Source organism: Centroberyx gerrardi, chromosome 6 (genome assembly GCF_048128805.1).
Source record: "Centroberyx gerrardi isolate f3 chromosome 6, fCenGer3.hap1.cur.20231027, whole genome shotgun sequence".
NCBI classification, from domain to species: Eukaryota; Metazoa; Chordata; class Actinopteri; order Beryciformes; family Berycidae; genus Centroberyx; species Centroberyx gerrardi.
In genome coordinates, this window is record NC_136002.1 from 12061159 (window position 1) to 12205337 (window position 144179).

General features: G+C 42.5%; 3 protein-coding genes across 4 annotated transcripts in view; 2 read left to right on the forward strand and 1 right to left on the reverse strand.

Annotated features, from left to right (window-relative positions):
• The first annotated feature begins 386 nt into the window (after positions 1-386).
• On the forward strand, positions 387-13439 carry igsf5b (immunoglobulin superfamily, member 5b). Its single transcript, XM_071917878.2, has 9 exons — positions 387-435; positions 2667-2984; positions 6521-6648; positions 7039-7204; positions 8238-8366; positions 10356-10380; positions 11112-11200; positions 11802-11866; positions 13090-13439. The coding sequence occupies exons 1-9, from the start codon at positions 387-389 to the stop codon at positions 13198-13200; spliced, it is 1080 nt and encodes a 359-aa protein (XP_071773979.1). The 3' UTR covers positions 13201-13439.
• A 21465-nt stretch (positions 13440-34904) lies between these two features.
• Positions 34905-71996, forward strand: pcp4b (Purkinje cell protein 4b). Its single transcript, XM_071917869.2, has 3 exons — positions 34905-35006; positions 60335-60386; positions 71793-71996. Exons 1-3 carry the CDS (start codon positions 34998-35000, stop codon positions 71921-71923), a joined length of 192 nt encoding a protein of 63 aa, XP_071773970.1. The 5' UTR covers positions 34905-34997; the 3' UTR covers positions 71924-71996.
• Positions 71997-89768: 17772 nt separating this feature from the next.
• Positions 89769-144179, reverse strand: part of dscamb (Down syndrome cell adhesion molecule b) — a 122989-nt gene continuing 68578 nt past the window's right edge. The window contains exons 2-33 of one of the 2 annotated variants that reach the window (XM_078284040.1): positions 139075-139221; positions 138378-138656; positions 137191-137466; positions 135153-135449; positions 133655-133927; positions 131297-131575; positions 130166-130285; positions 126173-126352; positions 116435-116631; positions 115815-115911; positions 115317-115445; positions 114993-115160; positions 114187-114257; positions 113189-113432; positions 111466-111612; positions 109577-109732; positions 108730-108863; positions 108468-108621; positions 107840-107957; positions 107442-107608; positions 106109-106207; positions 104983-105171; positions 104169-104459; positions 100449-100625; positions 99855-99885; positions 99520-99635; positions 99154-99303; positions 96906-97106; positions 96052-96354; positions 91068-91145; positions 90774-90935; positions 89769-90716 (exon numbers count right to left, since the gene is read on the reverse strand). In XM_078284040.1, the coding sequence (XP_078140166.1) occupies positions 90613-90716; positions 90774-90935; positions 91068-91145; positions 96052-96354; positions 96906-97106; positions 99154-99303; positions 99520-99635; positions 99855-99885; positions 100449-100625; positions 104169-104459; positions 104983-105171; positions 106109-106207; positions 107442-107608; positions 107840-107957; positions 108468-108621; positions 108730-108863; positions 109577-109732; positions 111466-111612; positions 113189-113432; positions 114187-114257; positions 114993-115160; positions 115317-115445; positions 115815-115911; positions 116435-116631; positions 126173-126352; positions 130166-130285; positions 131297-131575; positions 133655-133927; positions 135153-135449; positions 137191-137466; positions 138378-138656; positions 139075-139221 (5534 nt within the window). In that variant the 3' untranslated portion in view covers positions 89769-90612. Of the gene's footprint in view, positions 91146-96051; positions 96355-96905; positions 97107-99138; positions 99304-99519; positions 99636-99854; positions 99886-100448; positions 100626-104168; positions 104460-104982; positions 105172-106108; positions 106208-107441; positions 107609-107839; positions 107958-108467; positions 108622-108729; positions 108864-109576; positions 109733-111465; positions 111613-113188; positions 113433-114186; positions 114258-114992; positions 115161-115316; positions 115446-115814; positions 115912-116434; positions 116632-126172; positions 126353-130165; positions 130286-131296; positions 131576-133654; positions 133928-135152; positions 135450-137190; positions 137467-138377; positions 138657-139074; positions 139222-144179 lie in introns of both variants that reach the window. The other variant, XM_078284039.1, reaches the window with a different exon arrangement.

The window sequence follows — 144179 nt, forward strand, 5'->3', positions numbered from 1 at the left end:
GTTCATGTTATATCAAGTTATCCAAGTGCCTAACTTCAATACATTGCAAGGGGATGAATTAAGTACAGAATTTAGAAAATGAGAATTATTTAAATCTAATGAAATAAGCTTTAGTAATGTTTACGACTGTTGTGAATGTTTCTTTTTGAGGGTCTTTGCCCACAGGAAATTCCATTACCAGGCATACTTACAAGATTAGATTAGAAAGGAAAGGACTTAAATACCTTTTAACAGAATAACAGCAGGTATATGCATGATGTTCTACAGTGCAAACCAACACACAATTTTGTGATTAATGAGTTTCTCATCAACCATGCTGGTACTTCTTTTCCCTTGATTTCAGGTCCATTCAGCTTTGAACAATGGATTAACTGTTGCCTGAAACCATGGACAGCTCTGTCCTCTTGGTGCTACTACTTTCCTGCATGACTCAAGGTGAGATTTCAGTTCAACACAAACAGATGAGATGTTTCAGAGAGGCCAGTAATGTGCTTGTATTAGCTGGCGTATCCAGTGCCACAGTGTGCTTAATAGCAGCACCCTTGATATTAAACTCATAGCCAGTCTAATTAGAGGGCCTAATGATCTATCTGCACTGTATAATTAATTTCCTTCAAAATGGCTGCCTTTCTAGTTAGCAGTAAGATGTAGCCAGTGGTCAGGGGACTTCAGAGTCACTGGTTCACGTTCCCAATAGGAGCGCACACAAATTATGTTCATTAGTCTGCCATTCTTTGATTGCAATGAAAAGAAAGAGCTGTATAGGCTGGCCTAGATATTTCTCAGACCTAATTTCCTAAACGGATGCATAATTTATGAGTCCTCACACTGGCTGTAGAAACTAATGCTGTTAGCTCACCACAAACAAGTTATACATCACCCAGAGTACCGTGGCGTAAACCTGTTATTTCATATTTCAACGTTTCCACCCTTGCCATTAATATTCGCCCCTTTTCTCCTCCATTTGTCAGGCATAGGAAGCCACAAAGCCGCACTGGAATTCAATCGAGGAAGTGTGGATATGTGTTTTGTGCATGCATCTTCGTAATCTTTAGGTGAAGAGTAATAGTTAGCACACAGCGGGTTATGGATGTCTCTTCACTGAGTCGCTCCATCTCTTTTTGTCTTGATCAGGCACACAGCCTTGTGGGTTTATCAGATTTTACAGGCCACTTTAGCTGTTAAAATGTTTACCCTGGCAGAGTGATGCTGTGGCCTGCTGCTGGCAGCTACAGACCAATTCACACTCTCCTTTTTGTCAGTATTTTCTCCCTAAATCCTATGTGCCCTCATTCCTGCTACCCGGCCAAATCGCCAATCTCCATCTGGACGGCTCGGAAACAAATTTATGGAGTCTCTCTCTCATTCTCCTTCTCCCAAACTGGTCTTTCTCTGCGACCCTTTACTTCCTTTCCCTCTCTCTCTCAGCCATTACTCTTCCTTTCTCCCTGTCTTTCACTCTCACTTTCCTTTCATCACTTGGTCTCACTCTCTCGCATGTTCTAGCGGTCATGTATTTGTCTGGAAGTGACAGACTTGGGGCCACATTCTTACCTCTGTCATCGCAGAATATAGATTTGAACACCGATTGATGACAAGGAAGCGATAACCCCAATTCGGTGATGTGAGTGTCTCTTCTGAAACGTTGACTCAGTTTGGTCGTTGCTTTGAGGAGGTGAGGCCAACCTTGCCAACATTTTGCCTGCTTGTCACAATCTCTTACTATACATACTGAGGCAAACCGCTGACTCATAGACATGCAGATAAAGTAACACTGTCAAATTCAAAAGCTTGCTCATTCTTTGGGCAAATTGAATTAATGCATCTACTTGGTCACTGTCCACTCGTTCACCGATGCGACTGATATTTACAGTTTCCCCTATATGCTAATTGTATATAGGCTATGCCAAGTCTTTTCTCATACTGAATGTGCACACTGCAAAAATGCCCATTTTAGCAATTCAAATAATCTAGTATTGAGTGTTAACATCTAATATTTGTTAAAACAGGTGAAGAAATCTTCCAGTGGTGTGGCATTATTTCACTTGTTTCAAATGCAGTTTCACTTGTTTCAATACCCTGAAACAAGGCAGAATAAGGCAGATTACTCCACTCAGATTGGCAGTTTTTTCTGCTTGCCAGAGGGGAAACTGCCTACATGGGCTGTTGTTGCTAAGAAACTGTTGTATTTTCATTAGGTCCTTGTTGAACTGAGCATGTCTGAAATGCCTGTGATATTAAGTAGGTAGAAAATTGCTTTTCTATTTTACATTTCTCTACAATTCAAATTTTACTAAAATATTCATTTCAAATATTCATTTCAAATTAACTGGTTTCCTGATAAGGTAAGGTGTCATTTTACAACATTAGATTGATTGATTTAGGTTTTGCATATTGTATATTGGACTTCTTTATTCTAAGTGGGCTTGATCATTGTAGTAGTGTATATTAGCACCAACATTAGTAAGTTGTAGTCGTGAGCTGAATTATTTTATTTTTCATTGTTATATTTTCATTTGCCGAGACGCTCAGAGTAACTAGTGCCAAGCTGGTTTTTCCTTATTTTAAGAAGAATAAGAGTTGTAGCCTCAACACTAGATTAAATGGCTTGTTTAGATGGGCTCTTTTGCAGTGAATTATGTCTGTCCCTCTCTTTGGACCTTTAGCAGTTGGGGCCCGGATGGAGCTGCTGCCTGAAACCCTGACTGTGCTGCGGGGGGAGGAGGCCCGGTGGACCTGCAGTACCTCTAACCTCCAGTGGACAGTGATGGTGTGGCTGCTGAACGGGGCCTCGGTGCTGACCATCTCCAAGGAGCACGGCATCCTGCCCTCCAACAACCCCAACGTGACGGCGGAGGATGGCTCCAGCCCGCAGAGAGCCAGCTGGGTGTTCGTCCTTAGGAGGACAGAGAGGCGCCAGCAGGGACAAGTGACCTGTGACCTCCAGAACATCCAGAGGAAAACAGCAAGCCTGTTTGTACAAGGTCTATATGTTTGTGTGTGTGTGTGTGTGTGTGTGTGTGTGAGAGAGAGAGAGAGAGAGAGAGAGGTGGGGGTGGAGTATGTATGTGCATGTGTCTGTGTGCATATTAAGCTGTGTGTTCATGTTTGTGTGTGTTTCTCTGATTCAGTGTGGCAGGAAAACAACGAGATACTGTATATTTCTACTGTAGAGGATTTCAAAGGCTTTTTGTGAAGCCAGCTTCTCTCAAGGATGCTCGCTTTCTTGCAAACAAGAGTATGCACACACACACACACACACACACACACACACACACACACACGCACACATGCACATTCACAAGCACAAGCACAAGCACACTGCAAAGGAAACAAAGCAGATGGCAAGTCTCTTGAAAACAATTGCAGCGTGAAAGTGCAGAAACACATTGAATTTAACCTTGACTAGGCAAACAGCGGCAGGTAAAACGAGAGGTAAATGAAGGGAATAAACAAAAGTTGTGTAGCAGCCTTGATTCTGCCCACCCACACGCCGACGTCTCCATTCACGCCAACTAAGGAGCACAGAGACAAAAACCTTAATATTTTGCCTCAGTGTTGAAGTTGCACAGTCTTAATTAACTGCCTTTGTTTTAATTTGTTTGGAGTGGGGTTCCTGAATGCTGCACAAGTTTCCAGTTTTCTGTTAAAGCAGCTGAACTAGTGCATGGAGGATCGATCAGGGTGTATATCAAAGGTGGGAATTCATTTGGGCCTGTCTGGTCGGAGTACTGTTGCCCAGGCGTGTTTGATGGTCCCGGTGACATTGTTAATGGCAGTGTGGGAGGTGTGGGGGGATGGGAATTGATTGGCTCCCAGATATAAATACCAGGTGGAAGGTGCTGGACGTAATGCCAGTCAGGACAGGCGGCAGGGCGAGATTTACAGGCTGCAGCCATACTCCACCCTCTCCTCTTCTCTCCTCTCCTCTCCTCTCCTCTCCTCTCCTCTCCTCTCCTCTCCTCTCCTCTCCCTCTCCCTCTCCTCTCCTCTCCTCTCCCTCTCCCTCTCCTCTCCTGTCCTCCTAATGGTTATAATGCGTGTTTCCTCTTTTTTGGTGGATATCTCTCATTTATTGTACATTATGCAGATGCTGTGCCAAAGGGGAGATTCTGTGTGGAGATTGGATGCCGCATTTGCTGGAGAGTTAAGAGTCGGGGCACGATAAGAATCTGCAGTTCTCCGTGGTTTTGATGGAGTTCTTATCTCAAGCCTGAAAGCAAACCTAAACCTGCATTTCACACCGCATGACTGGGAATTCCCTGATAGTAATTACCGCAGGGAAAAACACTCAAAGTCTAAAGAAAGATGCCAAGACTTCAGTAAATCAGAAGAATAAGTGTACAATGGCCAAGACATTAGGTGTCATTTACCCATATATTCATTTCCATTCCAATGTGTTTGTAAATTGCTTTATAAATAAGGCATATTTGAGTCCAAAGCTAATAAGAAATAAATGACACATGTATCAATTGGGGGGACAACCATGAAAATATTGACCATTACTGCTACTGACACAGCACAGTTCAAGCTCACATGGGAATGACACGCCTCAAACTGGATGACATCTCATTAAATGCTTAAAGATTTCTACTCAAACACAAGATGCCTGGATCTGTGCTCCACTTGACCTTATTGTTCAGCTAATTTTGCCTCTATGTGCCCCTCCCCCCCCCAAACTGAGAGCTCAGCTAAAAAAATCTGCGTGGAAAAAGTCTTCTCTGCAAAAAAACGAGAGGAAACAAAAGCAATGACCCATTGCCTCCAATATATTACAGAAAGGGCTTCCATTGCTGCCAGAGCCACAAATCCCCATTGACATATGCACCCATTAACAGCAGTGTATGGTGGATCAGGCCCTCCAGTCTGGATGCAGAGGATCACTATGGCCTGACACAGCCTTTGAATTAATTGTGCGTCTTGGCATGGCCAGTTAACAGTCAGCAACTCTGCCTGTGATTTGTGTACTGCAGCCCTAAATATACTGTTGGAGGAGAGTCGCAAATCTAGACTGGGGTGGTTGACTCTATACGCTGTCATCCTCACTCCGTCACGCTTTAATTGTCCAATATGAATATGATGTAAATATGACCACAGACTCCCATTTGCTCTCACTGCTTGCTCTCTCTCTCGCTCTCTCTCTCTCTCTCTCTCTCTCTCATTCACACACACACACACACACACACACACACACACACACACACACATACAGTGCGTACACACAAACTTTTCACTTGAACAAATCAATATGGTTGCATGGGCTATTGAGTATGAGCAGGATCTGCAGTGAGGGCTAGAGCTGCAGAGAAGGAGGCCACTTTGATATAAATCAGAGAAGAGTGAACATGCCTTTGGTGATTGGGCTGTAGAGGCACACTGCACTGCTTATTGGAATAAATTCACACCCACACGCACACACACACACACACACACCCACATATATAACACCCGCACACACATGCCACCAATGCTGCAGACAGACGCGTACAATGCTGCTCATCGGAGCAGAAGGTAGGCCATACTTCTTCCAGATTAAACGCTGCCCTCAAAGCGGCAATTTCCCCTCCGAGGACCCCTGTTGAAAAATCACTGGAATTAGAGGGGGGCTCTGTGCTCCCCAGCACACACAGCCTGCCACAGCAGTCCAAAGACATCTGAGTTTCCCTGCAGTGATTAACGAACCTTAAGAAACCTTATTTCAGGGATCACTTAGACCGGAGCTTTGGGAAGGAGTGCTGATGTTGTTCCTATCTCTATTCAGATGTATCAATCAGCCATGAGCCCTTCATCAGTCAGTGGAAATGAGGCTGCTGGTTCCTCTCCAAGCTTTGTTCGCTGGCACTGAGATTCTCTTTGAGCGGCCGGAGCCCTCTCTCAGAGCCAGGGCTTTTGGAATAGGACGATAGGTTAATCAAAGCCTTACCAATGTATATGACGCCAAATCAGGCATCAAATAAAAGCCTCCTGGGGAACAGGGACAGCCAATAATGGGTACAAAACATCTGAGGCTTTGAACCTAAATCAACACAGACATGTCATTCGCTTAGACAAAGCGCCAAAGCTTCTGTAATTATCTCTCTGTCTATAGCAATTGTCTGTTGCATCCACTGCCTTTCATTCTGCCAGACAATAGACTTCACATATGAGATATCGCCCAGGGCCCTAAGTGGCTTATTTGGCTGGCAGGAAAGGAGATGGAGGGGAAAAGAGAGAGGCATTCGCCAGCCAATTGAGACTTTGAGACACACGATCAATCACTCGGGAAGAATGAAATCCGTCTTTTGTAAGTGAACAGGCCAACTGGAGAGGTGATGTTCATTTTTGGGTGCAGATATACATGCGCGCGAGTGCATGAATTTCAAAGCAGGCTAACACTCTTGATGAAATTCATAGATTCCTACCCAATCTTGTCTGCTTTCATAAACTCACTCATGCATGAGCAGGGGCAGACATACAGACGTACACACATGCAGACACACAAATAAGAAAAAGTAGTGAATGTACTTTCTTCTGATTGCAGAAAAGGGCAGCGTGAGACTCTTTGGAGGCAACAGGACAGCTTTGAGGGGGCAGTGGGTCCTGTTTGAATGTCAAGCAGCAGGATGGTACCCACAGCCCAGTTTGGAATGGCTGGTGAATGGTAAAGAGGTAAATCAACAGATACACTCGTGCATCGCCGTTGTCGCGTGAAAATGTTGTATCTTCAAAATGTCAACTTTTCAGGAACGAAGAGAAACAGCCTTGTTTTTAGCTTGACAACCATTCATTTTTCAGTTTATCCAGTGACAATTGCCAAATTTCAGAACGTTTTACAATAGAAAACAGTGTAATCAAATCATTGTGACAAATTAAGCATTGCTGCTTTTTTCTTTGACATGCAATTTTCACCAGTCCTTGATCTTTTCGCTTCACATACAAAGCACATAGATGCCCCTAGAAAATTGTGTTTGCAGTATTAACAACAAAATCGTGGCAGGACTGATTATATTCATCACCATTTTTAAGCATAATGCTCTCTAACTGGTGAATGCCATGCAGGTGGGCCAGGGCGAACACAACATCAGCAGTGAAGTGTCTGCAGAGGGCCTCTTCACTGTGGCCAGTAACCTCAGCATACAGGCAGCGGAGAGCGCTCATGTGGATTGCCTGGCCTCTGTGTCTGCCCTCCCCAGACCGCTGATCAGCGGCATCCAACTGACCGTGGGTGAGAATACACATTGTGAAGCAGCCATTGTGTTATACATACACTACCAGTCAAAAGTTTGGACACACCACATTTTTCTTTATTTTTACTATTTTCCACATTTTAGAATAATAGTAAAGACATCAAAACTATGAAATAACACAAATGGAATTGTGCAGTGACCAAAAAAGTGTTAAACAAATCAAAACTATTTTAGATTTTAGATTTTTTAAAGTAGCCACCCTTTGCCTTGATGGAAAGGCAAAGGCTTTGGAAAGAAATTCATACATAGGCATCAACTTCACTATTTATATTTGTCTAAAAAAAAATACAAATTTTAAGCATTTAAGCGTAAGCCTTTAGATCAAAATGGCTTTAAGATAATGAAAAACATAGTACATTCAATCAGATGTGTCCAAACTTTTGACTGGTAGTGTACATGCACATAGGCATAGCACATGTATCACACATACTGTATGTATACATGCACACAAATGTACAAGGGGTGTTGTCCATCAACTGTGTACACAGATTCAAACCTCTCACTGTCCTTGTTTGTCTCTGAGTTTCTACATTTATGTGTTTCTCCCTCTTTTTCTCTCTTTTTCTCTTTGTTTGTTTCTCTCTTTTGCTCTCCCTTTCCATTTTGGGAAGCCTGTGAATCACCAATGAGCATTATTGTTGCAGAGCAGAGTGTTATAGAAAGGCAGTGCAGGATCAACACTGAGTTGGCATCACAACCACGAAAGTAGAGCTGAGGTTGCAAACCTCTCTGAGGCCCGCTGCTTTGAAATAAAGACACTGTGTCAGTATCCTCGGGCACTATAGGAATGTTCCATTTGTAGTTTAACATAATCTTGAAATCCATTCAAAACAACCACCCACAGCAAATACCCTTTCTCCATTTGGTTTCCATGCCTCCTGCTGCACATTCAAACAGAAAAGTAATAATAGCTTTCTGTACACTAAGTCTGCAAATCTGTGATTGAATTGCAAAATAACAACACTGCTTCAGCATTTCTTGACTAAACATCGTGTGACCTTTTCTCTTCAGTTGCAGAGGTGGTGCAGGAGGGAGATGACTGCTCCATCCTGGTGGCGGTAACGGCCACGCTTTCTGCTCTCCTGCTCCTTCTGCTTTGCATCTGCATTGCCCTCTGCTACAGATGGAGGAGACAAGCAAGTAGGCACCTTACCTTTCTTTTTCTACCACTAAGTGAATAACACTGCCTCTCCCCACCCCATGCCTGTACAGGAACAGTGATTAAAGTATAATGAAGAAGATAGGCAGTTGCATGCAGTGACAAGGCACTGCCTCATGCTGGCCTTCACCAAGGGCACGCAAGATTTTTTTTCTGACAAAGGCAGAACATTGGTTGTCAGCAGAAAGGCTTCACTTCGCAGAGTATACAGCAGTAGCATAAAGGTTGGAGAAGCGGATCTGTGACTGCAAGGTTGGCAGTTCGCATTCGCATTGGACCTATTGGGAAAATCTACGCAGGGGGGTGAAGGAGTAATGCTCTCCTGTCCAACGACAATTACTGTTGAAGTGCCCTTGAGCAAGGCACTTAACCAGCGGCAAACCGTTGAAGACTATGCTTGTACTGGGAATGTGTATAACTGAATGAATGCGATGCAGGAAAAATAGGACGCACGCTCAGAAAATCTTCCCTGGATAAATAAAGGTTGAGGTTGGGCTTGGGCTGAAGGATGCCATAGTTAAAAGTGGGACACGCTCTGCTGTTTGGTGGGGATGTAGCGACCCTGGAACGGCCCTCTACCTAGTCACCAAAAGGGATACAGTATGCCTGTTGGTGCAGTGGTAGCGTCATTGCTTGGGGAGCAAGTAGTCCTGGGTTCACACCTGGTTCCTGCCGGATGCTACGATATGTCTGAATAGATCTACCTGCACTGAAAGACAGTGGTCACAGAGGGAGCTATCAGGTACAGCTTGTCCTGCTGGACCTACAGAATCTTTGTCTCTAAAGTGTGAAGGTGACTAAGGCAGTGCCATCAGGCAACACCGACTCTCGTTACCTGCCCTCCAGGTCTTGCGTGGCTCAAGAAATGCTGCAAACCCATTAATAAGAGGTTAGTATAGCTGCACAGTGAGACAGTTTTACTGCAGTTCTATTGGAGCTCATAGCCCAACCCATTACCAGAGTATTTGTGAGGCGGTCTGACTACTTGTCACCTCTCCAGGCCATGGGATTGATACCTTGGTGTGTTAGCAGCGGCCGGTGAAAGGAATGCGGCTTGGTGTCGTAAAGATTGTGGCCAGTTAGGAGGGAATCGAGGGATGCTGCAGAGAAGTTTCTGGAGTGCCATCTCTGAGGGGATCGTTGTTCTAGCGCAAGGAGGCGGAGGATGCCTGTTTGTGTGCGATAACAAAAAGTGGCCCAGAGTCACACATTGAGAACTCACTGTAATCCCCGTGACTGATTCTGGACCATTGCAAATCATGCCCATGGTTTGGAGCTGAGGGATTATCATAAAGCAGGTGTGACCTCTCTCCTCCTGCGGCTGATTCTCTACCTATAACGTCTGATACCTCCCTCACCATCGTCCTTGATGCAGTCTGGCCCTTTCACAGCTTTACTGTAACATCCCTGAGGAAGTCAAATCAACATCATAAGGATGTTTCACATTTTAGAGAATATGGCATGCCTCCAAGTCACTAAGCTCTTCTTTGGGTAATCCACCTCTGTGGGGAGTAATGTATGCTCTGCAATTATTGGGAAAATAGTAGGGATCAAATATAGTCACCCTGAAAGACTTTGGCCAGCGTGCCAGTGGGGTATTAAAATATAAAGACAGAGGCAATTTCTTTCCCTGTAAAAGAAGCAGTTTATATCTCTCCTGGGGCAAGCGCCATCTGCACCATTGTTACTGTTGTGTTTTCACTGTGGCCAGGAGGGCAAAGACAGCCATGATGCTGTGTTACAAAACTCATTAGCAATCAGCTCCAGCTTTCACTGTAAAATTCAAAACTGACTTGAGGCTATGGTATTAGTGCAGGACCCAAAACTAATAAACGCTGGGACATTTACAGCTTTCATATTGCTGCAGATGCAGCGAGCAAGCACAATGATATTGTGGTCAATGCAGAGAGGATATTAAAACTAGCAAGTGATAGCTCTGTAAAGTTTACGTCTCCATTTTTGCCTTTCAGAATCAAGCCAGCATGAGGCAATAAGGTAAGATTTGAAAGATCCTGTTCTATCTCTTGCTTTATAAGACCATTTTTTAAATTTTGGATGAATTTTCTTAATTATTTAAACTAATAAAAGAACTTTCAAGATCGGCTCTCACTTCTTAGGAAGATGTAACTTAGCGGCTAAGAAAGGATCTGGCAAATCATGTGTGAAAGCAGCAGAAACATACAGTTCATTCTATTGGCTTAAACTCACATTTGCACTTAACACAAGCTAATATGAAGACTCAGCATGAATCTCAGTTAATACGTACAACTTATTCCTGAGAATGACTGGGCTTTTATTGTTCCTCATTATAAAAGAAAATTGAAGACATGAATTTGAAACAACATGCATTAAATAGTCATTACATTTTGTAACAGCTTAATTAAGATTTGAATTGTTGTTAGCTCATTTAAGAAGTAGATATATTATGCATTATTTTGAATGCAGTTGAAATACATTTTATAGCTTTTTCATTGAGCACAGGGAAGTGAAAGCTGAGTAGCTTAGTTGGGCCTAATAAAATGCTGTGAAAAATGATGATGATCATTTTTCACCAAGTGGCGAGGCACTTTATGATGAAAACAATGCAGAAGCTCCTGATATACTGCAGCTTTTGTGAGAAAAGAAAATTGTCTGCTCACAACAGCATTGCCTCTGACAAGGTGGCTGTGCAGTGTCTCAGGTAAAGGTTATCTTTCCCATTGGACTGTTCCTTTCGGCTTTTGCAGGTTCGACCAATCAGTGAGTGGGCGAAGCTCGGTTGCTGAGGCGACGGGGGGGAAGGTCAACCTGGGATACTCTGTTGAGGGCCTCACAGGTGAGAGAGTGATATATAGTTCACCATGAAAACTGTGAACCTCAACTAAAACATGTAACTAAAAAATACATTTTAATGTCATAGTTGATAGTTGAGTAAAATGTTAGGGTACAAATATATATTTCTGAAATTTTCAAAAACTCTTAAAAATGGATCTGTGGATAAAAACCATAGATTACTTAATGCCCCTTTAAGTATGCACTCTACTCACTACTACCTCTAGTTCTTAAAACCTATTTATTACAAAGATGTAGTTTGTAGATATTTAGAAACATTCTGTGCCGAACAGAGAGAGGCTTCTATACCAATTCTGGTAAATTCTTTGAGTCAGATTTGGGCGACATAATTGCAAATGACTGTAAGTGCTTAATCAAATAGTTAATCATGTTTTTACTCACCGGGCGCTTGAGCAGCCTCCAAAAAACACACAACACACAGCTTGCGAGATAAATCAAATGCTCCTCATATTTCTTTCCCAACAAATTTATCTTTGAAAAACCTACTGTTTTGTTGAGCTCTACTTTAAGCACAAACCGGGCATTAGCTGGTCAGAGGGGACGTGAGGTCGGGTCAGGCTAAATTGCTGCTTCTCACTCTGCAGATGCTGGTCACAGTGACCTCATCAAGGAAACCCACAGCCAGATGGACTCTGTCAGCGTCCACAAGGTAAGAGAGAAAGAGAAGGTGGGAGGGGTGGGAGACAGACACAGAGAGAGGGAGAGAGAGAGAGAGGGAGAGAGAGAGAGAGAGAGAGAGATCAACTGGAGCTGAATAATGCAGTCCGTCAGTCATGCTGTTCCTCATTCTGCGGCTGGAGCTCCTGTCACCTCCTCCCATGTTGATGAGAACAGGTGGGAGCTGTGCTGCTATCCTGTCCCACCTCTGCTGGCCTTCCATTAGACCGCTCGATGTCAGACAGTTCAACATGTCCATTACGGCATAAAGCACAGACAAAATGGAGATTAACATGTTTTTTAGTCACATTGGATAAATCCAAAGTTAAATCCAAAGTTATTGAGCGCACAATGGGTCCACAAAATGCTGTTACTAGTTATTTTTAGCAGTAGGGACTGTTCCAAGTAGTTCCAACAGATGTACTGATATATTATATAATCTAAACAAAGGGGTTTAGTACATGTATTGTACTGAGACACAAGTTATTTGGCATCTGATGCACCACACTATATGTTTGCTGTGTTTATAACATCAGGGCCCCAACAGGATCCAGATTCCTGCCAGGAATCCCTTTGAAGTATGTTAGCCTGTCAATGTTGATGAGGTAATTGTGCCTCAGAGGGTCTGCTAAGTCTGACCCGTAATTGACTAATTGATTGCTATATTGATTCCGGCGCACATATCGATATCTAGTGCTGTGTCCCGGGGTCTAATAATGAATGGGGGAAGAATATGACAACTGCAATCTCCTGGACTGGTTTATGTGTCCTCTCTTCCCAATTACCTCTTATGTGGAGTGGCTTGGTGTTGGGGTCACAAGTTCAGCTCTGCCTCAGAGTCTTTGAAATAATGGGCCCATGTTTTAGGCTTGGTTTATAAGATGTCCGATGACAGTTCTAGAGGGAATTGGAAGACAACGACTTTTGAGGCCTCTAAGGCAGTTGTCGTGTTCCGGTTCTCCACAGATATGTCTTAAGGCAGTCGTATATGTGATAACTTTACGGGCAACTATGATGGGCAACAGCATCCAAGGAGCTGCCACAGAATTATTGCCTTTAGCTATATTGTCCACTTACTTACAGAAGGAACACCTTGTTGCCAGGAACGTTGCCAGGAGTCTCAATTTGTTGCCTATGGGTGTTGTCCATCCATGCTGACACAAAAAATCGCCTCGTGTAACACCGCTATAAACCAAATTTGCTCATGTGCCCCAGGTCCCTGATGTGGTGTCCTCCAGTAACCTGTCTCTACACAGTCAGAGCCAAGCCCAGGTCGACCTAGCAGAGGAACACTCCAAGAGCGTCAGGAGAATTACTACAGTTTGACAGGCAGAATATGTTTATTATCATGCTATCTGATGTAAGAGAAGTGTTTACTGAATGCTGTTGTGATGTAGCCTACAGTATGTACTGGTGGACTTCCACTCACTGATGCTTAATCTGTTTGAAGGGTATGATGTTTCACATTTTTGTTATTTGTAAAGCTAGAAATGTATGTTATGTGAGCTAAGTGAATACAGCACATTTATTTTGCCAAAAATGTTCATGTGAATATCAACTGGATAACACTTTTTAATTAATTCTCAAAAAAATGTCAATTGCTTTTAGAATATATTACAGAAAACACATTTTTATTTTCAATAAATGCTATTTTTGTGCTCCTTTATACTCACACCTTGTTCCATTTATATAATTTGTCCAAGCCATTGCAATTTGGACCAAGAGAGCTATGGCCTTTATACTAAGTATGTAGACTTGACTGCTTAGCTCATCATTTAGACAGTAGTGCAAACCGCTATCCGCTCTCATCCTCCTGTTACCTCCTATACTCTTAGGTCATCCTCTCAACAACAGCCTGGTGATGTTATGCTCTGTAATCTGACAGATAAATATGGGGAATTATAGTTGAATCTTACTGAACTGTTGTGTGTTGCTTGATATTTAGACCTTTATTGGCATTCCCCCTGCCACTGCAACTCCCCATCCTCTCTCGCTCTCAATGTTGGAGTGAATCTTGTGTTTTTGAATGAGATATGACCTGACACCCACAGAAACAAAATAGAATGTAATAGAAATCAAATCATTTTATTCATATTTGCTATATTTTTGTTGTTTTGAAACAGGTGAAGCTTATTGACTATATGGGTGGATTTTTGCTCTTACCTAATAGCTGCACAGTTTTCCCACAGTCCCTCCCTGATTGAATGAGGAGGACTCAGGGTGGTCATCACTTAATCCAAAAGAGACACTTTCTCCTCCAACAATACCTCATCATATATCACTGTTCCCTTGCCAACCCAGAGTAGCCTATTCCGTCATTTAGGCCTAATCCTTTTTGCAGGTAAACCATAATCCAATATGTGCCAGTGGTGCGTCTCCCCCTCTTTCATGTGCAGTAGCATCTCAAACTCAATTAATTTTCCAATCATGGAAAGGAAATGGTTATAAATGGTGAAGGCTGGAGTGTAAATTAACACTGCGTGATTGCTGCTGCAGTGAGAACGAGGCGGTAGTGAGGCTTACTGTAGTAATGCAGGGCATAACAGATTCATCTCTGTGTGAAGTGGGTGACATAACATTTGCATTTTATAATAGTAAAGGACTGGGGGGGGAGCGGAGTGGTGGAGAGTGAGGTATATGAACCTGTCAGTGCTTCTCTATAGTTTCACCAGCACTGCTGTCATTCACAGAGTTGGCACACATAAAAAAGATGACATCCTTATTGCTGGAAAAACCTTGCATGTCCAAAAACTTCTCAGAAATGTAAAATACCGCTGCAGTTTTATTTCCCTATTAATGCTCATGCATTTTCTCCCATTCATGGAGGCATTTTGACAGGGATTAAGCTGGTCCTAGGGTGATGTGACTTATTCACCACATGGGGTCATTGCCATTGCTTGATATTGTCACAATACCAAACCAAAAATCAGTAAAAATGGAAATACAGTCCAAGCCTTTTCTGGATTCCTGATGCCACGACTCTTTGAGGGGCAGAAACAGTGGTGCATGATTTGTCACCTCCTACATCAGCATAGGCCTGGACAGAAATGGCGAAGCATGCAATCAGCAACTTATGCTTTGTTGATTGGAAAATACACTTTCATTTAATTGAAGGCCCATGCGGATTCCGATTGGACCTTTTTAACGTCAGTTTGATTTATCTCTGCTGGTTGCCTTGATTGGGCAAATATGACCACAAACCCACCAAGAGAATGGCTTACTGACTAAATCTATCACTCTCTAAATGCTACTGAAACCAAATACAAAGCCATTTGCAGTGGGCTGGACTGTATGTTGTCTTATATAATAATGAATAGTATTTTCTTAGCCCCCAAAGGAGAAGTTTTACTGCTCTCCCCCTCCACAGGGAAGTCAGAGTGCTACAACACTGTAGCTGGTAGGGATTCAGTGTCTTGCTCAAGGACACTTCAGCAGGGTGGATGGTTGCTGCGATGGGGGCTTCCGTCCATACTTACAACACCACCCTACCACCATTAAAATGTACAGTTATTTTTTGGTCCATTGTTGAGTAAATGGCAATTCTATCCCAGCATCTTTCAGAGAAACCAAGTGAAAAAGAAAGGAGAGAGAGGGAGGAGGTAAACAAATGCGTATAGAATGTACACACATCAGCTGACATTTCAGGGAAAACTCTCCTTGAATTGTCAATTATGTAGTGACAGCATGCATGCTTGCATTATTGAAAATAGCATTCTGACATAGTTCCGTGCGATTCTCTGTCACCAGATGGCTGACACAGATCTTCACTTTGGAAATCACATCTCGCCAGTGAATGCGAGGAAAGTGTTTGTCCTCTCTCTCTCCCGCTACGCTTTCATCGTCGCTGCCTTCTGTTTTCTCGCACCAAACGTCTGGCATTGAAGCGGCAGGCTATTAAATAAATTAAGCGTCCTCCAGTGGGCCTGACAAAGACGGGCGCAATGCGAGAGGCCTATTACATGACCCGCTTCAGTGTTTTGTTTTCCAGCCTAACCTTACCCCTCCCTGGGGCTTACTTAGGGCGCTCCGTGGGTTTCAGTTACGCTCCACGAATGGTGTGTTCATATCGTTTGGAGCCATCTAAAACCCAGGGCGCCAGCCAGGGCCGGTGTGTGCCTTTCCGACAGCGAGGCTTTAACAAGCTCCCTTACTTCCACCCCTCACACCCTTCGCCATCTCTCGGAGTCCCTGTCAGTCATTCTCCTTCTTCCTTATCGTCGCTCTCCTCCTCCTGTCTGTCAGGAGCTCCCCTCCAGCTTGGGGTCATGTGTGACGCTACGGTGACGCTGCACATGCTCACTCTCCAGTGCCACTTGGTCCTTTAGGACCGGACTGTTACGTAAACGTACATCTTCAAGGGACCTCCTGTCACTACAGCAGGTATCTCCCTCCTTCCTGTGTGAAACACTGAAAGTTACTGAATGGAACACTGGTGATGTTCCAGAATCAACAGGGACCAAGATGGAGGATTCTGCTGCGAAGGTGCGGCTCCCCAGCTATGTACCGCAACAGCTTTCTGCTGACAATTAACAAGAAGTCACTGGACTCTTTTGTTAATGTATGAAAAAATAAATGGAAACTTTTGCTAATGGCTCTCTGGAGCTTGGCATGCTGTCTCCAGTGGCTTGTTATATGCTGCTGCCACTTCCTGTTCGTCTGGGTCCATTAGCAGTTCAGTCATGTTGCAAGAGAAGAAGCTGAGCAGAGCAGTGACATTGAAACAACAGAGACACAACTACTAATCTCATAGTACCAGAGTAGCAACTCAAGATTTGTGTTGAAATCGCAGTCAGGTATTTTAAAACGTGTGCTTAACAAGAATCGGCTCAGTTTTGTGTTAGGTGAGGGGAGATGAGGTTTGCTAGCTAGCTTAGACACACATAGCTGTAGACTGACACAAGGCTCCTCGCCTCAAGTGTGCAAACACAAAGGTGGCAACACAGTCATCTCTTATCATTGACCTAAGAATATGGGGCCAGGAGTGCTCCGCTGTTACTCCTCCAACATGAATATGATAATGGAACATAAACCCTGAGAGCACTTCATCATCATCTTTATAAATATTTATTCATGCACAACAGACCCCAGTGACATGTAAAAGCTTCGCCTCTTCAGAATGCCACTGCGTTGATGTAATTGACTTGAATTAAATGGGCCCTCTTGGCACCGGTCAGGGCAAATGAAGCAGTTCATGCTTTGTTTGGGCTCTCAAGGGCCGACGCTGGTATAGCACCACTGATGAATAACTTAGCACGTCCTCTCATTATTGAAAGCCAATGCTTTCAAGAGCATCGTGGCACAGGGCAACATACCAAATTAAAGGCCTCCTTCAAAAGTAACTCTCTGCCACTGTATTATGTGTCTAGGACCATTATCGGCAATTGAGGCTAAAATCCTTGACACAACCTTGTTAGCATAATTAAGGCGCTCTTAATTAGCTGATTAATGCAATTCAGAAAGAGATAGGCCCATCACTAGAGTGAAAGGCTGAGAGCTGTTCAATGGTCAATTAAAAAAAAAAAACACAGCAAGAGACAGACAGACAGATAGACAGACAGACAAACAGACAGACAGACAAATAGACAGATAGATAGATAGATAGATAGATAGATAGATAGACAGATAGATAATGAGAGTTGGATACTGAGTGAGTGAGCAGTACATGTCGTTTTGCTCGGGGCCCACTGACTGATTAACTGGCTTTGGCTGGCAGTGCAGCGGGTGTCAAAGATGGCCGCTGTCTGAAGCCTGGCTAAGCAGACCACTTCCTCTGCCTCAGAGGTGTTTCCAGTCCCAGCTGGCCCTTTTCCCTCCACTATGTGTGTGTGACTCACTGCACTATGTCAGATCCCATTTCATCCTTCATATTTGCCACAGAAAAGCTTGTGGTTTAGTTTACTGTGGTATGGCTGACCAGCAACAACAGTGGAACGTTATATCTTGAAAGAGTATGATATGCAGCAAACAAGCTCACTTCCAGGAAAACAAACAGTCTTCTTCTTTGTAGGATCAAATGACAGCAGGGAGTCATAACTTTGCATCTTATTTTAGATTCTTTTCCACTTTCTTCCACAATTAGTAATCATATTAACAACAACTTAATACCGGATGGTAAGACCGCGATATTGGAGTGACACTTACATGGCACAAGCAAAGTCTTAGGGACATTTCCTAAACAGTGAAATAAGTCTTTGTAGTAAAATGTTGCCTGGTTCAATTCTTCAAGGATTTTCTTTCAGCAGCATTTACCCGAGGCTGTTTTCTGAGAAGCATGAATAAACTGAAATGAAAGACTTTTGTCTCTGCAGACAAAAATAGATAAAGAGACAGAAGCCTTAATATCTTGATGTGGGGTTTAGTGTTGATACTAGGTGCTTCTCCATTATCAAAAGAAAGGCTTCAGAATGTTTCACCTCGTTCAACAAAGGCTAAATATTCCAATATGAATTAAAAGACAGTGTAGGTTTGCAAAGCAATGAAAAATCTCTCTGTAAATATTTTGGTCTCTAATGGGTTTGTGGCAGAGACATTCAGCTATCATCAATGTGAAAGATCAGTATCACCATTTAAATCACTCCAGGCTTTTGTGTGATGTCCTGTTTTATTCCTCTTGTTATGTTTTGTTATTTTACAAGCTATGTATCCTATCTTTTATTTTTGATCCTACACACCCCCTCCCTCTCCTATCCCTATCTTATGTTTTGTTTTGTTTTGTTTTTGGGGTCTGTAATTACTTTTTGTGTGTTCAATTTATGCTATTTCTGCTTTCCTCTGTCCTCTCTTTTAATGACTCTGTAAAGCACTTTAGTATTGTTATTGTGTGATAGATTTCCCTATTTAGCTGGTGGTTGTTAATAATGATAACTACAATTGCCTTTAGTGTACTGCGACCTATTTATCTTCATATTATTGATACAGTTGACTGCAGTGGTCATGTCTTTTACTCTCTCAGCCTAGGGTTGAGGTAAAACAGAGTGAACATTTCCGCTGAAACCATAAGTCATGTCAGTGATAGAAAAATCCTGATCAATTATCAGATGTTGGATCACGAAAGAATCTCTTTAATGCAAAACGTTTATATTTCACCTCTTACAGAAAATCTGATTCTGTTTGCACTGACTCTATTGAAACCAACCCAGATCAAGGCCTCTCTCCTCATGGATGCTGAGTCCTGGCTCCTCCCCCAGAGATCCTGGGACTGCTGAACCTCTGGGCCTGTTTTTTCATGTGTCCCAACCTGCCCATCTGTCATGGCCGGGCTCAGATGGCAGCAACTTTGGCAGTGAGGGGGCAGCAGTTCAGCACGTCAGCGCTTCTGCAGACCACGTCCCCAGATAGTGCTTGTCCTGATAAATGATATCCAGCTGTCATTGCACGGGCAGCCGAAGAGACTTACGCACCAACTCCCTTGTAATAGAAAGCACTCCTCGTAAAATCCGGCATTGACTCGTTGCTCAATCTGACAAGCCGTACAGTAGCCTGGTAAAACAATTCCCAGAAAGACAGAGGGGCTTCTTCTCTGCCATGAGCTTGGTATTATTGGTGTGCAATATGGCATACTCAGCTGACATATTCAGACTACTGTAATGCCAGGCACAGGCTTGTGGGCACAAGAAGGAATGCTCATTCTAAAAGCGACTTTGTGTGTATGGATCAGGGACGATATATCGAAATGCCATTGCTAGAAAGATTTGTGGCTCAGAAAAAAACATTATTCTGCACAGTCATACTTTGTTGTCACTGAACTTTTATTTATTTCATCGTATTGAATCATGAACCCCATATTGCATATCGTATCATATCATGAGATAAGTAGATCGTCCCATCCCTATTAAAAAGTCTTAAGTTTTTTTTTTTACCCTTACCAGCAACACACCTAGCAGCACACATCTTAACTTTCAGTATAGTTGAATAGCTTTTTACATATTCACAGAATTTAAAACCAGAATGTTCAAAGCACCATTAGATTCAGCTTCTTTGTTGTATCCAGGCATCCAACCCCTGCCCTCCCCCATCTCTCTCTCCTTTCTCTTCATCTTTATTTTAGAAGTGCTTTCAATCATTTGGCGGGATCTTGGGGAAGATGGGGAGAAGATGAAGGGTATTTTACAGAGGTCTAGACCGTATGAGAGAATTCACCTCTGGCTCAGAGAGGAAAGCCGCCCACTCACCATCTGCCCGGTGCCTCAGAGCCAACCTCTGTTCTTCAAGATAGGTGAAAGTAAAAAAAAAAAAAAAAAAAAAATCAATGGTGTGTTTTATGCACACGCAGGAAGTAGAGACTGATTTTTTTTGTCTTTCTGTGGTACCATGATGTCCTGGTTGTCAGCGGTCAGCGGCCATCAGATGTTTTATTCCCTGGACTTGGAGTGGTTGACACAGATGCACAGTCAGTAAGATGAAGGCTGAAGCCCACTGGACAGACTTCACTAATGACATGACATCCCATCATAAGAACATGGCACCCTGTGGGGAGGGTGTATGTGTATGTGCTGGGATGGGGCATTGCACATTGTCAATTTGTGTTTCTATGTCACAATTTGCATAATAAATGAACAAATATATTTAAAAAGGGTTAGCTGGACGGGGAGTGTGTCCAATCTGTCTGTGTGAAGCTCCCTTTAGATGCTTTCCCCGTAGAGTTGGCAAATCATGCAATTAGCCTCCATGCTTTGAAGGACAGAGATTAGCGACCGAGTTTTTGAGTGTGGGGCTGAAGTTTGTTGGACAAATCTGTTGCATGTTTGGCTCCTGAACTGCTGCGTCAAGTGTTTGAAAAAGTGCAAGTAGAGAATGTAGTTGGTCCTGTAAGAGGCTTTCCAGTTCATCACAACATACTAGTGCAGCTTAGTCCACTGCAGCATTTTATCGAATGACACAGCTGTCATTTTTGGATGATCCCCTTATTGCCCTCTGCTTGGACACTACATGTGAAAAATTCAATGTTTCCACAAACTAGAGATAAGGTTAAACCATTTCACATGCCAAAGGACTTATAGTGGCTGTAGTGCTTTGCATAAAGGCTTGTTTTTTCTCCCGTTTAAGGATTGGAACATGGCTATAAAAGTGAATGGATTTTGATGTTCAAGATATGTTGGACATAATGTAATTTGAAAAGCAATATCATTCCTTTACATCTATTAACACTTACATTCGTTTCATTCTCACCTCTGGCATACTCATTTTCCTCTTGCAGACAAATCTCATTTTTATACCAAGGACAAGTGAACGATCACCTTTGGGTCCTCCAAATGCTTGGAGATATCCACATGAGTTTAATAACAGATAGCAGCACAATGCACGGACAAACTCACAGAGCTTCTTTCTATGGAAATTCAGGAACTAATGTATGTTTTTTTCCTTCACAGTGCTCTTTCCATTAATGTGCTGTTGTTGCTTTCGGAAAAATTTCCTGAAATGACCAAATCACAGGGTGCATCGACTAGCTTGTCCTCCGGGCTATCAGAGAGCAATTGAGCAGTTCCCTCTATTTAACGGAAACACACCAATCAATGACAGCAACATGACAAATGTATTCACTGCATGACTGATGGCAGTTGAGGAAATTGCAATGGCAGCCTTATTTGTTTTTAGTCAGCTAATTTTTCATTTTAACAACTTTTGACACACGTCTTGCACTTGTTTGACAAACATGCTGAAACCACCCTATGAAGACCAAATGCTTCAGGGCAAACTGTGATCTTTCATTAATAAACTGTTCTCATTGAATAAATATTGTATTTTAGGTTTATGCACTCAATCAGTTATGGCAAATCCAATTTCACATATACAGCACCCATTCTCTTCATTATCTTATTTTCATGCTGACATACCCATGTTTTCCCTATTTATTAAACCATGAGGCTCAGTGAATGTTACTGTAGCTCTTTACTCCAAACATTAATGGTTCTTTAAAAGGCTGTGTGGTTCCATGAAGAACCATCGCCTACTAAAGAACCAGTTCTTCATGTTCTTCATATTGTTCTTTGGGATATTAAAAGGTTCTTAATTCTTAGTTATTGGATGGTGAGTGATGGCATACATTTGGAAAATAACCAAACCCCTCCATGGTCCGGGGTTGGGTGGTTGACTGCCAACTAGCCTATATACAATATATTATGCAATTGCAAATGAGCCTATTCAAGGGCAATTAAACAAAAACACAATGCAGGCGTCTAAGCAAATAAGTGCAGAAATGTTTCTTTAAAGAACCTTGGTCTGAAAAGTTCTTTGTGGATCCAGGAATGGTTCTTTTATGGCATCAGTCCGCAGTGCCATTTTCAGTTCCAGCTGGCACCTTTATTTCTCTGTGTGCATATGCTTAAACACTATCCTGTTTTAGCTTCTGCCAAGTGAGCGGCCTCGCTCACTAAAAGACTGAATCATCACCATTGCATCATCAGCACATCCTCAGCCATTAGCAGAGAGAGAGAGAGACAGTAAAATGAGTCTATGAAGAAGTTAAGACAGCGGAGGAGAGCAATACAGGGTGCAGCTCCTCCAGGCCATGGCTACTCCACACGTTATGACTGACCTCAATTATTAACACATGCCCAATTTGCATGCATTAGCCAAGAGTAGGATTGTAGGGATGAGGTTCCCTTTTAGTCTCACCACAGGTCCTAATCCAGTGCCCCACCCCAGGCTCTGATGATACTGAATGCTGGAATGTGCAGCAGAAAACGCAAACCTAGCCAAATATTTAAAAAAAAATAAAAATTGGACCGCTTGAAGCTCCTGATTTATCTTGCCAGACCATTTGGCAGCCTCAAAGGTGATAAGATCAGTTGTAAATTATGGGGAATTATACACTCTTCATGCGTTTGTTCAAATATCTAAAACAAATCAAGCTAGTCTTTTGTCCTGTTCTGGAAAATGGGACATCTATTCTGATGAATGTCCTCTTCACTTTACACTTTTAGAGCACGTTGGTGTGCAGACTATTTTCTGAAACTTTCTGAATGGTTGGGATTTGTGTGTTTCCCTTCTATTCTATTGAAGCCTCTATAGACAGAGGACCATGGTGGCAATATCCTTTCAGGCCACTTTGCACCTTTTGCACTAAATTGGATCTCTATCCTGCATAAGAAACCTATAATCCAAATTTTTTGTGTATTGGTTTCCTACCACTTACTATTCCTTTAACAGAACCATCTGCTGCCATCGATTACTTTTAGCTGCTGCTGTCCCATTTTGGCTAAAGAGACTATGCTTGTTGAGAGGGGAATAATTGTTTCCACAAATCCTTGCACCCCAAATCTTTGGCTCTCTCTCCCTTGTTCTCTCTATCTTTCTCTTTTTCTCCCCCTCCAGGCAAAGACAAGGGCGGTTGGGTGAATGAGAAATAATTAATAGGTTTCCCAGCTAATGGGTATTGATAGGCCATCAGTAATGTACCCTCCTCCTCTGCCAGGGCCGTTTCTGCTCCCGTTCAGAAGGCCTTTTGCTTCGTTCAGCAATTTCATGTCCCATAAAATACAGCTTGAAGTAATCTTCAGAACCAGTTTTCAATAATGTCATTGGGAACTTGGACCCAAGGTCTTCTGGCTGTGTAGTAATTAAGCATCGACTCATCTTCGCTGGTCTCTCTCTCGCTGCTGAGTTAGTTCTCTCTTTCAGGACTGGGCTTTGTTCTTTGGTTGGAGTACATTATTGTAGTTAATGGGAGAATCTATGGCCTCGCTCTTTCCCAGCTGAACCAAGGTGACACAATGTAATTGCACACCTCCAGCGTGGATTTTTTTTTGAACGCGCTCTACACTTGAACATCTCAATTTTACACCCCTTCTGCTGAAGAAATTAAAGTAAACACAGATGCACCGTTTCCCTGGGAAACAGTGAATTAGCAGACTTCCTCCGCTCTGTTTTTCTCTCTGTCCTCTCAAGCAGCATAAAAGCTGCACTAAACCAAACAGAGTGGAGTGTTTGTTTACTTCCAAATGAAACTCTCTGTTTACTGTTGTACACAATAATGTCAGGGTACTTTCTGATTGCACCTGACATTTTCAGAGCTATGTGTTTTTATTATGCAGCTCGTTTAGTGGGAAAATTCTGTCTGTAACTCACTGTTATATGTGTTAGACCAGAGTTTTGCCCAAAATGCAACATAAGGCAATACAAATTCTAACACAGCTTAATGATACAGCTGCTTTGTACAGCTCTATTAAATGTGGCCATGCTCTTGTGAAAGACATGTAAACGTCCCTGGTCTGAATGTGCACACGTGACTAATTTTGTATTATGTAGAGATCGATGCATTGTTGCTCCCTCTAGTGGTTCAAATCTCCATTTGGCGTTTTGAGGTAATTGCATACTTTGCACATTTTGCACAACATTCTGCACAACCTTCCATCTCGTTTTGAGCCAACTGCCAAACTGCACTGCTGGAATTTTTAAAATGGCATAGAGGCCAAAACAGCTGATCTCCATTTCTGGCCTCATTTCCTTATTTCTGGCACATTTAATTATATAGATACTTATCCAGTTAGCAGCAGATACAGCGGCATTTGAGCCAAGAGATTTATATGTAGCTTGAAGGTATTTCAAGGGGCTGAATTGTTGCACTAGTGCATTGTTTCATTTATTCATATGCATTCGCTAATTTCAATTCTTTTTCCTTTGAGACTGCTCTGGACTCTTCATTCATTGTAATATTGTCATGATGCAATACAAAACACCCTGTGAACCTCAAACTGACTTTGCGATCAATTGACAATACAGTTATCCTTGATTTGGTATTGATACACACGATGAGAAGGATCAGTTTAAGATGGATTCAATTACCATCAGTGTGTTCCTACCTGATATGAATAAACAGTGCTATTGCCAATATTCCCAGACCAATCCATCTATGTACAAGTGCTGACAGTGCGCATTGGCTCGGCCCGGCTCCACTTGTAATACAATTGGTATTGATCATGAGCGCAGACAAGGCAAGACAAATTGAATCCAGACCTCACCAGTCGGCAGTGAGTGCTAGATTCACTCTCAGGACAGCAGGTTGGTGGGTTCAGTTCATTCACTGCTGTCTGTCTCTGTCAGGCAGGCGTCCTGCTGGAGCCTGACGTGTAGACAGGCTCTTATCACGTCCCATTGATTGGCAAAATTCCTAATAATTAGGCAACAATAAGTGCAGTGTGCAGAGCTGAAAGATGAAATGAACTGTCTGTGCTGTGCTGGAGATGCCCACCGGGCATGGCAGCTGGAGATCCACACAGTGGGGAAAATACATCTTTAGAGGGTGAAGAAGGTGTGTGTGTGTGTGTGTGTGTGTGTGTGAAAGGAAGCGAGACAGAGAGGAGGAGCGCGAGTGTATGCACATATGTGTGTGCATTTGTGTGTGCATATTCATTTGCCTCCTGCTGAGATCTACACCACATTACAGAGTCAGATAACAAAGGTATTTCTTGCAGCAAGGATTTTTGTATAATTGGATAGTGCTTTGTTCTGTTTTAATTTAGCTTATTGGACAACTTTTAAAATACATGTTAAGGCATTTCATGATCAAGGATAACACAAAAAGTCTGACTTATTTCTATTCAAATAAGGTTTTCCTGTATATGAGGACACACTTTGATTCCAAACCTTTTTCTAGCAGTAAGCTAATGCTGCCTTCCCCTCATACAAACACATAGAATGCATCTCATTAGATGCACCCTACTTTCTCTTCAACGAGCTGTGAGCTAATGGAAGCCGATTGGCTCCGCGACTCCGAGTGCCCAGCAGCTACAGTAGCACTTATTATAACAATGGCTCTGCACATTCTGATGAGAGGGAGCATTTTACCAGGCAGGAACCCCGACCAAAACAGACGACGCCTCACCAAGCCGGGGAACATCACAGGAGGGGACTGTGATGAGACATGTGACAGCAGTTGGGGGACGCAACAGAGGAGGGGATTGAGGAAAAGACATAAGAGGAAGACAAAGGGAGAGTGGGGAACAGAGAGAGAGAGAGAGAGAGAGAGAGAGAGAGACTGAAAATAGCTGTAGATCCGGGAGAAGTGGATCCCAGGCTGGCAGGGCTGTCGGGCTTTCCCTGTGTGAGATTTCATTATGCAGCTGTCTCTGCCTCTCCAGTGGTGGCCGTGCTCGCAGGATTAGATTAAGTTGCCAACCATAGTCATAAAAACATGGAGAATGTCCCCGGGCTCTTTTGACACAATGTTTGTTTAGAGAGTGCGAGGAGATGCACGCACACACACACACACATACACACGCATACAGGAATCTGTGATAGTTGGCTACATCCAGGAGCTCTGTTGTCAGGGCTGTACACAAAGAAGGGTAATGGCAAAAGGGCAAAATGTTAAAGCTGCACTAGGAAAGATTTTATATAAATATACACCCATTTTATCAGCCTGATCAGAAAGTGAGGCTGCAACAGAGAAGAGCGTCCCATCCCCCCCTGATTGAGAAACTGTAGATTCACCCTATTTGCTCAACTTAAATTCTGGTGTCGGGTATTGGACACTGGTGGGAAATTTTCTCGGCACACAAGAAGTGACAAAATCGCAAATACAAAACATGCCCCTAAACAGCAGCGAGCGAGCGTTCTGTCCAGTGTGCCCACCAGCCACGAAGAAGAAGAAGAGATTTAGTTCACTAACATCACGTTACATCATCTCTGGGTTTTGAAGTCCATGCAAGTTGCCTAGGGCAGCTTTAAGGGATCTCACTCTCTCTCTCTGTGGAATCACACACACTCTTACCTGTGCATGTGTGTATGTGTGTACGTATATACAGTATGTTTGTGTGTGTGTATGTATGTGTTTGTGTGTGTGTATACATGCATGGGAAAGAGGGAAATTAGCTAGAACACACACACACACACACATAGATTTAAAGGAGAGACAGAAGGAATGTACAGACACTGACAGCGCTGTAGCTCTCTCACTGTTCCTTATTGATAGAGAAGACATAGTGAGCCATTCTGAGTGCTCTGTACGTAAATTGTGGGAGACATGCATGTTAGTTATAAGCCATATGAATTGATTATATGAGCCTGTCACAAATCTCTCTGTGCCATTCATGCAGCAGCAGCAGCACACATTTAACATTACACCGCACTCACACATCCCAGCATGCCTGACCAGAATTGTAAAAACTGCAGTAGGAAAGGGTGAGGGTGAGTGGTGCGAGCAGTGTGGTTCTACTATAATCAAACAAGAGATGACAAGAGATGTAGTACCATGCTGTACAATGGCCAGAGGCTTAAAAACATAACAGAAGCTTGATAAAAAATGAATAGAATAGGTCTGGCTCTCTTTTGTAGCTTCAACTTTTGTACTGGGCTGGGCCACTATCTGGCTCACAGGTAAGCAAGCACAGAGAGTTAGGGGGTCAAGTGTCAGTCCAGTCCAAAACCCAGCAATTTTGATGTCCTATATTGATGAGGTATTTGTCCTGTGTCACACATTAGAATAGCGGCCCTTTGTCTTTGGCGCACTCCAGCTACTGTCACCCAAGTTGAGTTAAGTTCTTTTTATTGCCACACAGCCAGCCAGGGTAATTCATTTCAGTAAAGGTGAAAAATTGACAGTTTACAGCACATAACAAACTTCAGTGCAACAGTAAAAAATAAATGCAACTAGGTCCAGGTGTGTGTGGCGTCAGGTTTGAGGCATCTGTAGTGCTACCAGGAGGCGGGAACATAGCAGTCCTCCACCACAATGCCCCTCGGCCCTGTGAGATGCTATTAGAGTTGGAGCTATCACCGGCATCAGATATACGTCAAACCAAGGCAATTTAAGCACAGAATCAAACCCTGTTACACCAGGCTGAGGAAAACAAACTATCAGACACATTCTCTCCATCCGATGTGATCATATCTGGCTAATTCCATCCCCAATGGCCACATTTAAACGACAATATTGGAAAGGGAGATGTGTTGGCAAGAGCAGCCAGCCTAAATGAATTGATTGAGAAAAGACAGAGTTAATGGAAGATGATAATTGTTGCCAGTCAAAGCAAGCAGTATGTTATCTATCCATATGAGCATTTTCTTCATAATGGTAGCGATACATATCGGAGGTTAGGTTAACTGCATTTGCAATTCTTTCTAAAATAACATAATAATAGATATCTGACATATCACTTCCCTCAGCAAATGCGATTATATTGTATGGTGAGAGCACATCTAGCTATAGAATACTGCAAGATGCATGTGTAGAGTGATATGTACTGTATAGTCTACTGTCCAGAGTATATCTGGTTCTGTTCCTTGCAGTGTACATTGAATGTGAACAATAAAGTACACTGTGAGGTCCTGTTGTCCAAACTATGTCCTGAATGTACAGTGAAACTCTATCACCAATTCCTGCGCATGCATTGTACTTGGTAATTAAAAGGATTGTGTTTCTGATAAAAATCTGAGAAAATTCTGAAACCTTGTCAGCTCCAGGACACAATTTTCAGAAATTTAGATTCATGCTAGGATCCAGTCTCATGAAAACACATTCTTAAATGAAGACTCAACAGAAATAGGGCTGCAATCCATTTTTGATCTCTACCCAGGATTTAGAAACTGGAATGTGGAGGAAGAAATTCACATGTGCCCTTTTTTAAACACAGTACAGTCACATGGCTTTCTAGACATTCAGGGTGTATGTGTAAATCTGTTGACATAAGTTGCAATGCACCTTCCTCTCTCAGTATTCTATGTGTAGTTTACCTTGTTTGTCTGCCTATAGAAAATGCATATGACTTGAAGGGATTAAATCCCATAGGGGCTGGACAAGGCTCACCACATTCCATATTGATGGTGCACATAAAAGAGACGGCTAGCGCCAAAGCAAAGCTCGGCAGCTGTCAGCACGCATAGCTATGGTCACTACATCATATCACACAGTCAGTATAGACCTCCCGTACTTTACGCTGTGCATAACTGTAGCCAAGTGTAGCTTCCCAGTTGCTTGGGCACTAATCCTTTTATACTGTTCTGTTGTGTCTATGTGAGCGGTGCCGCGATTGTGCTTTAAAGCGGCTGTTGTATAACTTATGCTGTTTTGGTAAGAAAGTAATCTTAGTGGGATCAATACTGCTTCTGCTACTACTACTTCCAGACGTGGGCGGGAATATATTTGAGATCATTGAATTAGATGTACTTGTGTTTGATTTAATTTACCAGCCAGACACTTCAACACTCTTGAAAGGGGAAACATCTATAGCGAGTAGACCCAGGCCAAAAAGTAATCACAAATAATTCTTGGCAGATGTTTTAACCTGCATGGAACACCAGATGGGTGGCTTTACCACATCAGGATCAATAAGATAGTGTCAGTTATGTTGTAAATCAAATAAAAAGATACTAAATTGACTTTCAAAAACCCCTGTAATTATCTGAAATTTCTGGCACTCATTGTACTGTCCTATGTGACAAACTGCACCCATTTGGTACCTACTGTAACAAATCAAGCTCTCTTTATGTTTTTGCTTTTTAAAATGCTCAGCTACAGTTTACCCAGACCTGACTGGCTTTGTGAGTTCTACTTTCTCAAACCATATCTTGCAAATTTACGTGCATTTTTAACTCAATATGATATGGTGATATCAATAGTTTTATATTATTTAGGCCACAGTGAAGTATGATTTCAAATCGGTTCATGAAAGCATTCGTATTTCTCCACATCACCCTGCAGTAAGGAGGGCACTGTCAGAGTTCGGTCCGTTCTCTTTCTTCTTTGGTACCTACTCACTTCTGCAGGGTTGAGGAATGCTCGCTCAGAGAGAGAGATTAAAGGAAAAGCTGTCTATTTATGGTTGAACAACTCCCCGTGGCTCCTGTATTAAAGATGAGATTGATTCTGACCAGTCTGCATGTGCGATTGTGCGCACGTTTGGCAAAGAGGGAATTGTGGAAGAACACCCCCCCCCCCACACACACACACACACACAAGCAAAGATATGCACACCCATACATACACAAATGTGTGCACACATACACATTCAAGCACAGACAGTCGCAAACATTCACACACGCATATACACCAATATACATGCGTGCAAAAACACACACACACACACACACACACACACATAACACATACAGTATGAAAATAGATTCTATGTAATTCACTGAGGGAGGAGTAACTTCAGAACAACAAAGCAGCATAAAGGTATTTCCTGAGAATAATTCATGAACAAAACTCTGGGGAAAGCATGACTGACAAGTTCCAACAACATACACAGTACAAAGTGACACAAGGTGCAGGGACAAAAAGACCTCATGCATTTTAAAGGAACAGTGAAAGACATATGACAGATGGCAAACAATACGTAACACTACAAATATACATTCAGCATTCAGACACTATGTACATTTAGGCAGCATGGCATGCAGTATGGTTGCAGCTTTAGAGGTGGTACGGTGACAAGTACAGTGTGTACATGTACTGTATGTTGGCTGATACATAAAATATTGATATACCTGCTAAAGGTCAAGTGTATCAGCATGAACAGTAGAAGAGCGATGAAGAGAGCTCTACTTTGTCTTTATTTTCATGTAGCAGCTGGAGTAGTGAGTCGGGAGACCAGCCTTCAACAGGAGGACCCAGTTTCCACCCCCCCTGTCCGCAAGCATCCGCCCTGCTGAAGTGTCTTTGAGCCAAACATTGAATCCCTACCAGCTGCAGGGTTCCTGTTCTGTAGATGAACCTCCACTCTGACCTCCTTGAGAAGGCACTCAAGCAAAAACAGAATGTCCCTTTGGGGATCAATGTAATATCACAGTATTATCATTGTTCAGTCTATTATTTTTATGTTCTATGTTCAGTATTATCTTGTTCACTGAAATTGAGTTTAAGGTTCATGTTCAGCAAAAGGTTTCCTAAAACTTCAGATTTCTTGAGTCTTGAGTAATGAACTCTCAAGATCAAGAACAGTCTGTACTTATAGAGACAATCTACAACTGTTTGATGTGGGTTCAACATTTACCAACATGCAGGCTGTGATGTAACAATGCCTTGTTCCATAATCCAGGGCAAGCATTCATACAAAGACCCAGTTCAGAAATCAAAAGAATGATATATACTAACCCACAAATGGTGACTATAGAGATGTGGTTTTCAATCCTGGACCCAGAGCCCTGCTGGTGTCATCAGGGACTGTTTTACACCTGGGATACAAGGTGAATGCAATTAACTGCAATTAGCTACCTGGTAGGATAGAAAACATCAGTATTCTGGGTCCTGAGGACCAGGATTGAAAACCACTGGGCTATACTACACCTCCCTTAACAGATGTTTCGTTGACACCTCTAGACGGCTCAACAGTGATTTCTGGAGTCCCACAACCACCCTCCTCGACACCTGCTCTCAACACCAAACACAACTAGTCACCTACACTACCCTGTACCTACGCTATGGCCTATCCCAAGTTTCCAACATTGACCTGATAATTAATAAACTAGATATTGGTCTGAACAATAGGCTAAAGGGATGGCTGACCATGCTGGCTTGAAACAGCCTGCTCAGTTGTTCAGACACCAAAACTGTATCAGCAAGCAATTATACCAAATGCTGAGAACATTGTATGACTGCTCACTCCGACTACTATAGCTGTACTATCATATGATATATAATTCCTGTCTTATTCATATTAATAAAATAGATTTTCATAGTTTGGACACCAGCTGATATCCGTTCTTCTCAGCCAGAGCAACCATACTTCAAACATACAGTATCAGTTAGCACACTATACATAAACAAATGCTAATAATCCAAACTATTAACATGCAAACAAATCATTATACCAACAAACATAGGCTACAAGTAACAAACTGTGCACCAGTAAACATGCTACAGTCGAACAAACAGTTCCCACCCTATAACGCTCAATCGTACTTTAGTGACTTTGTGCCTAAGTCAGAATTCTTTCTCCTTAGCCACAGCTGAGGAGAAACCAGTCACTGGTTGTGTCGGACTTCATAGTACGGTTTATGTACGTAAGAGTGTACAACATACTACATACTGCTGGAGCATACTGTTCAGAACATGGAATACAGTATGGTGGTGTACAACGTACAACATACTTTGCAGACATTTGCATCATAGTGGAAATGACCGTTACGAAGCAGAAAATAGTTTGCTGCTGGGAGTCTGTCAAGTCGAGTCCGTCCTCTGGCTCTGTCTGTGTTTTGCTGTTCGGCTTTTGCTTCGCTGCCCACCATCTTTGTTTGCAAAATTTGACCAAGTTGTTTCCATGGGAATGACTTGGCGCAAAGAACTGTAGGGCAGAAGCGATCGTGTAGCAACCATGGGATCTGTACTTCACATTTCAGTCCATGTAGTATTCACACAGATATATTTCACATGCTGCATTTGCACACTGACATCTCACATACAAAAATTGCACACAATTTGTAGTATGAAGAGTTCAGACACAACCACTGGCTCCCACTGCTACATCAGACATAACCATAACTGCCTGCTTCAAACTCCGCCCACGCATGCCTAATTCACTTAGTAGTGTTAAGGTGGACTTTGCTACAAACTCTTGAAGGCAACCCTCCATGGGGGGCACCTTAGTTTTCCAACCGCGCTGCTCCATGTCCGCTGCCAGTATACCTAAGCATTTCCTTTATATGCCTCTTCTACTGCATCGTCCCATGGCACCGTGAACTCCACAAAACATACAATCCGTTGTGCCTCTGACAACATCACCAAGCCTGGCCTCAAGGTAGTGCTCACTATTTCCTGTGGGATTACCAGCTGTTTCCCCAAATGTACTGCCAATCTCTGTCCGCCCTTAGCTGTCCTACAATATGCCTGCCCATAAATGTCTCATTGCTAGTCTTTTCTCCCCCATGGACAAATCCATTTGTAATCTCTTTCTTCCTATCAGCTGACAAATTAATTTCTAATTGTTTGCGATCAATTGCTGCTGCTAGACACTTTAGCATTTTGTTATGTCGCCAGGTGTATCGTGCTTGGGACAGACTCCATTTACATCCTGACAAAATATGTCTAAGGGAAGCTATACCTGAACATGAGGGGAAGGGTCCTCCTGACTGAGATTTTGGGGAGATGGTAGCACATCATAGTTTGCGCCTACACTTAATCTCATTCGGCTTGCCTCCGTACCCCACAACTCCCTCCAGCCAAGTTTCTTACTCTACACTTTCCCTAATTCATCCACTGATCCTGCTTTACCTGAGGGGCAGCCTTGGCACACCTTGCTGCTTCTTCCTGCCAGTGCATTTGCTACACGACCGTATTTTTTCCCCTAAAGGAGTTGCTCTAGTTCATAAAGGTTGCCCTATGCCCAGCCTTAAGCCTCCGCTAATGTGCCTTACAATATCCATAATGTCTGAGCGCTGACTGTACCTGCTCAACTGCTTCTCTTGGGTTCCATTTTTGCCCCGCTGATGCATTAGAATCTGTTAGGTCTTTAGAATCTGTCAGCATCACCTCCAGTCTTACCTTAATGCATTTGAACTCCTCTGTTCGGCTAGTTCCACAATCCCTTTCCCGTACAAAGCCACACTGCTAAGACACTGTAGGACTCCAAGCCATTTCTTAAAATATGAGCTAACCTCTCTAGCTTCTCTACCAGGTATTTTGTATGCTGTCAAACGTCACATTAGTTAATCCAAAAGACCAAATTGCAGGCACCACAGATTGTGCTGTGCCATGCTTACTTCATAAGCTTCCACAAAAATCTCAATACCATCTGGTGCACTTGGCAAAGTAAATTATATTTTTTCAGTTATCTCAGTCAGTGGAAATTGCACTGTTTTTGGAGAACAAAGACCCCAAACTCATTTTCGGTGGAATTCCCCTTCAACTTGTCAGGGGCACTGACAGTTACCCTGAAGACATACAGGTCGTGTCAGCACTGACGTTATAGGCCTGTATTTGTAATCTTTTTCCTCTTCTCCCATCCATCAGGACTCCATATGGACTTCACTGGCACTCTGGTGACAGTCCCTAATGACGCTGAACAGCCCTCCAGTTGCATCCACATCAGTGCATTGTGAATACTAGTCCTGCTGCTCCTTTTTGTCCAAAGCTATTTCCATTTAGATGTGCAGAAACCTGAGAATGGTTGCACTCTGGATTTTGGATAGAAGTTGCTGCTTGCTTTTTAAGTGAATGGAAACATGGTAATTTTTTACAAATGAATGTATGGATTTAGGACAAATGATAATGAGCTACCCCAGTCTGCATAATGAAGGGAATACAAAGGAATGGTAAAAGGGAATGGATAGATGGTGCGTTACACTGGGTGGATATGTATCTGCACCATGCAGTGGGACTGGTTATACAAAACCACTACAAATTGCCAATGTTCTTTCCATAAAACCACCAGTTTCAACTAAGAAATTTAATAAACTTGAAACGCATCAAGCTCAGGCTCTCTGATGCAATAAATTTAAAACACTGTTGTCTGGAAATGCAGCAGAGAAATTCAAATTATAGTAGAAACCCTTACTAAGAATGATTAACCCTATAATACATTTTACACGGATACTCGGCAAAAATCACAGGAAAGTATATAAAATAAAAAATAGATATGTATCCTGTAGGATTATTATAAAATAGTAGCCTATAGGGATGAAATGTAAAAAATAGCATAAGGTACATTGAGGTCACACTAAACTGCAGTACCATGGACACAATCCCTGCTGGAATTGATTTCGCAAGGGAAAATACAAAGGGAGAACATAATTTCACTAAAGAGCTTTTGCAATGAAACTCGGAACACCCACGCAATAGAGTACACGTTTAGGATGGGAGTACTAATAGTACGCAGCCTATTTTAAAAAAGCAATTTCTATTGATGACCGATGACTGATGTCTTAAATGTGTCCCACCCTACTCTAATTCATGACCGGGTGTTCATCAAACGGAGAGAGAAGCATCGTCTGGCTGATTATGATGAAAAAGGCTTACACAGCGTATGAATGTTTTAAGGAGTTGGGTGGTGACTTCGGAGACAAATTTGCCCACGGCATTCCTATTGGTTTAGTGGGGACGTGATGACACGGAGGAGTTGGGCTTAACACTTTATAAAGCTTCTCTGTCCGCGGCGAGCCACTGTTAAAAACCCCGCTGCTGCTGAAACTTCACATTCTGCCATTCACGCACTGGAAACAGGCGAGCAACCCCGAGATTACTGTCCATCATGAGCGAGGTAGGACAATCTTTATGTTTTACAACAAAGAGAGCACTGGAATTAACCCAGTTACGCACGATCCATGTGCGCGCGCCTTTGCGCTAAGCGAAGTAGAATGAATTACTGATTTAATACCATTGTACAGTTGTTAACGGATTTCTTTTAACTAATGTGATTTATCATCCTGTATTTACTGTTGCTAAAAACAGGCAGCAGCGTTGCGCACATGATTCACGATAGTGTGTGTAGATGCTGCACAGCTGCACTGCCAAAGTGTGCCGACCAGCATCAACGTAGGGAACTCCGCGGCGCATCTCTTTACTCTGGGCAACACCTTTCACCAACTCCCTCCAAAGTGACAATATAGAGGTTTTACGAGATATAACAGATTGGTCCCATTAGAATAGACTCACTAGACCTAACTATAACCGAATCACTGCGTGGTTCGCCAACAACTATTAGGGACACCATGTAGCGTAAATGTGGAGCTCAATGTTAACAGGTTAGGGAGCGTAATTTTAGAATGGGTAAACAGTTAAATGGGTGCCTTGGAGCACGTAATGGTAAGAACAGAATAATCACTTAGTCCAGTATACTTTTTAAGAGTGAGCCCCTAGAAATCTATTGCAGGTGATTATACAGTATAGTAGTGCAGCTGATTATACAGTATTTTAGTGTAGGTGATTATTCGGTATGTTAGTGTAGATTATTATACAGTATAATATGTAGGTTATTATACAGTATAGTAGTGTAGGTTATTATATAGGCTAGTGTGTTAGTGTAGGTGATTCTTAAGTATGTTGGTGTAGATTCTTCAGTATGTTAGTGTATGTTATTATACAGCATAGTAGTGTAGGTTATTATATAGTGTGTTAGTGTTGGTGATTCTTCAGTATGTTAGTGTAGATTATTATACAGTATAATATGTAGGTTATTATACAGTATAGTAGTGTAGGTTATTATATAGGCTAGTGTGTTAGTGTAGGTGATTCTTAAGTATGTTGGTGTAGATTCTTCAGTATGTTAGTGTATGTTATTATACAGCATAGTAGTGTAGGTTATTATATAGTGTGTTAGTGTTGGTGATTCTTCAGTATGTTAGTGTAGGTTATTATACAGAGTGTTAGTGTAGGTTATTCTTCAGTATACAGGTGATTCTTCAGTATGTTGGTGCAGGTGATTCTATAGTGTAAGTTACTGTAGGCTTATCTCTCAGCATAACTAAGCAAGCAGTCCTAGGCAACAGAGAACTGACACCACAGGGGGTTACAGCTAGGAATGGAAAACTGCTATTAGGTTTTCCCACAGCTCGCTGCCCCCTGATCCCTCAGTCACAGATGTTCCAGCTCCATTCATTTTAAAGTGGTGGGAGGGGGATATTAATAGCCCTTTTTTAGTCGAGAGTTAAGAACATTTTATCCCGCACAGACTCTAAAGTTCATTACTTAATGTCTGGATTACTCCACTAAGGTCACCACCAGCATTTTCAGTCCGCCTTAATGGTCATAGTCTGAGTGCTAATTTGCTCCAAGTGCAGCAGTGTCATGCACATGTATACTAAAATGTCAGTAGTTGTGATATTGTAAAACATATTATTAAACATAATGGTAATGCATTGTTAATGATGGCAATGACTGATCATGACTTTCAGAGTCCTTTGCTTCAACACTATCATTAGAGATTGGCAAATGTGTTTTGCTGTTTGGTTGAGTGACACTGTCATAAGACTTATCTGCATCCCTTTGTTCCATAGGTTAGTTGTTAATTTGTTGAAGTATTCTGACCTGTCAGCAGATTGTGGGACATCAAAGATGTCCAGCTAGCAGCTGTCAGTACTGCAAGCACAACTCACTTTCAGTTCAATCAATTCAAAATGTAAACTGAAACTTTACTAATGAGAAAGCATCCATTCTCAGTAATTCTTTTAGAGACTGAATATCATTACCTCCTTTCAATTTCCATATTTTTTCAGCAAATCCATTGCTTAATTGATTGGATTGAAAGTGAATTGCAGCCCTCACTGCTGCAGAGGTCTGTCATTCTTGTGATGAATAAAGAGAGGAGAGATTACAGTGGGATTTTCTAGTACCCGATGAACAAGGATGGCTTTGTGCTTTTGCCGTGACATTCTGTCTTCAGAACAAGTGACAATTTACAGTGACAAACCACTTGCAGTGTATTTTACTGCACATTTATAATGTAGGGCCAGAGGAAGTAGCAGCAGGTCATACTTGCTTGTAAGGGCATTTTACTGCAGAAAAATACTTTTGGAGTTGTGGGAGTAGCCTTGTGCGTGTGTTTGTGAGTGTGCGTGCATTTATTTGCATTCGCAATTATGTGTCTATATGCATACTTATCTATGCCTGCCTATGTGTCCAAGGTGAGAAAACATAGGTATGCCTGTATGTGCATAGGTTGCCAGTGTGAGACATTAGAGGCGTTTGGCTCCACAGAGCGCGTATCAACAATACGCTGTTCACCTCATCGGACACTGCAGTTCTCCGCTCGACACCCGAGCCTTCAGAGGTTCCCAGTCACACCGGGTCCCAGAGCATCCAGCAGCAGCCTGCAGGGTTAAGAAGAAGGCGATGTTATCCGAGTGCAATCTTGCAGTCTGCTGGCGGTGGTGGTTCTGCCATCTGTCGTTACCTCAAATGGATAGGTGGCAGACATCGCTGCAACTTGTTCATAATGAATCAGTCATTGGCCGCCTCAACAAAAGTTGGATTCCCGCGTGCACACGCAGCAGAAGCTATAACAGCTTTTGAATAATTGAAAACCTGTCCCCGGCTGGCAGGAAAATCACCTTTGCTTTCTTTTCTTTTTTTGGGGGGGAATAATGTGCAAAGTAAAGAGAAGCTGCATCCTCCCGCTGATTAAGAGAGGTGTAATCTTGGGGAGAACATGGCCCTGATATGGTGGAGGGAACCTGAAATTATTTTTCTGCTTAGTTGATATGTTTTGTCAAACGGCGTGCAGAGCGGAGTTGTTCTCAATCAACGTCATGCACGTATCCCACCTCCAAACTTGACATGAAGCCAGTAATTGAGGCAGAGCAGCCTAGGTGTGTTCTGGATGGATGAGTCTCGCAGTGGTCAGCAATACAGACCCCCCCCCCCCCCCCCACCCCACCCCCACCCGTCTCTCTCCCCATACTCTCTCCACCTCTTTCTTCCACTCTTATCGTTTACACATACTGCTCAGCACAAGTGCATCACTCCAATCTTGAATTTTTGCCTTGTCCCCCCCCCCCCCCTCTCTCTCTCTCTCTCCCTCCCTCCCTCTCTCTCTCTCCCTCCTTCCCTCTCTCTCCCTCCCTCTCTCTCTCCCTCGGCAAATGAACCAAGTCAAGTACTTAAAAAATAAAAGGCTTTAGACATTCAACTGAACAACCTGAGCCCCTGAAGCTTTTGACTTCTGTCAATGTGCTTGTCAGGAGGAATGAACGGGTTGACAAGAGAGACTGAGAAATTCTCTGGGGCTCAAGATGATGGAAAATGGCTGATTCAGACACTTTCATAGTTCATCTACAGTAACTTTTCCATTACACACAGAGGAGAGTTTGAGCTACTGACACCATAACTCATCACCATAACACTGTCCCAGTGTTCAAGTCAGTTAGTGTTCAAGTTTCTTAGGTCTCAAACTTGGCTTGGTGTTTACTGGATATCTTCCAGTGGCAGTCCTGCCCCACCCATAGGCCTTTTCGGGCCATAAAACAAATTTCTGTCATTTGTTCAAAACACACAAACAGAATTAATGCAGAGATTGCAGGTTTAGCATTTCCCGCTAAGTATGTAATTAACATGGAGACATCCGCAGTTCAGTGGATGTTTTCACAAATGTAGGCCTAGGCCTTCTTATCTGTCCATTTTTACCCATTTAAAAATGTTAGCGGCTTCACAAAACTTCACAAAAAAATGTTTATTCAGTCCATTGATATTTGCCAGCTGCTGACACAACATTAGAGAAAGTGCCAAGCTTTTACAGGATATAACTGTCAGTATTTGTTACAACAGGCAGAGTGGTAGCACTTTAAATGATCTTATTCTGCCGTATTTACTTGTGAATTTATTTATGGAAATTGGAATAAAAACATGTTTTAAGCACACAATAATACATTTGTTAGTGCTTACTGATACATAATGTACTTACAAAGGTATCACAACAATTTGCAAAATAGTGTACAAACCTACTGCACTAAAATAAGTACTTACACAAAAAGCCTGATGGAAGTGCAGACAGGTGTACCAATGTTCCCCACTGTCCTCTTTGCTGAAATTATATCATGTTTTGTCTCATTGAGTGCTTTGGTGACAGGTGATACATTACATTATTTTCCAGCAGAAGAGAAATTGGGCTACATCTTGCACATTGTTTTATTTCCCGAGTTATTCTAGTATTTTCCAGATGTGACAGTTTTGGACAGTATCCAACTAGCCAACATGATTGCCTAAAATTGTTCATTCCTGCATGATCAGACCTCTGTCTTTGAAACCACAGAGTGCTTATTGTGTTGCCACACCCTTGTAAGTGCAATTATGTATTAGGTAGATTTTCAATAAGTACTTACACACTATTATTATGTGCTCACAATACATTTCCATAGGCTAATACACTGGTTACAGTACACTGAAAGCCATTGTAAAGAGTTACTGCAGAATTCATGAAACATTTTCTATGGATGCTTGAACTTATGTTGACTCACAAGTATTTTTGGACTTAAAAATTGTATACTGTTGTATTCTTACAGTCACTGACTCGTAACTAAGCCATGTTCCAGCCAGAACCGCCTATAGGGCAGCAGGCGGTCCGCCTTAGCTTTTCTGTAACTGTCATGTCAGTGGTGGCGTCTGCAGGAGGAGGAGTGCTCATTTCAGATTCTGAAGACAGCGTCTAAATTAAGTCAAAGATATTCTTAGATCTTATTGATCTTACCTCGGCACCTCCCATCAACATCCTGCTCTGTACTAATTAACATCAAAGAAGTGTTGTTACTGACTGCTGTAACTTAATGTACCAACACAGACATGGTGGGTGTGTTTGTGAGTGTGCGGGTGTGTGTGTGTGTGTGTGTGTGTGTGTGTGTGTGTTCACACGCATTTACATTTTCACTTGTGTATGTGCATCAGTGTGTGTGTGTATGTGCATTTACCATTAATTTTGGCCCAGCTGTGAATTGAATAGAAACGCCAATTACCGTGACTGTAAATTAGCATAAACCCAGCCCAGATTGGCTGCCAGATCATTACTACAAGTACCAGCTTTTTTGGAGCATTAGAGTTTCTAATGGTAAAAAGCCTTCAGTTATTTGGATGACTGCAGTGAGACATCATATGCTGTATTCAGACCATTTTGAATTTGCCTTTCCTCACTTTGAACTTAAGGCTAAACCCAAAAGCCCATGGACAGGAAACATCAATTTGACAAAAAAGCTGTTTAATCCACTTTAAGCAGCTATTGGAATTTTTGTAAGTACTTTGACTGGAATAGCCCCAATAAGGGATATAAGGATGGTGTCATCACATTAATATTGAGCTCCAGTCAGGCAACTCTGAATAGCTTCAGAGGGTATTTAGGAGACTTTGAAGATCTTTGCATACTTTTACGTTTGACAAAGCAAGCTTACTGTACATGGTTCCAAATGCAGCCTCCTTTCTCACCAGCAGACAATGCTCTGTTGTTTTTACCAGATGTTTTTTTTACTCACATATGTACACCCACAGACTCTCTGTGACCAAATGCCATTACACTAAGCTGTTAGTATGGGTCATATTGTGGATGGATGTTGGAATCACGCAGGGAGCAACCGAGCACATTTAATCGTATTTTGACAACTGGCCAATAACTGCCATCCTGATTTGAGGCAGCGACTCTCTGTCCTCCTATTCTCTCATCTAATGCCGGACTGACATCTTCACACATCATCGCACTCCCATTCCCCAGATTGGATTGCTTTATGCTACTCAAGAGGCCTTGGCCCAACACTGAGCTTTTGGGAGGGGGGGAGGAGGTGGGGGGGGACCGGAATAGACACATCTTGCCATGAGCTATTGTAGATCCACTGTCTTAATGTCCCCAGACTTTTAAATTGGACGCATTTTCTGCTGCGGTTTGATGTATCATTTTTAATAAAAGCGGCGGGAGTAATGGCATTTCTGCAGAGAGGCGGTCCTAGCTTCTTATCTCCGTTGGGGGTGAGGAGCAGATATTCAGTTTCGATCAGGAAGTCTATTCTTTTTGCGTGCCCCCAGAAAATAGAATGTCATCCATTTTCATTTGCAATCATTACCACGATATCTGGGGTAGACGTGAAAAATCAGCTCAGAGAACGCTGTTTTTTCTCTTTTCTCAACACTTCTCATCCCGGAGTTCAAGGGGTTGCGCTCTAATCGATTCCAGTTCAGGACCAGCAGCGGCAGGCTTCACCATGGGTTCAAAAGGCAGTTCTTTAATCTTCAAAGTGCAAGCTGTATCTGAGGGTACAAATCTGCATTTGCGCTCAGCAGAAGAAAAGATAAACCCGTCCTAGTCTCTCCAGATTGGTAAGCCTACAACAGGAGCTCGTGGTCTGTCCCTACATTCGAATATTAAGCAGCTTTAGGGCATACTCTTGTTGCACCGCTGGATTAGGGGACTTTTGTGGATTGTGTGGATCTGCTGTGTTGTGGCCTCCAGCGTTGTCAGCCGGATACTCGTACACTGTGTTCAACAGCCAAACGGGCCACACCAGGGGAGATCTTTCCTCCCTAATGGCACACAGGGGTTAAATAGGCTTAACCTTTCCAAATGTAAACCCACTATTGGGATGAAATGCAAACTTGCAGAAATAAATAATCGGCCAGCTGTGATTATATGTCAAAGCTAAGCAGAAAATCTCTTGTTGCTGTTGCTTTGGAGCGTCTACAGTGGCAAGAGAGGTATGATGGCATTTTGTCTTTGACAGATGTTTGTCCTACTGAACATTAGTTTATGATATTTTTATGTGACGGGCTGTTACATCTGTTTGGAGATGATGTAACAGACAGGAACTTATGAAATGTGACTGTAATGTCACATTTTGAAGAGTTTCATTTCAAAATGCTTTAAAGTTTTTAGTAGAAAATCAAGTTAAAACCCATCACTCAAAGGATAGAAAAGACACAAAAAGGACTCAAAACTTTAATGTTTTTTTTTAAAATTTCATTTAATGCCTTCCCCTTTTTCTTATATTTCCTTACCTGCTGACACACATACTCTAATGATAGCATACAGTATGTAAAATGTAAAAACCTTACAGTGTCAAACGTGAGACATTACGTCAACTTGTAACTTACTTTTTTTTTTCTTTTTTTTCTTTTTTTCCAAATGGTGAATCGTTATAGAATGAAATGCTTTAAAAGCCATCAGATTGTTTTCCACACGTTAAAAAAATTAAGATATACACATCAACAATCTGGTACTATCAGCTTACTTTCTCTTCGTGTTGATTCATATCAGGTTTACCTTCCCTTGTGAGTCTAGTAAACAAACACTCTATCAGCCACCATGATCTTTATCAACAGGCAACGAAGATATGAATGCCAATTTATTCTATCGCAGGATCGTAAATCACTTGAGTTGGTGCAAAGCGCATGCTGAACCTATTGCGCACTGTGTGGTTAAGTGCCTGGTTTGAAAACAAATAGTCGTAGTAATGCATGTGTGGTTTTTGTTTGATTGCTATCATGCAGCCATAAATTCACCAGCGCTGATAGGCCTCTGTTGTTCGGCTGCGTGGACTGCATCTGGCAGAGGCAATACACATCGCTAAAATGAATCAATAAAATAAATTGACATCTTCATTAAGCCTGTTGCTTGAGAGAAGTGCACTGGAAAGGCAGTCACAGCGCTCTTTTCATCCAGCGGCTGATGGATGAGCCTCTGTCAGAAGAAACTACACTCATGCAAAATAATTCCTTTTTAAGTCTCTTCCTTTGTCAGGGCCAAAAAATGATGTTATGGCATTGAAAAACAAAGGTTAACTGAAAGATTAATCAGAATGAAGCATTCAACATTCATATTGTGAGTCTAACTATAATATTTAAATCCATGACACAAAAAAGGATTAGAATTTGAAAGGACACAGCTTGACAACCCTGAAGTGTGTTAATGTATGATAATAGGGATCATCTCTGTGTAAAAAGCCACAGTCATCTTTCCTCTCTGCGTTCACTACAGTCATGTAAATCATACACATTTCACCCGCGTCAGCAATACTGCACGATGTGTACGTGCTTGTGTGTGTGTGTGTGTGTACATTTGTATGTGTTTCAGTCTTTCACCTTACGAGTTGTGTGGGTGGGGAAAGGCTGAATTAGCAGAGCGACATTCTTGCTATACACTGCAAATTTACCTCCCACAAAATCATTACAGCAATACACTCCACAGATTTCAGGCTGGAAATAACACTTTGGGGACTGCAGGGGTCTCCAGGCCAATCTAATAAGTAAGGGAGACAAATATCATCAGGGTCCACTGAGGCGGCTGCGGTGGTAGCCTGAAGGTTAGAGGAACGGGTCGGTGACCGGAGGGTCGCTGGTTTGAACAAACGGAACGAATGGAAAAATCTGGGTAGGGGAAATGAATACGTAACCCTTTCCCTTCCCTCAGCCATTTCCATCTATGTGTTCATGAGCAAGGCACCGAGCCTCCAGCTGCTACAATGTAGCTGCATACTGCCGAAATGTACAAAACCAAGGCACGAGTGTGTGGATGTGTGTGTAACCCTCCCTCTCCCAACTTCTCCCTCAGGCTGTGAATACAAATGTGTTCTCAGTCAAATAGGATTTAAAAAATTCTACAGTAATGTCCAGTTGTATTAGATGCTGCCACCTTAGTGGTTAAAATCTCACGATGTGTGTTGGCAGAGTAATTGTGATGCATTTTTCATTTTTATATCTAAATATTACGTACATACAAGGCAGCATTATGGCAGTATTTTTCCATTGCTTCCCTTTCTTCTTGGCTCGTAAAATATCACACTCACGAGACTCGTCTGGCTTGTGAGGTTAATACCTAGATTTGTGGCTTAAAGATCCTATACAAAGTGGATCTGATGTACCGCAAAGTTGTCAATTTTTGCTTTCCTAAAGGGATTGGCCAGCATCCAGACTGCAACCTCAGGTATTATCGGTTGAAATGAGGAAAGGGAATAGGAAGCAAGAACAGGACCTTTTAAATGAGGGTGAAACCAGTTATTTTAAGTTTGGTTGAATCTCTTGTGGACATTATCCATAGTGGAATCACAAAGTTTGATGATGTTCATAACTAGATTTGTGTGTGTTTAAGAAGGAGTGGGATATTGGAGAGTTTAAACGGTTTCTCTTTTCTCTACGGAGACGAATCTCCAATCAAAGTCTAACTAAATACGACAGCAGAGAGGTAGGGCTTATTTGTGAGTTTTGTGGTAATTTTAGAGCTGAAGTATGAAGTGAGAAAGGGAATTTTCTGCTCTATTTTAGGAAGAGCTGACAACCACAGCCTTATTTTTAATACACTGGTGGTGTTAAAAGACTGGCGTTAAAAGGCTGGTGTGAAAAAATATCTGAGGCAGGCTGATAATGACTCTGATGAGCAAAAGACCATTTTGAGCTCAAATCAACCTTCCATTCAGGAGATTTAGTAGATGCACTAAATTCCTTTCCAATTTATTGCTTTTCTGGCGGTAAATGGCGGTAAAGTTAGACAATGTATTTAAAGCTTGGTTTTCACTACAAGGCTTCAACCTGCAATAAGCGATAGCAGACCTTATAACCAATCCTGAAACTAATGTGTGCTATGTGGAGATTTCATTGAGACATAATGATATAAACCTATATCCACACAGCAGCAGCTGTGTTGCTGTTTTCACCTCTTTTCTAAAGCTTGTTGTCAAATTCGGCTCCAGAACGAAGCTCCTCCCACTCCATTCAGTAGCTTTTTATTTTTTAAAAACTAGCTTGTCTCCTCCCTCGCTCTTTAAAAGCGGCCCTCTCCTCCTCCCATTCCTGAAAAAAAGTTATCAGAATGGCGGAATCGATGAAGCAAGCGAGTAAACTTGTTCAACTAGTAAACTTGCTACCTACCTCTTCACTTGTCATTGTGGGACATGCAACCTTCAGCAGGACAAAGATCTGTCAGAGTGAGACTGGTAACCGGTGACATTTCTCCGTAGGCACAGTTAGCTTAACTATTAGCATTTATGCACAGTGCTTTGCAATGTTTTTCCTTCGCTGGCCTCTGAGTGCAGTGGCTTTGCTGTGTGTTATTTACAAACGTTTTGTGGTTTCTGTCGCCCTCTAGTGGTCAGAAAAATTCACTTATTGCAGCTTTAAACAGGAAGTGCCAGCCAGAAGTGCGTCACTTCACTCTATACCTGGCCACTATGAAACTTCCTTATCTTTACTTGCTGAGCAGTAAAAGCAAGTGAAAGTTGTATTATTGTGAAAATGTAACTATAAATCTTAACATCTTAGCTGTTGTTCTTCACACAACCCACTTACATGATGGGTATCTTTTGATCAACATAAAACAACACATACTCTGGCATTTTATAATGAATCACAGTAAACAGTACTTCTATATATGTATGTAATATGCTATAAGCTATGTTCAGCTAACGGTTCAGTTGCTAATGTTAAGGTTAATGTTAAGGTTAGCAAGTCAAGTAGCCTAATGTTTCTGTATTCTCCACAGAAAAGGTTAAGGCAGCTGAACAACTAGGGAGCGAGAGAGCGGCACTGATGCACCATGGGACGGTACAGAATCTGTACTTGTCTTTTTGCATCCAGTTGCCAGGTCACATTGTACTTCAGCAGGGCCGTAGTGTCAAATCAGCAACTTGCATTTTATGCCATGGAACATTTTGAGCTGCATTGGCAAGTCCCACCTAGGTTAGCTCTGCTGTGGAAAAATGATTTGTAATCTGTCTACAGCCGTTGAGTTTGTTATTTAATACACTGTTTTTTTATTCTCAAAGATTATTATGGGCTACGGAGCACGGGAGTGGCTGCAGGAGAAAGAAAATGTATTTTGAGGCCACGATTTGCTATATGGAGGACACGACATGGACCTCGTTCACTTTCATTCCTTCATTTTCTTTACCCACTTGTTGGGGCTGGAGCCTATCCCAGCATGCACTGAGCGGAAGACAGGGAAACCAGTCCATCACAGGGCGAACACAGATAGACAGACAATCACATTACCATTCACACCTATGGGCAATTTAGAGTCTCCAAAAACCGGAAACCGGAAACCGGAGCACCCAGAGGAAACCCACATGGACCCATGTAGGGAGAACATGCAAACTCCACAAAGAAAGGGTCTGGAGATCGAACCTGGGTCTTCTTACTGTGAGGTGACAGTACTGAGCCACTTTGATGCCCGCCTCGTTCCCTTGTGTTGGTTAATTTATGGCACTTTAATTATTTTGTGTGTACAATTTGATAATTTGTGCAAACAAATGAATTAACAAATACAATTTATATAATATCCATAAAAAAGTCTCATTTATCAGCTCATCTCCACGATTACTTGAAATTAATTAATTACTGAATTGAATTTTGATTGGACTAATATACTGACTGATATTTTTGAATAATGATTTATTTAGTTGCTTCAGGCTTTTGATACATTAAAATAGATAGGGATTTGTTAATCAAGTTTTACCAGGGCGCTGCCTGCTGACAATGCATTATTGTTAGTAAGAAACAACTGCCAAGAATAATCAGAGCTAATGGGCTACAACGTCATCACTATGGAGACATGAGAGACGTTATCGACTCTTTACACTTGAAGCAATAAACTTTATAATACTTTGAGCTCTCTAACACCACGTCTCAGAGAAAGGGTCGGCTGCACTGGCTGTTTAAATTAACTTCTAAAATATATTTGCATGCTTTTTATTACACATTTATATATCATGCACACACATAGTATGCCGCGCACACAAAATACATGTTTTTCCCATCAGGATGGCCCCTCCTGGGTCAGTAATGGGCTGTCCAGCTTGGTGGTGACTACCTATAGACAAGGTCGCCAAGATGCGGCAGCTTGCGGCAGCTGTCTCCAACACGCCGCGCTGGCCGGCTTAGGGTGACAAAGCTGCTGTTTTATTGATGGTATTCTCTGCTCTTCCCATTATGGACTAAATGGAGCCTAACTTGTGTGCTCATTTCTGAACTAGCTCAAGTGGAAAAGAAAACCTGCTGCTCAAAGTAAAATTGTGCCTCTGCGGATGTAACAGTAACAGACGAAGATCAAGCAAAGACAACTGGCAGTGCAGCGGGAGATTTGAGGCGGGTGCCGCTGGGCTGGACCAGGGGAGCACCTGACAAGCAGACATAAATCATCAGCTGACAGTTAACGTCTGTCATCCAACATCTCAACCCTTAATTAATGTGGGACTCACCTGCCTCCTGAATGCCCAATAGATCCCTATACTCCTATACTACTATTTATTGCATTGAGTGCATTATGTTCATGGACATTGATGAAATATGAAAACTGTGTTCTGGGACCAATCCTAATACACATAAGCAAAAACAAACTAAATAAAAACAAGAAAATTCTCATCTTATTATAAGAGTTTCATGGGAGAACTCTCCAAAATAATGCTTTCAGCCTCCATCCCACTCAAGGAAGGTATCTCATGGGCCAATTTTAAACACGCCATAACTCCCAACAAAGTATTGAATGGATCTGAGGTAATCGGTGCGACGCTGTTTCTGTATAAATTCGGCAAGACCCTTGTGTCTGACCCCAGGAGCTCTCTAACCTTTCCCGCAGGTCCTTTCTATCACGGGCAATTCTCAAAGCGACTCTGTCAGAGTCCCCTCTTGGATGAACAGACTGTCAGAGGCAGGAGCTGGAAGCCAAGACATGCCCTCTGCAGATGTCACTAGAAATACACTACAGCTTTTGAGGAATTATTTTGCAAGACAGGGCCACACAACCATGTGAGACCATGTGACAGCGCGAGAGCACGGTGAATACTTTTACCAGCAAAATCGCATCGGATTGATTCATTAGTCCGAAGAGGCAAGAGGTGGAGGGGATTTGGAGCACGGCCTCTCACAGTCGGCCTGACGGCTTCCAACAGGACGTTTTATTTGCTCCAGTTGCTTCTCCAGTTTGCGCTAACCGGAGACTTTGATTGGAGCGAGGCCTTTGCACGCTGCTCAGCATCCTGAGGTGGCTGTCGCTGCAATTCCTCTTCTCACTGGGAGACCGACGACTAATTTGTCACTTCTCTCATTCATGAACAACGGAGAGAAGAAGCGATTTAGCCTTATGTTCTTTCTGCTTGAATTGTCGGTGGCCTACTTCTGCTTTTCTAAATTCTTAATGGCCATTGAGTGTGGCATGGAACTCTTGGACTGTGCAAGCTGCCAAAAGTCTTAAAATAACCCCACAAATGGCTGTGTGGTATTATTAATTTATTTGTGCAATTCCTCCTCCCTTGTGTTTCCATTAGATTTTCACTCACCATTTCACCACCCAACATTATACATTACTAACCCTGTGGTGCTGAGGAAGCCACAGAGCCTGGGGAGATTCTAATGTAAAACTTGGAACTAATGGAGTAAGAAAATGAACTTTCAACAGACATGGGAGATGTAGAAGCGTGCTATCACTAATAGATAATAATCTGTCTATCAGTGGTGTGGGTCTGTTGGTTAATCAGCATCTAAGCTATGAGATGATCTTATTTCTTCACCTTATTATTACATCAAATCGCTGGCTATCTCTTCCCTAGCGAGTTGCTATGTGGGATGCTTCCATCCCGCAGTCTCTGGTGGGGCAGCATGGGCAGAGGACGGATTCATCATTTCTCATAATTAGGCGCTTAATTTGAACACCTTGCTCTTTTCAGTTCATTTGCACAGCTACTCTCTTGCCGCTTGGCCCACAAAAGCAGGCTGGAGCATTATCTGGGTCGCCTGGTTACGTAGCGAGTGCTGAGTCACGTGGACCCCCACATCGCTGATGGGCGCTTGGCACTGGAGCGGGGCAACAGACCGGCCCGCCGACAGACCGGCCCGCCGACAGACGAGCCGGTCTCTGGGCCTCAGCTCTCACCCCGAAATGGTCAGTGTTGCTGAGCCAGATGAAGTAGCTGGAGCCAAAACATCAATCATCGCATTATGCCAGACACGCTTATGAATCAGCTATTACAGATTAACATACTAAGAAGCTTTCGGGAGCCACCATGATGTTGATTTTCTCATTCTCACATGCCACGCACTGTAGAGGTGAGCTTGGGAAGTTGCAGGACTGTCTTCACTGCCTTCAGGTTTTTCTGCAGTGGTCCAGATTAAAAAAAACAAAAAACTGTTTCACATGAGGAAGGAGAGCCAAGAGTTTGAATCTTTTCACAGTGGAGAGGCAGGAAAGATTGGAAGTGGATTGAAACCCAGAATGTCATGATTACATGTTATGCGCCTTAGCTAGCAGGACCCCTCTGAGTCTTATTCTATACAGTCATGGCACAATTAGGTTAGTCAATGCCAATTTACATCAAACAGTGTGACAAGCAAAGCTGCAGTTCTGCATAAAGGAAAAAAAGTAATTCTCTTTCATAGGTGATGATGGTCCACCGATACACATCCAGGTACTTAGGTTAAACAGCTAGCTAGCCAATGTTCTTGTCTAGAAGCATGACAAGTAACTTTTACCATTTTATAGACAGCCAAATATATCAACTTGGTCAACATGGTTAACATCATGGCATACTGACAAAAATACAAAATAGATGTTTAGATCTGGTTCATCAGAAATCTAAATATGTGTGTTTTGTATGAGAATCTATGAGTGGGGGAGGGGTGTGGACGATGCTAGCATGTTTGATGTCTCTCCATGTATATCTGTTGCAGCAGGAGCCAAGAAGGAGCACACAGCACTTCAAAAAGTGTTCATCTCAACAATTAATTTAGTCTCTTATTGAATCTTAAAATGTTATTTTTCTTAAAACAATCTAAAGGATGAGATAATTTCACTTGTTTCCAATGCAGTCCAATGCATTCAAAATCATCTTGAAACAATTGAAATCATCTTGGTCCCAGTGGAGTCTGCCTCATTTCCAGATATTCTTCAAACAAGTGAAACTGCAATGAAAACAACTGGAATTACCTCTCCCCACTGGAAAATTGTTTTCACTGTGACTTCGGTAAAAAATGGGATTTTCAAACTCGCCACAAGATTAAATCTCTTGCAGTGGGAAGTGCTTTAACCAACTGTACAGCTCCTGTAAATCAGATGGCTGATTGAACCAAAAACCACCCTGATCACGGGGAACTCCCTGATCTATTTACCGGCCTGCTGGTTAGTTTGCTGGTCCTCGCAGCAGCGTGACGCGCTCTGCGGCAGCACGCTGCACAGTCCCCATCCCAGGAAAGAGATCCCAAGAGATTGGCGACACCCACACTAATGAAAGAAACGCAGAAAAATGTAATCTCACCAATTTCAAGGCTCATTAAGTTGTGTAACAGACGGGAGTTTGAAAAAATAATTTGGAGCTATAATGTGTTTTTTCTTTCCCTCCCCTCTCCTCCACTTCTACTCTCTGCACGCAGTAATTGCTGTGAATAAAAGTATTTTTTTTCACCAGAGCACCAGTTGTATTAAGATGAAAACAAATTATTGTTTTTTTTACTGGGGGTCCTTTGTAGTTTTATGATTTCTTGTATTTTGTTCAGTCCCATGAAGGGGTGAGTAGTAGCTGTTTGTGTATGAGCTGAGGGGGTCGTTACTGCTGCAGTGCAAAAATACAAAAATATAAAGTTATATTGGAAAAAAGAAAAAAAAGTGTGTGTGAGTGTGTGTGTGTGCGTGTGTGCATGTGTGTGTGCGGGTGCGTGTGCGTGTGCGGTTTGATCAGGACGGCTCTGGGGGTGTGTGACAGCTGGCCCGTCTGCTTTTTTTTGCTTAGACACATAATTTCACCAAAAGCACTCCTCAAACAGAGCTCTAGTGGAATAAAGGGGGGAAAAAACAATTGAATGCATGTCTCACACATTGACAGTTGTGTGCGTCGTGTGGAGGTGGCTTCCCATGCCGCTTGCAAGGGCTGTGTTTCATCTTTCAATCTTTGTGTGCGCGCACGTGTGTGTGTGTGAGAGAGAGAGAGAGAGAGAGAGAGAGAGAGAGAGAGAGAGTTGTAGGGTAGTTACAACTGTTTTGCAAATATACAGTTGGGGAAAAAAGAAGTGTGTGTGTGTGAGAGAAAGAGAGAGAGAGAGAGAGAGAGAGAGAGAGAGATCATCTTCAACGGCTGACAACTGTTCACTTCAGGAGAGTGTCACCTCAGGAATCTTGACTGCCGCCAAGAAAATGGGAGCGCGCTGCTGAGTTTCCGTACCGTCTGGATCGCCAGGCAGACTGTGCCCAGGTCTCAGCCTCGCCAGTCCCCATCAAACAGCTGATGTTTATGACAAGTAAATCAAGCACTCTTCTCAGCCCCTCTTAGGAGAAAAGCCATCTCCACACTTGACTTGTGGATAATAAAAGATACCATACTGCCTTCAGTGTCGTTCTCACACCTGCGCAGGTTCGCTCGGCGCAGGGATTAACAGGAGCCCATGCGTCGGAAGCCAGCATTATTTCCTTAAAGCCCACAGGAGGTATATTCCTTGATCAGGCTGTGGAAAGGCATAATAGCACATTAGTGTGGGGAATATTATCAAAAAGAGCTTAATGAGAAATATCAAACCAAAGGATGTGCTGTGGTAATGGTGTCGCAATGTGCTGTCATTCTCTCCCCAGTATTTAGATCTGCAGAGGTGGATTTTAGTGCCGCTTATACCTGGTGCATATCTGGATTGGCTGGGCCAACACGTTTGATACGTTTAAATAGCAATATTCCACTTAGTTTTAACATGGGGGTTATTTGGCACTTGACTGCCATGAAAACCAGAATATAAACTAATCACCAAGACTGGATGCAGCTGGGACGAGTTTGTAGTGGATTTTGACTTGCCATACATTTGAATGAGGCCAAGAAAATAGACTGAAAACTGACATTTAACACGTTTGTGAACAGATTCAACAACAGATCCTGCTTTTAAGACAGTAAAGCAGTCATTGGTCTGTCATCATTTTGCATTTCTATTCTTAGTTTACACTAAAATTAGTATTTACTGTAAAAATAAAAGTAGATCCGGTCTCCCAAACAGGAACTATCTCTCCTAAATCGTATCTCTCCACTATGTTCTCTTCTATTAATAAAAATGCTATTCGGCGAAATCATGTACTAAAACGTTGGACCCACATTCCATTGAAAATCACAATAGCGGGATCTGTTGTTGAATCTGTTCACAAACATGTCATATATAAGTTTTCAGGCTATTTTCATGGCCTCATTCAAATGAATGGGAAGTAAAAATCCGAAGTGGAATATTGCTTTAAGCCTATTTCTTACCTCTCCAGGGCTTGCAAATGGCTTTCTTCATGTTCTAATAATTGTGGTCAACCTACTGTCTATCTTTTCAAAGAAAAAGGTCTCAGGGAGATTCACTGATTACGTTACATGGTAATTATGGGCCTCTGTACCGCACTGCACCAATACGAACCCACCCACTCCCTCCTCAGATTCAACCAGAAGTGTCCTGGCTGCCCACCAAGAGAAGGAAAACCCAAAAAAACCTGCAGTGAGGAGTTATTGACCCAGCGCTCATATGGCAGCGTTTCAGCGTGCCCTGTAGCCATTATGACAGCACGGTTTATGTAACTGGCGATGGAACACATAGTGAAGAGTAGTCCGTAACACACAACCCGGCGCACACACACACACTCACTCCCACTGCCTGCACATTGAGGATGAGCAGGCTGATTTCTGAAGTAGCTAGGGAGGAGGAGAGTGAGGTGAGAGGATCAAAGGGGATAGACTATTTTACTAGGCTCTCAGCAGAGCAATATCCAGCGCGCTTTGAACGTCCCCTTAGAGGCGGCAGCAGAAGACTTGCATAGCATCTTGAATGGTGTGAACATGCTACTGCCATGGAAACACCACATCTTCACTCCCACAGGTGTATCTCCAAATCAATGAGTAAAATCTGTTTATAGGCACCAGTGCAGCTGAAATAAATTCCTGTACATTTACTTAACTTGGAGATAAACTGAATCATGATATTGATTGTCAGTTACAGGATTACATTAAGAATAATGTCTCATGTTATGTAAAGATGATACATGGGTACAAGCCGCCATGTCCATCTGCATCTGCTTTATTAATATGGCGTAACCGGATCAAGATTGAAATAGGAAGTGAACGCATGATTTTTGGCCATGAACGCACATCAGCAGTAATGAGACTTTATTCTACAGTCATTGAAAAGAACACGGTCAGAACCATTCAATTTTCAATTAGAAACAGGATTATCTAGGAGAACCCAGAACATAATGGATTTTTTTTTTTCACTTTATGCGTGCCATACATTAAATAGAGCTTTTTCTCTGATGGAAAATTCCACAAACCTTGGGTCCAAGATATTTGAGAAACAAGTGGAGGTTTGTTACCGGCATATTATTCTGCAGAAATGGCTTGGAGTGAGAAAAGAAGGCATGCTCTCAGCAGAATGAAAGGAGGTGGAATCATCTAAAAGATTCTCTGTGAATCCATCTCTCTCTCTCTCTCTCTCTCTCTCTCTCTCTCCCTCTCCCTCCCCTCTCCTTCCCTCTCCGTCCCCCCGTGAACGCTGGAGCCCAATCAGAAATAAAACATATTTACATTTCTCTGATGTGCAATGTGCTTATACGCACACTAGATCTTCTAGTTATTCTGCTTGACTTGCTCTCTTTGTTTGTGAGGGTATGTGTACATCAGTGTGTGCACGCCTGGATTCACATCTGTATGTGTGACTAAGAGTGTGTGTGTGTGTGTGTGTGTGTGTGTGTATGTGTTTTCCCCTTGAAGTATCCTAATTGAAAGCCTGGAGGCACAAATTCTGCTGCAGCCACTGTGGGATTTCCAACCAGTGTGCTACAGTAGCTGTGTTGTGCTGTGTTCTGTGTGTGTGTGTTTATTCCACACACACACACACACATACACACACATACACACACACACTCACGTCGACCCTGTGTCTCTCTGAGTGTGTTAGTCCAATGCTTAATGAGAGGCACAATATGTATCCCTCTCCTCTCCATCTCCCCTGTCAACGTCATGTAATTATCGTCTTTTTGCGCTTGATGGGTTTCTCTTCATCTTGCTCTATCTCATATCTCACAGTGTGTGCAACTGTGTGTGTGTGAGTGTGTCCTTGCGTATGTATGTGTGTGTGCTTGTGCGTGCATGTGTGCTGATGAGTCCATAAGCGTGCTGATGTGTGCACTGATGTTGTATGTGTGTGTGTGTGTGTGTGTGTGAGTGTGTGTGTGTGTGTGTGCGCGTGCGTGTCCACATATCTGCAGAGTGAGGATAGCCCCTTTCCCCTTCAGTAATCTCACTCACCGATGCTGCTGTTATTGCAATTTACACTTGGCTCAGCCCCAGAGCTGCTCAGCCTTAATGGTAGCTCCTCTCCTCTGTCCTCGGGAGCGTTATAGTTTCTCATCACCTCTGCAGTGATCTGAGCACCCTCCCCACAAACAGAATGACTCCCAGTCACATCTAATGTTTAAGCCCACGTTCTAATAACCTGTTAAACCCCCTGCAGACCCTGTTCTGGGTCCAGTGTTTACTGCATGATTATCATGGCCAGGCTATGCTCACATCTATAGGAATGGTATATCTCTGAATTTCCCCAAGGGGATCAATAAAGTGCTATCTTATCTTCCAAGGTTGAGAGGTTTCTAATGGTATCACATATTGACGCTGTCAGGAGAAAACCCTGTAACTCCAATTCTGGTGATTTTCAAAACTTTAATTGAAGGATTACACACTCTTCTATGGGTTGAGAAATCTCCACAAAGCTTGGGTGTATGAAGACTTTTCAAAATGCAGTAGATAAACTCATCAATGCATGGTCGTCAAAGTAAAATCAAGGAAGCATTTCTTAGTCTCTGAAAAGTTGACATTTTGGAGACACAAGGTTTTCACCTTACAGCAGTGATATGCTAGTTAACAGGACACTAACATGACAGGATAGTGTCTCAGGTATGAATATAACTCTCATTATAGGCATGTGATAGCTCAAATGGTGTGTAAGAATCAGCAAATGAAGAACATCTGCTTTGCATTGACCTAGGATATGGATAAAGTTGTTTTCACCTACCTTTGAATCTGTGTATGTGGACATTTATAGGAAAGTTAAGAGAAAAGCCAGGGTTGAATTAATTAAAAAGTGCTGTTCCCTCGTCAAGAAATCAACTTTACTATGTTTATGCTGCTGCTGAAACATTGTAGAAGCCAAAACATGAAGCCCTGGCAGATGGCTACATGCTGTCCGTGCTCCTCTGTAAACAGGCCTGCATATCATCTTAATGTTGTTGCAATAACGCTGAAATGTTACATCAACATCACATCTCCAAAAACAAACATGAAAAACCCAACCAGACACACGCTTCCTGTTGAGTGAGCTTGGGGGCAGTTCTGTTATGTTTGCAATGGGTGTCGATGCGGTGCAGTGCGCAGCAGCGTGAGTGTTCCCCTCTGCCTTCATCAGAGCCGGTGCTGCTGATGGGACCCACGGCAGCGTATCGGCAGTGAAGAAGAAGCTAGCTCCAGTTCATTTCATGGCCATTACAAGAGCCTGATGTGGAGACGTGGCCCTTCTCTTTGAACTGGGATTAGTAATAGGCAAGAACAAAACAGTTCCCTTATCTGGCGCTGATATTGTTTTGAGCTGCAGGGAGGCCGGAAGACGGCTCGGCAGCGTGACTGCACTGTGAAACATCACAAAGCTGCTCGCGTGCTCTGATAAGTCTTTGAGGCGGAGGAGGAGTTTCACGCGGGGTTTTTCCTGACAGGCTATTGAAGAGTAGCATCCAGGGAGAGAACAGATATCATTCTTGATATACTGACAGGTAAACAAACGCAGCAGTGTCGTAAACCTCAGACACATCAAATAAGAAGTTTTTTTTTTTTTAATGAAATTCAAAATTACGTAAGAGACCAGTCTCAAATTAGATGGCTCTTCCCAAAAGGCGCGGGTGTGTTGTGCTGTGGGCTTGTGAGGAGCGTTTCAAGCGCCCTCGCCGCCCGTCCCGCTCCCCAGCATCAAAGCGTTGCACGCGCTGTTTGAAATTCATTGAAAGCATTGGATTAATAATGCAGAGAGAGGAGCTCAGAAAAGAGGACACATAGCGCGACGCCTTCTCGCCTCCTCAGCTATTAAAGCATGGAAACCTTTCTGACATGACCAAATGGGAAACCTTTGAACAAGAAGGGGATGGCTGTGGAGAGGTTGCGGTGAGAGCGAAGGTAAGAATAGCTGAAGCTAAATCCCCCAGGAGGCAGCCAGATACAAGGTGCCTAAATGAAACCATTTCCTTTCTCCTTTTTGTTACCTTGTAAACTCCCCAGTGCTTTCCCTCTGAATCCATTCGTGGTGGGATTAAAAAAAAAAAAAAAAAATCCATATGAAATGTTTCTTTGAAACACAATATGAGATACAGAATGACTCATGAGATACAAAATAACACATCCAGGTTCAAAGCCTCAAATGATGGGTGTAACCCGTTTTATCTTCCTTACTTTTCTGTCTATTTTTATATATTCATACTGTTGTGTGGCCAACATTTCAAGGCCCGGGCTGCTAGTTACTGGTCAGTAGCATCAGGCTGTTGAAACTCGAAAAGGCTGCAGGGAGGGGAAGCCTGGATGCTGCAGTCCTACATCTCCCTCTCTCCCTCTCTATCTTTTTTCTCCAGACAAGAGTAGGCAGTCGGAGAGTTGATTCAGGTCATCTATCTTCCCTATGCCAATGTCTGTATAAGTATGTCTTAACTGCACTGGGATGTATTGATCCTGCTCTCTTCCCCTCTCTTCTCTCCTTCTATCCTTCTTTCCTCTCCTCCTCCAATGTTCATAAGGGAAACATTTCATCACCCCTCCCCCCCCTCCCCCAAGCTGATCATTAGGCGTATGGAAACAGGAGTTGACAACCTGTCTTCACTGTATCCAGCTGGCAATAAGCTGTGCAAGTTGATGATAAGGAGGAGGGTGACACCGTAATTCCAGAAATAATTTCATATGAGAAAATAGTGCTTTTTTCCAGCATGATGACACAAACGCTCACCTCCAGCTGCAGATTGCCAAACAGGATGATTGTGCGGGGAAACCTCCAGCCTCCAGTCTCCTAGTGCTGCATGTGGGTTGAGACACCGAGAGCGCGACACACTGCGTTATTAATGACATCAATTTTAACTCGCTAACTTGTTTGGACAATTTTTGGAAAGTTACATAGTGGAGCCTTTTCTCCAGGGCGGCTACTTTTAAATTTATGTACATACCGAATTAATGTTTTTGTAAGGTTTGTGGCAGTGACAGAGTGTCGGGGTGCGGTGCTTTTGCGCTGCCTCTCCATCGAATCCCACACCAGCTCTCCGGTTGTGACTGTGAAGATGAATGGGCCACCAAGGCAGTCCCAAACACAGGCCTTGGGACATCAATTATAAGTGGGATAGCTAATGCTGAATTAGCATGGGAAGATATGGAGGAACAGGAGACAAGAGGATCATTTGATGCTATCGTGTTTATAGCTGTATTAGCGCTGAACACTGTGGCGAGCGGCCCTTGTAATCTGCCAATTATTTTTCTGAGCACAGCAACCATGTGCGGAATTATAACTGATTGCTAATGTCATCGTCAGTAAGCATTTTATAGTCGTGCATTTTGGGTTGGAAAGTTCACATCCATATAATTCACCATAAGTCACGTAGTAAATCGTTCTGCTGGGTATGTTACTGAGCCCATCATGCGCACTTTGTCATCTGGAAACCAATAATACACAGCTTAAGAAAAAACGCATCTTCTTTTTTTCACTTACTTTTTCGCTTTCTGCGGTAATCTCAGCAGAACATGTCTCCCCTGTGCCACCTAAATTCCGTATGATTAATAAGAGGCTTATGATCTAACTTCTCACCATAGCCGTTCCTCCTTCCTTCCTTTCCTCAATCCATCCTTCCTTCCTCCCTTCCTTCTCTTCTTCTGCACGCTTTATGTGGCTCCTTTATCATTCCCTGTGATATCCCCTCTCTCCCTCGCTCCGCTGCCTGCTGCATATTAAAAGGATGAGTATAATATGATTCTAAGAATAGCCTTGCCTAATCTGCTCATTGTGATAGAGTGTCACTTCTATACTCCTCTCTAACGCAATATCTCCTTTACTGCGCTGCCTCTTTTCACACCTCTAATGCTGTCGGCACCTGCGCTCTGAAGCACGCGGCACACTAAGCCTGAACTCCGCAGACCTCGGGTGCAGTCGGAGGGGTTTCATTCCAAAATACTATATCTCCATTTTTCTCCATTATCATTGAAATTCACCAGTCAACAGTTAAAAAAATATAAATGACCAAAAATGATACTTTTTGTTAGGCAAAGGTCTTAAAATAGGTTACACAGTAAATGTTTTTTCTAAAACATTCATGTCTGCAGTGATCTGATAAATTGTTCAAAAGGTGGATATCTCATTTTGAAATGAATCTCTTCAATCTCCCTCGCTCTGACTCTACTCTTAAATGTACATTGACAAACTTACACTCATGTGGCAAATCAGAGGAAATGGGGAATGTACATTAACACATCCATTCTGGTAATATTTCTCTAGAGATCAGCGCCTACTTACAATTTAATAAAAGGGGAGGGAGCGTGTTTGGAATACAGAGAGGTAATACGGCATGGCAAATAAATGGCTGCAGGATAATGAAAGTTGAATGTTAGGATGAATGTTGTTGCATTGGTATGTTGGGATAATGACTGTGCGGCTGTGTGCCGTTACGCAACATCAGATATGAAAAGTCATTTGTTGAGTTCAGAGCAACACGGTAAACCTGGTGAGACCTTGTAAGCCCTTATTTTCCTTTGGTTGGAGAAAAAGGCCCCCAGGCTGCGTGGAATAGATGTTTTGTTCTCTTGTGGGTTGTTTTTCTTTTAGATCTGCAAGTCTGTGCGTCCATTTCTCAAACACACCACTGTATCCCCTGATGTAGTGGGAAATATACATTTGGGTAAAGTAGCAACTAGACAGCCAAGAACAACTAATATAATAAGTGTATATGTATATGTATAGGTATGTAATTCTCACAGTTTAAAAGTTTTGAATGGTCACACCACATTTTCTTTTCTCTTCACAATGGTTATATGTCATTTTGGAATGAAGCCCTTCATTATTCAGAATGTACTATGTGTACTGTGAATTTTTGATAATAAAGATTGACAACAGTGTAAAAGATGAGTGAACTATTTCACAAAGAAAAGGTTTTGAACTGAGCTTAGGTGGTTTTACCCTCCACTAAAATACATCCCTGACTGTATCGCCTCCTTAGGAACTCTTCTATGAACAAAACACCACAATGTGGCAAAGGCAAGGAGCGATAAACGGCGGTACCTCAGGTAGCATGTCAGTGAAAACAAAAGTCCTCCCATGGCCATTTCTAGCCCTTATTTCAAGGTGAAGCTATGTACCAGTCAGACTCAGTGGGAAGATGGTGCAGGATGTCCTGTTTAAGGGGTATCAACTCCTACCTACAGTACATCCAATCCCAGGAGCCGCATGCTCTCGTATCACAGGGTGGTTAGGTCTGCAACAAATAAAAACCTGGAATCAAAACCAGAAAAATGAGGTCATATCCTGTAGCTGGGCCATGGCCCCAGCTGGGCCATGATACACATGACAGTTTACCTCCTGGTCTTGGCCCTTTCCTCTTTGCCAAGCACTTTGTTCAGGACTTTGTTGAAAATTTTGAAAATACAACCTACATGTATCTATACATCTATTTGTCCCATTACTGACCTCTGCAATGTTGCAATGCCAAGCTGTAGTAAATGGCGACACCTCGGGTTGCGTGTCACTCCTGATCATCACATGGTCTTTGGGCCTTTTTATGGCCTTTTACCTGCAGGGTCTCCTCTGCCTCGCACACGCAGGTCAGGAGGAGGGGACGCCACTGGTCAATGGATTCCAGAGAGCAGGCTGCGGGGAGCGTGCTAGCACTCACACAGCAGATTAGGTGGCAAGTCAGCCCTCAGTAGTTGTCAGAGCAATCATAAGGACACAACTTAATTAGTAAAGGGTGCAGAGCGGCGGCGCGTATTGTGGGCTCGTTTGAGTGTGACAACGACACGATCATGGGGAAATGTCCGCATCATCTTTTTGGAGTCAGAGGGATTTCGGTTTGAAGAGTAGCTGTGAAAAAGCCCTGTCACCTAATTCTTTGTTTCTATTGTTTTTTTCTTTTTTGTATTGCAGAGACAAGGATCCGGAGCAGCTGCTGGCAACAACAAGACATCTGGAGGACAAGGTAATTAAAAAGACTGGAGAAACTTTCAAAATCAGTGAATCATGTGGAATATATTACAACATTTCCTTTCAAGACACTCACCTTTCCTGTGTTTATTTGCTTTGGCAATTTTATGCTTGATACACTCATTGCATTTATAATAGCGTAGCTGAGAAATGCTGAGAAGTGTTCATTTATCACCAAAAATTCAAAGTCCTTGCTCCCTGAGCGACTGTATAGCATTCCCTACAGATCCTCCATCGCTCTGGCGCCTCTGCCAGCAAGGCTTATACAACTGGCTTCCTCAGTCTCCTAAAACATGCGCCCCGTGGGATCAAGTGCCCAACGACACGACACCGTTCTGCATTATAGGCCCTAAATGAAGCCAGAGCTGGGTAAGCATTTAAGCAACGGGACTTTTGCACCATTCTTCAGAATACAGCCAACAGCTGGCCAAGGCAAAGCAGTTACCTTAATGGAGAGAGAGAGAGAGAGAGAGACATAAAGAACTAGAGAGAGAGAGAGGGGATAAATGGACCAGAACTTACACGCTGCCCTACGTATCTTAGATGAGCTTTAAAAGGCTCACTTCCTGCCCCTCTCTCCCTGTACATGTCACACGATTGACGGTAACAGGGGTTGAAGGACAGCTGCCTTCAGAGCTCGCTCACACACACACACACACACACACACACACACACACGACAGCGGCTGACCGTAGGGCTTTCCGTCAAATCCCATCAGGGTCTGACGAGAGTTCAAAGTGTCATCGCAGACGTGACATGGAGAAGATTTCACAACGGGAAGTTCAATTAGTTCATTTGTCATTTAGATCAGTTTTCTGCATCTCTGCCATATGTCGTCCCCTCCAGGCCCGACTGTGTGAGCACACGAGCTCACGCCAGAGCCGTGTCATTAGCTGTGAACATGCGCACAGTCGACATCAGGGAGCAATGGCTGGCTGATCCAAAGGGATCGTCCAGCAAATTCACCCCTTAATAGAGTTCAGTTAAACTACAGTGTGTTTCCCAAAGTATATATTGCTTTACAGTGTTGCCATAAATCACTTAGAAAGAGGATCGCTTCGATACCATTCAACTTTAATGCCCTGACTCAACTGGTTAGAAGAATATAGACACTGGGAAACATAAGAGAGATGACCATCAGCAATCTGTAAACCCAAGTCTCTGATGAATGCCTCCCTGAGCAGAGAAGATAGATAGTCTGTATCAATTCAGTCCCGGGGGAAATAAGGACTTTGTAGGGGGAAGAAAAAAAGAATAACTCCCTGCATTAAGTGCATTGCATTACACATCATATTTATTGCTGAGCTTTCTGTCATTAGACATATCACAGTGAAACAAATATCTTCCTTGCACCCCCGCCCCCCGCCCTCCACCTCCCCCTCTTCCAAATCCGGGCGGTGATTTGGTGTGCGTCCTTCGATCACATCCTAGCTTAGGAGATAACAACTTCCTGACAGGGCATTAGTTCCCTATTTGGGATAGAGTCATAGAGAACAAGCTGTCCCGATTTTATGAGATAATCGTGCAATGGTCCTTATTCAAATAGCTGTATGGATGATGGCTTTATGAAAAGAGGTAAGCCGATCAATAGAGTCGAGCCAGAATGAAATGGAGTCCTCCAGCAACCCTGAAGTAATTTTCTGGAGAAATGGGTGTATTAGAAACTCACTTAACATCAAATGCCTGATCTCACCAGTTAAACAAACAGGCAATGTAAAAAATATAGCTGCTGCTGTTGAAAAACCATCTAATTGTGATTTAAATTTTCCTTTGTTTACATGGTCATTAACTGTATGTGTTACATGCATTTTAGGACCTCTGGGCCCTTGAAACAAGTGACAATTTTAAAAGTTACATGCATGACAATGAGAAAATATGCATTCTTATCTTTATTTCTGAAAAACGTAGTTTTTGCAGATGTTGCTATATTCTTTCAGTTGTGCACAACTGTGAATTTTATTTCATTTTACAACAGCAAATTACACTGCATGAGTTGGTTTGAAATGTGTTCTGATACACATAGCCACATAGCCACAGTGCCCAGATCAGCCAGGCTGTATGTGGATAATGTTTTTTTGTAAGTGATCATATCAAGCAGCAGGGGCATGCACAGCCTCTGATAGGGGCAGGGGCGAAAATCTCTAAAAGGGCAGAAATGCCCTCTATGGAAATGCTAGGGGGGTCCTGTGGCATGAATATCTGCTTTTAAAAACTCATTTATACATTTTCAAGCACTCATTCTGTATTAATACTTCTCGATGATGTCACTCGATTTATACAAAATAGCAGTGATTGAAATTTCGTGAGCTTAGAATTATAAAGTTCTATCTGCCTTCAGGATTGTTCTGAGATATTGAGCTTCAAAGTTTTCAGCATCCATTGAGTTAAATGGAGATGGGTCCTTTTGTTTTAGAAATTACAGACTCAAAAATCATTATTTTCAAAAAATAACACCACACATATGTCAACAGGCACTCATAGAATAGGTTCATGTGACTAACTCAGTTTTGACAAAAAGGTCAGATAGAACCTTATTATACCAAGGTCACGATTTCCACATTCATCCACAAGTTGCACTATAAGAGCCAATGCACAGCTCTTTTGAACAGGTGAATTTGTGCTTGGCTTGTCAGCTGTCGGCTGAAAGTGAAGAGGCATTGTGAGAATCACTTTATTGACAGTTCAGCATGCTATTTAAAAAATATGGCCTATATAAACAGGGCCCATATTCACGTAACCATACAGTTAATGGTGGGAAAATGAGACGTGTCAAATAGATCTAGGCCTCGGTGTAAAATTGTGTTTACAGGCCCTAATAGTTTCTCCTTAAAGGATAAGGCTGGTGTTTTTTAATGCATTGCTTATCGTCAACAAATCCTATGAAAATAACAAAATCAGCAATGATTTTGTTGAACCAGCAAATCTCGTCCATGTAGCCGGTGCCCAATGAAGCCATGTCCCAGCAGCCATAGAACTCCATTGTATTAAAAAAACTATTAAAAACACGTCACAGAGCCATGCCGTTGCTCTGGGCAGCATATTTCATCATCACGATGCACCGGGCCAGCCGACGGAACTACTTTCCTGAGATCGCAAACGTGTTTACAGCCGGCTGTAAACACGTTTGTGATCTCAGGAAAGTAGTTCCGTAGCACTGAAAATAGTCCCCGGCGTAATGAAGAATTTGTTCCCATTTGAATTTGATTTGGTAATAACTACAACAGCCTGACTTTTCATGGTAACAGTTAGCGATTTTTAAAATTGAAACTATGTCTTTGTGAGCTGTATTTCAAGGTTTTTATCTTACAATTGGAGCCAATGAATTCCGGGTTGACGGCTAAAAACGATACGTGGGAAGTCGGAAAGTAACGGGAGTAGAGCAAACGCATTGTTGATTTTGTTATTTTCATAGGATTTGTTGATGGTAAGCAATGCAATAAAAAACACCGGCCTTATCCTTTAATGCAGTTTGGCATCTCTCACAATTTTAGCAGTCTTTTCATCTGAAGGAGCTCGACATTTTTTCTGCTCACATTGCAGAAGGAGCTGTTTTATGATTTTATCGAGAGGATGAAAACATTCATGTGGCCTTAAAAGCTCGCTGCTGACCAATGTAAGCTCTTGAAGAGAGGTAAGGAATGTGCTACTGTGTATGCCAACATGACTCTGCGCATACATACATTCCTGAGAGTGCAAATGCGTTGTCTGTGCTGCCCTTGTAAGCACAGACATTATTGACTATCATCCTACAAAGTTACAGCTAGTCCGTTGCTTTGTACGCCGGGGTTGAATAGCCTGCATATAGTGGAAATACTGTGGTATAAACGCCCTTCAGACTGGTTATATTCCTCTTTTAGCTTATAGCTCCTCAGGGGTTCCGTGTTAGTGATGCCCCTTTAGAAACTCTATCTCAGTCTCTCAATCTGAAGAGGGCACCTAGGACAGAAAACGCAGGGGCAGCCCCCACCACCCACCCTCGCCTTCCCTGTGCATTTAAGAGATACGGAAATGCAATAAAGGATGTGGTAAAGTTATAATTTCATGAAAGAATAAAAGCCACCTCCAGTAATCTCATCATCCCATTTCATTTTCTAATCTTCTGAGTAAACAGTCCGTGTCAATTAACGACAAATGATTGTCTTAACCAATTGCAATTCCGGTCTAATTGAGGTTCAGGTGTGCAGAAGGGGAATCAGGGCTTATCCTTTGCCTTGTAAACCAATAACCTGCTTGCACGGCATGTTGATGTAATTGGATGAGGCTTTAAACTCAGCTCAGGCGGCCAGCGATCCTGTTTGAAAAAGGGAAAAGAAAAGAAGAAATGGCCCTTTTAAACACAGTCACCATTCAGCCACATTATTCACCAACAGCAATTAATGGAATCCAAATTACCTCTAGCGCTTGGCCGAGGTGAAAGAAACACCACGTTGCAAGAGACCAATTTTTCACTGCCTTTAGCATTCAGGTCTACCTTTCCATTCACTTAATTACAAGAGAAAGTGAGGGAGAACACACAGGCTCGAATAGACACACACACACACACACACACACACACACATACCCACACACACACACACGCATCCGCATCGCAGAGGACTTGAAATGCTTTGTTGTCTGACCTTGACAATTAATTTGATGCTTGGAAAAACTGCTTTCCCAGCGTGTCTGCAGACTTTCACTCAATATAGTGAGACAGTGGGAAAGAATGAGAGAGAGAGAAGAGAGAGAGAGAGAGGTAGAGTGAGACAGAGAGTGAGACAGAGAGAGGAGGAGAGCTCTTGGAGTGGGCGACGAGGGAGTAAGGCTGCTATTGACTCACGCCCACTCTGCATACCCCTGCCGCACAGCGGTACACAGTCTTTAGAGGCAACCTCTCACAGGCTCAAGGACGTCCACAGAGAGAAATGTATTCACGCTCTCTGGAACCACGGCTCGTTTTGAGCTGGGTGGGTACAGTTTCTGAAGAACATCACTGATGGAGCGAAGGCTGTTTACCTGATAACCGCCCCCCCCCCCCCCCCCCCCGCCCATCACCTGGCTAAATTGGCAGGAAACGGGAGAGTGCAAAGATTATTATGAAGATTACTGCAGGAGATTGAATATTTATCGAGTGGATATAATTGAATCAAACAGCTGCAGAAATAGGAGGTATTTTGCAATTTGCTGCATCATGCACCCGCTGTGCCTTGAGAGACACAATACAAACCATATTGTACTATAGAGTCATTTAGTCAGGGGATGCTGCTGTCAGAAAAGTCTTGTTCTTAGGGAAGTTTGGTTTTAATCTCTTTTTTTTGTAGTTTGTTCCTGTTGTGTGGATAGTGAAATCTTGCTCTGTAAGCAGTCCTCAGAAAGAGCAGTTTTGAAAGTACAGTTATTAGGTTGAAGTTATGGCTGGATTCATGTTTGCTGCCACGTTAACCTTTATCTTTGCTGGCAGGCTTTCTTGACATCACATACATGACACCAGCAAACCCCCAAGGACAGAAAGAAATTAAGAATGAAAGAAAGAAAGATCTTACTCCATGTTTTGCAATCCCTTTAAAGGCCCAGTCCTTTGCCCCTAAGAAGCCCTTAGTCGTCTTCTGTGACATTGGTCAACATGGTTAGATCCCAGCTGCTGTGTATTTGGGCCATATGGTCCATATGTTCACTGGCCTCGAGTCCAACCACAACACAGGCTGTCCCCATCATTGCAACAGCTGGGGCAGCGCCGGCTTAGTACAGCTTTCTTACATCATACAAACAAACAAATATTAAAGAATATGATCCTTTGATAATGATGTTACGGATCTGATATGTGTACTATATCTGCTGATTCATGCGGCGCAGCGCAGACTGAAAACCGCTCCACTCATCTATCTAAATGAATAGCACTGAAAGAATGTGGAAACTGCCACGCAGCACAGTGCGCTCTCTTGATTTCAAAGAAGCACAGGTGTAATTTCAAATTGGCTCACCTTAGAGATCAAAGTCATCTTATTGTTATAATTAGCTTGCGACAAGCTCTCAAAGTGAGGCAGGATGACCCATTTTGTACATACTTTTTAATTAGCTTTACTGTACTCAATTAGAGCTATAATGATTTCATCTTATGGGCCTCATGCAGGAAGCGATATACGAACAAATTTTCTCTTATTTTTGTTCGTATCCACGATTTGTTCTTATTTAGTTAGTACCCATTGATTTCTGGGATTCCCCAATGTTTTCTTATTTTTGCTCTTCTCTTAGGTAAGAGAAAATTTTACGAGTGGTCGAGAGCACTCTTACCAAGATAAGAAAAAAACATCTCGTTTTCACAGTCCACAAATTATTTGTCCAACGCAAGGAAACATAAGTTTTAAATTTGAGGAACATAAAAAAATGCATGAATATCATATAATCAAATTTAGATTATTATATGTTTTAGAGTAATTATAATGATTGGATTATTAAATTCGTGGGCTAAGGAAATACTATTGGTCCATTGATCCCAATTAAGACTATAAAAACCCTTGGATGATATTGCGTGCGTTCAGCTTCTGAATGGCTTACATACTGTTCTTAGATGCTTTGGCCATCCAGGCCTTACGCAGAGAACGCGTTTTTAGAGATCGCACAGATCTATTTGATTATATGTATACATATAAGCCATATTTCCTCCCCAAAGCAAAATAAAAGTCGACACGCATTGAAAAACCCAGCACACAGTACCAGTCGATACAGAGTCAATGCTTCCTGTATATTTCTGTCTATTGATCCCAGTGGTTTCTCTCACGCTTCAGTTCCCCTCAGGTGTTTCAGGAACATTAAGAGGTCATTGATATTTACCTGACCTTCACACAACCGCAGACACACAAGCAAGCACACAGGCAGGCACACTGCAGTATGCACACACACACGCACGTACACTCACATGCTACGTACATGCCATACACACACATTCACAAATGAGTTTGCACACACACAAACACACATACACCTTCTGAATACGTACTGTCGGTGCGAGATGTAAGCCTGAGTCCTGATGTAATCCTTTGGCTTTTATGGTGGATATCTTATACTTAGCATGTCATGCCCTTTATCTCCTGCCAAAGTTTTTGTATCTGAAATTAGGCTGAGAGTTGCTTTTTTTGCCTGGTACCACAGTTGCAGAAATGTAATACATGAAAAATCCTCCAAGAGAGTGTCCCTCCCTACTTTTTGTGGAAATTGAAGCACTCATGGATTCCACTCCCTTTGTGTTCGGAAAAGATTTTCCCTACCTTGACATTGGGCACCCATTCATCTAATGCATTAAACTCAGGGTCAGTCCGTGATGCACAGGATACATGTTTTGTCCTTTTTGTGTGGCTACTCATCTGTGGAGAACCAACCGCAACAATAATAATTCTCTTGTCATGAGGGAAACGCAGGCCATGACTTCCTTGCCAAGATCCACTTCCCTAAATTGTTTACTTTCATTTTCATATACTTGCTTAAGATGCCTGCGGTTTTGAATTATGTGTTTACGTGTGTGCTTTCCTCAGCCTATGTGGGGCCTGACCAATCACAGTAGGAAACTTCAGTAGCCTATAAGTATTAATCTACAAGCATGTTACAGGCCAGCGGTGCTGTTAGCTTTCTAACCCACAGACTGCAATTATGTTTGGAGTGCTGGGTGCCTGAAAGAAAAAAAAAAAGAAAAAATCAGGCAATGGGTTTCTCAAAACGCCCTTAGCATGGGGTAATTTGAAGCAAGGTTGGCGTCTTACTTGTAAATCGAAAACATACAGTACGTGTAATGCATCCCAATTTCTACTATATATTTTAAAGCAATATTTAACTGTTTTTAGAGCGCTTTCACTTTTTCGCATATAAACCTCCACAGGAGTTAAGGAGCTGTCAATCTCCAACATGAGGGTTTCATCGTCACCACCGGCATTCAGGCTTTATTTCCCCCAGCTATCAATATCAATAATATTGCAAACAGCTAAAATTGTTTCTCGAAAAGAATGAGACAGGAATAAACAACAGGAATAAATAATATTGCCATGATCTACTTTTGCTTGCTTGTAGATGGGCTAGAAGCAATGTTTTTAGACAAGGTTTTTAAAATGAAAGTAGGAAAGCGATGCTGACTATGGGTCCACAAAGCAATTTTGGTGGTTGACCGTACTTGAGCTCCCATAGAGGTACAGTGTCTCTTGTTAAAATTTCTCAAATATGCAACACAATCATCCATCAATCATCTACACTGACTGTATGAAACATTAGCATCACCTTCTTAGTATTGAGACACATCCCGCTTTGCACAATCTATGTGTCTCTTTTCTCAAGGTCTTAAAGTCCTTCTTCAACCTGTCTCCTCCCCTTCTCCTACAAATCCCTTTCATGACTGAACTGGATTTCAGAGGTGAAATCAATAAGGGGTCCTAGCTTCCACAGGGATTCAGAGCAGGTCTTCCTAACATTTTGAAAGACGGCCAACCAAGGATGGTCTCATCATGGCTTTTATGAACCCATTCCACTGCTGTCAGAAGAGACTACAGTTACTGGAAATGTCACCATGCGGGAAAGTCACAGCTGAAGAAAGTAAATCCATTGAGCCCCGGACAAGATGGCATGTAGCGTTCACTTCCAGCGGTTACCACACGCCACGGCCATAAATATATACATATTTCTCCCCCCTGCTGAAAGCTCAGTAAAGATTATCCAGAATGGCGCTCTGACAGCAGACATTACGCTCCCATTAGGTGAAGACGGGCATTGAGAAAGCGCTGCCAGAGGTAATAGGTTTTATAATCCGTTGTGTCTGTCGAGGAAGAGATGAATCCTCAAGCTGTCCTCACGGGAAGTGTGATCCATCATTGTCATGCTCGGCCACTGTCTCCCATCTTGTAAAACTTGATGAAAACCCACCTGTGTCTGCAGCCCGCAAAGTCTTTGTTAAAGAGATACTGGCATGGTTCTTTTACACTAATACATCTGACGCATCAAACTTAGGTTCTAATATTTCACCTTTGTGTGTCCAGCAATTATTTAGTTTGTGGTGGTCTCATAAACATTAGCATGTACATCATTGAAAAGTAAATACTGCTGACAATCTCACTGATGCAAAGTCCCAAAGTGTAATGCTGCCTTCAAGTGCTCACCGTAAGATCCTACTTCAGAGTTTGGAAGTGTGTGCTTATCCAATGCGTATGCTTGTGATGAAGGGCTATTTAAATAAACTTGCCTTGACTTGTTGCACGACTTGTCAAATATAAACAAACTGGAGCCAAGGAGCCAATGTTGACACGGCCTCCATGCTCTTTGGCATTTTTCCCTCAAGACACGCCCATTTCATTAACTCAGGTGTCATAGAAAACTTTTCCAGTTGTATTTACCACTTGGGCCATTCATGTGCTCTCTCCTCATAATTAGAATATTCCTTCCAGCACCTGAAAGCCGCATTGTTCAAATCCCGGATCAAATCCTGCCAATGCCTCTACTCTGCATATGTACCATTCATGGTTCCTGAATACAGAGAGAAATAGCAAGGGGGACTGACAACCAATCCCTCCTCAAAAAAACAAACTTTGTCAACGGCCTCTTTGTCCTTCTCGAGTACGAAGATTATGAACATGTCTGGCGTTGACACGGTGGAGGGCACAGCTCGATAGCTAATGCTGCCGGGATGAAAACAGCAGGCATTAGAGCATTGGAAAATTCAATATCAATTAATGCAGGACTCGGAGCGAGGCTTGACACAGCAGTTAGCGTTTCCTCCTTGAACAGCGAGAGAGAGGCACTCAAGCTCAGCCCCAAGGGACCCGGGGGATTAGCTGCACAGTCAATACATGAGTTGCCTTTTCTGCTTTTGCCACTCCTCTCTCTCTCTCTCTCGCTCTCTCTCTCTCTCTCTCTCTCTCTCTCTCTCTCTCTCTCTCTCTCTCTCTCTCTCTCTCTCTCTCTCTTCTCTCTCTCTCTCTCTCCCCTCTGTTGATCAAAATCAAACAGATCAATCTAAGGCAGGAGTGTTGTAAGGTACAACTCTAAGAAATGGAATAGTCCCCATTCTGTGCTTTGTAGAGAAACCATTGGCTAAAAAAAGAAATTAAAAATAGCAACTTGATGATTGGGTTTCACCTCATTTTTACAATCACCACTGTATTCCATCAACAGCCAATGTACTGCTAAATGGGGAGTGCTATTGAGATTAATCATACATTACCTGCGGTACGCAAACGGTATAATTATGCAATTAAGCCAATTTTTCTTTTATAATATTACTAATGTGCCCTCTCATTATAGTCGTCTGTGCATCCTACAATCCAGCAATTAGTTGACCATCTATATTTTGCTCTTGAATAACATGCTTTTCTAATCCCCCACATCTCAAAAACATTATAAATGTAATGTTTCTCAAATGGGGGTGCCACACTGCAATTATGGGTTTGTTTGTTTTTTGCCCCAACATCAGCAAATTATGTTCAACTTAAGTATACTTAGCCATAGGAAAACTCTCTTGTGTAATCAATGCAATATTCCTCTCTACCTTTACTTTCCAACCCTTTTGGACTTCACCAACCAGAATAAAACACTCTTAATTCTTAATCTTCGGACAATCAGTGGACAATGCCTGCTGAAGCCGGCTCTTATCTGTTTTTTAGTGGGATTACAGTCATGTCCCGTCGGTCGGTGGTGCCTGAGCTCCAGAGAGGATTAGAAACAGGGGATCAATTTATGCTTTGCCCTTTGACCTTGAAAACAACTGCTGGTGTCCCCCTTAAGGGATTGCTCTGCCCCACTATTGTAATAAGTAATGGGGTTTATGAGGGACACTAGTGGACATTTTAATCTTTCAGGCTACATTATATTACTGTTTTACAGTAATATAACTCGGATAAGCATGCATAAAAAACTGGAGGTTTATCATGACATTACTCAGATTACTTGATTTTTTTAAACATTCTAAAATAGATGAGATTTTCTGAGATGAGTATCTACCTGAGCTGAAACTCTGCTATGGCTTTCCCCACAAATAATGTCTGGGTAAAGGGAGTTCATGTTATTTTACATCGTCGTCTGTTGTTAATATTAGATGATGCTTGTCAAAACATATCCCAGTTGTGGTCCCTGTTGCAGAGTGTAGTCACAAAACCTCCCATCTCTCCTCCCTGACTGAAAGTAACACACCATTTGTTAGATGCTTCATATCCAAAGTGACTTTCAGTTCAGTGACTGCATACATTTTTTGTGTGGCCTTTTTTTTGAGTGGCCCCAGTGGGGAACGCACCCCTACCCTTGGAAGTGACAGCACCTCACTCCACCCACTGAGCTACACAGGACAGCACACCTTTATACCCTTCACCTGGCTAGGAAATGTGGATCAGCAAGCATGCGATACTGTGTTTGTGTGCCGCTGTGAGTCTCAACCCTCGTTTCCTGTCCCTTCCAGATGCATCCAAGAAGGACACTCCGGAGGACTTTGACATCGACATGGACGCCCCGGAGACCGAGAAGGCGGCCGTCGCCATCCAGTCCCAGTTCAGGAAGTTCCAGAAGAAGAAGAACGATGATAAATCCTAGTGAGCGCCACGTTGTTCTGCCGTTGCCTGCGGAGACGGAGACGGAGACGGCGGCGGCGGCGATTGCAGAGTGGCGACGGCGTGGCATTTGCATGTAAACAAATTCGTACCTGTTCGAACTCCAGGGGTTGTGGTGGTGGTGGGGTGGGGGGGGAGAGAATGCAAGGCAATAGCCTGTCGATCATATGACATGTCTGTGAATTCCATAACGTATCCTACTATTATTATTATTACTATTATTATTATAATTTGATTGCTGTACCAATAAATGAGAAGAAGAAAAAGAGTTATGAAGAGCTGTTTTCTGTCCTGCCATAATTGGCCCATACATCGTTAAAGTCTAGCCGGTGTTTGTGTTAGGATATGTTTTTGTATTTATCCCAGCCTCATAGCTGTACCTTCCACCATCCATTTCTGTACTTCTCTGGACTTGGTTTCCCAAAAGCACCTAAGCACTATGAACTTTGTCAGTAGATGGAACAAAGGAGATTTTAGAGCGAAGGTTGTTTTTGGGAATCCCAGCCTGGAGCATTCCATTCAGAATCAAATATTTCACCCAGAGGCATTTTTTCTTATCCGCATGGTACTATCAAGCTGTGTAACAATGTACATTGAATAAATAAAGACTCTGTGTGGAACACGTGTACATGTCAATACGCAAATTAGAAAGAGAGAGACAATTACCTCAAGCCATATATCAAAGCCTGAATGTGGCTGCTGTGTTTCCGTTGCCTCCACAGTATGCGTGATATATTGCATTAACACACACTCTGCAGGGGCAGCAGGGGGATTTATATTCCCATGATGAACTATAAATAGAATCCTCTTCAGAGCGAGCTTCGCTGGGCTTGTTCCCTCCTCTGCCTGGTGACCCTCTCCATGTTCAGCCAAGCTAATTGACTGATTGAATCCCGCTGAGCAGCTCTCAGCTTCGGGAACTGAAAAGCATGCATCCAAAACAGCTCCATGAATGTTGTCCTTTCACTTTCAGGTTGAGATTAACAATTTCATCATAGAGTGCTCAATGATTTGGAAGGTTGTTTCTGTCTTCGTTCTCAGTGATTTTATTAAAAAAAAAGATAGTTTGAAGGATCTTGCCAAATGTTACTAGTCTTACCTGCCCAGCTCCACTTCTGCTTCCACTAGACTGAACAAGACTTCAGCTACAAGCAGCTCTCATAAAGAAGCCTTACTGCTGGATTTTAAAGTTGATCAGAGAACGGCACACAGCTTTCATCATGGTACAGCGCCGCAGTATCATTGGTCTCCATGAGGAACATATGAGGGCAAGCCGACACTGGCTAATCTTATAAATATGCCTTACAGCCTGAAGGTGAAGTCCTTGTATATTTCAATGGAATAGCATATGAACATAATACATAGGACACACAGAAACACACACTCACACACAATACATTTCCAGGTTTTCTAGCTTGTATTCCATCTGCATATACTTCTACATAAATCTGCATATCAGCCATCTCAGCTAATTTTCCTACAATGAGGTGAACTCTTGTCTTTACCTGTACCGATACAGACTATATAACATAATTAGTATTGCCAGGGGCTACTGACATGAACAGTTTTTATTAAATGATTTATTAAATGATAGTAGAGATACTAGTGTTTCTGATGATGTCAAATAAATCACACAAATCCTATATTTATAACTGCTTCTTACAATAAATCTAATAAGGAAACATGAATAATAAGGGGTTAGACATCACATCCCAATTTTAATTGTGGTGTAACTGCTATAACAAAGTGGTGTTTCAGGTTTGAATATCACTTGCAATATACTGTACATGCTGTCACTCAAATGAATTAGATCGAGCCATTAAAGAACAAACCATTGATTGACATTGATTTAAGATATAGGAAAGGTTGTTTTACATTTTAATCTACTTTACTGGAAACTGAAGGGTAAGCACAGCAAGAGTTGAAACTGTTAAAAGGTTAAGAAGATGTTGCGCTGATTCTCTTAGCCCTCAGTATCATGGCACTGTATGAGCTCGCTCAACTGTATTATATCAAGGTCAGGGATGACCTTTGCCCCCCAGGCAATTGATCCTTACAGCAGATCAACTAGATAGCCTTGTAAGCCTGGGAGGATTAAACAGCCAAGATGAGTGGACCCACTTCCTTGATATCTACAGCCAGATGGTGTATTGTGGTGAACGAAAAGATAAAGAGAAATCATGTTTCTTTTTAAAAATATATATTTTTTTAAGACCTTTTAGTATTCAGAATATTTTTATGAAGTCTCTACATTTCCAAAAAATCAGTCGAATGCAATGCCTGAATGAAATCATCGTGCAGTGCTTTTTATTTTAAGTATATCTCCTATTCCTGCTGAAAAGGTGAAAAATCTCCCATGAATAACAACCGAGTACAAAGCAGGTTTGATGCCGTAGCTCAGGGGGTTCTGATTTTGGAAGACCTCCCTAAAAAGTAACAGCGCAGTGGCCTTTAGATCTGCTGTGAAGGTCACTGTCACGTGGAAATAAAACATTCACTCCAGTTCCTGTGTTTTTTTTTTTACATGACTACCAATCGGGGCCCTGCCAAGTGAACCACAGGCCCACAGAGAATAATACTCCTCCTGAGGCTCTCCTATGCTCTTTCTATGTGTGTGTGTGTGTGTGTGTGTCCCACTAGAACGAGAAACATACTATTAATGGAGAGAGATTTTTTGCATAAATATAAGCCTGTAACAACTCGTGCTTTCCTTTCCTTTCCTTTCCTTTCCTTTCCTTTCCTCTCCTCTCCTCTCCTCTCCTCTCCTCTCCTCTCCTCTCCTCTCCTCTCCTCTCTCTCTGTGTAGCAGTATGACTTGCAGTTCCCAGTTGATGGGGAGAGGCAGAGCAGGAGGCTGACAGTGAACTGTGTCATTGCTTCTGGGTCTCCGCTGCGTCCCTGGAGAGGCTCTGGAAGGCGCACTGCTCTCACCTATAAATTGGAGATAGATTGCGGCACCATGGGCCCTGGGCAGAGTTTTACTATCCTGACATTATGTTTGGACTGGGGGCCGATAGTCAGCAGAGGCACCTCTGCTGAGGAGCTTTCCCCATGCTTAAAGTGGCAGAACAGCACTCATTCCGGCAGCTTTAGTAAATATTTGCAGGGATAGACTGTGGGTTGGGATAGGGATAAACTTTGGATTTCCACACTAAGAATAAGACATAAATTCATTGTGTGCCCTGCATTCTGTGTGCTGATAGAAAAGCATTCAATGGAGGGTTCTTGTTAAAGACCCCATGAAACGGCATCTTTACTTCCTGGATTTGATGCATTTCCTGTTGAAACAGGATGTTGGGGTGGGACATAATGCAGTGAGGGATCAGTCAAAAGTCTAAACCAATGGAATATGAGTCAGGGAGAAAAAGGCAATTTTATTTGATGGGTGAGATGTGGAGGGGCGGGATTGTTCAAAAATCTGATGGTTTTATTGGTTAGAAATTTATATTTACACCTACTAGTGAAGTATTACGTAATTTCAATCAGGAAGACTACCTAAATCATTCTTCATTCATTCATGCTTTCTCTTTACCCAATCAGAGTTGGCAAACACTCTTCCCCTTTTTTTCAGAGAACCAATCAGAGTTAGCCGTCACTTCCCTCTCTTTTTCAGAGAGTCAATCATCCAGAGATGTGGACTCGAGTCATTGTGACTTCGACTGGAGTCACTGTTTTGATGACTTGCAACTTGACTTGACAGAAAATAAATGACTTGAGACTCAACTTGGACTTGGAAGTTAAAGACTCGTGACTTGACTTGAGACATGATGACTCGAATGACTTGTTTGTGTTCATTTTATGTTTTCAGTTTAAATATAAAATATAAAATATAAAAAAAATATATATTAAAAAAACGTTGTCAATGTTCACATTACAAGTGTCTGTAGTGTGTAACGTTACCCGGTATGCGAGCGCACACTGGGAATGGCATTGTCATGATTGGATGACTACCCTGTCAGTCAAGCTCCTCGCTACCTAACGTTTTTTTCAACGAGAAGCACTCGTTAGTCGTTACACCCTCCCGCTCTAGACTATTTTGTATTTCTGGTGGTTACACACACACAGTATGATCAGATCTTTATACAGCCTGTAGATCAGATCAGATCATCATCATCATGGCGGCCGTGACTGTGCCAAGAGTCATCACTTTCGGATTCAAAAATTTCACATGTGAAGGAAAAAGGCGAACTGCTGAATGCAAGACCTGCTCATCAAAGAGTTCTGACAGCCAGACTACAACATCAAACTTTGTTCGTCATTTGAAGACTGATTCAGATCGGTAAGTGTCTGTGAGGGCTGATGTTAGGGAATATTTTTTTGATTGAGAAGAAATTAAGAAATAAGTAAGCTTTTATAAAGTTATTTGTTTTTTGTTTGATTACATTTATTTCACTGAATATCAATAATTATAATACAAATTAAATTCATTGTCATACTTTTTGAACAGGTTAGATAAATTGGCCAATAATATCATTATTAGACAGGTACTAATACCTTGTCTTTTCTTTTTATAAAGACCGGATACTGCAGGTAAGACTGCAGTATCTTGGGGGTGGGGGTGGGGGGGGTGGGGTGGGGGTGACTTGACTTGGGACTTGACTTGCCATAAGGACTCGACTTGACTTGACTTGACATAACCTGTGACTTGACTTGCCCAAGAAAAAATGACTTGGGACTTGCTTGAGACTTGGACCAAATGACTTGAGTCACATGTCTGCAATCGTCTAATGACGGGAGTATAAACACGTCACCTACTATGCTATTGTGCTACTCACAGAACTATGCTGTATGCTGCTGTCATTCCAGTCGCTGTGCTTACCTTCGTCCCTCCTCCACCCCATCACCACCAATGTCCAGGCTCCAGAGGAACTCCCCAGGGGGACATCCTAATTCCTACGTCCGTCCCGGATATACTCCTAACTTCACGAATAGGAGGAGTTCCTCCATGGAGCTTACGCTAAAGTTTCTATCATGTTTCATGTCATGAATAAAGTTTTTCATTTGAGCATTCATCCTAGTCTCTTCTGATTGAAGTGCAGCATGAGCTCACCTTTAAAGATACTTTGTTTTCCAGGAAGTAAAAGTAATGGGAGTTCACTTCATGGGGACTTCAATGTGATTCTATCTTGGAATATATCACTCGTGGGTGCGTGAGGAATATCACTCCAGGAGAGAGCAGAGTAAATATTTAATATCCACAAGGGACATTTGCTTTACAGCTAGCAGTCAGTAAAAGCAAACATACGACATAGACGCATTGTAGGGGTGAACTCCATCAAAAATCTTTGTCCTGCTCCACTAATGTTTTCAAGGAAGAAGATACATTGAATATCTATGATGTATTATCATTTCCTTTAGTTATGTCTGAACAGCTACAGAAATCAATTTCACACTATTTGGTTACTGATGATAATTACTCATCCGTGTTCTTATAAGAACTGACATTTTGGTGATTGATTCACACACTGCTGCCCACGTATCCTCACACAAGCTTCTGAACATATTTCCCGGAAAATAAAAGCAAATCGGCCCGGCTTGGTCCTTTTCATGCATATCTGTATATAAGTGTCTCTACAGGTTGTGCAGCATAATGAGGACCTATCATCTCATGCGTTCTCTTTGCGTCTTGTGATTGGTTGGCTGGAGCCCGGGCATTTCCTGTAACTGTATAGATTCACGGTCCCTCCGGATGGCACAGAGGAGATGGATGATTCCACTAGGTTTGATTCATTAAATTTACATTAGTCTTCAGCAGCCTGCCACGCTTACAGTAACATGGGTTGATCTAATCAACAATATGTGTGCCTGAGAGCAGGGTGTGAGGAAATTCACTGTTAAAAATAATACCGTATATGGATGACTGATGCTTCTACTGGAATTAGGAAACACGTTTGCATTTCATCATACAGTAACTATAATAGCTTTCAAAAACAATATGGGTTTACCCACGTAAAGCCTATCAGCCTATCTCTTCTCTCCGTTGGTGATGCATTTTGCCTCTCAAGTTGATTTCTTTGACATTATTAGCAAAATAGAGTTTTTCCATCGATAAATCTCATGCTTTCCCGCCTCATCCCAGGAGACAGGAAATTGAGTGCTGATAGCTTAAATAAAAACTTGCTGCTGAATGCATTTGTTTGCATTTTTCTAACGGCGGAGAACAAAGCCGCATCCTGCTGTCACTCTGAAAGACTGATTAAAACTTCACGTTCGAATCCCCGTGTCAGCATCAGACAGAAACACAGTCAGGCGCCGGAGGAGTCTCGGTCTCGGTTTTAATGTTTTCCCATACAACACACCTCAGTGTTGTTGTCTCAACCTTATTGGTGTTCACAGATCTAAAGTAATTCATACGACAAATCAATGCAATGGAAATTCTATATAGAACATCTTTCAGTTTTAATATTTTTGCATGTGCTACACAACACACGCTCTATGGAGTGTAAGGTATGTGAAGAGTTCTACTCCTGTATCCCTTTGGGGAAAATCATTACCTGAAGTTCCTCTCTCAGTATCTCTAACATATAGAGAGGATCCAGTAGGTAAAATATCAAGTTACTTACTTACTTACTTACTAATTATTAGTAATTATGGTAACGCTTTATTTTACAGCCCGCTAATTACAGTGTAACTAGTTTGTAATTATGGGGTACTAATAAAATAACAATGCTGTAGTCACAGGGTAACAAAACAAGAACTCCGGGAATTAAGGGGTAACAATTTTGTAATTATGAGAGATTTATAAGGTAGTTATGGTGTAAGTGTTTTCGTAATTACTGCATACTTAAAAAATCATTACAGGGTACAATAACGTAATTAGGGGGGACTAAACAAATGTTATTGGTGCTTAAAGGTTCATGCACTGGAAAAAGGCCATTGTAAAGTGCTACCCATGTTTCTATTCACTACATGGGTTGATGCACAGGTTGTTCTGAATTCTACACCTGAAAAGCTGACTTGAAGATGAATAACATTTATTTTTATTTTCCTGATGTATCCCCTCAGATATGGTAATAGTAAGATTAGAGTGAGCTAACTTGTGGCTTACAACGGTGAAAGTGCAATAGGAATTAACAATTAAATAGATGTTTTTTCATGTGTAGTTTATAAACCATGTACGAAGTGGGACATCTCTGTCATCAAAGTTTGCTGGAGCCTGAGCTTCATCTGATGAGTCATAATGCAGCTGGACAGAATGCAGCAGAGTTCAGAGAATTTAGAATGTCAGTGTCATAAAGGGCGATTGTCCTGAACAGACTCAGACTCACAGTTTCATCTCTGATCGGTGTTCACCTGAACACTGAGAAAGAAAACTCACGTTGCATTCATTTGGAGAAACTGTATCTACCTTTTAGAAAGGAAACCATGGAGAGTGATTTCCATCTTGGTAAGCCACATGTATTTTTAATTTTATTATTCAACAGAGAAAGATTAGTACAGAGGATTGGAAGGAAGAGGTAGACAGTCAGGATAGACTAGTTGTTCGTGTTGAAGGATTGCATTTCTTTCAGCATCCATGCAAATGGTCGCTCGACTCAGTGCCCTTAATGACGATCGCCATGAAAACATCAACTGCATGTTTGCAAAAGTCCTGAATAAGGAGCATTACCTTTATGCTGAAGCCTCTAGTTTCTCTGGAGTGACTGCTGAGCTCGACTGTGATCTTTCACCTCAGTCTGCTGTTGGTCTCAGCTCCAAACCTGCTTGTGGATTTGAGAGCCTCAATATATGGGAACCAATAGCCAGCACAGCTTCATCAGCATCCAAACTTCTCTTGGATATGGACAAAGGAGACCTTCCTCCCACAGAGAAAGAGTCTCCTCTCATGACCGAAGACACAGCGTTAGGTAATGCTGGAGCATCCATCCACCCAGCTCAGCATGTTGAGGCTCAGTCCAACCTGCTCCGCCTTGTTGAGGCTCAAATGACTGATGACTTCAAAATCATTGAGAGATTGAGGCTGCTTCAGCACTCCCCCATTGGTTTTGACGATGACTACCACCTGGAGGCAGTTGGAAAGAGATACCTCTATGCTCCCCCATGTGACACATCTGGATTTGTAGCTGACTGCTGCTCACCCTGTGGATCCACTCTGGGCTGCCTGGATGAGTGGGAGCCACTGGTCAAATCCCACTTTGACTTGAAGAAGGAGGGATTTGGTGAGGAGCTCCTCTACCCTTCATCACATCTCTCTAGATTTGTAGTGGACTGCTCCCCACAGCATGGGCCGACTCTGGACCAGCTTGACAAATGGGAACCTGTTGTCAGCAGTACTGATTCTCGCCTGATGCAGTTCCTCTCAGTCCTCCTGGAGGAAGAGGAACTTGGTGAAAAGCACATGAATGCTTCCTCATCAGTGAGTTCTACATTTATGGCTGCCTGTGCTGCACACCATGCCCCTACTCAAGATCATCTTGATGAATGGGAGCCAATCATCGAAGCTGATGCTAAACTGATGCTGTTCCTCCAGGACTTGGAGAAGGAGGACGAACAATGTTCTTTCATCATCAACAGGGAAACGGTCAACTCTTGTGCACAGATTGAGGCCGCTGCTGAAAGCTCTGTCACCGTCCTGCATCAATCTGAATGTTGTGAGGGAACAAAAGTCACTGTCCTCTTTGCTGGACCTGACAATAGCTCCACCTCAGAGGAGGTTCTCCCCGTCTCTCTTGATGAATACACCCTGATTCACCTGCTTAAGGAAGGATCAACCAACCTGCTTCAGGAGTCCCAGACTCCAGCCATCCAGGTTGAGGTCAAAGCTCCACCAAGCCTTGTGGTTGAAACTGTAAAGGACACCAAGGATCTGTCCTGTCTGACCCTGGAAAAGACACTTCCACCCGTCCAACTGGTCAAACCTACAGGACCTCAGAGTTCCAGTGCCAAAGATAGCCTGTCGACAAAACCAAAGAAGAAGAAGCGTGGCTTCTTTTCTTGGCTATCCCGCATATTTCGGGGGAAGAACAAGAAATCTGTTGACAACATGGCTGCAACAGCAGAGACGCCGCTCCAACAGACCTGCCAAACAGAAGCAGATGAGCCAAAGTCCTGCTTGAACACCCTCTCATCTGCAGTCCACTTCTGAACTCCTGTCATCTTCCTATCCACTTTACAGAATTGAACAACTGAATAATTTTATTTGAATACATTTATTTGCACACTACTGTTATAGTGTCTTTGCGCATTTCTTGATAACACACCTTTATTCCTGCAGTTATGGGTAACCTGTAGCCTGAAGCAGTGAAAGTGCAATGGAATTAGCAACTATGTGGGCCATTAACATTTTCTATATCTCTATTACTAACAATATAATCAGTATTTATTCTAAATGTCTCCCCTAATTACGTTACTGTACTCTGTAATTATTTTTTAAGTATGCAGTAATTACAAAAATATTTACACCATAACTACCTTATAAATCTCTCATAATTACAAAATTGTTACCCCTTAATTCCCGGACTTGTTGTTTTGTTACCCTGTAGCATTGTTATTTTATTAGTACCCCTTAATTACAAACTAGTTACACCTTAATTAGCGGGCTGTAAAATAAAGTGTTACTGTAATTATTAATTACTATTTAAAGTTACAATGAAACTGCATTTTCAGAGCATATTGCCTCCTTAGTGTGATGTTTAGAACAGCCAATGTAAAAACTTTCATTAACTGGTTGAATCACTATTGTGTGATATCAATCGGCGATAGAGAGTAGCAAAATGTAAATTTATTTATATGAAAATGTTGTGGATTGATAGTTTAAGGAAGCAAAAATGGCTTTAATTTTGTGCTATTAATATGTAGGGGTCACTTCTTTTAAATGGTTGTAGGCTTACCATTTTTTAATGAAATGCTTGATTAATGCTGCATAAAATGTCCACTCACTACAGGCCCAGTTCTATTAAAATTAAGAGGGTCTGCAGGTTTTCATTCCAACCAGACTACAGCAGCTGATTTCACTGATTAGTTCCTCCTCTCTGGTAGAAGATGTGCTAAGATACACTGGTCATCTCAATTTAAAAATGAAAGTACGGACCAAATTTTTGATCCCTACTTTAGAATGCTGATAAAACTTTTTACTCAGAAGAGTCCAGCTGGTTGGCCATTTCTGCAAGACTCTGCTGCGGGAAAATGGCAAGTCTGGGCTTTTGTGTTTGACATTGGCTTGTCCTTTCACAGCAGTTGGACAACAATCAATGGCTCTGGTGTCCAGGGAGTTTCCCCCTGAGACAGACTCATCACAAAGTGTGAAACCACACACAGATTCATGCACACACCCTCATCTTCCACCAGATACAAATACAAACAGGATGTTCTGATACACCTGAACCCCACAGACACAGTTCTCTATTCTCTATCCGTCTGTAGGGGAGGACCAAATATTCTTGTTGAGAGCACACTGAAAAAATTTCCATTTTACCAAGTAATTTAGTCTCATGTTCAGTCTTATTTTTCTTGAAACAAGTGAAAAAAGTGAGATAATTCCTCTTGGTTCTAATGCAGTTTCATTTGTTTCAGGAATTTTCAATATCGTGAAACAAGGCAGAATGAGGCAGGTCGCTCCACTAGTAGGCTATGAAGAAAATTGTTGTTTTGCACTGGAAACAAATTAAATTATTTCATCCTACTGGCATATTTTTCACTTGTTTTAATAGAAACAAGATCATGACATGAAATGGCTGTTTTTGTGCAGTGCAGGACTGAGTCTCATGTTGGAACTTAGCTCTTAAACCAGCAATCTTCGGATAGATTGACACTAGACTTAAACCTCATGGCACTAAGGTTTAAGTTTAGTGTCAGTTTCAATTGAGTTTCTGTTACATTCCCATACATCTGTGTCTGACTCTCTCTCTCTTCTGTTCGTGTCTCTCCCTCTCTCTGTCTTGCTGTTTCTCTCTCTCTCTCTCTCTCTCTCTCTGTCTGTCTGTCTGTCTGCATCTCTCCCTCATAGTAGATTACATTTTCTCCTTTTCTCCTTATATTTGAACATTGTCCTAGAAACTGTCCCCTCCAGCAGTATCGTTGCTCCAGTGACCTTGTGATTGTGGAGCAAACCCTGAAATCCAGTACTATTTATAACAGCTTCTCTCCATCACTAATGAGACCGCACCATTGGCAGGTGCAAATATCTCTTCAAAGGACTTACTTGAGTGTGTGTGTGTGTGTGTCTGTGTATATATATATATATATATATACACACTGTATAATATATTGTATACCTGCTGTACATGCATTTTGACCGTTTTCCAATCCTTAGCTTAAATTGTATCTCTAAAAAGTGTCCTAAACCTTTGTAGTATGTATGAAGCTTTCAACTGCCAGTTATCATCTGACAGATGTTGTTCTTATTGTTTATGTTCACTATTAAAAATGTTTTTGAATAGTAAGTAAATCAGTAAACAAATCCAGAAGGAGTTTATTCTATTGTGTGAACAACTATCACGTCAGAAGCCTTGGATTTTGGGGACATTTGTCAGACAATGTGGATTAACCTGAAAGGTCAAGATCTATTTCAGAATGTAATCTCCATTAAATTTGCTATCTTTCCACGGTTGGTCAGGAAACGGGAGACACAGTCAACCCACAATAAACCGTCACAGCAGGACTCAGAACCTCAAGGTCAGAACAATATGTCTGTCTGCTTATCCTGAAATAGGGCACAGCTAACTCACTCTTTCTGCCCATTGGCATTACAAAGTTATTGATTCCACTTTACATTCTGTTGATAGCAGACAGACAAATGGCTACATCATGATAGACTAACTGGAATAGTGCGTGAATATGTATCCTAGTTAGTGTGTTTTGCTCTGCCTTTCTGCATGTATCTGTGTATCTGTTTGAGAAAGATGTGTGAGATGACATCTCATTATGTAACTTCCATTAACATGCTTGATCCAGTAGAAAATTGTGCTCTGATGTCATTTTTGGGAACAGGAAAAAAAAACATTCTCAAAACAGACCTGGGTTAAAACATAGATTTAAAACAATCCTTAGCAACTGTTTTAACCTATTTGGAGTACCTAATGGGTGAGTTTACATAATGGGTGGAGATTGTGTGCCACCAGGAACTGAATTCAATTCAATTTCAACAGATTTAACACATTCAAAAAATAAGTAGAAGCTGGAGGTGCTCAACTCCAAATGCAAGAACAGGACTGATAAGCTCAAGTGATAAATGGTAAAATACTGTATATTGTATGAAATGTATTGTTGATTGGTTTGTTTGGTATGCTGCTGAAGGGTGCATAGCTGTTCATCGTGACTGCTGAATAAAGACAGATTATTATTTTTGGAGAGTGCTGGCAGTAAAATGAATGAATAGGATTAAGTAATCCTATTCATTCATTTTACTGCCCACTGTGGCAAACCTCTCCCTTCTGGCACCTATAGGTGCATTTAACCTAGATAGATTAAAAGAAACTACAATATAAAGGTATTTCCCAATACTATTTGACCCAGGTTCATAGGAGAGCTATCATAGACATAGTCATCATGTCACTCCTGGTAAGTATTTATAATGGTAGTGGAAGGAAAACATCATCCCAGTGGTGAGCAGTAAGCAACTCCATCTGTTTTGACCAGCTCAGATGACCTTGTGTTATCCTGTGCAAGGCAATCACTGCCTTCAGCAGATGAGGAGACACCCAGATAAGGAGTCAGGCAAACAAAACACTGAGCAGACAACATGCCTTTCTTGCAATCCATCATTGTTGAATGATGAAATATAATGCAATACTCTGTAATATTTACTGTAATTTGACTTGCCAGTATTACAGACCAACTCTACTGAAAAGACCAAAACATCCATGAGAGCCAGGTGACTTTTGCCTTTGGATGCCTAACAGGAGATGCTCCCTGACGACTCCCTGTGTGGACAAAGTGAATTTAAATCCTACCAGTTATGTAAGCATAACATAAAGTCTGCCATTTGATAGAAGCTTATCCAATATAAGCACCTCATAATACCATGAGTCCATACATTTGAAGTATTGTTGGCTCCAGTGGGAATAAATCCCCTGACCCCGGTAGCATTAGCGCCTGAGCTTTATTACAGATCACAAGCTAATTCCACATCATGTTGTGTTTCAGATTATCCTGCTGTGATACAATGCATTCAATAGGGCAGATTGTTGGATGGTCCATGTCCAATTGTCTATGACCAATTACAAGTTTAATTAGCAGTCTCTTGCCCATTACATGACTTTTGATCACTTATTGATGGTCATTAAAAAGGAACTAATTGAGCAGAACTGAGAGAATGTGTCTGTCAGTCAAGGTACATCTGTCCTACAGACATCAATATTGTCCAATCACAGGTGGCTGGGTTACTTTCACCATGTAATCTGTCGCAGTTTACATTGTAACCAGCAATGTAATCCACTGAGTTACTCCAATTCAATAATGTAAAGTTACTTTTGGATGATTTTCTGAAAATCCACATTTTATTTTGATCTACAGACTGCAATGTGAATAGTGTTGTTTGCATAATTTACATGCATGACTAATCCTTATGTCAAGTTGTGTATAAAAAAAACGTATGTCTCCAATCTTCGAATGTCAGATTGAATGTCGTTGTTTCCCTTTAACATGTTTTTGAGTAATCCAACAATGAATCACTTATGTTGTCGTATTTTGTGTGTGTCAGTACACCAAAATATCTTTGCCGCCGTGCAAAATAGAGCCATGAAACAGAAAACAGAAAGCTCAGTGAGGCCATAATGCAAAAATAAATGCATTACCTTATCCTAATTGACCTGACAGGGGAGTTCTAATAAAAATGGAAATGTTAAAAGGGCTGTATCTCCCACACTGTGTGTACTACTTTGGTATGCAGCCTGATAGACTTATACAGCTCTCCTTTGTCCACAAATTTGTCTCCTTGACCATCGAACTCAACCATGCATCTTCTGATTGAATCATTTAAATACAGGTTTTGTCACTTTTTGACCAATCTGCACCAAATTTGGCAAATAGCATTATTATCAACAACTCTTAAATCATGGAAAATAAAGGTATGGTGTTTTAGTACCCAGACAGCCAGTCTGAACACAGTGTTTTGCTCTCTGTGCAACAAGAGAGGGCAGCTGTGGGAATGGAGAAACAGGTTGTGTAAACTTGTGTGCAAAAACATGATGCATTCATCCCTCCACCATCTTGACCCATCATTGCTCCCTGGTCTGGTCTGACAGTGTAAGCTCATGGGAAACAATTTCTTGTCAAAAATATCCTGCGCTCTTCCAGCCCTTCACTGAGGACAAGCACCAAAGAGCTGCTCGATCAATAGAGTGATCTGAGAGAGAAAGACAAACACAGAGAGAGAGAGAGAGAGAGAGAGAGAGGAAAACAACAAGGCAGAAATAGAGATAAACATAGAGAGCACAATGTCAAGGAAACGAAGGACGGATTGTTCTTGTGAGGCCGGGGGAAGATGAGACTGTGACTGATTAGGGGAGCGTTGTGTGAACTCAGGGGGAAAGTCCTTCCGTTTCTTGCTCTCCAAATTGCCCCCCTGTCTCCTGCCAAGTCTTCTGGCACCTCATTATGAAACCCAGTTGGGACGGCGCTGGTCTATTCCTAACCTACTCTCCTCACTGACATTGCACGTCACACTGCAGGATCCCCGGTGGATACTTGCACACGAGAAACATCCTCACAGAAAAGAGTGTATCGGTGTATCTTTGACCTCTAGCCAAATTACCTTTCGGACACACACACGCACACACACACGCACGCAGACTTAATCCAGTCGCTGGCTTGAAACTCAAGATTCACATTTCAGATAAAATAGCGTAAATGTTTCATTATCAGCTCAGTAAGGAACTCTTCCCCAGCTTTCTTGGGAGGGCCGCTGCTATCTAATATCTTATTAAATTTGGAACATCCTCTTTTCCCCCGGTTTCCCCTCGCTCTCGCTCTCCCACTCTCCCTCTCATTTTCTCTGACTTTGCCTCCCTGTCTGCTGTGCGTGGTGGGAGGTGTGATAATGGCCTGCAGCCAGAAGGGGAGTAGCGCAGAAACACTCAAATCCTGCTTCCTAATGTATGAGGGTGACTGCAGAGTCATAAAGAATTCTCCCTGTACAGGTGGGCCATCTATCTTCATTATGCTGCTATACACCGCTGAGGGAGATCTGCAGATAAAAAGCCACGTGCATTGTCATTCACGCAGAGGAAATTTCAGCTCCAGTGTAGCCAATTTCTACGAAACATTTGGAGTAACTGCATCAAGTTTTCCTGGTGGATCGGCAGGCCAAGGTGCATATCACTGCAAAGAAACATCCATCTCAACAAGTCATTTAGTCTCATATTCAGCCTTCAAATCTTATTTTTCAGGAATTTTCTAGAAATAAGTGTCAATATCTTGAAACAAGTCAGAATAAAGCCGATCACTGCACTACTATCAAGCAAATGACACTTGATTCTACAAAATTCTTTTAAAAAGTTGCTATGCATTGGAAACAAGTGAAAGTATCTAACCAGACTGGCAGATTTTTTTCACTTATTTTAAGAAAAATATACTTTTTAGGACTCAATAATAGACTAAATGACTTGTTAAGATGGAGGTTTTTGCAGTGAACTTCTTACTTCATGTGTTCGAATCCAGCAGATGATTTTTGTTGCATGTTACACTCTCTCTCTCTATCTCTCTCTCTCTCTCTCACACACACACACACACATGCACACATACACCTTTCTACTCTCTTACACATCCTTCCAAGCTCCGTTGTGTACCATATAAAGTGTGTACATTTACTATTATTTGGTGTTATGATCAACCATTCTCATCCCTCATTGCAAGGCACTTCTCCATAACTCTACATCAGTGTGTCACTGTTTTATCCCAAGAGAGAGATTAAGATGTTGTGTGTGTGTGTGTGTATGTGTGTGTGTGTGTGTATTTGTGCATCTATGTATGCAAGCATGCGTTTGAGATTGTGTGCATGCAATGGCTTTTTCCTGTCTCTGCTGTCTCATCCACATTCTCGGGCGCTGTGGGGATCAGTGTGACAATGTAAACCTGATCTAGGTCCCAGTGTCAGCGCTGGCATGAATAATTCACCATGCTCTGGGTGGCGTGCTGCTCCAAATGGCAGACTCAGACTGGAGCAGACTGCTGGGTCGCCCTTGATGTCTCCCTCTGGGTTGTCAAAAATTGTTTTGGTGCTGAACCGTCCATTCCACCTCATCAAAGTCCAGGAGCTCATTCCTTGTGAGGAAATGCGCTAAATCCAATGACTGCACAGCGCCATCTGTTGATCAAAGCCGAGACACACTTGCAAAGTGGGACCCTTGTTTTGAATCCCTTTTAAAGGATAATATCAGTGTTTTTTTTTATTTTTTATGTTTGTTGCCCCTCTCCTTTACATTATTCCCACTGGAGTCTGCACACAGTCAGTGTAATTGGAGATATCAGAGCTTGTTTTCCTCCCTTCAGAAGAAGCCATTTGCTGCCATTCATTTTTGTGCAGCATAAAAGACTTGAAAATTGCCTGAGCTACATAATCCGTACACATGAAGAGTTACTTTGTCAAAGTTTCTGTTTTATCGTTATTTCATTGTCCCCAAGTGTTTTTATATCAGTGCGCACGTTACTTATGCTCTGCTTACTGTCAATCACCTGACACTAACAGGGAGAATGGAAGTCTCCTCCAGGAAAAAAAACATTCAAAACATCACACATTACAAACTATATTGTCAAAGCCATGTCTTCTTATTTGGCCGTCTTTGTTAGGTGGGACAGCAGTTAATTTCAAGCTAGGTTTGACACTGTAAAGTGTATATTTTAAGAACAACAACAAAAACAAGTAAATGTTAAATAATCTAATCATATGCAGCATTCATTGAAAAATGATTGTGGGAAATGTAAACTAGACGTAGACGGTAGTAAATGAACTACAAATGTAAATGACACCGGTGTTCTCCTTTTAAAGCCTCCAAATCCGCCGATCAATTTTTTGTCATCTGAGTGAAATAAGGTCACAAATTACACAATGCGACACTTCTGACGCTTAATCAATAACCCTTTCTTCAGCGCTAAAATTAGTCGCGGGATCTCAGGTAATAAATATTTTGGATTGTCACAGTTGCCCTTTCAGAGAGTGGTCACTGTATCTGTGTGGAGAGCTCATCTGTTTGACCACACAACCTTCAGGCGGGGGGGTCAGCAGTGTTGGATACCGGGGAGCACAGGTGGCTGTAGTAATGTGTGGAAATGGATGCACATGACCTTATCATAGTTGTTCAGATCAATCATTGTAGAGAACGCTGTGTTTCACCCGCAGATAAACAAGAGTGATGTGAGCCGGTGAGGGAGGGGGCGGCGAGACGGAAAGAGGTAAACAATGAAGAAGAGAATCGAAGAAGAAAGGAAAGGAGAGTGTAAAAGAGAAGTAGAAGAGGAGTGTTGAAAGGAGTTCTGCTATATTTTGCTCAAGTATGAAGTGCTGTTGCAAAAATGAAGAATACTCGTCTTGAAAATGAAAGTAAAAAAGCACTTTTTACTCTTAAAGTACTCTTAAAGAATGTATGTATGTTTCTGAACACTAAAATTAACCAGTTGCCAATTTTTGGCATGGTCCTTGCAAAAAGTGAACAGGTCATTATCAGACCTAGGCTTGAGAATGGATCCTTTCAAATCTAATTGGAGGTACAGTCCAGAATTACTGTTTTTCCTGTAAATGAAAGGCCTGAATGGAAAGGACAAGAAGGATTCAGGTGAGAGAAAGAGGGACAAAGGAGAGAGAGAAGAGAGAGAAAACATTAAGAACAGGGAAGAACGATGGGCTTGAGCAGTAGGAATCAAAGTCAGGGGTGTGCAAACATGACTAAGGACTTTATTAACCAAATCATTTTCCCTGTAATATCCACAAATAAAAGTGATCTCTTTATATATATTCACATTGTATAATTTCATAGTGTGACAAAAAAATTCTCTTTTTTTTGGATTTCCAGCCATTCCTATTAATTGTCATTTGATCAGTCGCCATGCAGTCGTCAGAAAGGTTGAAAAACATTACGATTGGTCAGCATTGGCGGTCGTGTCCGGCTTCACTGCTCTTCTCCTCTATTGGCTCTTCGTAGTACTAAAAACCCCTCAGTTACCCAATCACAGATTTCATCACACTGCGACAATAAAATAAAAATAAATTAAGAAAGCAATGTTCTCCTGCAGAGTGCTCCAGAGTCCTCCTCCCTTTCCCGTCTTGTTTTTTAGATATTTTCTATTTTTATATAATAATAATAGTAATAATAATAATAATGACTATAATTATCCTCGATATAAATTCAATAGTATTTTTTCTCTTTCTCAAATTTTAAATAAATCATTTTGGCAATCCTCATACAGTATGTTGTCACTTTAGAATAAAAGAATACTCAAGTAGAAAATAAAAACTGTGAGAGAAAATTCATCAGAAGAGGAGCAAGGTGTGAGAGAATGAAAAGTGTGAAAGCAACAGAGAAGAGCGAGAGAGGAAAGTAAGAAAAAGAGTGAAAGAAAGAAAGACAGACTCAAAGAAAAGCATCCAGTTTCAGATGCATGTCGGAAACGGCTCTATATACAACAATTGCTGTTGTGGAAAAATGTCCATCCATCGCCTCCCGTCTGTCTCTTTCCTTCCTCCTACAGTGTGTCTGCAGTAGTCCTGTTGTCTGAAGCAGTCCGGTGTGTGTCCCAGTGTTATACCAGAGTGTAAGACTTGGCATAGGGGTTGTTGCTCTGTTTCAGGTGTCCTCTGGAGTCCAGCAGTGACTCCTGGGAGGTGCTGAGCTTGGCAGCCTGTGCTTGGGCCAGGTCCCCCGAGGAGGCGACCTCGCCCCGGACCTCGCCCCGGGCCTCGCCCCTCTCCCGGGCTTCTCTGTGGGGCAGGGTGGAGGCAGTTCCTGGTTGCCACTGCTGCACCTCCCTGGGTGAGGGCACTTCCATGGGGGTGGGCTCCATGGGCGGGGGCCTCTTCAGGGTACGGCTCCTCTGGGGCTCCAGGCAGGTCTGGCCCATGGCTCCTCCTCCTCCTCCTCCTCCTCCCGCTCCTCCTCCTCCGCCTCCTGTTTCTCCTGTAGCACCACCGCCAACACCACCTCCTCCTCCTCCACCTCCACTGCTGCTGCTGCCGCTGCTGCTGCTGACCCCTCCGCCTCGGGCTGCCGGCGGCACGCCACGGTTCAGCAGGAAGTCCATGCGGAGGTACGGTGGCAGGTGGACCAGCTCTCCTCCTGGAGAACACACATGCCACAAACAGGTGACAAGGGTTAGCAAAATTACAGTGTGTCTACATACACAGAAATGTTCTGATCTTATGTGGGAACTGTAAATCATTCTATTTGTGATTAGCATAAATAACATACCATACTACAAAAAAATGTCCTTAAAAATCTTTCTTGAAGCAAGTGAAGAATTATGCAAATGGACGAATGTCAATATCTTGAAACAAGGCAGAATAAGACAAATCACTCCAGTGGTATTGCATTGGAAACAAGTGAAATTACCTCACCCCATTAGCAGATTTTTCACTTGTATCAAGAAAAATAAGATTTTAAGACTCAATACTAGACTAAATGACTTATTAAGATGGATATTTTCTGCTGTGCCTTACAATAACATGCACAATAAGCCAGATAAGATCATATTCCAATTATAAGAAACTCTAATTAATATGACAGCAAATAGGATCTGCCAATATAAGGCAAGATACTGAGGCCTTATCCCCCTGACTGTTGCTTTTTGCAAACAGCGCCAGTTTGGTTTCCATGGTAACATTCACGATGCTCTGTTTCCTTGTGCCCACAGATAGTGTAGTGGTTCTCTGGGATCCCCATTGTGTATTATGCCCTCAGCGGGCCTGGATTAGATCCAACTTCCAGACTCTTTTCCTCCATTTTCTCCATTTTTATTATTCCTACTGTTTGAATAAAGTCCATAGAGAACTACAAAAATCATATTTAATTCACACTATTACATTAGTTCACCACAGGGTGTTCAGGGAATGTGATTCATAGCTATTACTTGAATGTACTACCAGTCTTCACCAAGTGCAAATCTATCTCATCTAATGGTTGCCATCAGAAAAATGCGCAGTACGATTACAGGACATAATAGAATAGGATGTTGAATAATACGATGTAATCTTTGCTATCATATTAAGTCAGGACTGAGATTTCATAAGGATTTTATAATGTTATTTTTTTCCTTCCTCTGGTGACGCTGAAGGATGGATTATGTATCTTCCTAACCTCCCTGTATCTAATTCATATTCAAATCTCTTTCCATTTCTCATGGGGCTATCACATTGAACCGGCTTGCGTTGGCAGTTCTCAAACCCCCGTCCTCTGGGAGTTTAGTTGTACTGTAGGAGAAAAAGAGTCTGAGTCTTATTTGGAGACTTGGCAACTCGTGTTGCAAGATTAAACAAGTCAGATTTAATGCATTCGCTGAATGAGAGCACCACAATTAAAAAGCTGTCCCCTCAATCTTTAAGTAATTGTAGCAGGCGCTGGACAATAAAAAGAGACAGAGAGAGGGAGAGAGAGAGAGGGAGAGCGAGAGAGAGAGAGAGAGAGAGATGAAAGGAGACACTTTGATTTGGTTGAGCAAGTTGATGGTACCTCTACTCCAATTGTAAATGTATTCCTTTCACTGATTGGATTACATATTTAACTGAGCAAATTAGCTCGTCACAAAAGGGTGTTGGGTTGCCAGATCTAGCGAGTTGTGCTGCAGATTCAGCACTTGATTAGATGAGGATCCCTCTGTATTGTTCCGTCACTGCTGGAGCATTCATCTTTGCATTAATCTTTCAGAGGCCACAGAGATCACGAGCTCTAATGGCTGCACTTTCCATCGCCAAAATCACTTTTCCACGCATGTTCGCTCACACGTGCCGGTGCACACGCATTTACACAGCCCACGTGCGCACACATAACACACGCATGTGCGGAGAGGTCAGAGCATGTAAGACTGTACCAACACACACACACACACACTCACTGCCAGCCACTCAGCGTTAATGTTAGCACAGATGAGGCTGTCTCTGCAGATTCAATCCAACATGTGACCTTGGAGACTGAATGTCTGGGTTCACAGGGGGCATGAATAATTTACTGTGTTTTATAATAAGCCTGATTAGAGCCAGCAAAGATGATGAATGGCTAGGAGTGTTAATTGAATTAAATATAGATTTAAGTGTTGCTATGGGAGCTCATTAGGAATGCATTTCTAAAATCCATCAGCCTGTAAATTGCAGATCGTAGTGTAATGGGACAGTGTGTGTATCCATAATACAATAGCAATTCCATGCCAAGCCATTAATCTCAGTGGGGTCTGTGTAAGTGTGTGTTATGTCCTCAAGTCAGTCTGCACTGTTGTGACGGGTGACGTTTTAATATTCTCTGACCTGTATGTCTATTGTGTAGGTCTCATTCGTGCACACACACACACACACACACACACACACACACACACACACACACACACACACACACACACACACACACACAACTTATTTACAGGCCTATCACATACTGGCTATAGCCTGTAGCCCTGTGATTACCAGCGCTGCTGTAAAAGTTTATGAGCAAAGTGCTGAGGAACACACTGTAATGGGACAAGATATTTATGCCGGGTCAAATGGATTTGCCCCACGAGGAACTGGAAAAGAGGCGCACAAATATATAAGCTGTTACTCTCATAACAGTTCTGTCAATTCAGGTTGGTCACAAGAAATGAGCTGAGAGAGACAGAGCGAGCGAGAGAGAGGGAGAGAGAGAGAGAGAGAGAGAGAGAGGGAGAAGAGTGAGAAGCTGCCATTGCCCTGTGTGATGGATAGGTGAGGTCAGCTCAGGTCAGGCAGATGTAATTGAGATAGAGATGGGGGTGAGGCCGGGGTCGCCCACTAGCTGTCAGTCAAACTGGCCTCCGGACTGTGTCTTTATTTCACTGGACTGATACCGTCGCTAAATACACTGTACTGACAACTTACGAGGGTGGAGTGATTTGAAGGGGAATAGGGAGATTGAAATCACCATTTAATACATCCCCCCCACATTAACGATAGGGTATGAAGTGGAAAAATGAAAACAATTTACTTCTCCATCATTCCCCTTATTGAAAAAAAAATCATGTGCTGTGTCTGTTACAAAGGGGTTGGCTGCACAACTCATTTATAGCCATAACTGTTTCTTTACGTAACTTCTTGGCATGAGATGGTAGTTCTAAAAATGAATCTTTAATGGTCAAACTTTTAACGCGAGGAAGCAAACTCTTTAAATGAAACACTTAAGACTTCTAAGCAGAAAGACGAGCGTAGGTCGGAGCAACACTTTACAAAGGCTTTTATAAGACTTTAAGTACTTTAAAGCCAAGAGGGCTTTGGGCAACGAGCCTCAGGTCAGTTGTGCTCTGGGTTGCTGCTCTTGGCTCTGTGGATGTGAAAAGGGCTTAAAATCCTGTGATCAAACTAAAATGTCTAAATCCAACTGTCCCTCTCTGTATCGGCATATGGAGTAGAACAAAATAGCCAGTGTTGCTACGACTCTCTGTTAGCATTACAATATTCTTACCATTTTACAGTCTGATGACTGCAGACACGTAAAAGCTGACACAGCTAACGTCATAATAGTCTAAAAAACATATCTAATAGATGTTTAGATTTGAATGTGTACCCGACTGCCATCTTTTTCCCGCTTTACCCAGAGTTTCTTTGTGAGTATCTCTAGTTTCCTTTGTGCAATGTCACAATACAGCTGATTACAAACAAAAGACACCTCAACAGGAAGCTGAAGAAGCAACACGGCTTGTTTCTTGCGCATCCACCACTCAGTGTAACTGACACCAGGGTCTAGCACTCAGCGATGCCACGGCAGCCTGAAAGGTTGAAAGGCTGATATTACACTGAATGGTCTCCATTGTGGCGGTAAAGTGTTTTGTACGGAGCGACAATAGCCTCAGATTAGGTTGACAGATAGCCTTTGCTTGCCCTCTCTCCCTGGCCGCCCGGTGATACGAGTCAGCTGTCTCGCTGTACGACCCATCAATTCATAATGAGACCTGAAACATAAGAGGCAGCTCTTATGGCCTCAAACTCCTGTCTGCTGAAGCTTAGGATTCTGGGATGGTGCACCCCCTACACACACACACACACACACACACACACACAGACCTACATCTCTGCTTCTGGGACCGGACACCTCCAACAACGATAGCTATCGGTGGCCCCAGACACAGTAACCTGACAGGAGATGGGATGATGGAGGAGTCGCGTACATGTGTCAGGGGGAGAGGGGTGAGTTGTCTGTTTGAATGTCTGTGTGTGGTCAGCGGTCCATCGGCACGCTGTACCAGACATTGTAATCGATCTGCAGAGCTACTGCTGAGGAGCCGAGGGTCAAGTGAGGTAAGGCTACAAACCGGAGAGGAGTGCACCACCTAGTAGTGCAGATCCAGTGAAAGAAGCTTTGGAGACACAGCCTTCACTTCTATCTATCTACACTAACGATAAAGAACATGCCAGAGGGTGTGATGGGAGGAACTATCTTTTAATCCTTGTTGATGATGTGTAATGGCCATATTTGCAGTGTTAAATCAAGGCTGTGAAAGTTTTAGAATGCCCAAGGGAATGAAGAACTGCTCCCACTTGAAGGTCTGTAGGACCTGGTTGGAGCACTGCCATGGAGTCTAATGAATGCTGCTTTAATAATGAGATTGTCCGCAGCAGCAGTGCATGGTGAGAGTTATGAGTGTCTCTGTCCATACGGTCGAGCAGGTGTTCTTAAAGGTTTTTTTGCACAGGTCCAGGTCAACTCATTTGGAAAACTACACATTGCTGATCCCCTTGTATTTTGAATTTTGGTACCTCTTATGGGTTGACAAGTGTTCTTCTTTAGACACTGATATTTTGTAATATAAATAATTTATGGAATATTCTCCTCATGCTAGAGGCGCTGCCCTTGCGGCAACTGTCACGGATTCATCTATTACCACTACTACTACTATTATTCTGAAATGACTCTACATTGGTATGCTTTAGAATAAACAAAAAGGCCAGATGATGATTTTGATCATATATTGGGTGTGGGTAGTGTCTGAGTGGTGTGCATGTCTGCGTGCTACACTCCACTCCCTCACCAGGTCTGTGCGCCTTGGGCACGGCCATGTTCATAACCCGGCTGACATCCTGAGGTTTGGGCGGCGAGGCGGTAAAGCGGCAGATGCCCGACTCGGACGGCGTGCTGGAGGTCAGGCTGTCGGTGTAGTCATTGGTCCCCGCTGTCATCTGTTCCGACGAGGTGTCAGAGATGAAGCACTCGGTGATGGTGAACTTGGCGTGGCGGAGCTGCTCCTCCATCTTGGCGTGCTCGTAGGCCCTGGCCAGCTCCTCGTAGGTGGAGGACGCGCTCTCCGTCGATACCATGCTGCTCCGTGCACGATCTGAGGATTCACGTGGACACGAGTTGTTATTATGGGCCCTACTCATGTTTTAGTGGCACTTTCAAATGGAAAAAAACTACTGCCAACAGCTTTTGGATGGCACAGAGGCCACAGTGAAAGCCACACAGCCTGCCTACACAGTTGTCATTGACCATCTCACAAAAGCAGCTTGATTTCTGTCACTCTGAAGAATGAAATGCTGTTTATTACTCAGTATGACATCATTGCTGTCAGGTGAAAATCTTGTATATCTCCAAATTTGGTTATTTTCATGTTTTCAATTCAATTGAAGGATCACATGCTCCTCTATGGGTTGTGAAAATTCTCCAACCTCTTATGAAACCCATTCAAACCCTATAGAATAACATCAAAAATACATTGTTATCAATCTGAAAAGAAAGGCTGTTTTTCTTAGCTTAGAGTTGACATTTTGGAGATACAACTTTCTGACCTTAATGTGGGATCACCATTCAAACAAAGCCTGGGAATCCCTGTTGTATGGGTTCCCGGATAGCTGTCATGATTTTAAAACGCCCCACCTCCCCCCTTACCTGTGTCCTGTGAGGGGCTGACACTGTAGCTGTCGCTCTCTTTGTCCACAGAGCCAGTAGCGCGGGGCGTGGGCAGTCTCCAGTCAGTGGTCAGGGTGTGTGAGGAGCTGGTGGGGTGCGGCCGGTTCAGGGTCCACTGGCTGGCGTAGCGGCTCCGTGCCGCGGCAGGACCGGCTTTGGCAGTGCGTCTGGCAGTGGGGTCTGGTGGGGGGAGACAGAGGGGAAAGTTGGCTGTGAACAATGTTATGTTGTTAATATAAGTGTTAATATTCACACCGTTTTTAAATTTAGTCAAAGTCTAAATCCTCTGACAAAAATGCCCTTACTTTTAGCCAGTTTTAGTCATGTTGTATTGATTCAACTCAAGTTGATTGTTTACTAGTCTGCAAGAGTAAATGCACATCTGTGATTGGATAATATTAATTATGTTGTTTCCAAGTTGTCTTTTAACAAAACTTTTTTCAGGATTAATTATGAGAAACATTTCCAAGAGTGTTTTTCATTTCATAACATTTCCATCAATAATAGAATGAAATTAATTCATGTCCTATATCGTCATGGTACAGTGTTTCTAGCTGTCATAGTAATTGTTGACTGAATTAAAAAAAATTAAGCGCCAACAAGCATTTTTTCATCAATAACTTTGTGATGAGACTAACACTGGCTGTGAGCCATCAACACTGGGAAAAAGAAAAGAGAAAATGCGGTGGAGGCTGAGTTTAGAGATGGCATGAGACAAGGATTGAATTCAAGCCCACAGGGACCATGTGTGTCTCCAGGAGCCGGGGTCCAGATCTCTACAGATACACGCGGCCCAATCTAGCAATTTGCCAGGTGTCGGTTTGTATGACAAAGTTATCAGTTCTCACTATTTTCCAGTGTGTTGACAATGGAGACAGCCAAACAAAGTCAACATCGCTAACACCATAACATGCTTGCAAAAATACAAAATAGCTGTTTAGATTTGGCTCACCAGTAATCTAAAACTACATGATTTGGGAACACTGAATGTTGCTGAACAATGCTTGTTGCTGTTCACCACCTCATAAGAAACATTTTCAATATCATTAACATCATCTTGTTGGCTCTGAATGCTTGTTCCTACCATATCACAACATTTCACAATGCAGCATATCAAATATTACCGAACATTATCGTCCCGCGGCCCCACGTAATAGCCAAGACATTATCATCCATCTAAGCTCTAACTGTCTGCATGCAGACACAAAAATAGTATTATATTCAGCCTGACCCAGACACACTGATGCTCTATGCACCGCTGGGCCAAATCAGAACGGGGCCCTTTAGACAAGGCCTTGATTGGATCTGGGTGGAGAAGAATAGTGCTGGTAATCGTAGTAGGTCAGAGAGGAGTAATTCTATCAGTGGGGATGGAGGGATGGAGGGAGGGAGGTGTTTGGCCAACAGTGGGGAGAGATAAGGCTGAGTCAGCAAATTGGGTTCAAGCCCCATTGGCCAAGCTAAACGAACCAGTCGTGTGTGTGTGTGTGTGTGTGTGTTGCGGTGCATGTGCATGGTTCTGTGACTGTGCTGTATGGTAAGCTTATGTGTCTCTGTGTTTGTGTATGCAAGAGAGTGTGTGTGTGTGTGTGTGCAAGGATTTGTAATCATGTTGTGTGCGTTTTATGTGCTTGCACCTGATCTTGTGTGCATGTGTTCATACTGTATGTGTGTGTTCAAGTGTTTATGAGCATGTGTGTGTGTGCATTCAGGCCGCACTGGCCAGTTGGAGCAGGGCAATCAGGTGAGGATGTGTCAGGAAGAGGCGGGGAGATCGCTATTCTTCATCAGTTCCGCTTCAGTGGAGCTCAAACACCAGAACCCCAAAGGCTGTTATGCAGCAGAGCCGCTGTCGCTTTATAATCTCAGCGCTGGAGGGCGGCTCATATATGAGGGCAGTGCAGGGTATTTGCCTAGTATGTAATTCAGATGAATGGGCAATGAAATGCTATTACCGGTGTTTGTTTTTGATGCCGCTAAGGTCATTTTCTTTTACAATGACATCCATCTGTGAGAGTAAAACTGTTTGCACGGTAGATTCAGGAGGAACGTTAGCTGTTACTCATGGTTGCAAAGTAACCCAATTAAAAACCTGCTTTATCCACAAGACACTTTTCCAAACAATCACATTCTACATACATGATTAGTAGTACAGGACTAGCACTAATAGCAGTAGTATTAGTAGTAAAGGAAATAAATGTTGAGCACTGACGGTGGTGGGACTCACTGGTTCCAGGCCTGGCATCGGACACGTCCACCAGTGGTCCAGTGGCCTGGGACAGAGACTGGTAGTGGACTGTGTGGGTCACTGTGGAGGACTTCTGCTTATTCGTCTCCCCAAAGTCATTGTCTGTCAACAGCACGGTGGACCTGTCGTCTGGGAGACAGGAGATTAAGAGAGAGAGAGCGGGGAAGGAAAGAAGGAAAGGAAGGGAAGGATGGAAGGGAGGAAGGGAAGGAAATATAAAGCAAAAAAAAAAAAAAACAACAGAAGAAAGCAGAGTCAGTAGCTGAAAAGAACATGATCGTTAGCTACTGATCATATGGATTATGTCAGTCATGATCATACAGCATATGATGGCTCCCTTCTTACCGATTGTCTCCATAGTATCCCTCTCCTCGATGAGGAGCTGTGCTCTGGGGATGTCGATGTGCATTCTTAACGTCTGCTGCTGCTTGTTCACTGTGTCTGGTGTACGGGTGTTCTTACTGCGCAGATCAATGAGGAAAACCCATTACTTTCTTTTAACTGCGTGATTTTGCATTGTATTACAGAAATGCTAATTCAATTCCATTAAAGTTGATAAGTAATTCCGAGAAGAGGGACAGCATATCGTCTGTGCAATATATTTGATTTTTAGTGATAGATAACTCCAGGCTGCATTGTGATTTATGTTCACTGCTTAAAGGCGGATTAAGCATACATACCTCATCAGCATTTCTGCCAGGCTTTTGGCATCTGTGAAGTCAGCATAGAGCTAGTTAGCACAGTAACAGTACTGTCTTGGTTGATAGGCTACAGCAGTGGAAATACAAGCACTGACATGATATGAATTACACAATTCCTCTGGAGAAAGGGCAGTGAAACCATGTTAGAGTGTGGACAAAGTGAGCATGGAGACGCTTGATCTGAAGAGACAACTGCAGGAGTTTCCTCCTGGTAGCTTCTTGATTACAAGAGCAAAGTCAATAGCCTCGATTTTGGCTTAACACAGTTTAATTGCTTCAGATGCACTTGAGCGTGACAAGATTTTAATTACATGGCATTTTAAACGTATCACTTTGTGCTCGTCTATGTGCTTGTGGGCCTGTTGGTGAGTATGTGTGTGCATACAAGCATATATAGTGTGTGTGTAAATATGTGTGTGTTCACAGAGTGGATGTGCGCAAGTATTTCAGTATGAGTGTGTGTGTCTGAGACCATCTTCACTGCCTTTTTAACTTCAGCTCTATGAAAAGCATATGATACCTTTGTGAGATGTCGTTTACACTAAATAAACTATGATTTGATCTAAAACCCACCTCTGAGTCTCTTGAGCCTCTGCTCCCTCCTCCTCCTCTTCAGCACCATAAGCATGATGAAGACCAGCACAGCTACTACGAGAATAGAGGTGATGGTCACCACCATCTTCAGGCCTCCGCTGCCTGACATGTTGTCTGAGATGGGATCTCCAGTTTTCAGCAGGGGAGGGATGGTACCTGAGAGGAAGACAAAGTCAAGAAACACATTCAGACTCCTTTATGAGGAATTCATGGCTCAAAAACCAAGTTGTCCATCTAGAAGAAAAGGTCTGTTACTTCTGTTTGGGCAGTTTCATGTCATCCTCGCAGTGTGCTGAACATTTTTTATATTTCTGCCTAACCTTCACCTTCATATTGGTGAACACAGCACCTATTGCTTCCATTGCCTGGCCACCTCACACCTTCAGTTCATATCTATTCAAGCCTGTCCATTCAGCTGTGTAGAGAACAGATTACCCTATTCATACAATTAATCCATTTTCCAGTCATTGGACAAATGTGTGACTGCCCAAGTCACACATCCTGTAGACTATTTGTAATTTCAGCTCACAAAAAAATGAAAAATGAACAACACTGTGCTATTTTTGCGCTGACAAATAACTTCACTGGAAAGCCTGAATTGGCCTGCAGTCTCCCCCTCCATATTTTAGTGTCTGGGATCGGAGCATTCAACCTATGTGTGACTACAAGGGACAAACCTATGGAATATATTCCGAAATTGAACCATATAAACTCTGTCTGTGTGTCTCTCTATATGTAATTATAAATAAAATATCAGAACAAGTGATGAAAATTGTCTATCATAAATTATACTAGCCTACTAGATAATTCATTGGACCGAGGCCTGCCATGGTACGGACCCCGCGGCCTGTTACCTCCTCAGGCAACACATGTAGTGAAGTTGCACAGCTAAGCGAGGCAGCTGCTCTCCGGAGTGCCTGCTACTTGGTTTGTCCTTTAGCTGAACTAGGCCGGGGCACCAGGTTGGCAGAAGGCTGAATACATGCTATAAGTCTCCTGGGGTGTTGCTCAGCAGCTGAGCGAAGGTATAGAACCACTGTCAAACTGACAATGGCCTCCACTCCCAGATGCTGGCATACGCACACACATGAACTTGCCCACACATTCAAGCACACACACACACACACACACACACACACACATAGAGACACATCCACTTACACATAACACTCTGACAGGCAGCTTACACTTCTCAGTAAAACCCTTCAAAGGAAATTAATGAATAGACTGTAGTGCACCACTGAGCTCTCCCTGCCTCCTATCCTTCTCTATGGCTTATTCAGTCCCTTTGTGTGTGACTGACACAATCTGTAGCCCCAGGAAAATAAAGCTACAGCATGCCCTATGGAGGATCATAAGACCATCCCCGTCTTCTTACTCAACCTGAGCCCTCAAAACACCAGTCAATGCGTTCAAAGCCTGACAAGATAGTCTCATTTTTTAATTATTTTGAAGCACATACAGTAAGTAGAATTGCAGTATGGCACCCCCTGTTGAAACAATGTGGATGTTTTGACTAAAGTATGTTTTTACTCTCAAATTGACTGACTGAGCTTTTGATGTAAGGACAGTAGTACAGTATGTGACAGCTAAACATGAGTGACATCATTTTTTTTTTTACTATTTTATTATTTGACATTATTTTACATTATTTTGAGGCTATAAAAGGTTTATATGGGTAACGCTTGTAAACACTGAGGGGCGAATTCACAAAGAATGGATTGCGGCCGCTAATAGCACCATGAATTGCGTATCATTTGCAACCGCTATTTGCTCCGTCTCAAGGACCGATTCACAAAAGATATTGCGCTAATGATATGCCAGCGCAAACACGCCCATAACCTGTTGCAACTGAGTGCAATTTGCCCCTGTTTTGCGTCTGATTGCAATTACCAATGTGGCAAAGTATAAACGTTGCCTTTGCGCGAAGAACACAGTAGACAGGACAATGGCAGGGAGAAAGAGAAAAATGAATTTTTTAGACGCGAGCTGCAAGTCCTGACGGAAGAGGTGCAGAGGCATTCCTCAAAACTTCAGGCAAGAAATTTAACCGGGACTGCGAGAAACCATATTTGGGATTTAATATCCCAGTCTGTCAGTGCTGTTGGTGTTTCCAAACGCACCTTCAGACTGCAAAAGAAGATGGCATGATTTGAAGCGGAGAACAAAGGAGAATGTAGGGGAGCTTTATTCATTTATTTTTCATGACACAATTGCATCCTGTCACTGCATCCTTTGTTTGTCATTGCATCTCACTGCATCCCAAAATAAACTAGAAGGGCACTCGCGAGCGCAGACCTCCGCCAAGGCCAATCCAGTCTTCTATGATATGCAAATGTGCAAGCGCAACCAATATACGGATCCGCTCCAAAATTTAATGGGTTCTTCCTTGGCCCATGCTACACCCTTCCACGAAGTTTCATGAAAATCGGGCCAGTAGTTTTTCCGTAATCCTGCTGACAGACAGACAAACACACACACAAACAAACGGCACCGAAAACATAACCTCCTTGGCGGAGGTAATACTGTAAATGAGTTTGAGCGGGGCTGTCCATGGTGCTGAATCTTTAGGCCAAAATAAAGCCCACTGTGCTGACTAGTGAGATAAGTGAAAATGAAATTGAGTTGTATTGATTGTTTGGTTGTACTGATTTATTTGCTTTTGTTTGTGAAGCAATCTGTGTTAAAGTTCTATAGTAATAGTAAAATTAATATTATTTACAGACTGTACTTACAGACAATTTTATTTTTTAGGTCACACAAAGGTGGAATTGTTGCAGAGACATTTGCAAGGTCAATTCAATTCAATTCTCAGTTAAATCAACAAGTGATAAAGTCTGGGCGTGACACCCCTTATAAATGCGCTTCAGTTACCACCAACTCTCTGAATACGCTAATAATTTCACTCTAACTGCGTGTGGCAATTAGCGCCGACCTTTGTGAATTGGACTGTTTTTGCAATGAGGCTCATTTGCATAGAAAGGGGGCAATTTTGCGCCAAATGTATGCATATTACCTAATTTAAATACGTGCAAATAGCACAGGAGCACCGAGACGCTATTTGCGTGGCAGCGCAGTTAGCGGGGCATTTCACCCTTTGCGAGTGCTTTGTGAATTACACAGTTTCTTTTTGTCTTATTTGCACAGGTTTAGCGTCAGCAAAAGCCGCGCAATCCTTTTGTGAATTCGCCCCTGAGAGTAAAACATACCTATCTTTGAGTAATGATGGGTTAGAGATATCCTACTCTTGTTCAAGTCGCACTATCCATGTTCAATTCAAACTCTTCAAAAGTGTATGCAAACCTTAAATATTTAAATATATAAATTCATGCTTGGGGCTTTAAAATATGCGTGGGTTCAATGTCTAATATAAAAATTAAATTCACATACACTACCATAAAAACATTTAAATTTATCTCATGTCTGAGAGGGAGTACAGATCTACAGTGGAATCACTTACTGGGTTCCCTTAAATGTTATTTCACTCAGTTTACTAATTCATACTATATATGTTATTACAGCGGCCCATTTCAAGCCGTAATTGTAAATATGACCAACTCTCTCCCAAAGCTAGAAAGTACCAGTGAAATCATTTATTACACTATATCAGTTGCTACAAATCCTCCTATCCTGATCCCATGACGCTAGATACGGGCCAGGCTGTGGAACTCTGTGGGAATCTGTTCAATCCAAACTCACTTCCGTCAGCATTGAGAGTAGCAAAGGTGATCCTCTTTTCCGCTGAGCCGGCGCTGTTGGTGACCTTCATCTGCAGTTCGTACCAGGTTGCCTCCTGCAAGTCGTACAGGATATAGCTCTTGGTCAGCGATGTGCGCTGGGCTGTGGTCCAAGTGCCCGAGTCCACTGCGCGGTACTCCAGTATGAAGGAGGTGATTGGGCAGCCGCCGTTGTTCCAGCCAATCAGGTTGAGCCTGACCCTGGTGGAGTTAATGCTGGTGAAGAGTTCATGTTCTTTGGCAAATTGGGGTTCTGCAAAGAGGAGAGAGAGAGGAGGGTAAAGACACAACTTATAGAAGGTCACATACAATCAACATAGTTTACGCAGTTCATGTTTGGAACAAACTTTCAAAGTCAACTAACACGATAACTTTTGTGGATATAAAGAAAAAATGATGATACATGGATACCATTTTTTTTAAATAACTATATGAGTTAAAGGGGAATACCACCAAAATTGACTTTAAGATTGTTGTTCTATAAGTAGAATAGGGTTTTTGAGTTCTTAAGATCAATGAAAATGAAATCATATCATGTCATCAAATTGCACTGGCTGCGATGGTTAAAAGAAAATATTCCCGTACCTGTATTCACTCTCTAGAATTACGAGACAAAGACTGTATCATAGGTATGGGAACTTGAATCCCAAACTAAGTTGCCTTAAATCATCCCAGGCAATGCAATTAGATGATTGCATTTTGACTGATCTTGAGATCTCATAACTCAAAACTCAGTGTATCAGAAAAGCAAAACCCCTTCGTGTTATGCTCCATACCTTTCCCGTGGGTCTTAGCCTCGATGATCTCGCTGATGCGCCCTGGCCCCACTGCATTCTGGGCCGTGAGGGTGAATTTGTACCAGGTGCCACACTTCAGGTTCTCCAGACGGTACGAACGCTCACTGGGGCTGATGGGAAAACTGCCCCACTGCTCACTGTTGTCCTCTGAATACTGCAGGATGTAACCTGGGAGAGGAGAGAGGTGAGAGAGAAGGAGAGGGGGGGGGGGAAGGGGGAGAGAAAGAGGGCAGGAGATTTGGTGTGAGAGAAAAATGTTGAGAGAGGCAGAAATACATAAAGAAACATTAACTATTCTATAACTGCTAAATTGGCCTTTCCATAATAGCATAATTTACATGTAAAGATTTTCCAAATTCTCATCATTAGAGAAATCTCTATATGGATTAAACTGCCTGGCTGGTGCATTTACAGTAGAGTCAACCTAGTCGCTCTTGGTGGGTATAACAAAATATTTAAGTGAAGACTGAAGAGAGAACAATAGACAATTGTAAGCTTAGGGGTTTGTATTTGGTGATGGATGGCTCTACACGCTGAGGAGGGAAGCAAAACAAATATCACACAGAAAGCATCATGGACAGCTTTTAAAGTGGCTACAACTCTGAAGACAGAAGCCCCACTTAGTGCAGCGATGATTAGGAGCAATGATAAATCACTTGGGCTAGTCTTACCGTGATTGGGCTTTCTTGAAGATGGAACGCTTTAATCTTTCACTTTAACACACCTAATCTTCCCTGTTCCTGTTTAATCTATCCACCATCTACTTTTTAGGACTCCGGCACTCAGCACTGGCACCAGATAATGAGAAACAAGAAGAACGGGGATTTTTAGACCAGAGTAATGGCTGAGTTGACATTGGGCTGAAGTGTCATTGGTGTACAGGAGGGAAGTGGCTGTTTCCACATGCAGGAAAATGTGTGTGGTCAAAGCATGCTTATGTGTGCATACGCCAGTGTGTGTATGTGTATGTGTGAGCGTCACATTCAACTCTGATGGAACTCTGTCAATTGTGCTGTTTCAGTTCAGCAGTGTATTCATGTATGTCTGAGTGTGTGAATGTGTGTGTGTGTGTGTGTGTGTGTGTGTGTGTGTGTGTCGCGCTCACCTCTGATGGAGCTCCCTCCATTGTCTCCGGGTATCCATGACAGTGTGATAGATGTGGTGGTGGTCTTGGTAACTGTAAGGCGTGGCTGGTCAGGAGGGACTGTGGATATGAGGACAAATATAAAAAGTTCATTACATGGTTTGTATCCATATTAAATTATCTAATTTCTCCTGGCCACAATTAAATGCCCAATCTGTAATCACAATATGGCGCCCCCTGTTGAAACACTGTCGCCCTACTTTGTTTGCATGATAATTTGTTAAGGATATTTTGTTCACAGGCAGGAGCAGACTTGTATTTTGAGTTCTGATGGGCTAAGAAACTTATTGAAAGCTTATTAAGCATCTGCTGGTCAAATACATTAATAAAATGTATTTGACCAGAACCTGAACCTAAATTTAGACAGTCAAAAATATTCTACATTATATAAGATTTTCCAGAACTGAACTTCCTAAATAATATCATTGATACCCATGAACTGGGCTGTAAAATGGAAAAACTATTTGTCATTAAGACTGATTGGATTTTCACCATGTTGTGTTTCACTATGTTTTATATGTCCTTGTTAATGTGCCACCATAATCAAGTGATTTCTTATTCAGTATGAAAAGTACCATGGTTTTATTTCTTCATGAGTACACAGCTCCCTGTCTCTTCTGTCTCTTACAATGAGTGCATGTACATGAACATTATTCTTTTGGATATTCTGTTAGTGAGTTGGTACACATAATGCTACATACCATTTAGAATAACCCAGACAAACTTATACATTGATTATGAAAAGCCCAAATATGATAAGGAGATGCTGATATTACCCAGGATACCGAGCCATGTACTGTATACAACCCATCACATTTATTGTTGGTTTTAATTGTATCTGTAAGGAATATCCTGTTTTTTTATGTATACAGGGAAATACGTGTTCAGGATATGAAGAAGCATAATAAACAACCTATCCCAAATGAGAGCTTATTTGTGATTAGAGTTAGCATACTGAATACTGTTTACATAAAAACACACTCAATTAGAATTCCGCTCAACTCTCCACAAAGTTATTGTTACCCCATAGCAGCCTCTCCTAAATGAGGGGTCAAGGCCCCAAATTAGCCTGTTTCTGGTGGCTCCACACATGACTAGAGTACAAAATGAGTCCCAGTGCTAGACTACATTTTCTCACTTTGAATCCTGGGTAAAAAAAAGGTTTAGGAATCCATGCCTCACGTAAAGGATAACTGAAGCGCTTTACTAACAAGCTTCCTTAGCTGAACTTTATTTATCTTCTGGTTGTTATGTACTGTATATTTCTGAATGGTCTACCACTCCTCCTCCTCACCTTGAACCTGCAGGTTGAGCGTGATCTCATCCGACCCCCAGTTGTTGCTGGCCACACAGCTGTAGTTCCCAGAATCCTCTGCTTTCACTGTGCGGATTATGAAGCTGCCGTTGCCATGGACGCTACGACGGCCATCCACCAGGACAGGGGTAGGGGTTCCATTGGTGCTAGGAAAAGACAGACAGAAAGTTAGGAAAGTTATTACTACAGAAGATGACGGCAAGACCACTCTATATTGGCGAATCAAAACACACTTTTTTTAATCTAGGACAATACCTCCCTACACCAATAATTTCAGAAAAAGATGAACCCTACAGAGTAAGACCAACTTTGTTTTCATGACATCCCTAAAATGTAAACATTCCTCTTGTATTGAACAAGACTATACTGTCACTTACTTTCCCTTGAGCCACTTGATGGTAGGAGGAGGGTCTCCCACAGCCTTGCATGGTAGAACAATGTCCTTCATCCAGGGAGTGGTCACTGTCCCGTTGAAAGTCAGGATCCTGGCTGGAGCTGAAAGTGGCAGACACACACACACACACACACACACACACACATAGCGATGATACACAATGTTTTGGGCAGTCTAGATGTGTAAAGCTCTCAGCAACAGTCAACAAAGTGAGATACAGTTTCAGAAATCTATTCAAATGTTTCCTGGCAACAGGATGTTCCCATGTGATTAAAGCACCATCATGGTGCAACTTCATGGGCTTTGTTGCCCATCATCATTGCCCAAAAAAGTTGCCCTTTGTATCATTGCCTAAATACTCAGATTTAAATGATTTATTTATATCTACATCAATAACAAAATACCCAATAATAAAGATTCAGATATTTAACAGATCTTTCAGTTGCACATGCTTTGCAGACTTCAGACAGATGAACAGACCAAAAAGCAGTGATATTTCATGTGATTCTACTAAAGCCATGCTTGGGACTACTTAACTGTACTTTGTATAAAAATAAACTGTTGTGCCTAGGAAAGATGATTGTCATGCCAGTTTAGTCAAGATGGTGTACCTTTGGCCAGAGGCTCCACAGTGATCTTCTCACTGTTGTTGCCATGGCCAGCAGCAGTCACAGCCACCACCCAGATACTGTACTGTCTGTTCCGAGCCAAGTTGGGGATCCTGTAGAAATACACATCTGGAGAGGCCTCAAACTCACTCATCACCTGGGGACAGAGGGGGAAAAAGTTAATATATCATTGGGCAGCAGTAGTGTGAAGGTGGAAAAAGTGAACAAGACCAGTAAAAAGGTAAAGGTAAACCAATACCGTTACCATAGGATGGAGGTTGGAGCAGAAGACGATGTACTTCCTGATGATGCCGTTGAGTTTGAGTGGAGGCAGCCAGGAGACAAACACCACCGAGCTGGTGGAGGCTGCAGCCTTCACCCCCGCTGGAGGACCAGGGACTGGAGAAGAATAAAGAAGAGTAAAGTTAAGAGGGCCTCAAATAAATGTATTGAGTGAACAGTATGCTGTTTTACTGGATGATATATCACACCAAATAAGCTACAGCATATGATGCAGCATCATCATAAGGGATTACCAGGCGAAAAAACACCAATATAAACAAAATAAATCATCAAATGTAGTTTCAGAATAGGATTGATTTTTTTTATATTCATGAAAAAGTGGGTAAACTTGGTTTAAGCAGGTTTATCCTCCACTACATCCATGGATATCAGCACCAAATACACTGGTTTTGTGCAGTATGTCTGAGTATCTTTTCAGTACTAACTGGCAAATTTCTGTACTTGGATGACCTAACTGGACCTAAATCTCATGTATCATCAGTGTTTGGTGAGAACATATTCAAATATTCATGTTCAGAACATATTCAAATAACTTCCAAATTTTGGTATTGGATGGCCTAACTGGGACCTAAATCTGGTCCTTTTAAGGAATTTAGTTGGCGCTCTTATCCAGAGTGACTTGCAATGAGTGCAACAGCTTGAATAAGCATAAGCCAAAATTTCTAAATTGGCAAAATTGCCAGGAACCAGTAGTAAGGAAGAAGTCTGTTTTTAGATCATTTTCTGAGAATCCAGGACTTGTGTGTAAGATTTAAGTTGAGCACAAATTGGAGTGTGTTGTTTGTGTCATATCCAGTAGTGCGTCTTACCATCTTCTTTAGTTCGCACGTAGATCTGTTCGCTGCGGACGCCATCTCCAGCCCTGGTGAAGGCTAACACCTGGATGCTGTAGTTGGTGTACTTCTCCAGGCCGTCCAGCTCCAGAGACGGCTGGGCGGTCGTCACGTTCCTGATCTCTCCAAGCTCTGACAGAGGAGAGTACATATGGTATGGTGATAACTCTGAATAATAATAAATTGTTTTAAAAGTTATCAAAATGTTGGTTTCCTATGATGAGAGACACAATTTTATTTGACTTTATTGGGGAATTTGTGTTCTGTAATTAGAAAAATTAGTGGCATGTTTACTCTACACTCCAATGTGTTTTAATTCAACAAAAAGGGGATTAAAAGGGATTTTTATTTTTATTTTCATTTGTACCCTAATTGACAGTTGATTTTGTCCCTAAAATTTGGAAAATGTTTTATGATCCTGGACCCAAGTGCACACACACACACACACACACACACACACACACACACACACACACATAAAATTAAGAATACAAGCACACAGATGTCCATACACACAAAGACAGAAATTCAGATGTATGTGCCTGTATTGTTAATTGATCCTACAGTACAGCGGGTATACTCCTATCTCCTCTCCTCTCTTCTCTCCTCTCCTCTCTTCTCTTTTCTCCTCTCCTCTCCTCTCCTCTCCTCTCCTCTCCTCTCCTCTCCTCTCTCCTCTCCTCTCCTCTCTTCTCTCCTCTCCTCTCCTCTCCTCTCCTGTCCTTGACTGTGTGTCCTGCCACTCAGAGCTGAGGCAGTGGCCCTCACTGAGTTATTGCATGGTGAATTATTGATGGAGGCTAGCCAGGCTGGATCACTGCTATAGGGCACGGGGTGGAATCAAGACAAGCTCAATTTACACAGGAACCACCAAAATCTGTTTTTCTTTCCTCAATGCGATACAAATAGGATTTTTCATTTCATTTCATTTCAAACCTTTATTTAAACTCGAAGAACCATTGAGGTTGCCCTCATTTACAATGATGTCGAGTTACAGACAAGTTACAAGTTAAAAATAAATAGGACAAGACATAGATGAGAATGAAGAAAATCAATTAAAACAGTTACACATTGAAGCAGGGAGGTTTGTGATCATGGTTTTAAATTGTCCATACGTTAGTAGAGTATTGATTTTTAGCGTGTGTTGAAGATCATTCCAAGAATTGTCAGGATATTTCCATTGCTGATCAACCTTGCTCATACTGCAATGTGGCTTATATTGGTTGAAAAATCTGAATTTGTTGTTGTAAGGTGTAAATCAGTTGATAGAGGAGATGTTGCAACAGTGCAAATATGAGCACGTGACTGCTATTGCTAACAATTGCACTTTAAAATATCTTTGAAAAAATGTGCTGTGAATTCCAAATGTTACAGACTTTCCATCAATCTGATTTTACAGCAGGATTCCACTAGCATCTCTTTTCATAGCTGCAATAATGATAAAACACAACATCTAATAAAACCTCAAACAGGATGACTCAGATATAGATGGTTCAAATTAACCCGGGGTGAATGAGATACAATTTTCCTTTACTGAGGGAAAGTGGTGTTGGTCATTTATCAGGAAACAGCTACTTGTAAATGCGTTCTATGAAGTAAAAAATACACTGGAGAGCTCAAATGATCTAATAAGTTACACCACTTTGCAACACACAACATCATAGTGCAGTGTGACGAACCAACAGCTCCCCCTAGTGGATGAACTGTGACAGCAAACAACAGCAATGAAAAACAAAGGCAATATCCTGTAAGTGACAGGCTTTTAGGTACGGACCTAAATAGTAAGCAATCTAAACTGCATCGATCTATACAGTAAATTATGTCAGCATGTGTGTGTGTGTGTGTGTGTGTGTGTGTGTGCGTACCTCCATCAGGCAGGTTGGCCCAGTAGATGACTCTGTAGCCCTGCAGGTTTCCGTTGAGAGCCTCCCTGGGCAGAGTCATCCAGGACAGGGAGATGACCTCTGGGGACTTGGCCACAGCCAGGACGTTTTCAGGGGGGCGGGAAGGTACTGAGAGAGACAGGAGGAGAGGCAATATTAGCATTGTGGCTTAATAGTTCTGGGGTGGATAGATCAGGGGTTCTAGTTTAGGCAATTGATTGAGGATCTCAAATTAGCTCAGCAAATAACTGATGAGCTCCAGGCGTTTTGCCAAGAACATCCATATAGATATATGGATATATCAGTTGTTTTTGTACTATGTCTAATTCTGCTAACAGGTAAATGACACAATAGTCACAATTTTTTTTTCTCATTTTACACCTCAACTGTGAGAACCTACCTTGAGAATCACTGGAATGGACGATGGTGAAAACTAGTGTTTGATTCGAAAATGTTATATATTTCTTTGGAAGAAAGATACATGATGTTTGTTGCTTACTATGTCAAACATAATGATAACTGCACCCCCAAAATTGTGATGATTTTGAATACAAACATCTTAAGAAATCTAGAGACATTAATAGTATTAAATGGCCCCCAGACAGTCGTGTTTGGGTGGACAGGCAAAGGTGAAACATAATAAACATAATCACAGACGCAAAATCGCATACTGACAATGTACACTATATTAGCAACACTTAGACTTTCCAGGAATCAGACTGCCCAGGTGAATTCATGTGAAAGCAATGATTTTTTTATTAATTCCACTCCCACCCTCAATGGGAATTGTACTGTAGCTGAAGGGGAGGACACAGGTCAAAGAAGGATTTTTGATCCTAAAGAAAACGTGCGATGGGGGATACAATTCAATAATAAGAAGGTATTCCTTATATTTTTTGTACAGTCTGTATGTACATCCCCCTCTGTCGGCCTTGTGAAGAATAGTACTTGAGATAAACAGACATTTATCTGTCCAATGTAGTTCCACAAATGTCCAGGAGATGGTAGTCTTTTCACAAGAATAAGTTTGAGCTTCTTTCAGACTCACTGCATCTAACGGGACTGGGGTCAAGTCTGTTTCAAATCACTCATTCAATTCAAAATAAGAATTTACACTGCAACTAATCCACAAAATAAAGATAGATGGCTGTTTCCTAATAAATTGAATATAGAAACCTTAATATACAAACCAAACACAGATACAGACATGTGCGTATACACACACACACACACACACACACACACTACTGACATGTTCTGACACTGAGAAAAAGGCTTCTCCAATCACAGATAGACAAGTATCAGTATTGCTTCTGCTGTTCCTGTGGTTTTCAATGTATGTTTTTTTCAGTGGCTTCTGTATACAGTCAGATGTGGATCAAATAGTAGTTAGAAATGATCTTAGTGTTTGTTTTAACCTGCTTGGAGTACCTGATACCTGGATGGTGTGGTGTATTGCATCAGCAAAACTCATACTGTGTCAGGTAGGATGTCAATCAACATCCTAAATTGATTTTCGAATTCTTTCCTGTAATTCTCTTAATTTTCTGACATTTGTCTTATTGTCCTCTGTGTTCAGACCCATCTGGCTCTGAACATAGGCTAAAACAAACCATACCAAGTACTTCCACATTTTTACTGTCTACAGTCAGTGTATTCAGCATCATCACACGCACCCACACACACCCCCACACCCCCTACTTACCATCCTCCAGGGTCTTGGTGACCACCTGCTGTGAGGACGGCCCGGTGCCGGCCCTGTTGGCGGCCTGCACCACCACGCTGTACTGGGTGAACTTCTTCAGGTTGTCCAGCAGGATGCTCTCGGTGGTGTCTCCTGTGGTGTCCATGCTGATGATGGTGAACTGGTGGCTGCCTCCGGGGCTGTACTCCCTGTAGCCCACCTGGTAGCCGCGGATCACCCCGTTCTGCAGGTGCTTATGGGGGGGCTGCGGGATAACGATTAAGAGAGGAAAAACTGTCAGAAAGACCATAAATCATAAGCCGTAGCTTCTTCCACCCAAGCTAATACAAAGCCTGAATTCTAACCCCTTGCACTCCTCGGCCATTACGCTTCGCTCCATCCAAGGTTATGCAGCTTGTCCTTATCTGTTATGTGTGTGACACCATTACTCTCCGTCTACTGTCTATTTGTTGTGTTTACAGTACATATGTTCTCTGTTGCAGTTCATTTATTATGTGCCATAAAAGATGGAGCAAATAATCACAGTAAAACTAATACCGGCGGCAATAAAAAGAACTTAAACCTGAAGTTGAAGTTGCATAAGTAGGCCTAAATACATGTATTACTCTATTGTTGCTATTACTAATGAGAACTATTTACCATTGGCATTAATATGCTGACATTATTGTCATACAGTACAGTTACATTATCATCTGATGTCAATAATAATAAGTCTTACCAGTCCAATTCAATATATACTCCCTTTTAATACTACTTACATACTGAGTTACAATAATACATATTGCAAAACTAGCATCTGTAGAAAGGACTTTTTTTTCTGATCCTTTACTGTTTAATTTATAATATCATAGGAGACATATAAAATAGTTTATAAACTATACTCACAAGGTGTTAATGTAGAATTTGTATTGTACAGTACATCCTCCTAGTGTTTGTTATTTCAGTGCATCGGGTCATACTAAGGTACACACAGCCTGACTGCCTGCTGACTACTGTACCTTCCAGGTAACTTTGATGCTCTGGGGGGAGGTGGGCTCCAGAATAACATCTTGCGGAGGGCCATCAGGGGCTGCAAATCAAGCACATCATTCAACATTACAGCACGCCCGCCGTCTAATGGGGAGGGATGATCTGCCATTTACTTTTCCTTCCGTTCAGTTTCACTAGGTGGTGCTGCTGAGCTAAGAATGCATGAAGCTCTCGCTCGTTCACCCACCTTGCAGCTTCCACCTCAGATGAATAAAAACCTTCGTAATAACACAAACCTTAACCTTTGAAAGTAATGTGAGAAACGCTACACGTTTGATTTGATTTAAATTTTATGAGGTTTTTTTTTCCTTCCGTGAGTCCAGTAAAATGTGCCATTTTAATGCGCTGGTTTGCCTATGGGGGAATCATTACAAGCAATAGAAGATAATTGAACAGGGATAGAGCTGACCAAAGGTAACAGTGAACTGATCTGCTTCTCCAAATATAAAGGACCTCAAATGATGGCTTCCATATAAAAACAATGATAAAAGAATTATGTGCAAGATGATTCATCAGGTTCAGAGGCCAGGAGGTAATGGACACTTTATCTGAAGAGTTTCCTTCCAAAATGTGACATCCACCATTTAATGTTCACTTTGTTGCAATGTTATGATCATTTTCAACAAATTGTGTTGGCCCTTTTTGATCAGCTGTTAATTTTATTGTGAAGCTGATTGCACCAAATTAAATAAAGTCATTACAAAGGTAAGTAAAAAGGACACTGTGACCGAGTTTCTGCAGAAAGGAGTGTTATGCTCATGAGCAGCTGACTAACCTGCTTCATCTGTAGTGATGGTGAGCTCGTTGCTAGGGTTGCTGTTGCCAATGGTGTTCTTGGCAACCATGCGGATGTTATAAGTGGAGGAAGGGTGGAGGTCGATAATAGTGGCCTGGTTGAGCTGGGGTGACACATCTTTGGTTACCTGGGCTGATAGCCATGAAGCTAGGAGGGAGAGAGAGAGAGAGAGACAGAGAGAGAGGGAGAGAGTTTGTCATTTCTGGAAGCTCCAGTGTGGATTTTTTTTAACCACGTACATTTCAGTAATAGTTTCAGATATTTTCCATATGTGTCAGACATAATAGGGTAACTCAGTTCTACCTGATTTGTTCTTGCACTCAATGTCATATCCTGTGATGGGGCTGTTGCCGTCGAAACCCATGGTCCAGCGGAGAGCTATGGTCCGATCTTTGACCTCCCGGATCTCCACCTCAGGAGGGTCTGGTGGTTCTGAGAAGACGCAACAGAGAGAGAGAAGGGGGGATGAGAAGGAAAGAAGGAATGAGAGAGGAAAGAGATAGCGAGAGAGAGAGATTCTGGAGCTGTAGTCTTAAAATAGCAGTGGATCCCAGGCAGGCAGACCTATCGGTTTTACTCTGTCTCTGATTTCCCCGGTGAGAGATTATGGATAGCGCTGCAACCAGTAGAACTCATACTGACTAGCAATTAAATGAATAAATGAATGAATGAAGTAATGAATTAAGGAAAACTTTACTACCCCCTGAGGGAATTTTGTCATGTCCCAAATGAACCCACTGTAAAAGCACATACCATTGAGCTGGACTGAAGCAGGAGTCTGAGGCAAAGGAGGGAGCCTACCTTGCACTGTTAGCTGTATGATGCCTCGGTCCTCGCCGAAGGAGTTGATGGCATGACAGGAGAAGAAACCCGAGTCCTCACGGACAGTAGGCATGATCTACAGAAACACATTCAGGCATTCAGGTTGATAGAGACTAAGACCATCAGTTAGGAATCGAAAATTATAATGTTTCATCCCAAATGATTTCTTTGATGGGAGAATAGGCAGTGCACTCAGCTTTAGTACTTTTATTTCTTTAGTTAGACAGTAGGAAAGAAAAGACGGAGACAAAGCTCTGGTGGGATTTGTCACTCAACTCAGTGGCACTTAACCACTCAGCTATGGCTATGGCATACTGTAATACAAATGTACTCATAATTACTATGTTTTAATAACCATCAAACTGAACTGGAATTTAACATACAAACAGACAACAGACAAACTATATGTCATATATAAACAATATGTCATACTTGAAGATTTGAAGATAATGTGAACTGGGATCAAGTTCTGCCAGACCTTTCTCGGCTTTTCAACTATCTGAATAAATAGACTGAATACTTAAGGTTGGTGGTCCCACTTTAAAAAACACCATCGGGAATGTGCTTGCGCCACACTGAACTGCACTGAGAGCACCCACCACCAGCGTGGAGATGACCTCGTCCGCCACCTCTTTGACGGTGACCACGTATCGGCTGGTCTCCGGGTTGATGATGCGCTCCTCCTTCTCCCAGCGCACCATGATGGGCTTCTCCCCGTGCGCGGTGCAGCTCATCCGCTTCTCCTCGCCCTGCGTGGCCAGCGTGGTGTTGGGGTACGACGTGATCATCGCTGGGACTGGATTGTATGGGTGGGGGAGAGAGAGAGAGAGAGAGAGAGAGAGAGATAGAGAGAAAGACATTAATACTACTCAAAATAACTAGATCTTGGCCATTTTACATGAGCTGCTGAAGTAGTAGTCAGAATATCTGCACACCTTCAGAGGGTGAAATAACTATTTAGTTCTATTTAGACATGAGCTGTTGAAGAAATCAGTACATCTACTTGAAATACGTGTTTTACTGTCATGTTAATCTCTGGGTACATAAATAAATGTGTATGGGTATTTATTTTTTTAGATGTATACTTCTTTTTGACCCAAAATAAAAGAAACAAATCTTATTTTGAAGAGTAGAGCAACTTTATTTCTTGTAGTATGCTGAGAAGACTCCCTCTCTCTTTTTCTCTGACAATTATAACAACCATTTAAATACTCCAGGGACCATGTTGAACTCATGTTTGAGTCTACCTGTCTCCCACAATACTTAGAGATTGAAATGGAGCCCTTCAGGTAAGCCTGTGTCTGCTTTGATAGTGATAGTGCGCGGTAACGTGCTGCTAGCGCTCTGAGCCGGATGAGTGAAGATGAGGCAGAGGAACGGAGAAGAAAGTGGTGACTCCTGACTGAACTCCCTTCGGTCCGCGCGTGGAGCCGGTCTGGCTCTACGCCGTAACCGCACACCAGGCTCATTAGCAACAGATCTTGTCTTTTGTGTCTGTGTGTGTGTGTGTGTGTGTGGTGTTCAGCAGAACAGGCTGACGCTACCTCACATTCTCACACACTTTCTTTCTCTCTCTCTCTATCTTTTTCTCTGTTCTTGCATGAAGAATTCTCCAGACTAATAGAGACTTCCAGGTGCTATTCACAGTATAATGATCTCTGCAGTGTGGATCTCCTGAATTAACCGTATTACACTGAATTAACTTCTGAGGCTCTGAGTAGAGTGAATGAATATGCTCATCTCCATCATTATGGACAGTGTCCAGTGCATGTTAAAACAATTCAACACACAGCCTAGGAGGTTAGGAGGAGATACTCTTTTACTCTTGTATTGTAGGGGGAGATAAGCTCCAAAGAAAGCAATAAAGTTTTGGAGAAGATGAAATTGCCGCTGATGGGGTGATGGCTCATAAGGGTTTGGGAATCAGAGTTACTCAAAGCACTTTACAACATTTAGGAGAAAACCTGCATGAGAATCCATTCAAAATCCCTATGCAAGGAATGGCACTATTGGAACATTTTCATTGTGCAAAGAAAAGATAGAGAGTAGTTCTAATTTCAGATTAAAAAAACAAAACACCTACATAGGTGGCTGCCTTTGACCTTAACAAGGAAAACATTGAATAGCACATATTTCAACATCAAGACGTCCAATAATTTCCCCCATAGATTGCAGGATTAAACCCATTTTAAAGTGTCTGATGATTTGTTTTTAAATATTTTTTGAACCAGGATTTCATTAGAGGCAGACATTTATTTGTTAACATATGCCAATCTCCCAAGCTGCTACATGAGACAGACAGACAGACAGTTGAAGACCAGGCATGTATTAGATGGTTTCAGGTATACTGCACAGTAAATATATAGGCCTACTGTTGTGCACACAGTGACACTGAAAAGAGCAACAGCAGCAGCAGCTACAATCAGCAGATACTGGTGAAAGGAGTGGACTAGCGGTTGGAGGCCTCCTCTAAGAGAGATGCAGTATGTGTGTTTGAGCCGGTGTGTGAATGTCTGTACATGCCTGTGATAATGTGTCTATGTGCATGTGTATACGAGTGGTATACTGTGTGTGTGCATATGTATGAATGTGTGTGTGCGCCTGTGTCTGGGGGAGCTAAGTGGGCGAGCATAGAGAGCAGAAAAGACTTGTGCTCATGACACATCTCAGCCACACTACACGATCGAGGAGAGAGAGAGAGCATGTACCCCTGCAGCGCTAACTATGATCCCTCTCTCTCTCTCTCTCTCTCCCTCTCTCTCTCTCTCCATCTCCCTCCTCAGGCTCCCACCAGGATAGCGATGATTTAATGATGAGAGAGACCACTTTGATTATTCATACACAGCAGACAAGTCCGCTGGCCCTGCTGTTGTCTCACACAGACACGCACACACACACACACACACACACACACACACACACAAGCGCACGCACACATTCAAACATATACACAACTGCTCAAATAAAGACAGACACAGACGTTCACACACACCCTGCACATGCAGAAATGCACAAATAAAGACAGATACAGAAATACTAACTATACACACACATACTGTATTTGCACACACTGACACAGATACACACACACACACACAGACAAATGCAAACCAAAACAGAGACAGAAACACTACATACACAAAAACAGAGACAGAAACACTGTGACATACACGAACACACAAAAATGCAATGTATAAATACACACATGCCTCCTCACACATATTCCACTGGGTGAAATAGTATTTGCAAATACTTTTTTAATAATTTGTTTTGGCCTTATGTCGACGTCAGACGGGTGCGGTTTGGTAATACTAGGAAAAGTTAGAGAATCAAAAGTCAATTAAAGTGTTTGAAAGTGTTATAAATTATGTATTATACTGTACTTGTGTCACTGAGACAATTTTGTAGTGTATGCAGGTTGAAAAATGAAATGCTAAGGATTATTTCTATTTACTCTTTCACCCAGGTCTGGTACACACACATATGCACTGCCTATAGAGTATGTGCACACAGATACACTGGGTGCACAAAATATTAGGGACGTCTTCCTGATTTTGAGTTGCAGCACAATCCACATCTCAATTGTTTCAAGGCTTAAAAATCCTTCTCTAACTGGTCTGCTTCGCTTTATCTACATCTCCTCCTTTGTGATTGGTAGAGATTCAATAAGGGAAATCAATAAGGGATAATGGCTTTTATCTGGATTCACCTCATCAGTGGACTTCATGAAAAGACTCCCTAATATTTTGTACATTCAGTGTATACCATAAATTAAAATCCAGAAATTCTGCATACACTTTCCACTTTTCCACTACCACCTAGCACATCACATGCACACAAAAACACACACATACATGTACACACACACACACATATATGCTCCTTTCGACCTGTTTCTATACTGCTGCTTCCTCGTAGTGCAACTCCCCTTTTGAGGCAGCCAGCAAAAATCAAAGGGTGCTGTGTGTGTGTGTGTGTGTGTGTGTGTGTGTGTGGGTGCACATGTTTGCCCGTGTGCTTGTATGTGTGTCTACGTGCGCCATCCCCCCCCCCCCCCCCCCAACCCCCACCCACCCTCGACATGATGGAATGTGTCAGACTTGGGGCTGCCAACGTTTAAACCTCATCTCTTATTCACTCTCAGCCCCTCCCTCCCTCTACCCCGCCAACCCCCCCTTCCCACTGCCCCCGCGCAGGAAAAACGCTGATTTATTTTGCATAGCAACTATGAATTTTAAGTGAGTCCCATTAAAAGAGCCTCCTCAGCCCCTTCTCTAAATGTTATTGCTCCTTAACAGGGGCTATTTTCTCCATCTAAATCGGAGGCCTTGGCAGTGCAAGTTAACATCGACGACGCTCGCGCTTGTTAGCTCATCGAAAAGAACGGGGGAAAGGGCACGCAATGACAGCACGTCTGTGTGTGTGTGTGTATGCATGTGTGTGTTTGTGTCAGTTTGTGTGCGCACATATGTTTGTGTATGTGTGGGTGCATGTGTAAATGAATGCTTCTGTAAGCATCTGGATGTTTGTTTGTCTGTGACTGTGTGTGTGTGTGTGTGTGCTTTTGTGCGTGTGTGAGGCTCTATGTGTGTGTTCGTGCATCTGCCTGTGTGTGTGACTGAAACACATTAAAGTCTTCATGTGTCCAAGAGCACCGTCATGTACAGTGGAGCACAGTAAATCTAAAATGTTCTCCATCTACCAACCCGCGGATGTGCTTCAGTGGCCAAGGTGAGGCTCGGCTGCAGGAGGCGAACTCTCTTCCTCCTCATCTCATCTCTATGCATCGACTCTGCAGCACTCGCAGGGCCCCGGGCTAAACCTATTCTTTTTGATAGCCCATAATTGCTCGGTTGATGTATATTTTTTAATATCCAGCGATATTACAGGGGCCTGGTAATAAAACACAGGAGGGTAGAGGAGAAAGTGTGTGGGAAGAGAGGGAAGCCAGGGAGAGGGAGAGAGAGAGAGAGAGAGAGAGAGAGAGAGAGGGGAAGAGACAGAGGGAGGTATAGATGGGAGGAGATAGGAGGGCAAAAAGAGAGAGGTGGACAGCCTCCATCCCTGCCTCTCTGGCCTCTTGACCCAGGCTGTCAGGTTCCAGTCGTCATGCCTGACTTTCTGTCACTGGGCAGAGGGGCACAACTGTGGGGGGAGGAGGCTACACTCTGACAAAAGATGTTACTTGTGGGCTAAATGGTGCATTATAATACCATCACTGTTTTGAAGCACCACTTGAACCACTTGGTTCTTTTTTCTTTTATTTGACAAACCAATGGTGGTTTCATACACAGCATCTGCTGTGTGGAAATTGGTATTTCCAACAGACCAAATGAACTTGGTGGTGAAGCGGTCTAATCATTTGCCTATGGAACAAGTTAACCATTGATGACCTACTGTATGTTCAAACCCTGCTTGATTTCATACTGTAGGTATTGAAATAAGACTTGGCTAATGAGATTGTGGAGCTCTGTATCATTTTTAAAAGGGCTCTTTTTATACAGTTGATTTGGAATATTTCATGAATTTAAAAAAAATGTTCCTTATAGCACCATAAAGGTCTTATGTAGAACCATTGAGGAGCTAGTTTCTATGGAGAGCGCTTTCTAAAAGAGTTCTTCAAACACCAAAAAGGGTCCTGCAATTGTACAAGCCAGAAGATCTCCTTTCTGTCACTTTGCAGAATCCATTTTGTTAACAGTGTATTTTGGATAAAGGATGAACAGCGATACACTCACCAAGACACACACACAGAGGTGCACATAGTTGTGTCTGATGCACAATGATTTAAATATATGATTTAGTGCTTCAATATTCATCTGGTTTTAGCACTATTTTGTTGGGAGAGGGATTCAGCGAAGATAAAAAATGATCTGTAAATGGTGAATAAATCTACACTTTGTTGTTAGCAACAGGGGATTTAGACACTTTGAGGAGACATCGCTGCCAGCAAACGAGCAAGATGATAAAATGAAACAAAATAATGTGTTTTTTATCTTTTTAATCTGTCCCTCATCTCCGCAAAAGTGAGAGAAACAGAGAGTGAGAGAGTGCAAATAAAGCAGAAGAACACATGCAGATCGCTGTTCCCTTGAGCCCTTCGTCGGCTTCTAATTGAAGTATTGACGGATTTAAATGAAGCAGAAATGCACTCAAGAGTTCGCAGCACCTCGTGACACACACACATTCACACGCACTGCATGGAAGCAGCATGCACACAAAGCACCCTGCCTGGATACACAGACAAATGAAAACAGACAGCGCTCACAAACACACATGTAAGCAAACACACAAAGTTCAGTAAAGTATACCTATCTATGATCTCACACATACTCATATACTGTATGCCTGCAAGTGCGCGCACACACACACGCACGCACACACACACTGAGCAATGGACATGATGGTGGAAACAGCAGGGCAGGCAGGTTGTGAATACTAGCACAGTAATGGTCTCCCTTTTTCAAGCCACTCAAGCGAGTAAGTACACTTTTACAGAAAGCATCTTGAGTGTGCGAGTACGGAGTTCGGGGGTTAAAAGGCATGAAATGTGATCTGTTGATGAGTGACAAGCCAGCGGCTGAGCCAGCATGTAATGACTGAGCAGCCAATGGCACCAGAAGTAGCAGAACACAGAGTATTATCGTAGAAAAACGTACAACTGCTTCCTGTAATCTGAATTATTCTAGCTAAAGAAGACATGTCATATCATAACTGAATCATGAATGACTTTTTGCAGGACACTGCAAAGAAAATAGAATTCATGAGTAAATGGATAGAGTGTAAAAAGAGTGTTGTTCATTTCAGTGTTTCATCCATACAAAATGCTTCAAACAAGGCAATTGCTCAAATATTTGTAATAGTTAAAGATTAGAAAAAGTTATGATGTATGTTAATTATGTTACTGAAGGATGTCTGTATGATATTTTTTAGGAATTAAGTATATATTCAGTATGCAGCATACTGTACGTGTATACTGCATGAAGGGGAATGATTAAATGACCAGTGATGAACTAGTCAGCGATTGAGACTAATTAATCTAATATTTAATTTAAATACTAAGTTGAGAGCAAAACACTAAATTTCTATGGCTCATCAACAACTCATATATTAAATATTTATTAAATGTACTGATGAAAAACTGAATTAATTTGCACAGGAGTAGCATGTTTTGGGCATAAAAGTCTGTTTTGATATTTGTATTTTTAGACTAAACGGTTAGTCAGGAACTTTGCATTAATCAGCAATAAATTTGTCAAAATTCCCATCACTAGTGCACAGCATGGTATGAGACTGACGCCTAGCACAAGGGTAGAATACTGTAGGTTAGGTAGGTCAAACACACACACACCACACACACACCACACACACTCTCTTACACCCCCACCCTCTCCTATGCCAGCTGATATGATAGACTATAAAAACCAATGAAACTGAAACAATAAATGCAATCTTACTTTACTTCCCACACTCCCTCATCTCCCACATCATTCCAAGATGAACGCGCGCGAACACACACACACACACACACACACAAAATCGCGCACACATATCACTCTTCTTTCTATCTTGTTCTATATACTTATCTACAGTATATAGTTATTTCGTTGCTGTTTATCTCTTCCAAACACACACACATACAAACACGAACACACACACACATTCCCAGTGATATCATGTGTCCGAGGGCGGGGGGGTCTCAGCGTGGTGGAGCAGTGTGATTGGGGCTGAGGCAATGGCGCAGGGTGAGGATAATACACTTCAACCTTCATCTCATCTTCTCCCACGGCACTCACACACACACACGCACACACACACACACACACACACACACACCAAGGGAAAGTAGGCCACAACACCAGACCTTGGTTGGGCTCAGAAGCCCCTGCAGTACCCACACATGCGTGCATAGAAAAAACTCTTGCACCCCCCTCCCAACCCAACCACACACACACACCCCACACACACACATGCACCTAACTACCCCAGTGTTTTTCATAGGCACAGGGATGGCTGGTTGAGTGGAGTCACCCAGCATACCACTCTAATGCCCTTGCTCCTGCACAATTTCTCCGGCTCTGAGCATGCTCAGTGGAACCCTGCCACAGCAAGCTGCCTCCACAACAGCAAAAGAACTCCTGGAGCAAGAAAGGAGGGTAGAGAGAAGTGGAAAAGATCTTGACTGTAGTACAGTGCAACAACAGTCCAACTGTGGTGCAGTGATTGGATTACTGATCTATATCATCTTGCTCTAACCTGTTTATGCTTAGCCTTCTCTTTGACTCTGCAGCAGTCAAATTGGCTTTAGTATGATGGAGTCCAGAAGATACAGTATAAGCATATCATGAACAAATGCAGTACCAATTTATTATCTGTATTTTTGCGTTATATAAACCTAAACATTGGCCACATGAGCTGATATGACCTAAGTAGTTCTCTTTATTTCAATAAATTAAAAAAATAAATAAAAACAATGTTTGTGGAACAATTAGTAACTGTATTTGTATTTGTATATGCTGTACCATAAAACCCAAGTGAAAGCAAGGTTTGCAGCATGTGAAAAGTGAGAGCTAGTGTAGCTGCAGCCACAGCGTTTGCTCTCTGGCTGGTAGCAAGATGAAGGGGAAGGGTTAGAACTGCCATAGGTCAGCATGCTGCATAGCAACCGGGTTCTACTGTCAGCAAACTGACCAATGAAAACACAGAGCATGTACACTTCTGTGCTTGCTTCCGTAGCTCTGACAACTTCATACAGTAGCTGTTCTCAACCTTGTCTAAGTCAAGGCATAATACAGTGAGACATGAAAATCCACAGCATGCCAGTTGATAATAATGACATAAAATGTGAAACTTATTTTATCCCCATAAGGAAATTCTCTTTTTCCTTGTCCCCTCTCCATGGAGGTCAGAGGTCAGGGTCAGCTACAGTACAGCAGCTCTTCAGCTGGTAGGGATTCTGTGTCTTGCGTGTTGTCTTGTGGAGTTCAGTATGCACACTTAGCATAGTATATAAAACAAACATGTTAAATAGGGTGATGTGTGTGTGTGTGTGTGTGTGTGTGTGTGTGTGTGTGTGTGTGTGTGTGTGTGTATGTATGCACTGATGTAAATGTCCACACACACAACACACATACACCCATATAAACACACAGAACTACACACATGTTTTGCATACTTGTGTTCTATAGCCAGTGGGATCAGACTTTGGCTGGTGGCATGAGAGAGAGAGAGAGAGAGAGAGAGAGAGAGAGAGAGAGAGAGAGAGAGAGAGAGAGAGAGAGAGAGAGAGAGAGAGAGAGAGCGCTGCCTGGCAGGGGGGCTCCTCCTGCTCCAGTTTGATAACAGTAGCATAGGGAAAATAAGCCCCACTCGCATCTGAGCACCATCAAAATGAGGAGACACTCCTAGCGCTATGGGGGAGCTGTGCTAACGCTCGCTGGAGGCAGGAGACCTGTGGCCGGGGACATTAACATACCGACCACCGCACGGAGCAACGGGAATACACGGGTGCATACACACACACATGCACACACACACTCGCAGGCAGATATGAACATGCTTGCATACACATAGGAGAGACAGGAGGGTAAGCTGTCTGCATACAGATAGGTTTGTGCAGAAAAAAATGTTGAACAACTCCTGGCTCTAGGTCTGAATATGTATGTTAGCCTCTGCCTATGATTTTCTTCCTCAGACTGCTGCTGTAAATAAGAATTATTATTTATAGCATTTACTTTATATTACATTACGTTATTTAGCAGACGCTTTTGTCCAAAGCGACTTACAATAATTGCATTTTGTCAGCAGTAGTCAAACCAACTGTATACCACAGTCTTCATCAGCTAAGCCTTTAATAGGAATATTTACTTAGTCAACTTAGCCTGGTAATAAGGTTTATATAAATGACTACAGCCAGTCAGTCTCCAAATTCGCCTCATGTCAAGATCATGACCTCTGTGATGCTTAGCTTAGTTTATAAAGTGTTTGGCTGCATCTCATCTCTGTTTTATAACCACACCAAGAGCTATTAAGGCCAAGGAGGTGTTGCCTGGATGGATCAAGACCAGGATCTGCTCTCAGACCCAGTTTGTTCATCTTTTGGACCGCTTGTCCAAGAATTGATGTACAGAATCTGTACATCAGTCATCTCCTTCCATGTTTTTACATTCTTGATTACTTGCTGTTTGTCCTCAAAGAGCTGTGGGACATTTTTGTGCTAATGCAGGGTAGATTCTGAACTGGGGGGATTTGTAATGGCTGCCCATAGAGGACTCTGACAATAAAATACATTGAGTACATCGACTGATACTGATACTGCGTCCGATGCAGAGTCTTACTTTTGACGGTGAGGTACATGGACTTGCTGACGTCGGCTCCCACGTCGTTGCTGACCTTACACAGGTAGAAGCCGCTGTCGTCCTCCAGCACGTGTTTGATCAGCAGCGAACCGTTGCTCAGCAGCTGGATACGAGAGCCACTGTTCAGAGGGATGGGCTGGAACTGGGGGACGCCCGCACCTGCAGCGTGTAGGGAGGGACGGAGAGGGAGGAGACGGAGGAAGAGGGAGAGAGATGGAAGAGAAGGGACGTGGGAGAACGAGAGAAAAGAAACATTTATCCAACTGTGTAGCACGTATGTATAAATGCACACACATACATACATAAATACATACATACTGATCTTTAAGGGATAAGGGATGGGTAACGCTAACACTGCATGCTTAATCGTAAACTGACCTGCGGTGTGTGTGTGTGCGTACATTTGTGCGTGCGTGTGTGTTTGAAGATTTGATGACAAAGCTTGTCAGACTTAGGGAGGATTGTAAACATGTTTCTTAACACCAGGCCTAAATCCTTAAACCGCCAAACAGCTGCTGAGCAGAGAGTAGCAGGCCTAGCTGCCGGTGTGATGCAATCAGAACAGACATAATGCTCATGTTTAACAAGACAGCAGATTGGTGCAGAGGAACAACAGGCAGAGGGGGAGCAGAGAGGCCGCGCATTGCTGCCGGCCTTGAACACGGGGCATGGCCAATGAGATTCAGAGATGCTTACTGTAGTTGGATTTCCTCTGACTCTTTATGCCTGTGTGCGTGCGTGTGTGTGTGTGTGTGTGTGTGTGTGTGTGGTCAAATAAAATCTCTAGATTTACATTTCAAGGCAGTTATGTTTGTTCAAAGCATTTATGTTTGTGAACCACATTGTTAATTACATGGATTGATGGATCCAGAAGAAATATTTAAAGCAGCTACTGTGCATTAATGACCTTAAAGTACAGAGTTGAACACAGGCCATAAATTCTTGAAAGACTACACCAACATTTTGGGAAATTGTCTTGTTGGTCAACCTTGGTCAACCTTTTACTGTACATGTTATGATAGGACTACCACCAATCATCTGTTACGTCTCTGGTAGATATTTTTGCCTTGTGCACATGCTGACGTGCTTTTTACTGCCAATCCTCTTGTCATATAAAGGGTAAGTTGACCAACGGCAACAATTTCCCAAAAAGTAGTCCTTTAAGACATAGTTTTGTCTGGTTTAAAACAAATCATTTCCAACTACCACTATATTTAGAATCTAGCACTGAAGCATCTGACCTATTGCCTGCCTGTAATTAGCAGCTATTGTTATTCAGAATGATATAATCACTCTTGCTCTATTGTTATACAGTACAGTATCTCATTCTACAATGGCAGCATTAAATCTGTAGGAAATGTCTGACACTGAATAACACATCTAACGTCTTTCGCAACAATAAATGGTCCACTCTTCTAATAATAAAAGCTCTGTATTCCACCTCGCTCATGGAGTATTAAACACGTGTGTGGACTGGGCCAGGCGCTGCATTAGCCCGTGTTAAAGTTAGCGTGTAGAGATTAGGCCATTTAGCGAGCTGTGGGTTTTTTCTTGTTAATTAAAATGCAGTCAAGTGGCCATGGCTAGTGAAGGGTCAAGTGGTGACTTTGTTCCTGCTCCCCTGGCTCGGAGAGAGAGAGAGAGAGAGAGAGAGAGAGAGAGAGAGAGAGAGAGAGAGATGCGTGTTCTTGAATTATGGATTTTGCATATCCAAATAGAGCTAGTCGTTATGCTAATAGCGGTTGACCTTTCCTTACTGTTCCATATCTCCCAGAGACACTCAGCTGGCTCTTAGCTACTTGTGTTGCAGTAAAAGCACGGGCCATTCTCTGAACAAACTGCACTCCGGCACACTGCAAATTAGAGCTACATTCACGGGTAGCCTCCCTAGCCGTCCTCTCCGGATACATTTTTTTCCAAGATTTTTTATTGCATCTTTGCTCCAGCAGATACCTTGAGTATTGGTAAATGCATTAGAGAGAGACAGGAACGATGGGAAAGAGAGAGGGGATGATATACGAAGGCCACAAAACCGCAGAACACAGCAGGCAGCCTGGCCCAGTCTGGATAGGTAAGCTGACTGAGTAGACACACACACACACGCACACGCACACACACACACACACACACACACACACACACACACACACACGCGGCTCAGTCTGCGCTCTCCGTACCGATCAGGACTGGTCAGACAGTACTAATTGGGCAAGAGGCCTGGTTGTCTCAGATTCACACATCCACACACGCATGTGTGAGCACACACACGTGCACGCTTGCACACACAAATCCCATCAAAGGGTGGAAAACAGATCCGATCCTTTCATTCCTTTGATCATGGGAACTAACGCACATGAACACACACACACACACACACACACACGCACGCACACACCACTCCTCATTGGTTGTTGTCCTTCTGTTGGTGAGGCTTTCATCCCTGGTTATATGGATGATGGAGCAGACACCTGGGGCCCCTCTTCAGCTGCCCTGCTCAAGTGGCTGAACTCACCTGCTGTCTTCCTTCCTGTCTGTCTCTTTCTGTCTTTCTCTCTGTCTGGCTGGCTGACTGACTGACTCTTTCTGCCTCTGTCTGTCTGTCAATCTGTTTGTCTGTTTGTTTCTGTTTGTCTCTCTTTTTCTATTGCTGTCTGTCTGTCTGTCTCTCTCTCACTATCCCTCCCTCTCTCTCTCTGGGGATCCTCTGATGATGCATCACAGGTCGTTACCCCACAAGCCCACAACCCATGTTCGCACCCATGACTGTGTGTGTGTGTGTGTGTGTGTGTGTGTGTGTGTGTGTGTGTTTGTGTGTGTGTGTCTGGACGAAACAAATGGAACTCACTCACCTACAAAACCACTACCACTGCTAGATCAGCTGTGTACTTGTCTCTATACACAGTCGCTTCAAGAAACACAACCTGAGACCAAGTTGCTGCCAATAATATCTAGGCTACACGTGACGTAATGCATGCATAGGTGGCAAAATGTTTAGAATATTCTAGGCCTTGAAAAAATAGAGCATATGAAAATCTTTGTATTTGTATTGTATTTTGTACTGCAGCGTATGTAACTAGGTAGCTGGGCCAGCTGGTAGACATACTATGGTATCAATGCCCTCTTGATATGTTTCTCCATGTCCGGTGTACATGTACTGTAAGTATGCAGTAATGTTATGATATTTTCCAGTTTGAATAAGAATATGCCCTGCCTAAGAACTTGTAATGCTGAAAAAAATGACAGATAATTCCAGACAGCATAAAAAAAACTACAGGCTGCAACCTTCCATCACTACAATTCAACATGGACCAGATAAATGATCAAGCCTGGAGATAAAATAATCATCAGACACCATGAATTTGATGCATATTACTGTATGTATGTGGCACTGTTGCACTTTGTACCTGCCGTCTTTCTGTTCAGTGTTGCAGTGACTTGTTTGGTAAATGTCACGGTTACTGGATAGCGATAAATGGAACTTGAACTTGAACCCCTAAGCCTAAGGGCGTCCTGGTGACTCAGTCGACTGAGGCGTGTGCTGTGAGTTTGAGTTCAGCTTAGGATTTTTCTTGCATGCCGACCCCCCCCCACCTCTCTCCCATGGTCCCTGTCTGTCTCAACTCTATAAATTCTCCTTTCCCTCCTCCACAGGGACGTCGGGGTGCAGGGTCATCCACAGAACAGCGTCCCTGTAGCTGAATGGGATTCAGTGTCTTGCTCAAGGACACTTCAGCAAGACAGATGCTCGCTGACACTGGGGGCTCAGACACAGGTCCTCCAGTTGAAGGACTACTCACCGCGCCATCCTGCTGCCCTGACTCTATTAAACATGTTGAACTATTGAAGCATAAAAGAAAAAATCTTTAAATATATCTCCCTTGGCCTGGGAAGATTCCCTTTTAGTTGATGAGGCAGGGTTCAATTCCAGTATGTAGTGTGTCTGTAGCGTGTGCTACACGTGTGCTCACGTACCTTTGGAGTGTTCCCATACAATAGTGGGCCGTGGGTAGCCTTCAGCGGAGCAGTTGAGAGTCACAGTTTTCCCATAGATCCCATCTTGGTCCTCAGGCTGAACCACAAACTGAGGAGGAACTATACATACACACACACACAGGAAGGAGACATGGGTTACACATAATATGGCATAATACATGGCTTTGATCATTTTTTTGTTGTGCTTTTTATTGAAGATCTCTGAGTACACACATTTATGAAAATGTGAAAACCAAACATCTAGTCCTGACACTGTTGTACATTGGGTTGCACAGCACCACTACTTACTAAATAATAGATACAGAGATTCCAATAAAAATGTTGTTTAACACTACACTGTACTTTTTGCCATAGGAATTATACTCACGAGAGAGTTTTTCACAGCTACCAAAACTCCCTTATTTCTGTGACAGTCTGACGAACATTGCTATGCTGCTGTAAACACTGGTAATTTGAACTTTACCAATAAATGCCGTATTTTTGCAGTGGAGCTTTGGGTGTGAGACCAACATTTTTATATACTGTTTTTTTCCATCGTCATCCACCCCAACAGTGCTGCTGTGCTTTGCTCTCTAACTTAAAACTCTTTTATTTCCGAGGAGTTACCTGTACATTTGGATTACTTTGCTTTCAAAAGACTATGGAGTTAAAGGAACAATTATTATCCTAATTTACAGACTATATTTTGAACAGTGTTTTCATCATCTACATTTTCATTTCACATTTTAAATTCCCTTTTCCTTTCAAACATGTTTTGGCATAATCCAAGTAATCAAGTATTTTATCTCAACAATTTGCAGTCTGATTCTGTCTGCAACTGTAATAGATTACAGTTACCATTTGTGTAATGAGATTACCGTAACCCAGTTGTCTCCCACCATGTGCCATAAAGAGCCATGTTTATGCAGATTTTCATTCCAACCAAACACTATACCGGCTGATTGCACTGATTAGCACAACTTCAACCAGAGAGGAGGAACCAATCAGTGAAATCAGCTGCTGTAATGTTAAGTTGAAATGAAAACCTGCATGCAGCTCTCAATGGCACCTGGTTGGAGACCACTACTGTAATCCCGTTACATGTAATCCGTTCCTCCCTGCTCCTCCCACCTCTGACAATCAGCTGGCTCTGGTGCTCCACGGCGGCGGCCTCGTTGCGGGCGATGCAGGTGTAGTTGCCGTTGTGGTCGGGGGTCAGGTTGGAGATCCGCAGTGAGCTGGTGAAGTCGATGTTGTCCACAGTCACGCCCAGGCTGGCGGGGATTGGCCGGCCGTCCTTCTGCCAGGTGATGTCCAGCGGCTGGTCGCCTGACATGACCACGCAGGGGATGAAGACACGCTGACCGATGGTGAAACGCTGGAACTCAAAGGGCTGAATGTAGGGAGGGACTGGGGAGAGAGAGAGAGAGAGAGACAGACAGGGAGAGAGAGAGAGACAGAGAGAGAAAGACAGGTATACAGACACAAAGAGAAAGGATCAAAATCTCAGTCTTGAGTCTCAAAGAAAATCCTAACACCCTGGATTCTGTGACAGGTACTGTGTACCTTTTTTCCAGAGTAATCCTACAATCTTCTAACTATCTTGTTTTTAAGAGGTCAATGAAGGAACATAAAAGCCCTGAATAGCAAGGCATTCTGCAATAATTCCCCATCATTGTCAGAGTGGAACATTTTGTCCTTTTAGCACACGATGCTAAAAGAGCACTCAAAAACAGAGCAAAATGATTTTCTGGTGACGCATTGAGCTCCTTTTCTACAAAAAGCTACAAACTGACTGAGAAGAAATTACTCTGTCTGTCTGTCTGTCTTTCTGTCTGTCTGTCTAAACAAAATGCCAAAACATTATAAACAATAGAAAATCTTCAGATTATTATCTATCTATCTACCCACCGACCTATCTGCCAGGTTGCCCACTATCTACTTATCAGTCCATCCATTTATCCACTGATCTAAAACCCTGAGTACGGGAATAGCACCTATCAAGAAAGAAGAACTGTACAGAGTCAATCTGGTCGCACAATATAACACAGTTACACGATAAGACCCATTCGGACTGCCTGCACTCTCTTCTCTGGGGAATCTCCAGCCATCACCCAAGTCATCTCTGTTTGAGTGTCCAATGAGTTCAAATAACATCGAAATAAGCAGCACTTTAGCAGCTTATTTAATTCACAACAAAGTGGGGATAATGGACTCCAGGGATCCCCGAAGACACTCCAGCATTTTAAGCATGAGCAGAGTAAATTAACAAATGCACTTGCTCGCTAGCACCACTGGGAAGTGTTGCTTTATATCATCTCTCCCTCTCTCTTACTCCCTCTCTCCATCTCTCTCGCTCTCCCCTTACTCCCCCCTCTCTTTCCCTCGCTCCACGGATAAGTGTAATGTGGTGGCAACATCATTCATGACATACTGTACAGAGGAGAGGAAAAGGAGATGAGGCATAATGGGGAAGCCCTTGTTAGCATTTCCTATTACGGGTTCTGGCGTCTCGATGGAGCTCAGTTGCCCTGCGCTGTACCGTCAATGACACTGATACAGTCTTCATTAGCCACTCTAATGTACTCAGGAAAATCAAGAAGATTCATTCAAGTCTGGTGCTATCTATCTATCTATCTATCTATCTATCTATCTATCTATCTATCTATAGATCAGCATTTGCCCATGGGCTAACAGTCAACGCCTCCGGCAGCGAAAGACTCAATTCTCCAAGTCATACACCTTAAACCTGCAATAAGCGATATCGGACCTTATAACCAATCCTGAAACTAATGTGTGCTATGTGGAGATTTCATTGAGACATTATAATAAATTACATTTATATAAACCAATAGCCACACATGCGGGCCAGCTGTGTTGCTGAAGCTTGTTATATTCTGGTCCGGAATGACGCTCCTCCTGGTCCATCCAGTAGCTTTTAGTAGTAGTAGTGGCAAAGCGAGACTGTTAACCGGCGACACTTCTCAGCAGGTACGGTTAGCTTAGCTATTAGCATTTATGCTCGGTGCTTTGGAGTGTTTGTCCTTAGTAGGCCTCCATAGTGCAGTGGCTTTGCTGTGTGTTATTTACAAATGTGTTGCGGTTTCTGTCGCCCACTAGTGGTCAGAAAATTCTGCATCTTTAACAGAAGGGCCAATACTGGACTTCTCAGACTGAGCCATCTGTGTGAGACTTGCTAAGTTAATTTTGAGAATGAATTTGAACTTTTCTTCTACATATGTCTGTCTTCTACAGTACATCATTAAGGAGAAGATATCATATTAGAATCCATTTTTGACCAGCTGTTTTTTGCTGCATGGTATGCTGTCAAGATTTCCTGCTAGGTTTTAAATCGTCTGCGTTCAGACTCAAGATGCAAGTCAATACAAATGACTTACAAATGAATACAAATAACAGCGACATCATGAGGCCTTACGGAGTAGTGAGTTCAGCAGGTAGGCCTCCACCACGCCAGTCGACGGGACTTACCTCTGACTCGAACATGGACGCTCTGGGTGTCCATCTTGTTGGGCTGCACCATCACCTTGCAGTTATACTCGCCAGCGTCCACCTGCTGCACGTTGGACAGCTTCAGCGTCCCGTTGTTCTCGAAGGCTCGCTGCCGATGGTTGAACGGCAGCAGAGCGGAGTTCTTGTACCACTTTATGGAGTAGTACGGGTAGCCAATCACGCGGCAGTGCACGAAGGCGTCCCGCCCGGCAATAGCCGTGATGTTCTTCATCGGTCGGATGCTGGCACGGCCTAAAAACATGACAGAGAGGGAGAAAGAACTCTCTATAAAAACATTTCATGGGAAGTGGGGTTGACATCGAATCACAACAGAAGTGATGTTTGTTGTTCTTGCGACTTTCCTAAGATATTTCTTGTTAGACAACTGGAGTTTAGCGATAAAATGTTTCAATTGCTAGTAAAAGAGACAGCAGTTCTGCCTACAAAGGCTACAAACTCTGCTCCTACGCACCTGCCACCAACAGTACTCAGATATGCAAAGGACCTGTTGTTTTAAGCTTTTGTTGTTTGTTTTACCACAGGATCTCAGGCTTTACTCTGAGTAGAAGGCTGTGAAGTGACAAGCAGATTAAAGACAAGGGAGCGCTAACCATCTGACGAAAACTGTTTAAGTGGAAAATGTTGAAAATCATACAGTACTACTAATACTTAAAAACGTGGCTCTTGCTGCTCACCCACATAACAGTAATATATTCCATGTCTCATAAAATGGAAACACAGTAATCGCTTTAACATCTGATGGTGAAGAGCTGAATAGGCTGCTTGAGTAAATACACACAGACACAGATACACATGTACACTCACACTCACACACAAGCAAAGCACAGATAAATTTATTCATGCAAACAGAACAAATATATTTTTCTTCTGGCTATTTACAAACCAGCCCATTTTGGAACTCAATATCCAGATACGCTTATGTGCAGCAAACCAGGATAATTGGTTTGACCTGAAAATATGGGCATGTAGGAAAAGCACAGTGATAATTTGGAGAGAGCAACGAGTCTACAATATTACAAATGCACAAGGAGCAGAGAAAGAGAGAAAATCGCACTAGACTAGATCCATATTAAGATTAAAAAAAAACACCTCATGAAACAAATGGAGGCAAAACCAATCAATGGAGGCCAAACATAAAACAGTATCAAAGCAAATGCAAAGAAGATTAAAGATTAAAACGACGCCAGAAGTTGGAAACTACTGAAAGTGTCACAAAAGGGCAAAGAGAGAGAAACAGAGCGGAAGAAAAGGAGAAAAGTCATCATAAGAGCAGCACACACAAGCAAAGAAACCAACAAAAAAATCCTACAAAAAAAAAACACATGCACCTAATCCAAACAACAATCAAACGCCCATGTAAATGCCAGACCGCCAATCAGACAGAGAGACAGACACACACAGAGAGACAGACAGGTATATGTATTGTTGTTTTTGGAGGAGCTGATTTGACAAGCACCTCTTACGTTTATTCGAGCCTGGTGGTACACGGCCCCGGCCGAGTTGCTGCACGTGCACCGGTACACCCCGCCGTCCTGCACCTGGGTGTGCGTCACGTTGAGCTGGCTGACCACGTGGCCCTCGTGCGTCTCGTAGTGGCCGAGGTGGTGGTGGCTGTCCTTGATGACGGGGTCGTCGTCCAGCGACCAGGTGCAGCTGGGCGGCGGCGTGCCCTTGACGTTGCAGACCAGGAAGACGGGCTCGTTCGGGTTCACCACCTTCTCGCTGAAGGAGGACAGGATCTTCGGAGTGCCATCTGTGGCGGGAGGAGAGGGAGGTGGGGCGGTGGACAAGGACACAGTGGTAAATAAAAAAGGTGGGTAAACCGTGACCTCCAGCTGGTGATTATCATGACAAAAATCAAACTGATTTTCAGAAAAGCATTAATTTATGTGTTTTCTAACCTTAAAAGGCCCTATCAACATAGGCATGGCAAGGCAAACTTTATTTATACAGCACGTTTCATACACGAGGCAAATTGAATGTACTTCACACAAAGATAGGTAAAGATAATAATAAAAAATAGAAATATTCTTTTATCATACTCCAATATAGGAACAAACCTTTATACCTAAGATTTACCGCATTCTAGCAAAAAAATGACCCTCTATGCCTGTACAACTCAATCACCGTCTACGTCCACCACTTGGTTTGATCCTTGATCATAGAACTGTTATGAATGTATATTTACGTCAGGTTAAAAAGGCGGGTAAACTCTTTTCTGCAAATAAAAAGGTGGATACACAGTTTAGGTGGGTTTGCCCTCCACTGAATCCCTGGTAGGGTTAAGATCCTATGAGAAGCTGTGATAGGGTGAAGAGAAATGTATTCCTATAGTATTTTCCTGTCTCTTTAATAAAGGGAAATTCAATTAATTCTATTGATTAAGTGTGGCAGGGTATCACGGTGATTAGAGAGGCCTTCTGGTACAAGGAGGGTCACAGGCTTGATCCCACAGGCTTGATGAGCCAGCGTTCATCCCTGCTGAGTTGTCCTTGAGAGAAACACTGACTGAACCTCTACCTCCTCCAAGAGCGCTGCTCCGGACTGCCACTGCACTCTGACCCCGCTGCTGAGATGCATATTAAGTGGCAGTTGTACTGTATGTGCCTCTTGGGGCTCCTGATCACACCGTGATGATAACAGCGATATCAGTGGCTCTAGCATAAAGCCTCTAATGGAAAGAGCACATCATCAAAAAGGCTTCATTGTTTACTTAGAGGGGAAAACTGGTTTAAAATTCAACAACTCTTATTCTTATTCAAACATCAGGGTTTGTGAGATGACTTTGGGCCATGTGATGATTCACTGTGATGTTTTAATATTTGTGATAAAAGCCCTTTTCTTGTGAAATAATAAAACAACAATAAAGCCTCAAGCCTATAAAGGGGAAAAGAAATATCATTATTTTGTGTCACCATTCTGTGCATTTACGCTTCATTTTGTTTTGGGACATTGTGAGCCAGAACCTCTATAGCTACTAGGTTCCATTATGAATCGTGATCCAGGAGCTTTATTTCCAGACGCAGGGAGAGGTTGGCCTTTGAAATGTCCATGTCTGCCTGCTGCTGCTCTCTGATAATCTAGGTCTGTTCCACATGATTATAGATTATCAATATCCTCTTTTTACAGCTCTCTGGCCACAGGAGACAGTTGCCTGAGCAACGCCGCCAAGGTAAGCTATTGGCCAGAGTGTCTGGAAGAGTGTGTGTGCATCTGTGTGTGTGTGTTTGTGAAGTCTGGGATGATCTTACTAATGGCAGCCTATAGCGCAGAGACACAGCAGGCTCTCATTAACACACAAGCCCTGTATTGATCTTCAAGGCCTAAATCTGTTTCTGCTTACTCACGGCTTATGCATACACACACACACAGGACAGCGGCAATTGTGTCGCATTTGTGTGCGCGGACACACACACACACTAGTACAATTACCTACTCTTGCTGTGCAGCACTGTTTACCGCTCCACCATATAATCCACATCCACCCATTTTACCTTCAAGGATGACTTGTACAAAGTCCTGTGCGGACATCTTGCCCTTCCTGGCGAAACACTGGTAGGCTCCGCCGTCACTCTTGGCCATTCCCTCCATGATCAGGTTCTCCCGGTTGATGCCGGTGATGCGGACGTTGTTGCCAGGGTAGATGATCTCTCCGTTGCGGTACCAGGACAGCTCGTACTCGTCTGAGCCGCTCACGCTACAGGACAGAGACACCTTGCTACCCACGCTGCCTTTCACCTTCCGGGGGCTGACCACCGCCTTCAAGGGCTCTAAAAATCAGAGACGTGTTTTATGTTAAAAGGAGGGTTGGTAGCACACTTCCTTTAGTGATTTAGCTTTTGTGATGATAGCAAGGTTGAAATGAAGACAGAGTAGGGTAGACAAGGGAGATTAAGTTCTGGTTGGATTTGAGTCTGTTTTTTGCTTTGTTTTGTTTTTCTAAAGGCACCAAGGCTGCCAAATAACGAAAGGTTGTTGGTTTGATCCTTGGCAGTGACAGGAGAGTGCATTCCAGCTGTCAGCTGACAACTTGAGGGCTGCTGGTTATGCAACCTATGGCACCCACCCACTCTGCTGAAGCGGCTGCCAGTCTATTGAAAGTTCAGACAATACATTTTAAGTGGGATAAAATGTCTTCAAAACAATCAATTACTCTGCACCATGAACAAAGCCAGTAGTGGAGTGACAGTGTTTTAACAGGGGGGCATCATACTGCAATTATGGTTTTGGATCTTTAACATGAATTTTGCATCTGGAAAACTGCTTGGCACTGGGAGTACATTGCACCATGCGATGGACTGGAAGGAGTCATGGCATGAATTCAGGAGACTGCTATCTTAACCCATCCAGTCCACTCAACATTCGAAATTTATACAACTCTTTAGGGTTACATTTGACCAAAGTTGTGTCCAGGGCCAGACACTGTGCATTTCATTCCATATCTATACATGTCCTAAGTTCTACAGAATGTAATGTGTGGGCCTGTATCTGTGCATAGTTACAGTCCTTGGCAGTAGGTCATGGTACTGAAAAGTGCTGTGCATATTTTCCCACTTCAACATCCACTCACATCACCATGGTTTATTCATATAATTACAGCTGACCACATCAGCTTCCCCTTTTTGCACATGATCAATCTACAGATCAGTCAGAACCCCTATCCCCTCCTCGTAAGACTCACGTTTGACCAGCAGCCGTCCCATGACCTCAGCGTTGCCGTAGCTGTTCCACACTTCACACACGTACGTCCCAGAGTCGCTGGGCTGGGTGCTCTCTATCAGCAAGCCGGTGATGGTCTGGCGGAAGCGGCTGTCAGGCTCCAGGGGGCTGTTGTCCTTCAGCCAGCGGTATTTGGGTGCTGGGTAGCCTGAAGCCTTACAGGGCAGCTCCACCCGCTGATTAATCATCACCTCACGGCGGTCAAAGCCATCCAAGATGCCTGGCTCAGCGTTGGTGGGGTCTGGAGAGGGTGATAGGAGAGGAGAATTTAGTGTTAATTAGTGGTGAGAAGTGCCAGGCACCTGACAGTACAATACGATATTGATTCTTGGGGTCATGATTCAGTTATATATACAATATATTTTGTAATGTGACAGAGCAGAGAGAGAAGTAGAGTGTGTTACATAAGTTTCAGGAAGGATGTTTTTTTTTTTGTGAGAGAAGACACAGTAATTTCTTTTAAACATGATAATGATTTTCAATGATAACAGGTCTTTGTTAGGATATGTATCCACATCCAATGCAGTATTTACATGTATATTAGGTCCTGTTGTCCTTGTACCATGTACCAGTATATATTGTGAACTCTGTAAGCGGTCACCAAGACAAATTCATGTGCTTGGCAATTAAACTGATTCCAATTCGGATCCAGCACTGACCTGACACAATGAGACGGGCGCTGTTGCTCTGCCGAGTCTCGCCGGTGTAGCGGTGGCGCGTGGTGCAGCGATAGTTATTCAGCCCATCCTCAGGCAGGACGTCCAGAATATACAAAGCTCCCGTGGATGTGATGAGATATCTTTGTCCTGGTGAAGATAAGAGGCGGCAGTGAAAAACATGAAAGGTACCGTACAATCTGTGGAGCTATTATACAGAAAGCAAGAGAACTTTTATATTTCCTTTTCCGGCATTTAGGCATCTGTGTCCATAATAACTCACAATGAGTGTAGCAGCAGAATATGCTTAAATACCACCAACATTAGAAGTAATTAATAGTAACAAGTGCAATGGTCGAAGCCTTATCACCCAGACAATAGAGGCAGCAAACTCCTACTTCAGTAGAAGTGACACGTATATCAAATGAAGCATACACATTTATCCATAACTGTCAAACATACAGTAATCCTATATGAGTCACAAAATGCCATCTGCATATTAAATCTTTGAACTCTAATAGCCTTTATTGTCCCGTCCTGCACTTCTACTGTTCTACTGTAGTAACCTAGCTGGTGCCAACCTCTGGTACAGAAAACCAATCCCTCTTTGGCTGTCACAGCCAGTTCAGTATGTGCGGTAATATTATGTTAATTCTGCAGATCAAACCAGGCTGAGTGGGGTTGTCAACATCCATAAGGAAGGAAACGTTCCTCCCCGCCATCACATGCATGCCCACATTCCCACGGGAGCAGATTGATGTCAAAACTGATCGAAAAAGCAATTTACAGGAGATTGTCTTCACTGCGCAGTGGTGGGCATGCTAAGACAGAGGCAGCTTAGCGAGCATTTAGGGCCCGAGGAGAGGCAGCCCGGTAACAGCTACAGGTAAAATGTTGGAGGGGTACAGAGGGAACAGACACTGACATCACAGGGTTAAAGGAAAATACCGGTGTCATTTACATTTATAGCTCATTTGCCACTGTTTTACATTTGCCCCAATCATTTTGCAATGCATGTCATATGTGATATCAATTTTTTTTAATGTTTACTTGTTTTTCAGTGTTTTTACAATACATACTTTACAGTGTCAAACCTAGCTTGAAATTACTCTCTCAGCTAACAAAGATGCCCCAAATAAGAAGACATGGATGCGACAATAAAGTTTATAAGGCAGCATGTTTTCGACGGATTATTTCCTGGAGGAGACTTCCATTTCTTCCTGTGGGTGTCAGGTGATTGACAGTAAGCAGAGCGTAACGTAATGTTCACATTGATATGAAAACTCTCGGGCACAATGAAATAACGATTAAACAGAGACGGATTGACAAAACCAAATTAGGGCTTCATGTTTACTGTGATGGATTATCTAGCTCAGGTAATTTTCAAGTCTGTGGAAGTTGTTTTTCATACGGTACAAAAATGAATGGCAGCAAATGGCTGCTTCTGAAGGGAGGAAAAGAAGCCCAGATATCTCCAACTATACTGACTGTGTGCAGACACCAGCAGGAATAATGTAAAGGAGAGGGGCAACATAGAGGATTGGCACAAATTTAAACAAACACACTTAAAAAAAAAACAATGGGTTACAGTGACTGAGGTGGAATTGTTCTATCCTCTTTGTTTGAGAAACTTTGACTGCTTAGATTAGCCAAAATTCTCTCTGCATGTTTGATTTTGATTGCACCCCAATGTCTAATGTGAATGACTCATCCAAGGGTGGGACCAGCTGGGGCTGTGTGGGAGCCACTGAAGAAGATTAGCAGTGGGTAATTCATTTAAATTGAACAAGGGAGCAGTGGGTTTCCCATAATATTGGAGAATGACTGCTGCTCATCCAGACAAAATTAGCTAGAAGTTACAGTACAGTATGATACATTGCACATACGCAGTTTTTATATTTATTGTTGGGGTTTTGGACAAGATGGCCTTCATCAGAGCATACATTTCCAAGCCGAAAGAACAGCAACATATCTGAAAAATGCATGGACAAGCAGGTGCACAGTTCCTCTTTTCTGTGTGGCTCAACAAATTGGAATTCACCCCCATAGCTCACCTAAAGCCGCCCCTATAGCTCAGGGAGATAAATACTTCACACTATACTTGCAGTGTTGCTCCTGCATTTCATGTTAAAGGGTTCGGCACAAGCTGAGCTACAGTGTTACTGGGCAGAACTGTTTGAATAATGGCACGGCACAAACCAATTAGCTGAAAGAAATATTTATAAGAAATAGCCTAAATGTAATTTTCTTCAAACACTAGATTCTACACTAATGTTAACATCAAAACAGTAGATGTTTTAATATTCCACTTGAGACTAATACATATGAAAGAAGCAAAGCACGCTTAATATGCTTACATTTGATATGCGTTTTTGATGTTTATACATGCAAAGGAAAATCAACCTTGTGGGGTTAAGCAAACAGGGGGAATGCAGATAGAGGAGGGAGAAGCAAAAATTGCACAGCTATTGTAAGCATTGACCTAGATAGAACCGACAACAGATTCCATGGATTTGATGTCCTGAAGGGGTTTCACTGGTTTACATGCAGCGCTGAGAGATGGGCAACCAGCAAGTGGAATCCATAAAGAGAGGGAGGGAGGGTGTGAGTGTGTATGTGCACATGTATGTGTGTGTGTGTGTGTGTGTGCGTGTGTGTGTAGGTGCCGGTAGGCCATATATGCATGCGAGTATGCGAGACGATTGGTGGGAGGGAATCTTCTCAGAGGTTGTGGAGGCCAGATACAATAAACACTTGTATTAACCATTATTGTGCTACTGTTTACTATCATAGTCTTTTCTTTTTAGCTACATTTTCACAGGTTTTGCACACATCTTGAGACGGGGCAGAACATTTATTTAATCATTTTATCATTTATCTTGCATGATATTTAGGTATTTTTATAAACACCTGTCACATTGTAAAAAAAAAAAGAAAAATACTATGATACAGGGACGTGATGATCAGTAACACGAAAAAGCAAGAAAAAAAGCAGGAAATCAACCTACTACCCATTCAACAGGAATGAGAGTTGTATATCAAAAAAAAGGTGAAATCCTTGAAAAACTGGAAAATAATATCCCTGATTACCAAGTAACAGCAATAACAAATTCAGACATCTCCTCCAAAGCTGTCCACTCCACACTGCCTCTCTTTCTTTTTTCTCTCCTCCCCTCTAGCTTCTCCATTTTGATTCTGTACTGGTCCTCTGAAATCTCACTGTGGAATCCATCTTGAGTGAGACAAAATGGTATTTCTCTCCAGCCGCTGTGAGCTACTGCAATTTTCTCTTCAAGCACCTCTATGCTCCTGCAATGGCTTTTAAGACGTCAGAGCCCAGTTATTGTGTTATGACAGAATGAAGTGCAGGCAGAGGGGACGCTACAGCAGGGAGGGGAATCAGAATGAGAGCTATTGTATTGAATTGTATTGTATTGTATTTCTTTTCCACTGCCCACCCCCTTTAATTCTCTTCTTTTGTCTTTAACCCGCTCACTGCATCTTTCTCACCATTTACTATTGGCTACTGTAATAACATTATCATTCCCTGTTCACTATCCCAATATGATTTCAGTCAATAAATTCTGCATAATGGTCTTTAAACAGACAAAATATCATGTAAACAATATGTAAACTACAGTACAGTATTAACTGCTATGGTAATAAGGCAGTAATTCAAGTAACAGTGCCCAGTTTCATTAAAAATCCTTGGCACACAGATTTCTTTATTATTGTCAGAAAGTGGAGCCCCTTCCCTCCACTCATTCACAGCCACTGCTACTGTAAAGTGAAAAAGTGCTCCACTCCACCAGACACACTTTATCTAATCATCCCCACTTTGCCAGAGACAGAATCTAATACGTACAGCAGGCTCTCACACTCAGCAGGCTAAATAAGCCCAGACGTATAGATGAGCTAGTGTCACAGCATCCTCACTGTTTAAAGAAGCAGAGAAGTCATGATGTTCCCATGATTTAAATGGGAGGAGAGTGAGTTTAGCTGACAGTGTACAACCCAGTAACTAGAATGAATTAGTGATAAAACTATCAACACCTTGATCTCAAATTGCTATGCTGTAGCCTATGTGGTGTGTTTTGTAAGTGCTTTGTGTTTCTGGCATATTAGCTAAAAAAAGGGACAAAGTAGTCAGCAGTACCATGAACTTTCAGATACTGACAATTTCTATTTCATTGTGTAGTACTGGTTGATCAGTAGTTTTTTCAGCATACTGAATTTGAAAATGGTTTGGATGTTGGAAAAATATGAACTGTAAAAGAGGGACATAAAAATGTGACTACTGTATAATCAGCGGTGGAAAGTCTCAAAGAACATCTACTCAAGTACTGTACTTGTACATTTCAGAGGGAAATATTGTACTTTTTATTCCACTACATTTATCTAATGACTGTAGTTACTAGTTACTTGGCAGAATAAGGTTTTACATACAAAACATACGATAAGCTCATAAAATATGTTGCATTGTTAGAGTTTAAACTACCAAACTACCCAACAGTAGGCTATATGGATGATACTTAAGTACATTTTACTGCTAATACTTCTATACGTATACTTAAGTAGAGTATTTTCCATTATGGTATTGTTACTTTTACTTAAGTAAAGGATTTGAGTACTCCACCACTACAATACCTTGTGATGTAATTCATGTTAAACTAAACTTTCCAATCACTGTGTCAGCATTGGGGCGTCGGTGCGGTTTGAATGTAGGTTGAAAATGTTTACTGCAGATAGTAATTACTGTCAGGACTGTGTATGTACTTAACACTTTTTGGACACAGTGCGGTAATTGTTTAAAGGGTAAGTTAGTGGGTCAGTGTTGTTATTCTTTAAAGGGAAGGTGGGGCCGGCTCTACAGCACACTGTGACTCAGACAGTGAGAGACCCAGTTCTAGTCGGGTCACCAGAGACACAGAGATGATGGATGGGGCTGGGAATGTTCTAGGGCTGTGTGGTAACTTCTCTGGCCCACTTCAACTCTCCTAAGTGAGAACAGCCATTATATTAATATTGAATACAGACAGATGTCTATCTTAGACTTACAGTGCATGTGTTGAGGAAATGTACTATGCATCCGGATATTTTCCAGCTCA

What these genes read in the sequence shown, in the direction of transcription:
- igsf5b (XM_071917878.2), top strand. Translation starts at nt 387, where the DNA reads ATGGACAGCTCTGTCCTCTTGGTGCTACTACTTTCCTGCATGACTCAA. An exon ending in CGGCATCCAACTGACCGTGG is followed by an intron (nt 7,205 to 8,237) that starts GTGAGAATACAC and finishes TTTTCTCTTCAG; the next exon opens with TTGCAGAGGTGGTGCAGGAG. An exon ending in ACTCTGTCAGCGTCCACAAG is followed by an intron (nt 11,867 to 13,089) that starts GTAAGAGAGAAA and finishes CATGTGCCCCAG; the next exon opens with GTCCCTGATGTGGTGTCCTC.
- pcp4b (XM_071917869.2), top strand. An exon ending in CAAGACATCTGGAGGACAAG is followed by an intron (nt 60,387 to 71,792) that starts GTAATTAAAAAG and finishes TGTCCCTTCCAG; the next exon opens with ATGCATCCAAGAAGGACACT.